This window comes from Sinohyriopsis cumingii, chromosome 4 (assembly GCF_028554795.1).
Source record: "Sinohyriopsis cumingii isolate HCF-2022 chromosome 4, ASM2855479v2, whole genome shotgun sequence".
Taxonomy (NCBI): Eukaryota; Metazoa; Mollusca; class Bivalvia; order Unionida; family Unionidae; genus Sinohyriopsis; species Sinohyriopsis cumingii.
The window spans coordinates 114,405,738-114,549,916 of NC_142964.1; the positions used below are offsets into that span (position 1 = coordinate 114,405,738).

The following is a 144,179-nucleotide window of genomic DNA, read 5'->3' on the forward strand; positions in this document are numbered from 1 at the left end:
ATGTATTTATTTCTTGTTTCTACCAAGAAAATAATGACTATGGGTACATTTTCCGCTTTCCTTACCAATTTATACTCCTTCTCAAGTGATGGTCAGTATTACTCATGATCAGTCAGTATATGCCTATGTTACTTTAAGAAGCTAGCGAGCTAGCGAACGCGGAGGGAACTACGGTATCTCATTTGGAAGAGCGTCGTATTTGTTATCCAAGAGTCGCTGGTTCGATACACGCACGGGTTAGCCTTTGAAAGCTGCCTCAGTGGCACTTTGAAAAAGGTACTTAGCTCTCATTTCCACAGCATGATATAGTCAACAATGTGTTAAAAGTGATGTTAATTAAGCTAAATGCAAGTTCAGCAATATTGGTGATACAAGTGTTAAACTGTCCAAAATGGATTTCGGCAGTGTTTGTGTAAACAACAAAGTGCAATTATTATGAAATAATTGGTAGGACAGATTTAATTGTTGCAAACTTATCCAATTAATTCCTCTTGTAGTTTGTAGCTACATTGACATGCCCTTCTTAGACGACTATTTTTCTTGTGTTATAAAGGTGACACAACGGTAATGACAGCCTATAGTACTCATTGACTCTTTTTAGTGAAACTAAGCGACAAACAATGTGCAGAGGTTTCCAATACTCTTTTGTTTAAGTCTTTCAGGCGAATCCACCAGGAATCAAAAGATATTATTATAAAGCTGTCACCTCAATTCTTCGATGAGCTGTCCTCTTACGTACTTAGTAGAAATCATGTCAAGAAAAACAACATGACCTCAAGATATATGAAGTCTGGTAAGTGAACTTTTCAACTTTTGCCATCATTTTCTGGAAGGAGAGTGCGTGTGGGCTCCCAAGGAAATTTCCGTTAAATTTACTTTATGAAGAGCTTACGCTGGAGATCTTGATTTCAATCTTTTTAGAGTGATACGTTAGCATACTTATGAATTTAGAATCGAAACACTGTTCCCATTAACATTTTACTTTTCTTAACGAATCATATTTTGTAATCGAAGCCTATGTCCAAATATTGCATCCATTTCTAAATGTTCTGTATTAATGATGTATTATGTAAATTATCTGATTCTAGGAAACAAACTGGCCTGTTTCTAAACGTGTATGGGTTAAATAAATAAGTACATGTCGAAGGGCTACACTGTCGATACGTTGCATATAAAAATAACTAGTCTTATAAAATGAGAGTTAAACATTATAGTCTCTGTGGTCTCTATAACAACTGAAATCATTTTTTTAAAGCATCATGGGAGTTTTAATATATGCCATGCTGTAAAATATTCTTCGCTGTGAATAACATTTTCGCGGTTTTAGTTTCCTCGCTAAAATCGCCAAATTTCTAAGCTCGCTAGTGATGGTATTGGTAGTACAAACATTGTTGGTTTTCGCACAAGTATTGAATGACAGTTTATATATTTGTTGTTTTCGCTAAAGTTGTTAGTGACAATGCAAAGATGGGTGTATTTCGTTCATTTGTACCCGACAATACAGCGATTGTTGTTTTTTCACTTTGATTTCGAGTCGAACGATAAAATAGACTATGCGCTATTATATTGTATGCGAGTTCACGATCAAATAAGATAAGTGGCTGATAACCCAACGTTATCATTGTAGGAAATGTATAAAATATTAATGTAGAAGGAATATATCTCCTTTGGCAGCTGATTAGAGTACACAGATTCTTTCTTTTGAATAGATCATTGTCAGTAACCACGCGACGTCCTACGTACCGATATAATTTCACGGATGTTTTAATAATGTGATACCGATATAGTGTCGCTCTATATCGTCTCATTGGATATTTGGGAAGATTCCTATCTCAGGCCCATCTGGATACGTCGTGCCATTCCACTGATTGTTGGCCTTCACCATTATATCGTATTTCATCGTTCATGAATGCCTTATAGCTGGCGAGCCTCCTTAGCTACGTAATTCTTTTGTAATGTAACTGATTTAATCACGTGTTTGATTAATAGAAGAACAATCAATAGTATAATGTTTTCTAACTTTTACATAGCATTATAAACTGGTAACGTGCGGAATTGTAATAAAAATGTCACCATAGGTGTTACTACCAAACAAGCTGAGAGAGCAAATGAATGTAAGGGTTTGGTGTACAACATCAACAATTCTCTATGAATTATTCAGCTGACAGGAAATGAAGACGATTAAACGGTTTATAATATTTACGGTTTCGAAAATCATTTTGAATGGAATTTAAACGTATTTGTCAGAATCTTAAAAGATGATGACACAGCTTTTATGTTAAGAGAGAGAGAGAGAGAGAGAGAGAGAGAGAGATTTGGCTACTGCTTCATTCATACATACATATATATATATATATATATATATATATATATATATATATATATATATATATATATCTGTGTGTGTGTGTGTCCCGCCGTCCGTTGATTTATTTTGTGTGTGCGACTTTGAAAAATGTACAAGTTGTGACAAGAAAAGGGCATGAAAGAGTCAAGGAGCAGATAAACTAAAGAGTGTCTATTTTTGGAGTGAGTCAATTGAGAATTCAATCCCATTAACCATAACGTCTTCTCACCTAATGCACACTTTGTACCGTTAGAATTATCAAATCAGGCAGATCTGTTTGCACTAAACGATTTCTCTTTTCCAATCGCCAACTATTTATTTTGCACAAAGACGTACTTAAGTACTTGATTTGTTCTAGCAATTAGATTGGGCTTTACTAAAGATTAGAACGTTTCAAGTGACCGCTTTTGACAATGAAGCGGTATAGAGTTGATGGTTTTCACATTCTATCGCCAGAAATAGGTAAATACGATATGCTCTAGGTGTTTGTGTAGTGAAGACTTTTGAACCGAGAAATGATACCATATATCTTGATGAAGATAGTGATGACGACGACGACGATGGTCATTAACATCACCATCATCGTTATTATTATTATTATTATTATTATTATATGCCCATATAGGTCCCTGTGTATGTGTTATTTACATCACAACATTATTGTCTATGAATTTTTGGCCTAAAGAGGAATGCTTGTGTAAATGTTTGTCTGGGGGAGTGTGTCCGTGTGTGCTTGCTTGAAATAAAGTAGTGTTTATTGATGACTGTGACTCTTTTGATAGTTATAGGTTATTTGATTGTGAAATACGTTGATTCTTTTTAACGTTAATCAAGCAAGCTCTCCGAATCTGGAGTATTGTCATGACAACTCATTATGATCCTTTGTGTCCAGTTACAAATCATATCAAAGCATTTGGGGCTGATTAAACCTTACATAAATTAAAATTGTAATTCTCGCCTGTCTTACATGAAGCAACATATGGCACTTAAACATTTTAATTCTATATCTCTGAACTACAGTCTGCATTAGAAGATTCTACAGTCTGAACACATAGAGCCAAGATACCCTTAGCAATACGGCCATAATCACGACTATCCCTGGACTTCATGAACCTTCTGGCCCACAAAATTGATTAATCTTACAGCAGTTTGAAATTGGCTTTAAGCTGTAATTTGAAAGTCTCCCAAGACAATAAATACCGAAATTCCATGTAGTTGTTATTTGATAGTTCCCCGAGAAAAAAAACCCCTAGAATCATTATTTAAAATATCCAGATTATCTTATAATTGGCATTTGGTGGTCTCCGGTGAATACCAAGAAACTGTAAATTCCTTTAGAGCTGTCATTTGATTGTCTCCCGAGAAAACAAACCCTGAATTCCCTTAGAGTTGTCATTTGATAGAATCCTTAGAAATCAACTCTATCTTTGGGTTTTAATTTATGTGTACTGTAGCTTTAACAATCTGAGACATTTCACTACAATATATGCAGTTTGGCAGTTTATAGAGATGTCTTGCACTGGGACATCATGCCCCTGACATGTGGCAACATGTCCTACCCAATCATATTATCCTGACAGCAGGCCGAACAATCATAACACTGACCTCTTCATGCTAATCGCAAAGCGAGGCAGCTGCTTGGACCATTTTTATAAGACTTCGGTATGAATCGGCCGGGGTTCAAACCCGCGACCTCCCGCACTTAGACCACCATAGGGGTAGAAAAAAGTCACCTCTAAACTCAAGAATAATATCTGCTGGGCCTAAAATCTAGTCGTTGTAGTACCAACACGTTCATGTAATGACTAAACTTCAACAACTTAAAAATCTAATACAGCCCTTTAAATAAAAAAGGGGAATTCTGGGGATGTTAAGGACCATAAATTCTTACGCGGCTGATCTCAACCCTTGGATGAGCTAAAAAGGTGCAGCCTTATAACTGCTGTTAGTACTGAATGTGTACTGTTTAAAATTGTCTATGGCTGGCCTCGATCATTTCTTACCTCTGCTCATATAGGGATATTTAAAGAATGTATTTCAAATCACACACAATAGCAAAAGATGTTTGTATGATTGAAAGGTACTCCAGATTTGTCCCATTCTTGCTATGATATTATATGATCGATGGTGTCAAGGTTCGACGACTTTTATTTCTTAATCAATACAGAGAAATGAATCTTCTCACCTGCTCAAGAAGTCATTGAGAAATCAATTTTCATTCGCAGCTGTTTTTGAATAAATATTTCAATGCTGCATTTAGTCTATTCAGTGTTTAGATCGTTTAAGTCAACATTATAACACACACCGTTCATACTCGTGCATTATAAAGTTTCTCAATAGGCAAGAATGAGATTTTGTTTGTTTTTCCACTCATCGCCTTTAAACGGAGAAAGAAGGTTGTGTTATTATGCAAGAACAATACATTTTCCCCTGCTTTACAACGTAAGAGGAGTTATGAAGCTAGAAGCGAACATTATCTTTCTAGTTCTTCTGTCGAAATCATGTAAATTATCACGTTTTCAGCATTTTAAAATACACCTATACAGACTGAGTTTATTCGAAATATGGCAAATATATTCTGACTTTGATTTAGGTGGAGCGTATCATTAGGTTGCAGTTAATATAAGAAGAGACAGTACTAGTTGATAAACTACTCTCACAGAGTGAGAGAAAAAATGATGTATTATTTTGTGGTGCATTACGGTCGTAATTTGTCCCTGAATTATGCGGTCATCTTGCTAATTTTGCATTGAAAATATAATTTACTAGCCAACCACATCTCAACTAGAGCCATCGCGACGTCTAGTATTACCACTTCTATTATTAGTATTATTAAGACATATCATTTTATTGTTATTATTATTATTATTATTATTATTATTATTATTTATATTGTTGTTGTTGTTGTTATTAATATTATTATTGAAAAACAAAAAAGCATTGGCCCTGTAATCGTAATTGCCTTTAATCGCCTTCAACCGGAGATTGATAAGCTCCTATACGTTAGTGATCAAAAAATGAATGTTGTTCACTAAAGTTCGAGCAATACTGAGAACACGACTAGCATTAAACTAAATCCCAACTTATATTTACCTTTGCTTTTGAACTGTTTAATTTACAAGATATTAAGAGCCACCCTTTTGTTTATCAGTAGGGTCAAAGTCAGAGAAGCTCTGCTCTCTTCGGGTTGATTGCGGCAAGGTTGTTGTTGTTGTTGTTATTGTTGGGTTTTACGCCATTATTCAGCACACGATGGGCTATGCATGGCGGCCAGTATTAATGGTGGAGGAAGAACCCGGGAAAACCCCGGGAAGAACCACCGACCCACGAGAAGCTACTGGCAAGCTTTCTCACATACCCACATTGGCCGAATCCTAAACTCGAACCCACGCAGATGTGAGATGGCAGTGATCCGTAACGGAGAGCGCTTTAGACCACTCGGTGATTGCGGCAAGGTCGTATCAGTTATGAAATCAAGAAATCAATAAATTGAGATTATGATGTGTTTAAAATAGTGATAGTAGATGTTTGCTAGTGACTTGCCACTTAAGTACTTCAATAAACCGTCATACTCATTCAAATATTTTGACATAGTGGAAGAAATATGCCACCATAAACGAAACAGAAAGCAATATTCATTGTCCACTAAGTAGTTAACAATCACAATATGCTGGACCTAAAAAACCTGTGTATACCCATTACCACCTCTGGCCAACTGTAAGGGACGCAAATCCTTGCATATGCTGAATAACGTTGTTACGAGCAAATTTGTTGATCAAAATACACTATCCGTCGTCTGAGCTAGACAGGCATCTGATATACAAAAGACATTTATGGAAGAATGTTCACTTGGGCCCAGGACGTGTCCGTTATGTACAATTGTCCGCTATACGTACGTGTCCTCTAGACAGGTGTATATATACACACATAGACAGAGGTGTGTGCATATATATATATATATATATATATATATATATATATATATATATATATATATATATATGTGTGTGTGTGTGTGTGTGTGTGTGTGACAGTCAACCTCTTTATAGTGTAATCCGAATTGCAGCATAAGAAATAATCGCAGTTCCTGGTTCATTTATACGTTTAAGTATATGTTATCAGTACGAGTCCTAAAACAGCACAAATATGAAAATAATTTTACAATTATAAGGTAATATAAGTGATGAAATTGGCAAATAGGTGCACGGCATTAAAGCCGCCCTCGTTGTACTGTAGACTACATCAGATATTTCAATTACCGAGTCAGTTATCGGAGTCGAATTTCATTATTCTAATTTTGCACTTGATTAGGATGATTTAGCAGGGTTTATATTTCTTTAGTCTTGTATCAAAGGCGTTTTCCAAAAGGAACAGATGCTAGATCAGATTTAAATTATTTACAGTCAGCTCCTTCTTAAACTTATGTTGATTTTAGACATCAATCAATCCGTCCGTATCAGAACAGTAACAGTGACTATTCATCCAGTTTAGACAAGGCAACCACACGCGGCTAAAAGTGCCAAGATTAGCGAGGTAGTTATAGTGTCTTTGTCGCCATGTCCTTCAGTCTATCTTGATCTTCATCGCAACCAGTGCTGAAATATATTCTTTGGACGTTGCCAATCAAATAACAGTCTAATAAGGGGATTGACACTTAATTCACGATTACAACACCTAGCAAAATATAAAGAACCAAGGCTGTTATGCATGCGGTACACCTGGCTGATAGTGGGACCCTCGATCGTATACATTCAGCACTTCAAATGTGTATCGCATCAGGGTAGAAGGTTCAGTGTGAATAAGTGGTGACGGATATATTCCTTCATGAAAGCCATTTCAGCAGGTTTGTGTATTTTCCAGTGATGTTCTTCTGAAGGTTATATTTTTCGTTCTGTTTATTTTCATACGTTCATTCGCATTTTATACAGCGATCAATAAAGGAGTGGTCGGACTCATAGAATTGTGCTTTGGGTGACTTATACCCAAGGGCAGTATCTGACAATGTTGAGAAATATCAGATAACATCTACTAATGAACAACTCATCCGCACAGAGCTTGGTAATCAGGGTTATTCTTAGACGAACGACGCCATTCATGGAGCGATCTGACGTATGAAAATATAGTAAATGTGTCACTGAAATACCGGTTCTGTACGCCGAAGTGTCAGATAGAGTCAGTTATTATAAAGAAGGTATCTTGTAATCCTAAAGAATCACGGCAATTCACATTATGATCTGACAATGCCGGTTCAACAATTTGACGTATGAAGGTCAATAGATGCTTCTGTAGCTGAATTCACTTCCACAAATACCGTGAGTGATCAATAGTACTGAAAATACCAGTCTATTGGCAGAGGAATCGGTTTCAAAATGAAGGATAAAGCTAGGACGGAAGGCACAAGTTCTCGGTCAACGTCCCGATTAAGTTCTAGTATGTCCAGGGCATCTTCGGGTAAGTGTTTTACTTTGATTAGATGCATATTTTAGGATTCTGCAGGTCACCCTTTTTTTCGTGGGGGGGGGGGGGGGGTGTCGATAGAACGATTATTTTTATTCACGTCTTTTCTTCGGTCATATCCTTTGAAATCTGTTTCTAAATGTACACCACCTCATGGCCAACGGAAAGATGCTGTGCTGTCCTTTCCCATTTTAAATTAGATAGAGTTAGCTCAAAGGTAACTGCAGAATTAGCAGCTTTCGACACCACTATTAGTTTTCTGACTGATTATCCTGTCATTGAAAATGCCTACACGACGGAACATTTCGAGACCATTAGGCGTTTACGCTGTTTTTCCCCCGTGAATTAGCATGTCCCCACTTTAATTTAACAACAACCATCTCTTCTCGTGGTATCTATTATCATCATTTTTATCTGGATGCATCAGGATATTCCCATGTTAACTGTATACTATCCATAATCCGATAAACTTACTTTTTTTCATTTAAGTTTCAAATCTGCTTCTCCTATCTTGTTTTGCCCACACTCACCCCACCCACCCCCAACCCATCGTTATATCGTCAATACGACTTATTTGTAATTGAGGGCGAAGCAATAAGTAATCAGAGTGTTATGTAAGAAAGTTTACTCGTACGTGAAGTCAACGTATTAAGCATTTTACTTGTGTGCACAAAAAGCCCATAAAATCATAAATATCCTGAAAACAAATAGTTCTTCTCTGACTCATACTGTAGAAAAGAGTGCCCCAAAAGACAGCGGCAATTTGCACGCATACGGTCCTAAGTTCTGTCAAATGTTGTCTGTTAACAATATCGTTGTAATGCAAAGTAATGTATTATCCAAGGTGTAAAGCTGTTTTGATCGCTATTTTTAAAGCAATAGATTGAGAAAGTCATTTTGTTGTGTTGTGGGCTACCCAGAGAAAGTTAATGTTATCTCTCTCTCTCTCTCTCTCTCATATATATATTATTCAGGCGAAACAGTCAAGACGTGTTTGTTTATTCTTTGCACAGACCATCCTATTTGTATCTAATTACATGCTTGGAAGAGAAAAATATTTCATTTCATCTGAATTTGTGTTTCATGTAATGTTTCATTCCCATGTTCTTGTTTATTACTTAAATTGAGTATTTATTTATCCTGTGGAAATGTTGATTAAGCAGCCTTCTAACTTCGTAAGTATTTTAAAGTTTATCCCGTAGAAAACCTGCTACAAACTGAATATCATCTTTCTGAGTGGGAATTCTTAACATATGAGAAATCGTGGTATTTAATCTTAAACCAATAGAGTAGAAAATATTAGTCAACCCAATCCATTCCCCATGAAATTCCTGTGTTTATCAACCGTAAGAAGTACCAAATGAAAATATTGTTGGCATGGGAACACTTCTTATGTATCAAATGAACTCATGCATGATCAACAGGACACAAATTGTATCTCCAAATGGAATACACTCCAGCCCAGTTGATCTAGGTTGTGGTGTTCCACAGGGGTCTGTTGTTGGACCTGTTCTCTTCATTCTATACACTCACTCGCTCTCAAGTGTCATAGATCATCACCCAGTGTCTCAATAATTGTACGCTGATGACACCCAAATATACAAATCTAGCTACCCAACTGAAGTTGATGCTACCATCCAAGGTGTAGAGAGGGGCATTTCTGATGTGAAATCATGGATGACATATAACAAGCTGCAGATGAATGATGATAAAACTTAGGCCATTCTGATCATAACACAAAGACTTTCTCATTTACATCCTTTACCTCAAACAATAAATATCAGCAATACCAACATTAAATTCACACAATCAGTACGAAACCTAGGTGTTACTCTGGACAGTACTCTCACATTGCACCAACATGTCATGAACATATGCAAGGCTGCATATCTTGAGCTGAGACGCATCAGCTCCATTCGCAAATATCTTTCAGTGGATGCGACTAAAACACTTGTGTGTTCATTAGTACTTCCAAGACTGGACTATTGTAACTCAATTATGTCTGGTTCATCTCAATATCTGCTCCAGAAACTTCAAAAGGTTCAAAACACAGCTGCTCGGATCATATTTAGAGTACCACGATCAGAGCACACCTCCCCGCTACTATGTACTCTTCACTGGCTATCCATTCGATCCAGAATCAAACACAAAATTTGTTCTCTGTGCTACGTTTCACTGTCGGACTCTAGTCCAAAATACCTATCCGACCTCACCCATGTGTACAGACCAGCAAGATACTTACGCTCCTCTTCCGACAATCGTATACTCATTATTCCCACTATGAAAACAAAGTCATATGGATAGCGTTCTTTTGTATACCAGGGCCCAGCAACGTAGAATGAATTGCCCACTGAACTTAAACACAAAGACACAGTGATCCCATTCAGGAGTGCTCTTAAAACTCACTTATTTCGACTGCAAGAACAAACTTAAAGACCTAATAATGTTTCCTACCTTAAATATTCTCAGCATGTTGTTTTTTGTTTTCTGATTTCATGGTGTTTGTTTTTGTAATCATATCATTATATTTTTTTATAGGTATTGTCTAATATTGTAAAGCGCTTAGAGCTTCTAAAGATTAGGCGCTATACAAAGTCCTTATTATTATTATCATCATTATTATTATTATTATTATTAGTATCATTATTATTATTATTATTATTATTATTATTATGTAAAAATCTAATCTAATAAAGAGGAATTCTAGCGACCATTAGTAAAGGTTGTTATTGCCTACATATATGCATCAGAGAATCGGGTCTTTTTTAAGCTAAGTTTAGAAAGTCCCGATGCAGAAAGAAGTCTAAAATTCGATTTCCACTTATGTTCCATTAAAGCAAGTTTTAATAGTTGTACCAGGTTGTCATAACTTGTATAAGTTATGCCAATATTATAAATCTGTTGGTGAGATGTGTGCTTCTTCCAGTGCATGTATCTTATAATAATGTGTTATAATGCATAGATTATGTTATCCACTATCCAGAATTCCCTTGTACAAAGATGAAAGATAAACTGCGCAAATATTTTTTCGCCATGAATAATTCTAAATGAATACGTCCTCTTGATTGTTGACTGAATTAATATTACGGTAACTCATATGATAGTTGAACTATTTTCTCCCCATTGACATTTGGCATGCAGAATCTACATATGGACTAGAAATGAAACCGTTAAGCCATTAGTTAGACATAGTAAGAAGCCATACACTGTATTGAAATGCCTCCTCATGCTCGATCAGTTTGTTCATAAAACATGACACCATTATATTTAACCAATGACCTTTAGTGCAACCATAGCTATATATATATATATATATATATATATATATATATATATATATATATATATATATATATATATATATATATATATTGATAGATAGATAGATAGGTTCTGTTATTTTCTACCATAATTGATAAGTAAATTAGAGAAAACATTGTGGTGTTTTATGGAGGAGGCGATAAATTATCTAACGCGTTCACCTTCATCGTCAATTTGAGAAGTGTATATAGGAATGAATACGAATTATTGGTTCCGCCTCATGTCTGGAATCATTGCCTTTAACAAATATTACCAACAGAGAAAATTACTTTAAAATAACATGTACTTTTTTGAATGAGGGAGCGTATATCTTACCAAAGGTACAAAAAGGTGATATGTGACCAACAGGGTATTAGATATAAAATATAATTTATTTTTATATCATTATTTCTTAACTCACAGTGTCACATTGTTTAGAGACTTCCTGTTGACACAACAACACAGCGCTTTTATCGATCTGTTTACATTAGGATGATACGAAGGTCATACTGTTGTCGAAGTTTAAGAGGAACACTTGTTGAGCCGATCCTGGTTGTCTAGTAATGGTAGGGTGCACATTCCTATCGTAGATAAGCATAATCAAATACTCGGTGTGCTGTTTTATCTCGATCGGGTCTTAGCGGGCCAATAAAAGCCACTCTAAACCAAAATAATATGAAGATTGTTCGATACTATGTCTCACCTATCCACTTTAATGCCTTGTGTCTTTAGCCTTCTTGCCCTCAAAGAAAATATAGTTTGAAAGATTTTAGTCGGAGTTTAGCTCTCTTATGTTGCGTTATTCTGGAGGTCTGAACCTGCTAAATCGGGACAACCCTGTATCGGGATTGTGTCTTCCCTGCATGAGATATTAGATGCTAATACCCATATTGATTTTCTGTATTTGGGCTTTTAACAGCAGTGGTACATCAAGAAGGAAGTGACTTTTTCAAAAAGCGATTTACCTACTTTTAGATGATTTAACAGCGGTATTCTTAGATTGTAGCTTTTCTGTTTTACTGAACGTGTGTACCAAAAACGGACAAATCTCTCCCATTAATAATAGTTGCTAACTTGATTTCCTCAGTGGTGACCATTAATGTACATGTAATAATATTTGGATTTAAGGTATGGCGATGTGATGTTTAGCATAATAAATAAATAAACCCAGCCTTCATTTCTTGTTTCGTTTCTTCAGTGGGTGTGGTGATATATGTTTAACTAACTCTCTCTCTCTCTCTCGTTTATGTGGATGAAATCTCGTTTCATTGTATCTTATTGGTTTTTTTATTTTTGTCTAAATATATGTGACATAGTTCATAATCTTTTACGGTTAATCCTTTCCATTGCTAATGCTTCTAAATAAAACTGATCGCCACTTACTACCGTTGTTGTAACTTGACGGTAAATATTGGACTGATTAGCTTTAAACATGAAGCATGCTTCTGTTTTGATGCCAGTAATATTGTTTGGTTGCTACGTAAGTTCATCCTGGCCCTTAGGTTGTCAGAAATCAGCTTTCCGCTGTACATAGTTACCAGTATACTTCATTTTCAAGGATAAGTATTTTAACTCCTTTTTCCCAGATGTTTTAATGTGAGACTTGATATCATACATACTTACTAAGCATTACATGTTTAGCGTTAGAATTACGTAGCGTGCAGACCTAGAACATTTGTTATGATCTACCGCCCAAAAATGTTCATAACGCTTAATATACTTTTGGTAAACACTCACCTGGTACACATCACGATTAAGCTTGCTCACGTTGCAAAATAATGAAAAGAGTTATTGACGGATACAAATTCATTTTCAGACATCTAGCCTTTGGTTTCCTCAGTTTAATGGGTTCAATAATTGGCGACAAACCGTCTTAAGTAAGCAAATTTATGGTGGGGTGGGGTAAGAGTAGTCTTAGGAGCTTGCCCTTATAGTTCACTCACATCTCTCCTCTGTTCGTGTGGGTTCGAGTCTTGGCTTGATCAATATAAGTATGTGACGAAGCTTGTCAGTAGCTTCCCGTGGGTCGATGGTTCTTTATTGGGTCATTCCGGGATCTTCTTTCACTACATACAGTGGCGTCAAAAGCTGTTCGTTCTACAGTTAATTTTCTGCCCGACGTATTTAAATGTACACTTTGCTCTACTGTTATTGACCTTTCTAAACGTGTTGTTAACTAACATTTTAAAAGTTTTATTAAAACACAGTAATGGCATTTCCAAGGCCGTGGTTAACCTGTCTATGACAGCTAAAACTCCATCATTAAATAAATGCCTATATTCATACCTACCCTATTATGTGATGTGTCTTGTTTCTTCTTCGCCATGTCTTCTCTCATTAGATGCATATTTTCTGTGTCATTGCTCCTCATTAGATCCGATCACCAGTCGGTACAATCTTTGGTCACATAGAACCACCGAGTTCTTTGTTCTATTTGACTGTTATAGAGAAGATGATAAATAGCCGAGGTCGAATGTTTTTGACTCATTGTCAGTTTAATATCATTATCTACTACTTCGTGACAATAGCTTTTGCTAGAATTAAACAAATATTTCCAGCCTTGCAAACGACAATCTTGTGTTTTTTTTCAAGCGGTATGATTGCGTGCCGGTGTATAGTTATCACTAGCCAATTGAGCTGATTCTCGTTACAAAGCCTTAGGTGCTCTTGGCTCAAAATCCGTGGGTCGGGGTGTTATGATCTAGGAACATGGCGTTTTGCCTATATTCAGCGCATTTTCCAGAAGTGGCCTGTTGTAAACCAAGTTTTGTGTCGCAACCTGAAGTATTATTTACTTATCAAGCATACACAGACTGAATTTTTCAATTATCTTTCATCTGATCTCTAATCCAAACAATAACAAAACAAGTTCTTTTGGAAAGCAAAATCAATGGACGTTTCCAGTGTAAGTATCTTCAAGTGAGAAATTATGACTTACCTTGTCAAAACAGAATTTTGTTATATACCAAATGGATCCTTTATCTATTTCGGATGTGACTGATCTACCCTCATGATGGACCCTTTCAATGAAGTAGCATAGAAACTAATGAAATTAAATTTGTATCGTAACGATTGAAACTTAAATAAATTGCATGTTTTGGACAAATAATTGCATAAAACTAAAATGTGCATTGTTCATCGTATGTAATTTTAAATGGCGATGTTTTCTTGTAAGGCACAGACTCTTTCTTACACCGAGAAGGAGTAGACATCTCGTGTAGTATTAATTAAAAGTATGGATATCACAATAATAAGTATTATAAGAGATTTTGTTGTGTGCACAGGTTGGTGCAATAAGTCATTTTGAGTGCTACATTTTATAAAATGGCAAGTAGGATGTTTGTAGTTTTAGTTGTATTAACATATTCCACTTTTCAACTCCTTTGCTGCATTGAAAGATCTGAAGGTCGAAAAATATTCGTAAGTGTTTGACAATTTACGTGTAATTTGTTAAAAGCTTTGTTGCTGTGTATAAGGCGTTGTGTTCATTTATCTTCGCTGATGTGTGAATTATAAATCGTATAGAAGGTAAATCAATTTAAACTTCACAAGCCAATTTAGGGCATATACGAAAAAAAAAAGAAAAAAAAACTCTACCTAGAAAATAAATTCATTTCAACCGTAGTATGTGGAACATTTTGTTTTACTTTACTCTATTGCTGTGTTTCTTCTAGATACAGGTAAATATTTTCATTGATAATGCAATCGAGTATATTTAATCACATATTTGAGTTGCTCCTAGTATATTTCATCAGCCGTTTGACTAATCGTTGCTGACTGAAAATAACCGAGTGTGTCAATACTTTGCTGCTTTTAAATTTTAATATTTGAAGTAGACCACTGCTAAAAACATCAGCACGTGAAGCGTTGAAAGCAAATTCTTTCCTCTGGTTATAATTTCAAGCTGAGTTTGAAAATTTCTAACACTTTTAGATTATGTTGATTTTTTTCCTTCCACGATTAAAATTGTAAACGTTTTAGATGGCATGACTCATGAAGGCGAATCGGCATAGACTTAGATATTTTCTTAGTTACATATATGCTCATGCAGAGATTTTTGCATTCGTTAATACGCAAGATTGCACTGTAAATGCTTTGATGGGGTCTTTTACATAGCCCTTAGTTTGCTTTACTATACCATGTTTTTGGAAACCACAAAGATGGACGCCATATTACCAGCCTTTCGGCAATTTTGCGCGAGACCGGTCCCAAACATAATTCTGGCATTATATATAGAACCTCTAGCTAATTGCACCATCCGTCGCATCCCATCACCTCAAGGGCTTAACACTCTGCAATATACCCTCTAGAGTTATGCGTTGAAATAAGATTACCAGTTTTATATCTGTATCAGAAAGGATGAATACGAGGGTTACAGTAGTGTTTTGGTTTGCAATATGAAGGTTACGGTAGTGATTTAGTTTGCAACATGAAGGTTAGGGTAGTGTTTTGCTTTGCAATATAAAGGTTACGGTAGTGTTTTGGTTTGCAAAATTTGATTGGTGGAGTTTAACTGATTTACCAACGTTATGTGTATCTACATGAAACAATAATGTCTTGGAGGGGCGAAACAATGAAGGGTAATTCTGAAACAATAGAGAACGGGCATCGTGTGAATTAAAATGAAGAGCTTGTGATTTTCAAAGAGTAGATTATATATGCATTTAATATACATCTTCAGATGAGTTCTATTTACTTTTACTCGCCCAATTTTCGTGTCACCTCTCCGTCCCCATAACATTGGGATTTCTGTACCAAATGCTCGCTTCAAGAAGTACCTTAAATTATTATATCAGTACCGTCTTTTAAACTGAAATGTCTTGTTGATATGTCTTTTGTCATAGCACGGTCACTGCTTCCTGACTCCTCTTTTCCTTCCCAAAAATTATAGAAAATGCGGATGGGATGCTCCATTGGTATATACAGAAGCAAGATGCATAGACGAGATCTGAAGAAGGTTCATTACTCTTAGCATTCACCCGTGAAAGTTTTGGTATACTTTTTCACCTGCGAGAATCAAACATTCCAGCCTATTTGCGCAAAAAAACCTAGAATACAGGAACGCGTATATTGCTATTTTATTAGGTACTTATGCTTTCTATGACCTACTGAATTACACTCTATGTGAACCAAACAAGACATCTTATCTGATAACATTTTATCTCTACAGCGATGCATCGTCAACCCCTGCCCTTAAAAGGAAACTCAAAACCCAAAGTTCATTTAAACATTCTCAAGGAGACAAATTAATTAAGATAGAGCATATCGTTTTCGACCGCTCCGGTGGTCTAGTGGTAGAGCGTCCGCCTTGGATGCGGGAGGTCGCGGGGTCGAACCCCGACCGAATCATTCCAAAGACTTTTAAAAATGGTACTAACAATAAAATGTTATGTAAATTGTTCTGTACTTGTACCAAACAAGATATTTTCTAGCATTATTTCTTCACAAGAAAGCCCCCCCCCCCCCGGCAATTCAAGAACATATCACTATGCTTCTTTCTCTGCAAAGTGATTGAACCTTGATTTAAAGTTTTCTAGCGGTATTTTTGCCAGGACTCTTGATGGAGCTCACAGCAGTTACTTTTGGTAACCGTTATCAGGTTATGCTCTGTACAGAGAAGCCTCGTCATAACACGCTCTATAACGAATCTTGACAGCAGCGATAGTTTATCGACTATTACAAGAACAGAACAATTTACATAACATTTTTTATGGCAATCTCATATTTTAGGTGATGAGAGGATTATTGGTTATATCACTAGAAACTTACAGCATATGGCAATGCTTATGGTGCAGTCAAAAAGATGTATATCACGAACACTAGGTCATTGTGATCTGAAAAGTGCAAATCTGAACTTCTCATCTGCCAGTACGACCTTATTGCTGGTAATGTAGACCACCTATTATGTATTGGAAGAATTCTTTAGTATTATAGCTTCACAAGAAAGCCCCCTCCCCCTGCAATTCAAGAACAATAACGGCCAATTTATCCCTCAAGAAATTAGACTTTATTTAGCTAGATGGTTTGCGAGACCATTATATTGCTCCAATCAAATTATTCTGTGCAACGTTTTAATTGTAACTACACACCCTAGCTCACTAATTTACTTGTATCGCCTCGTTTGACACAAAAATTCAAAATAAATTTGGCATTGGCTAAAGTTTATTTTTTATTCAAGATCAATGTACAGCTTATATATGCACTCTTAGTACATATTATTCTATGTAATGGCAACTCGACGGAACGATTAGGACCAGTATGTACATTGTAGGTGGTTATAAATATGTGTTTATTTGTTGAATAGAGGATCGTTTGCGTTCGTCGCTATTTTGTACCGTCAGTAATCAAAACCATTAACTTGGGTGAGTCCAACTGCTCAGTTTTGTTGGATGCGTTTCCATCAGCTTTTACAGTGAACATTTAATTCTTGATGTTGATGATTTTACTTTTTAAAAATATTTTAAACAACCTCTTTAATGTTCAACAAACTTCTAAAAATTCTATCAGATATATATATATATATATATATATATATATATATATATATATATATATATATATATATATATATATATATATATATTTCTGATGACGTCTTTCACTCTTTACAAATCATAATTTCAAATGCTACCAAAAGTTTAACAATTGCGTCAGGAAATCATGGTTAAATTTACGATGTTTTAGCCCTTTATTTTAATGCTATAAACCTGATAGCAGTTACTCGCTGAGAGATTCTAACAGAAAACTGTCTGTGAATGACCCGATTGTTGCTACTGACGACATGCACACGGTATTGTAATTCACTGCTGCGTTTGGCGGAAGTATTACAGGTGTTTCTTCAATTTTTCAATTAATTCAGCTATAAGATGATAATGGTTTAATAATCTGTAGGAAAAGTCTATGTTAAGTTTAAGATTCGAGGAAGCATAGTCTCTTTCTTAAAGAGGGTAATTCTGTTTTATGTCACAAAATACTATGATACAATTCTCTTGAACTAATTTACTCAATGCATTGAAGGTTAAAACCAACTTTGAGGCCACATGCTGATCAGGGACAAAAATGTGCCAATAACGGGGCGAAGCATTTGAGAATATCAGATACATCTGATGTATGACACAAGTGTGTCGAGGTGGAGTACCTTGAACTACTAGCTTGCAATAAAGGAAGCACCTGGCTTTAAATACGGATGAAATGATTTCAATGCCTAAGCCTTATCCTCTGGCACTTGATTTTGTTAAGTAGAGCGATATTTGAGCATTTTGTTTACATTTTTCCTTGCCGTTCAGTCACTTTTAAGAAGGTATCGCTTTGTGAAACTTCAATTATGTTAAGCTGATTTAGAAATTTAATAAATAGAAGCAATCTAAAAGCATAAAAATTAGTGATAGTGGGGTTATCTAGTCTTGTTCTGTCTATTTTGAGAGAGAGAGAGAGAGCATTTAGAGAATGGAGAACAAGTGAAAATTTAATGGATCCAAGCTTATACCATCGAATAGATGAGCGTTACAATGGTGGATGTTGCTTCGATATAACTAAAACTACATGCTGGCCCACTCTAAGGTTATATGCTGGCCTACTCTGAAGTCTAAATGCTGACAAACTCTAAGGTTAAATGCTGGCCTACTCTGAGGTCTAAATGCTGGCCTACTCTTAAGTCTAAATACTGACCCACTCTAAGATTATATGCTAGCCTACTCTTAAGTCTAAATGCTGGCCTACTCTGAAGTCTACATGCTGGCCTACTCTGAAGTCTAAATGCTGACAAACTCTAAGGTTAAATGCTGGCCTACTCTGAGGTCTAAATGCTGGCCTACTCTGAAGTCTAAATTTTGCCTTTCTTCCTCTTTACATGCTTACTCGAGAAAACTTTATAGGCGCAATAGAAAGTGTCCTGGATGTGGCAAAACAAAATGCAAGAAAATTTTAAAAAGAAGAAATTGTTTACCCACCAACTCTTCCAATTAGATTGTCGCGTGAAATGTTTCTTTATATTATTTATCTAGACACACATTGTGATGTATATTGTATGGGTGATACATTGTAAACAACAGGTCATGTAAATTCCGTCGCTGACAGTTTCCATGACTCATTAAGAAAACTGATTATAAAAAATGTAATACTTGAAGTCTATTTATTGCTGTTTTGAGTACCGTTTTAGGCATTTCTTTGATCACATCATTGATTGCATAATTGTACACCAGAGGGTCTACAGCTGAAACACTGAAACATGTTATGATCTCTATCTACAACATCCAGGCGAGAGAGAGAGAGAGAGAGAGAGAGAGAGAGAGATTAGTCATAAGCATGGAAATACCGGTTTCAATACACACATAAGGGCAAATATATTTCCTAAATGGGCAAAAAAACGTAGTTTCAACAATGATATCGCCACTGTGGATATAAAATTTTTTCTACGACTGATTATAATATCTCGCTATAAAATAGTATTCATCTCAATAATGTTAGTTACACCCCATGAACTAGTGATAACTATAATTTATATGCGTAGATTTTTACACGATTACACTCAAATTGATATCACAATAAAGCATGCATATAGATGTCGGAGGGTTGTAGGATAGAGTGTAAAGTAATTTAATATGTTTTAATGCGTATATCAGAGACGGGCTTTGGATCAAACGTGATATATCAAAGCTTTCCTTCTCCAGTATATCAGTAAGGTTAGTACAGCAGCTATTCATCAGAAAACAAAAACAAAAAAAAAAAAAAAAATACCTATCTTTCACAATGCCTACAACGTACACTCAAAGGAGAGCATAGAATGGAAAATTTGTTGAGCAAGACATGCAATGTAACTGAAAGGGAATGTCGGCAAGACCATCGCGTCTCTACAGTCAGCTAATTTTAATGGGAATTATTTCTAATTTAACAATCCAGTTTTTTTTGTTTGTTATCTACACAGTAACACAGAAAACTCAGAGTTATTGTACAATTGCATTGTGTATGTCTCTTATTTTGGATGAACATACCTCGTATCAGTAAAGTCATTCAGAAAATTATTTGAATAAAGTCTGATCGAAAGCTAGTTTGCGATCCCTGTTTCCAGGAACAATTCTTAACTCACATTTAGTTATCAAAACTAATACGATATATATATAATCAATTGCCAGAAAAATTTCCATTTTGTTCAGTGTACAGCAAGAATAATGGATGGTTGGTTGGTTGGCTGTTTGGTTTGGTTGATTTGTAATGGCAAGCTGAGAGATTATTGTCTATATTATTCCCCCAGATACTGGATCTATTGGGAGCAAAGTGATTTTTCCAAAGATACACAGCGTCAGCCGACCTCGACTGGCCTGTGATATATCGAACCCGCGCCCCTCGATATACGAGTCAGACGTTTTATATGTTTTAAATTTTTCGGGGCGGGGGTGGGGGCGGGGAAATGAACCTGTGTTTGAGTGATGCTCTTCAGTTACCTGGGTCAGTATTGTTTTGACAGAGAACGTTGGGACAATTCGTATAGAAGTGCAAAGGAGTGGATAGGCTTTAGAACGAGCTCTTTAATCATGTATATGCCTATGTAATCTAGAGGGTGTATGAGAATCGATATAGTTATCGACGATAGGCAATTTAATAATATACCGACTTGTGCTCAAGTTATTGAAGTAAATCTGTTTAATGCCATTCTTTATAAATCAATATATCTCATGTGTACTGCAAATCGTATATTCTGCGATATTTTTCAAGGTGTGTTGCTAATGATAATTATAATCAACAAAAGGTCATACTCGTTTCGTGTATTTAGAAACGTGTTTGAATTAAACACGTTTGCTGTCTTTTTCAAAAGTCGTTTTATCCAACAAAACCCACAAGGTTATAATTACCCCGCAGTTCGGATTTACTGATATGAGGGTTTTAGTTGCTGTCTAATATTACAGGCACACGTGTAGCAAATTCAAGGTTATGGTGAAATTTTGATTTGGTTCTCCATCACGTCTGGCGATTTTATTCAGCACAAACATCACATATATTTGTTACGCCCTATTTAAGTTTCTTAGAGACTGTTGCTATTTGAGAACTATGCAACGCTGTAATAAAGTTTTATTTTCCGTTGTCATTTCATTAGCAGCAAAATGCAAAAGGAAACTGATAAATGATGTGGAAAAAGCACAGGCGCGTGCATGTCTTCAAATTGGAATAAAAGGGCGTGGTCCTGCATGAATGGTACAAGTTTGTGACAAATGACACAAAGGTGCCAGTGTAGAGTGCTCACGGCGTAATTCTAGAAGACAGAGCTGCACATGAATGGAAATACCAGTGAAAAGAGCTTGTTGTTTAAGACATCTTATCGTGAAATGAGGCCTTTTATTTCGTCTTAGGGCGTGACATATACACCTTCACAACGTATATATTCTTGACAGAAATCAAGAAATCTTGTATGGAACAATGTTCTCTAAAACCTTTTCCTGATTCGATAGTTTATTTAAATTATGCAGCTATTTCATTATATATATATAGGCAAAATAACACGAGCACTTACAAATACCTGCAGTTGGTACACTGTGCCGTTTGATTGACCCATTTACTGTGTGATTTATTACGTCGTGTGTAAATTAACTTAAGATGCTTCTTATAACTTGTCAGAGTTGTATTCATACATTTACCTGCTGCAACATAAAACTTCACAAATTATTTGTCTCCCATTTTAGTATTGGTTAGGGGTATTAGTGGGTGTACATATGGGAAAGATAGAAAAACGTGATAGTCATTTTGTTTGCGAACTTTATTGTAAGGTTCCCCGGAAATAAAAAGCTGGAAAAAGTGGTTCTCCAACCTTCAAATTATAGTCCTTCAGACGTCATGAATATTATGGAAAAGTCACAAGTGTTGCATAGCTCGTCATCGCATCCAAGTAACGTTTTTATCTAACTTTTGTGTATAGTTGTTTTATATAGATCGTCATCGCCTTGCCTCCAGGTAAGGTTTTTATCTAATTTTTGTATGTAGTTGTTGTAGATAGATCTTGATCGACTCGCCTCCAGGTATGCTTTTATCTAATATTTATATAAAGCTGATTGAATGACAACCCTCAAAACTCTTGATAATATCGGGCGGACTCGTAGTCTATACAGACATATCTAAAATGCAAATAAGCATCAGTGTGATTGTAAAGTCTGGCACACTGCCACAACCATTAATACTCTTGAAGATTTATGTTGCTGTGATTGCCCTCCGTTTTACATGCCAGTAGTGAGATTTGTGCTGAATACCATGCAGTGCCGTTGTAATGCCATGCAGTGCCGTTGCAATACCATGCAGTGCCGTTGTAATACCATGCAGTGCCGTTGTAATGCCATGCAGTGCCGTTGTAATGCCATGCAGTGCCGTTGCAATACCATGCAGTGCCTTTGTAATACCATGCAGTGCCGTTGTAATACCATGCAGTGCCTTTGTAATACAATGCAGTACCGTTGTAATACCATGCATTCCGTTGTAATACCATGCAGTCCGTTGTAATACCATGCAGTGCCGTTGTAATACAATGCAGTACCGTTGTAATACCATGCAGTCGGCAAAGCATTGTTATGCTATTTTAAGTAATACCCATCATGGGGAGGGACAAGTCAGTTACTTAATCGGCGTTATTTGTAACCTTTGGTAAAGACATCATTCTCTGTACACATGTAATAACTTGTCGGAGACGGCAATCTATTATATGGATGTACATGCACACATATTTTTCTTTTGTTGTTATTTTTGCTTTTCTGTTGTATTTTATTTTTTTAGTTTTGGGGGTGGGTGGGTGGGGGTTGTCACAAAAGGGAACCTTTCGACAATAAGCGACCGTTTCCTTGTGTTTAGTATTGTGTTCTAATGAACAATCACACTTATTGTCCCCAGTGGAAAGGTGAATTAGACAAGATATGATTTTACAACATCCGTGTAATGCATTTAAACCATGCATGTATTTTTGTGACAAACCGCTGTCCTATTAAATAAAACCGTCTCATATATCAGCAGATTGGATCACCTTCGTACTTGCACTGTAGCTCACATTTCATTTCAAGACATTATTAGATGTTATATGTCATTCCGGGCTGGAGTAGATGGGTATCATTTCCATTTTATAAATGTTGAAATCTTTACAAAAATCAAAGCAGGAGGTATCTTTGCAGGAACTAGTTTCATACTACTATTACTACTACTACTACTAACAATAATAAGTATCTGCTTTGTATACATAAACTCTAGATACCATTAGAAGTTTGAAACAAAGATGGTGGCCCCGGTGTTATCTTTCATTATTTGAAGAAACCTTACGAAGCATGAACGATTGTTCTCTAACAGGAATGTCTGTAAAAGGCAATGCAAAATCTACCCAAATTTTGATGTTGTTTCTTCAATGCACATATTGCTAGGATTATAATAACTTGATGCTTTACCTGGTATCAAAGTCAATCAAACTCAGTCGAAATTATTGAAAGAAGATCGTAGGGGCCTATATGTGTTAGGTAGAAATTGTAGAAAGAAGACTGTATGTGTGTTAGGTGTGACCTCAAAATTGCTCTATACCGTATTTGTTCGCTTCTAAGGACGATCCAACGTCAAACATCATAGACCCAGATATACCCTCTCATAATTCGCCAACAAGTCTGAGTCTATGCCGCTTGCTTGGAGAAATCATTTGAACAACGAAAATATAAACTGGTTTGCCAGCGCATTGCGATACGACAAAGCAGGTTTTATGTTTAGCCCTATATGTCAGACCTTGACGCTTATATTTGTGTTTTGGACGTAATTGTCTTACTGCCTGACTAACAGTGCCGTGTAGCGTGTTTTGATGTCGACTAACATCGTAACGAAACTAAAATTTTCAGGAATATCACACACAACTGGCAACTAAAATAATGACACTTTTCTACAAAAGTAAAGGATAATGTTTTAGTCAGACTTTACTTACTCTGATGTCTTTTCTATGATAAATTCTAATTCTCACAAAAGAAATGGACCTGTTTTCAAGTTTCGTTGGCCTACATTTCAGCTGGCTGGAAAACGATGAAAGCCGAAAATGCCTCGGGTTAAGTTAAAATATTATTCTTTAACGAAACGATAACAAATATATTATGCCTATTGGAACTGTAAGCAACATTTCGTTTCGTTCAAGAAACATATCCCCCACATCTACCTACTTGAACATATTTCGGCATACCTCGACTACCGTCGCATCTCAACGAATTCAAATGTATGTCAACGGAACATGAAAATGCGTCCATTTGCCAGTGTCAGATTTTGATTCCACCAGGATAAAGACAGCACAATAAGTATATTAATTACATATCAATCTGTGGAAGAGTGTTGATATTGGCTGCCAAGTTTGTGAGATATTCCTGAAACTTTGATTACTCGTTCCGATGCCAACCGACATCGGAACACGCTATACAAGCCCTTTATTTGGGTAGTAAGACATAGCACTAAGACAAAAATAACATGTGCTATGTCTTATATTGTAGGACTAGGTTTATGTTGTTCGCAACTGGACCGGACTTACATGTAAGTTCAGACGGTACTTGTCTTTTCTGTGTATGAGTGATTGATCACCATTTCTTTTAATTTGTGGATGATTATATGGAATCATGATCCAACAAGTCGTAGTCGTAATTAGAAAGAAAACCACACAGTAGTTGCTGGTGTTCATTTTAAGTTCTCTTCAGTCTGTATTCATAGATGTAGACGATAAGAAAAAGCTTCGTGTAAATACATACATATCTTTTCATTTTTATGATAGTCGATATATTACTTTATCGCTTGCATATTTTCTTGCAGATAGTTTTGCTTGACTAAACACGAAATTATTTGTTTTTTGGTCGTAAACGTTTGAAAAGAAAAATGACGATGATGAAATAAAGAGCATTCGTTGATAAGCTAGTGGTCCGTATGTTTATTGTAAAATAAATAAATACATAAATAAATAGAAAAAGAGCATCAAAGATTTGCAAGCGCCGCATAAAATGGGCACAATAATTTACTAGCGCGTCGACTTTCACTGTAAGAGTTCACTGAGAAGACCATTGTTATCTTACAATCAAATATAGCCTAAGTCTACTCTGGCATGATTATCACTTCTAATGTACCGATTTAATTTTCTGTTTTGCATCCATATCACAATCGTGTTGAAAGTAATCCAGCCAAAGCATACTGTATTTTTCTCTGATTTAAGATAAATAGTATGTTTCTCTATGCTGGAACATTTTAAGTGTTGGAGAAAAAGAGACTCAGTGCCTTTGATGACATATATTTTAAGCAACTGGACAAAGCGCTGATTTGTGCGGGTGTATCAATTTTGTGTATCGAAGATCAGTGATGTAGTATTTTAGTACAACTCGTCGCCAACTATCGAGCCATCTAGAAAACTCAGAAAAAATTAATATAAACTGACCTAAATGTACAGTGCAATATAAAATATACTTCAATGAACACTATTAGGGAGATATTTAAGCAGACTGTCTGATCAATATGGTGTTTATATGGAATTCACAGTAGTCGTAAAATAATTTGTATGGCAGATCAACGTATAGGGTAACGATTTAAGTATTTGGTGCGTCATATGATTGCATGTATGATTAAGAGTGTAGCATTACTTAATTCCATAAGAAAACATTTTGTTAAACACTGGCGTGCTTCAGATTGAAGACTCATTGTTCCATTAACCTTGCTGTATATTTCGTATATGAATTTATATAGATTTATCATCTCATTTCTACATCATCCTTAGCGTACTCAGGCTCATTGTAACTTCTGTAGTTGGGGCCCCTGGGTGATCGAGTGTTCTAAAGTGCTCGCCTTTACATATCACTGACGTCTCACCTCCGTCCACGTGGGTTGGAGTCTTGAGAGAGGTGTGAAAGGTGGGATCGCACCTGGCATGCAAGCTGCGGGTGGTGGGGGTGGTGGACAAACATTTTGGAGTTTGTTTGAAACATATTATATTAAAAGCAGATTATGTAAAATTAAATTTGATTTTGAAAACAAACCTACATTTTTCTATGAATATTTCACAGAATTTCTTCAGTGATATAGAAATTAGATTTCGGGGGCCCATTGTCCTCATTTTGCCTAAAACTGCCGCTACTTGTGGTAGGTGGTTCTTCCTGGGCTTGTCCATTGTTCTTCCACCAAACATACTGTCCACCATGTATAGCCTATCATTTGCTGAGAAATGGCGTCAAACCCATGTCAACAACAACAACGACTTCCGTAGTTTTGTAGTTGCTCTAGATATCTGACTTTACCCTTTCACATCATGTATATAAATGCATATTACTCGAATTCTTCGTTAACTTTCTATCTGAGCATTTTATTCTTAAATTTAGACATGCAATCGAACCTGTTAGGCGTTTAAACGCACCAACTGTTTGACCTTACACAAAATAGCAGGATTTGAAGAAAGCACCATATCTTGAAATAAAGTCGTAAAAGCTAGGAAGAGACCTATGTGTGTATGTATGTATGTATGTATGTATGTATGTATGTCCGCCTCGGATGTGGAAGGTCGAGGGTTCGAATCCCGGCCGAATCATACCAAAGACTTATTTAGAAAATGGTACTAACAGGTGCCTCGCTAGGCGCGCAGCATTAAGAGGTTAGTGTTAGGACTGGTCGGTCTGGTGTCAGGATAATGTGACTGGGTGGGACATCATGTTACTTCTCTGCGGCATGATGCCCCAGTGCTAGACATCACTATAAACTGCCACACTGCAGACATCGTAGCGATGTGACTGAAAAAATTGTTAAACCTACGTTAAAAATCCATATCACACACACACACACACACACACACACACACACACACACATAATAACCATGCTCACAGTACTGTAAAATATACGAGACGGTTCAGTCATCGAGTCAGTTTTCAGAGTCGCATTTCATTAACTTAACATTGCCAATCATTCCAATGACATAATTTAAGCTAATATTTCTTAATCCATTTGAAAGTCATTTTTGACAACGATAGAATGATTGGAGATAACTCTTGAAAGAGCTCCAATACTTACAGTTGGCGATATTTTATGTTGATTTTACACGAATCAATCAACCCGTCCTTATCAGAACAGTATCGGTAACAATTCATTTTGTTTCGACAAGGCAACCACACGCGGTCAAAAGTGCCAAGATTATCACGTTATTTATTGTGTCTTTTATCGCTTATCCTTTAATCTACATCTATCTTCGTCAGCAACGCTACCAATATTTGGTGTTTCTAAGGACGCTGCCAATCGAATGACAGTTTACCGGAGTTCGTTACTTCATTCACCGTTGGCGATATGATTACAACGTCGTACAAAATATTTCCAGGTCTAAGCTTTGCAATAAATCTAGCTGATAGCGGGAGCCTCGGTTCATATACGTATCACATTAGTGTTAAAGGTTATAAGAATGAGAAGAAAAAAAATAGATGGAACTCCCCATGAGTTAAGTTTACGGGTTCATCTGTAGTCAATAACACTATAAATATCGCTGGTTTACTACTACTGATTGACAGAAGAACATGGTTAAAAATGACAGCTTGAGAAAGGACCTAGGCATCACGTCTAGATCGACATCCCGATAAGGTTCTAATAATTTCATATTCTGGTGTGTGTGCCTCATTTGATTCGGTTTAAATGTTACAGATTTTACAGACTGGTATTGTCAGCTTCTTCGAAAGAACAAGCATTTCTTTTTCTTCCTTCGTCCAGGAATATCCAATAGAAACTTAGAATAAAAAGTTTGCAGATGCTGTGCTGTCCTTTACGTCTTTATTTTGACTGTGCATTTGAAACTAACATCCCGAACTATAGTTGTTTCTAATTGCTATTGTAGTTCCTTTCCTTCAGAAAAGCCAGATGTGTTCGAAACTAACAAAATCCCGAACTTGTGTTCATTTCTTTTATTATTAATATTTCTTTCCTTTCGAAATACCATATGCATGTGGAACGAACGGCATTCCAAGCTATTGTTCGTCCTACTTGTTATTTAAGTTTCTTTCCTATAGAAAAGACGAGGCATACAATTCTCATATATCCTGTTGAAATGAATTATTTATTTGACACTTCAGCTTGTCCGTTTTTAGCAAAACTAGATTCTGTCATTGTTGTTTTGGGGTTTACGCCATTTCTTAGCGCAAGATAGGCGATACATGGTGGCCAGTATAATTGGTGGAGGAAAAACCCGGGAAAACCCCGACAAGAACCAGCAACCCACGGGAAGTTGCAAGCGACTTGCTCACATGCCAACATTGGCTAAGCCCGAGCCCCGAACCCACATGGACAGAGGTGAGACGGTAGTGATCGATAAAGGTGAGCGCTTTAGACCACTCGACCACCCGGGGCCCCTCCTTGATTCTGAACAACTGACAGAGGCCATTTTGGTGTAGATCTATATTTCTAATTGCCCATGCTTTTAATTTAAAACAGAATTTTTCTATGAATAATTAATTATTATATCAATATGCATATAACATTATATCACATATCATACATTTAAAAGTTCTTTATCTAAACTGACCTTTATAAATATCCCACGTGTCAATTTTGGAAACTTTCCTACATGTCAATATTACCTTGGTTGCCTCAGGGATTCGTTATGGTTCTACTCTTAAAAAATAAATGAATTATCAAAACACTGCCATCTTGAAAACAAGTATAATACCAACATTGAAAACACAAAGTCATACCACCATGGCATTTTTCGTATACACGGATATAGGCAATTTTTTAAAAACCGGGCTAACAGTTCGAAACTTCTGGTCATCTTGCAGTCCATTTTTACAATATGTACGCAAATTGTTTTCTTCCTTAGTACGATATGGCCATTTTATTAACATCTGACGCTGTTATTGGTGCCGTATTTTGATATTGTGGGAACCGGGAACAACATGTGTACCTTTTTGTGACACTATTGAACTTTCTACACGAAGAAAGAGCAATCGAAGAGGTTTTAAATGAAAATATTTTAATTTACCATAGAAATTTACAGCGAGCACACAGTCCTTTATATTTCTCTGTTTACTTGGGTTATATAGGTCGAACTTTTTTGTTCAGTTACTGTGGTCTTAGTCAAAACACTGTTTGAAGTTGTAGTTCTTGAAAAGGCTATATTGAAAATCGTTTAAGTCAATTATAATGAGGACATCGGTTAACTTTGATTTTGTAAATATTCACTCATATCAAACTACAGCGGTGATCAGTCCGATCAATCAGTCATCCTCTTCGAGCTTATTTCCTCAGTACCGTCACCAGTGTATGTATATGTATGTATATATAAAACTTACTTATGTCAATAATATATTATTTTTCCTATTACCAATGAATTTTATAGCCATTTATTTCCCTCTAAATTGATATAAAATTGTAAACTGGGGCCTTAAAGAGAGGTTGACTCTTATCTATGGGGGAGGGGAGTAATAAAATAGGTATTAGCTTTATAGTCAGTTTGAAGACCTAGAACAAATTGCCCTATTTATCTGCAAAAATCTTGCAGACATAAATGTAAACAAAAATAAAATAAATGATCATATCAATTTCCCCAAGATTAAATTTGTAAAACTTATAGCTTTCATTATACCCCTCCCCCGCAGAACCACCACCAGCTCAAAACAAAGCCTCAATGCCAGATGTTATGAAAACTTATTTAAAAATTCAAATAATTGCAAAATTTACTAGAGGTTGTGTTTTGTTGTACATTATATATATATATATATATATATATATATATATATATATATATATATATATATATATATATATATATATATATATATATATATATATATATATATATATATATTACAACAAACAACACAACCTCTGGTGAAATTTTGCAATTATTTTATTTATCTATTTAAATATATCTATATAAATATATACAAACATATACAAATTTGCCCCCCCCCCCCCCCCCCCGAATTATACCGCCTTAGGCAGCTGACGTTCGGTAAAGTACTACTTTTCACGCTCGATAACTATGTAACGTATATTTTAAGATTTAATATTTTGTGTTTTATTCTCCGTGGTGAATCTATTGTAACATGATAACAAGGGTTGTATGAGGTTGGGATATTTTAAAATTATTTGGCACATTTTCTTTTATTGTACACTTGAAAGTTACACGTTCAAAGGAATTGGAGCTCTTCATAATACTTCGTTTGACGTAAAACCGAAATCTTTGTCCTTGGAGTTTATATTATTGTTTGAAAATGTCATTTATCTGGTACTAAGTGTGCATTTAAATAGTCTATACCTTCTTGACTGATCGGGTATAACTCTAAAACATAAATGAAGGTGACTACTGTTAGTTTTCTTTCTGTTGCAGAATTGCTGTTAACAGAGCTACACACTACTTAATCGATCTGTTTGTATTGCGGTGATACGAAAGTCACACAGTTGTCAAAGTTTAAGAGGAACACACGTTGAGCTGATCGTTGTAATACATTAATGCTAGGGTACACATTCCTATCTAAAGGAAGTATCGTTAAATATTTGGTGTGCTGGCGTATCTCAAACTGGAGTTATACTCCTGCGAAAGCCATTTTAATTCAACATAAAATTAAAAGGTGACCAATTATATCCAGCTGATCCCACTTTTATTGGCTTACATATTTAGCCTTCTTTAGGTAAGGTAATGTTTACTAAGGGAATCATTTGTAATATCGAGAGTGTTTGTTTGATATCTTTTTATCATTCATATGTCGCACCAGTCTGCAATTCTTACAATAATAATATATTTGTGATATACGTTTTCTTTTGTTTATCCATATATTCGTATCAATTTTATTATATGCTAATTTTGTTCTCCGTTAACTTTACATTGTCAGAATCGTGCAATATTTTACGATATCGCACTCACGTGTACTTCATATTGCACTCGCGTGTGCCCAGTAGTGTATTAGGAACTACTTTGTAAACAAATCATGTACACTCACGTAGTAGGCGCTTTACGTTTCGGTTGATTAAATTTGTTTCTGAATGAACTAAAGCGGATGTTTCGTGGACTTCCACATACCAGCTGCTTTGCCACAATTGTCTTTAACTTTTTTGATACAGTGTTTCGGATTTAGGCTAGAGATAGACGCCAAACAGGGTCCTTGAAAATGACATGCAAATGACAAGGTGTAAACTATCTTATTTAGCTGGTAATACGATTGGCAAAATATAAACTTACAGTTTTACATCCTCAATATCCTCAAAATGGACTTTCTTTGTTTTTCAAAGCCGAATTACACTTGGCATTTCATGGGTTCTCAAGCGGGATTTCACATTTCGAAATGGTATTGTAATTTCGACTATATTCCAAGTGCAATTACATCCTCCTTACTGCACTCAAACTGAAATACACAGTATATTCCACAGCGTCGTTTTGATAATTGCAATTGAAATACTTCATATTTTTCCCACATTATGATTTCAAACATTCAATGACAGAACAGAAACACACTTGCAGATGTCAACACGTTGCTCCCTATCTGCTGAAATCCGATGTACTTCATGTAGAACTGGCACAGATAAATCCAGTACATAATCACGAAATTTGGTTGAATCGAGAAAAAAAATTATTGTTACATTTTTTCGTTTTTTTTCTGACCCCTTTCTAAACAAATCCGTATAAACAATAGATCTTTGAAATTCTTTTAAAGTTACGCCAATATAGTGGTTATACTCTTGAAGAGAAACCGCCACCACCTTCAGGAGTGTTTGATCCGTACCAGTAATTTGATGGGCCATTGAACTGAAAGATATTTCTCATTTCAATGTGGTGAGATTGTTTGTCCCCTACAACCAGATTTAACGCGTGACTCCTTGAGATCTCCGACAAACGTTTTACATAAATCTTACAGAACTATGCGAGAGTCTGGATGAACCAGACTAGCGAGATTGATTGTCGTTATCTATCTTTTGTGTATATTGCAATTTCAAGACGTGTACATTTTTCCGGCACGGTCTCTTGTCACCAGCATCCTGATATGCGAGCTAATGTGATGCATATTTTCAAGCAATCGCTATTCTGCATTGTAAAGTCTCATCGCGCAGACGCAACTCATTTATTATGATCCTCATTTAAAACACTTTCTTAACTGTTTTCCTCTAAATTAGTTCTGTATAAACTTAATATGCACATTATTAGTCTCCATGGGGCCCCGAGTGGCCGAGTGGTCTAAAGCGCTCACCGTTCCGGATCACTGCCATCTCACCTCTGTCTGCGTGAGTTCGAGTCCAAGGCTCGGCTAGCGTGGGTACGCAGGAAAGCCTGCCAGTAGCTTCTCGTGGGCAGGTGGTTCTTCCCTGGGTTTTCCAGGGTTCTTCCTCCACCAGTTATACTGGCCGCCATGTATAGCCTATCTTGTGCTGAAACATGGCGTTAAACCCTAGAACAACAATTTATCTCCATCGAGTGATACAATGTTGATACCGACATGAATTTCATTTGTAGCGGACGAAACTTGGTCTTCAGTAGTTCAACATCAAGTCACGATCGCTTGTTTGTGGGTATTAGTAAGAAACATGTACTAGAGTTTCCGATTAAGATTTCAAAGGTAAGGTTAAACTTGTTGAAGTAGTACATATAATGATGTCACTGAAATCGGTAATACATTATTCATGTGGTCGGAATGCAAAATGCAATTATAATTTTTACGGAGAGGATGACTGCGCATAGACTCATTAAATTTTCCCTTCGTCCGTCTGTGCATATGCATGTGTTTATTTGAACTTGAACGAGTTCAGTTTCCACAATTTATGCATCTATCATGATCGTTTGCTGGGATGCTTTAGAAACCATATTATGTGTAATTAAAATATTTTCAAAAAGCATAAAGCCAACGCCTACCCAATGTTATTAAATAAAGGCGATGATCAATACCGTAGTGTGATGAGGATTAAATAACATGCAAATGTAAGCTTTTAAATAGGCCTCTTCTAAAATGTATGAATGGACAAACAGACCGACTCCATTTTCACATGATCAAGTTTATATCCGCAATATCAGACAAGATATCAATAAACAATTAGAACATCGTCGTAAGGGTGAGTGTTAATATATTTTTTAGACCTTCTTTATCTTAAACAAGATGCAGTTTTGGCAATCGCACCCACTGTTTCTCCCATGACTTCGCAAATGATTGTCCACGCACGCGAAAAGGAAGACCGATAAATATATATACATATATGTGCACACACACACACACACACACAGATATATATATATATATATATATATATATATATATATATATATATATATATATATATATATATATATATATATATATATATACATACATACACACACACACACACGCATACACACATACACACACACACACACATATATTCCCGTGGCATGATCTATTCAACTGCTTTAGTATAATTACTCGAATAAATGTACCGGGGACAATTTCTTTACACTCCTTAGGAAATCAATATCATTATCAACAGGTTAGTGCCAATAACGTGTTGAGCAGGTCTTTTGAGCCTTTGATATGTTCAATCAGATCGTTTTCATTTCTGTATTTTATATCCTGATACAAAGAAACATCAACCAACACAGTGACGCGCGGTCGTTGTAAAATAAAAGTTAAACACCTCCACCCGCCACACACACACACACACACACACACACACACACACAACCAGAGAAGATATGCATGTTTGTTCCACACTGCTTGTTATAATATAAACTATATAGCTAGTGAGAATTAGATTGTACCAATACCACTGATCATTATTAGAAACTGAATGGAAGTTGAAACAACTACAAAACATGTATTTCTCATAAAAACTTAATCGATGAATTATGCGGTATCATCTCCAGGCATGAACTGTTGATATACCGTACAGAATTGTAGCATTCAACAATCATAATATTTCATAGTCCATCTTCGTGATATAATGTGCATTTTAGAAACAAATGATGTCATTAAAGAAATGTTGTATTTTAATAGATGAAAGATAATAGAAAATACTGTTTTTGATATTAAAAAAACTAACATTGTTCTGATTCAAAAAATGAACATTGGTAACTTAAACGTTAACACTATTGTTTATTTTGGTTTTTATGGTGGTGGGATGCGATATTTACTTGGCAATAACGAATCTTGTTTACGACGAAAGTGAGGAGAGGTCACGTGAAGCGAGAATATAAAACAAGGTTGGCTTGAGGAATGGCTATTAGACAAGAGCACAGTCCATCTATTAGACAAGAGCACAATCTATCTATTAGACAAGAGCACAGTCCATCAATTGGTTCTCATATTAACTTTATTAGCTACTCTTAATGAAATGAAACAGATGGTTTGTTCTTTTCGTCTTTGGCTTCCATTATCGATAGTATATTATATTCCTCATAGCACAACAGGTCTTTGTCGGAAATAATTACTGATTTATTTTCAATTTTGTTCTTTTATTCGTTAAACGTTTTCTTGCTATATTTAAGCCATCATTATTATTAGGTGATCATCAGACTGTTTTGGCACGCCAAGGCAACACTTTTTTAAGAAATCATGACTGTGCAATGTATATGAAATATACAAATTCATGTTAAAAAATCTTTGCGTAAATTCACTTCGATTGTATTTTTCGAGTCGACTGCCCCATTACTGTGTTTTTATAAAAAAAATCTTGATACATGTTTTCAGGGTCAGTGCTCCAAAATAGATTTTATATCCTGACTGACTTATTTTCATTGACGGGGATTTGTGCCAATACTCGGGGACTGTGTGTCACTAAGTATGCCGATACTCAGGTTCTGGGTGACACTAAATGAGCCGTCACTTGGTTCATTTTGCATTAGTACTATTGAAGCATACTAAACTCAGTAGCCGAAGAGTAAATGGCAAATGTCGTTCGAGCAGATGTGAATTCAGTTTCATTTTTTTAAAATGTTATTCATGCAAATGAACCATGTCAATAAGCTTTCTCCATTTATCCCGTGAAGAATGTACCAATTACCAAGTAGCTGTTTTATAATTGGACTGTTATGTATAGCCTTGCATTGAACTGAACTATTATAGCCTGATTTAATCATTAATTATTATATTAGTGTGTACTCAAATCGTTTGATATAAGTTATCTGAACTGTTACAGTCTGTACTTTTCCAACTTTACCTTGCTTTTAGAGACCAGAACGATTTGCTTGATATTTAATCATTTGCAGTTCGATAATTCTCCGTGAGTCCTGTTTTATACGGAATTCTAACTCTCATCGACATAACCTCTTCCTCATTAAATCAAGAGATTAGGTCTTCTCAGTTTGCAAACTCTCTGTAGCCGACCCTCTCGAATTTAGAACCACATTTTCAAGGTGAAAACAAATCATTTCTAAGACATTGACCTTCTTTCCCTGTTGTAAGTTCTCTTAAAATTGTATTGAAAAAAGTCAGAATTTTCTTGTCATATTCTGTATAAAGTTCAGGAAAAGTGACAGAAGCTTTAAAACAATATGTAGATACGGCAGGAAGTTGGTTTTAATCCTCTGACAAAAGCAGGCAATATGAGTTATAACAGGAAGGCTGAACATAACAGTTGTTGTTATTGTGCAAATCATAATGTTTAGGGCGTTGCAATCGATTGCTACTGTACAAAATGGTTTTTGTGTCCACCTGAAAAATAAAACGCCCGAGGGAGGTAATATAAACTGTAATTAAAAAAGAATAGGTAGGGCACTGTGTGTCATGTAAATATGTAGCACCTAGTTTTCGAAATGGTTAATCGTATAATCTGTGTCTTTTAATCGTATAATCTGTGTCTTTTAATCGTATAATCTGTGTCTTTTCAATTATATTTCATGTTTAAGGTCCACTTTTCACGTCTTCCCTCTGTCTTATCAAAAATACCGATGTTTATGTTTTCTACATAGGGTTGTCAGTTTTAAATATATAATTATCAGAATTAAACATGTTAGTGTTTCCAGCAAAATACCAAACAAATCTTTGCTTTGTTTTTTTGTAGAGGATGTTTTTTCCTGTATCAGTTGGAACACTCACTGATATTTGTCTTAATTATATGCGAAAATTTATGTTGAAAGCGAAGAAATGTCAACTATTGTTCTACATCTTGTGGATGCAAATCCTGCTGGAAGGACTAAGCCCTATGAAATGTGCATATTATAAACTTCCGGAAAACTTTTGAAAATACCTGACACCTACGAGAATCGTGGGTCTCGACACATTTCGTAAAGAACGTAAGCCGCAGAAGTGGAGAGAATTTCTACTTTTAGTCTCCCTTTGTTTTCGTGCGATATTATGCTGTAATATCTATGTGAAACTGAAAGTGGGGCTTGCAGTGTGGCCTCTTGGTTTTAAATTAATCACATATTCCAGTCTTAACATTAATATCAGTAAGAGAAACATTTCCATATCAAATGCAGAGTTTAACATCGTTGTTCAGTTAGCTATGCCCGCTGCAACGTCAAGACCTTAAGAGGCAAATACTTCTCAGGGAACAAAGAAACAAGAGATGTTAGAACATTATTTACATCCCAAGTAAAACAATGTCATTGAAGAGCAGACTAAGAATGAACATTAATTTCTCGCAAGTCATAAATGGTGGAAAAGGTAGAACAAACTTAATTTAAAGCAATATACCCAAACCCATCCTGGCATAGTATAGTAAGAAACTGTAAAAAAAAACCAAAAAAAAAAACATTTACAGAAGCTTTACGGAAATGACACTGTTGTCTATCGCAAAATGACATTCACATTTGTAGATGCTTCCCATATTGTTCTTTGTGGGGTCTCGCCATTACCATGCTATGATTTTAGAAGTGTCGCTTGACATGCCTGGAGTGTGGATTGAGTCCCTGATACTATGAAGCTCTGTTGACATCTTACCGGGATGATGGCTCCCAATGGCAGCATGCCAAATTGTAGACTTCTGTTGACATCCAGCCAAGACGAAGGCTGCCACTGGCACCATGTCCAATAGTAGGCGTCTGTTGACATCCTGCCAGGATGAAGGCTCCCAATGGCAACATGTCTAATAGTAGACGTCTATTGACACTCTACCTGGATGAAGGCTCCCAATGGCGTCATAAACAATATTAAACATCTGTTGACATCCTGCCAGGATGAAGGCTTCCAATGGCACTATGTCCAATAGCAGACGTCTGTTGACATCCTGTCTCGATAAAGGCTCCCAGTGGCAACATGTCTAATAGTAGACGTCTATTGACATCCTACCTTGATGAAGGCTCACAATGGCGTCATATACAATAGTAAACACCTGTTGATATCCTGCCAGGATGAAGGCTTGCAATGGCAACATTTCCAATAGTAGACGTCTATTGACATCCTACCTGGATGAAGGCTCCCAATCGCATAATGTCCAGTGGGATACGTCTATTGACATCACTAAGCAAGTCGAGTATTTCTTACGTTTATGATAGAATTTACGATTAAACATGTAATAATGTTAAGGATTGACCATATTATAATGTTAATAGCCTGGTAAACTAAATGTTGAGAGAACCAACCAGAATGATGCTTTGAGTAACGATTTTAACTGAACGTGTTCCAGCTTACAAAGCAATTTTCCAGAGGACAGAAAAGAGAAAAATGTACACACTAATACGTTTTGTCCAAATTAACAGAAACGAATCCACAGCAAATGCATCATAACTGTGTAAGTATGTACCTAGGTAGGCAACTGTTTATGAAGCCGTGATGCGTAAAGATAACTATACGCAATGCTCACCACTTCACAAATATTTATAAAAACATGCACTCAGAGTATCAGTCAGTAGCTTTAGCGATAATTTGTTGTCGTCAATATTACATAGTCCTGGAACATGACTGACATAAAGCCTGGTATTTCAATTCATGCGCCAAAACATATCTCCTTACGCAAGTTATTTAGGTCCCCCATTTGTTCGCCACCTATATTTGTTAAATATTTAGATGCTACTGAATTATCGATCATGAACTGAGCATCAGTGTTTCTAATTGAGCTGCAAAGTGCAGAAAAGGTTAGAAACCTTGCTTTAGTTCAGGGGTCTCAAACTCAAGAGTGAACGAGGGCCTCATGAGACCTAGTACAATGGCCCAATGGCCGCATCACTGAAAACTTGTCATACAGCGAAAGCAGCTCATGTAAAAGGCAGCCGGTTGAAATGTTGGAAACAAAAGTAAGCGAGTTAACAATCGAATTTTTAGCAATACTGATTAGCTGTGAAGAAAAAACTTGCATTATTAATTATTTTACCAATTCCCGGTGTCATTGAGGGCCGAAGGAAATAACTCATGCGGCCTGCCAGCCATGTCTTTGAAACCCCTGATTTCGTTCCAAGTAATAAATGTCATTGTATGTTCCCCTCACTAAACCTATGTCCTACAGTGATTGTTTCTGTTGAGACATTTTAGCCATACGATACCTTACCATTACACTCACCTCTAACTGATCTCCACCCACTCCAAGCAGAATAATCGATGAGCAAGACAAAATATGGGCATCCAGGTTAGGCTGGTATAAACATTCTGAATACACCCCAATACGTTTGATTGTAGAAAGTGGAGTACTTCGACCTTTGCAATGAGTTTCCCTTATATAATTATTCTAGACTCAAATTTTAATAATTCTAATTTGTTGTAGACATATTTCATAATTCTAAGTCGTTGTAGGTATTTTTAAGATCTAGCTCGCAGGCAACTAAATCAATTACGAGACGCGACAAATTACGAATAATAAGGAATTTTTTCCTTAGAATATGTGACCATAATTCTGAAAAGGCGCCATGCTTCTCTGAAGACTACTGAATCGTCATCACATCATAATTGAAAAGAAACCAGAGCAACACAATGAACAGATTGTGTTGGAACCCATATTTATTTTGGTGTATGGGTTGAACGACGGCAGTATCCACAATTTGAACACGTCATAAACTGACATCAAGGTCATTGAAGGGAGAAGAAGACGGGCTTAACAGATCCGTGTACACATGCGGCGCAGTCGAAAGGCCGTTAGTAAACAAGTGAATCAATAACATCTATCCTTTCATAAAATTTAAAAACAAAATTCTTGATAGGGTTACTTTAACTAAGTAACCTGCATCTTTAAAGCCCATATAAGCTTACCAGCAATGTTTTTATTAGATACATTGCAGTTTCAAGTTTCTTGGATCACCTTTTTCTTCAGGGTCTTCGAGTATACCGTAAACCTATGCATGTCATCCGTTTTAGGCCTAATGAAAATATCGAAATGATATGTCTAATTCAAAGTAAATAACCACGATTTCCTGTCAATGAAACCAAAAGGTCGGGGGAAGTACATTGATTAATGTTGAAGCAATACTGTGTAGAAAAATTGAACTTTCTTTAGGCGAAATCTTTGTACTACATTATCACTTGCGACATACTAAAATGAACCTTCCCCTGTTCGTGCTGATGATCTCTTGTGTAATGGCATTCCTTTAATAAGACGCTTCTGTGATTTATGTCTAGGTATATTTTTTATTGAAGACAAGGGAGTAATAGTTGCCGTCCCTGAATAATAATGCTTGTTTGCGTTGTGAATGGCCGTTTAGCTAGCTCTTGTTGCATTACTGGTGTCTTTGATTTGTTGGTTTAGATCCTCACAAAGATTTTAGTGTTAAGATTTGGGCATGTATTGTTTACTGACTTCTGGTTTCAACGGAACTCTCATAAGCACATAAACCCATTGTATGCAAAAGTAAGAAGTCGAAAAGCCTTTATCTAAACTAAATATTCCTGATTTATAGGTGTGGCCGGGTTGGTAATCAAACATTTATCGACAGCTTACACCAGGGGGATGAAGCCTTTCATTAGACGGCTTTGAAAGTGTTGCAGCAGAAAGTCTGAATTTGTTGTTTCGTAACTTAATATGTCACACACCTCTGGATTCACGATGGTCAATGCCAATTTTTCCAAGTTTGCAGGGAGAATAAAATGTAAGTTTTTTTTTTTATTTTTTCAGATATGATTCGTGTTTTCATAACTGAATAAATTAGCTTTCATGTAGATACATTTTCCCTATTTTTTCCTTATTTGCAAACTATTCCGTCTCCCATTGACCTTAAAATATCCTTATTGTTGCCTTGTTGATTAAGGTCTTCATCAAAGGCTTAATGCTGTCTTTTAAGGGAGATAAATAATTCTGGAAACATTCTACGGAATCGTTGCCGTCGCTATATGCATCATCTGGTGTTACAGTACCAGTACCATTTTCATATTTATGGGATGCAATTTTTACACGTAGTCATAGCGCTGTTTACTATGGCCGGCACGTTTTGACCACACGGTTTTCATCCCCATGCAGTTAAGGGCTGCGTTTTGCTTTAATCGTCAATAATATCGAATGTTCTTTGATAGCCATTGACTGTTGTGAACATCAAGCCTAAAAATCAGATATGCGGTTCGAATCTTCCGTTGTACCTTGTAATAACATAAACACCGGGAGATGTCACAATGAAGAAGATCCAGTATAATTAAACGTCATGTTATGAGATAGCACATGGCCTTCTCAATAAACTAGTCTTGCTGATCAGGCCGCACTGGCAGCTGCTCTTCGATGGTCATCCCCCTATCCTGTATACAATGCAGGTCCTAGTCAAATTACAGAAACAGAACCTCTTCTTGTCGCAGATTGTTAATTAATGCAGGTAAACATATTTTCAAGCTGGTGTCGAAATAATTTACTGTTAATTCTTACAATGTCGTCATGATTTCTTTCTGTTTTTGTGGGGGTGGATGGGAGTGGGGTAGGGTGCGTGGGTGTGTGATAAATTTACAGATCAATTATATATGATTCTTATTTATGGGTAGCAATTAGTTATATTTTAGGTTTTCTTTTCTAGCTTCTAATTCTTACATACTATATAATATTATCAATTATATATGGAAACTTAGCACATATTAAACTATATATGGTGTAATCGAAATTGTGCTAGCTACAGGATTAATGTGATGTGAAAAGTGAAAATTTCAACGCCCATTCTACGCGAGGGGGATACTTGTTGGTAATGTTAACTATTTAACCATCGGATCTACTCTTTGTTATGATTCATAAACACACAAAAGATCGACGCAGTTTCAGGCAAAAATTTCCAAATTTATTAGATTTTTACGAGAGGGAATGTTGGCAGGACCATTGTATTTCCACAATCAATAATCTTGGTAACATCTCAAATTCCAATTACTGATCTCCATTTACCAATTTACCTTTCTAATCACATTAAATGACACAAATAGTTAAAAGTAAAGTAAAGATGGCATCGTGCATTTCCTTTTTTTCGCGATCTATGTAGTGCTAATATCTTCATCTATGATACATATTATTTTGAAAAAAAGGACACTCAAATGCATGAATGAGGTGGGGTAAAGTTTTAGTACACTGGCCTACGGCTTCAGAGGTTCCAGGTTCGAATCCCGGTGGTTAAAATAAGCTATATTTCCGATCACCTCCGCGAGATAGTGTAAACGCAATTGTAGAAATAAACATAGACGCTGATCTTTATTTAAAATGAGGTTTGTTTATAGATATTATCCGGAACGAAACTGTTAAAAAAATTTCATATAGAAAAAGGACAACTTGGATAGGGAAGAAAAAAGAAATGGAGATAGAAGAGTAATATAAAAGGTAGATTAAGAAAGCAACCAAACTGACACAGAAATTGAAACCTAGATAAGGTTACTGAGGAACTAGAACGATAAATAAAATAAATACTTTGCCAGCATTGAAAAACATAATTTTGAAAGGGAAGTCTTAAGAAAGCTGAATATTGAAGGAAACAAATATGTGATGAAAAACTATTTTCAGAAAGGAAACGTTCTTCATAAATATTTATTGCAGTAAATCAGTACTGCAAGCAAACCATTATTTATTTCCAATAAACCACAAAAATAAACTCGCTAATGATGAAAACAAAACACGTACAAAAAAAGTCTCTTTTGACTCAAAGAATACACCATAAGGTTAAAAATTATGCACAATACTCAACGTTCAGGTTCTGATGGCATTACTTCTGGGGTTTAAACATGGAAACTGGGTTCTTTAAGAGGAATACACATTTCAACTATTTTTTTGTTACTCAATTGTTTAACTAGTTTTCGCAGAGTGCGAGAAATTTTGTGAAAATCATCGGGATTTTTTCCCAAAAGAATTTAGGTAAGATAGAAAAAGAAAATGAAAAATCTTCATGAAGCCATTCCCAGTCCTAAGTACAATATTGCTGTACTGTTCTTACAAATATTTTTTATACTTGGCACTGTTTTTTATTTCTTCTTCTTGTTAGTCGGCCTATAAGTGTACACTATATTATAGTAAGTATATTTGGTATGGCTCTCTCTTTCTCTTCGTCTGTCTCTGTCACTCTTTTTTGTTTTGTGTAAGGTGAAATAGGTAGAATCCAAATATTTGCTGTAAACATTTCAAGATAATTTAAGTACTGATCGTACATAACACTGCACTTATATCACTTTTTCTTACGCAAGAAAAACAAATAGTTATTGATAGTGATCAATGGAATTACTTTCTTGGACTAGTCATAAATACTTTATTTTAATCGCCAAGTGTGCGTTCAGTCGTATATCTATTTATTTATTTAAGGTTTTAATCATTCTGCCGTTGAAAATCATGCCTCATATCAGTGTATTTAAATCATTTGTTTAAATTTGATCAGTCCAGAGAACGTTGCAGATCATGCACGTTCAGTGACTGAGCCATTCTATAAAGTTACGTACAATAGAAACTTTAAACATATTTTTACAGTAGACCAGTGTTGATTTCACAAAATAAATCTCATAAAAATTTGATTAGCTTCTCTTGAAATTAGTCGATTCAGCATTTTTTTAAAAATAAAATTTTCGTTCAATTCGGAAGCTCAAACATTTCGGTAATATGTCCAGTGGTGATAGGGTCTAGGTTGATGCTTTGTTTAACCTGAACAAACAAATCGTTGTTCGCATTTCTTTGAGGAAGCGATTTTATTGATATCAAAAACTACTTTGATAGCGGTTCTTAATTAATTTTATTTGACATTTTGTTCAAGCAGAAGTTGATATCGTGATCACGTTTAAAAAGCAGCATAGGTGCGTCACTGACACGAAAGTGCTATTAACTGAGGGGAATAAAATAAAGTTGTCAACTACAGAAAAACGCCACATATGTCAGGGTGAAGTTCCCATGATGAATAGCGTTATGTAAGAGATGCACCTGAACATATTTTTATAGCTTAAGTCTCTTGTCTTTTAAGGTTAGGCACTCGATTTTATGCAGCTGTGTGACGTGGAAACATTATTCTCTTTTTGTTCTTGACAGAGACTCAACCTTCAAGAAATATTTTTTTTTTGAAACTTCAAATCTGCTGCACAGATTTATTAAATGCGCTCAAAGAAAGCAATTAAAAAAAGCCAGTAGAAACTCAAATTAAATTATGTTTATTCGTGTGAATGCTTGATCGTATTGTATGCAAGTGTATATGTGTGGTACAAAATAGGAGAGATAGACGTTCAGAACGGCTGTTTGAAAATTCCAAATGCTGTAAAACCTTGTTTAGCCGTACTATCGATTCATCTGAGCCATGTATTTGTTATCCGAAAGTGCAGATCTGGTATAACCAGAATTCGTTTGTCTGAACTCTTGTTTACCTAAATGTTTTGTGGTCCGTGGAGTTCGGATAAACGGTATTACCAAAAACTGAGACATATAATGTAATTATTTTATAAAGTACACAAATAATTTTCTCTCAGTTTAAAGCCAACTAATTCCTAGTTACTTTGAAACTGAAGCAGACATCGTTCATATTGAATTTCATTTTTACCGCAGAGTGCATCCATTTTGTATGCATTTTTGTCGCTATACTCCGTATCACACAGGTACACGATAGGCCATTGTAGGTTATTGTTGTCTCTATACTCCGTATCACACAGGTACACGTTAGGCCATTATAGGTTATTGTTGTCTCTATACTCCGTATCACACAGGTACACGTTAGGCCATTGTAGGTTATTGTTGTCTCTATACTCCGTATCACACAGGTACACGTTAGGCCATTGTAGGTTATTGTTGTTTCTATACTCCGTATCACACAAGTACACGATAGGCCATTGCAGGCTATTGCTCCTCCATAGACCTAATCACCAGTAGATGCAGTCTTCACAGGACAAATATTACCATAAATGCCAATTTTAAGTTTCTTTATAAATGACGACTAATATTTTTTTCTGCCAAGTTACATATTTGAATAATCTTGTTACTGTTACTGTTATCTACTTTTGACACGACACAGTACAGTCTGTAAACGATGGTCCATTACATGATGAACACTGTACGATCTGCAGACGATGGCTCATTACATGTTAACATGGTACGTGACGTCTACTGACGATGGCCCATTACTTGGTGAAGACACGTTTGCAGACTACGGTCTATTATACGATGAACGCAGTACGTGACTTTGCAGAGGATTGTCCATTACATGACGAATATAGTACAGTCTGCAGACACTAGCCCATTATACGATGAACACAGTATATTACGTCTGCAGACGATGGTCCATTGCATGATAAACACAGCACTTGACGCGTGCAGAGGACTTCCTATTGCATGATGAACACACTACGTGACATCTGCAGAGGATTGCCCATTACATGAAGAATACAGTACCTGTCGTCTGCACAAGATTGACCATTACATGAAGAACACAGCACATGTTGTCTGCAGAAGATTGCCCATTACATGATGATCACAGTACGTGACGTCTGCAGACGATTGTCCAGTAGATGATGAACACAGTACATCCCGCAGACAATGGCCCATTACACGATGAACTTAGTCTGCAGATGATTCCCCATTATATGTTGAACACAGCACAGTATGCAGACAATGGCCCATTGGGCCCTGACAAAGTGATATTGTGCTTATTCTTGCCTCTGTCACCTTGGGTTTAAAAATAATACCTTTGTTAAATAAAGGTGTGCAATGGCAATAAATGTGCCACGAACCTGTGATAAGATTAACCCTATTAAAAATTAAATGCTAAAAAGCAAATGTATCTCGTTAGTATAAATCAGTAAATTAAAATTAATATGGTGAAGTGCAATAGGTCCCTGGGGTGGAATTTAGGTACCATGCGATGAAATTTAGGTACCATGCGATTGATTAGTAAATTAAAAAAAATTAACCCTCCTTTGCTCTCTGTCACAATGCCCACAGAACCATACTCAAAGAAAGGCGTACCTAATGGCAGTTTGTTGAGGAACACATAATTTTTTCAGAGAGAGAATGACAGAAGGGAGAGAGGGGGTATATATGAGATCATTGCATCAATATCGGCAGTTATGGAGTTAGATTACTAATGCAATTACCTCCTATTCACCAACAGAGTTTTTCTTGTTTGTTCCAATAAAACAGAACAACAAGAGTGATTGAACAATGGCATGGTGTCAGTTTTCTCTGATGAGATCAATACAGCGATTTTGTATGCAGTCTATGAACAAATTATTGGAAATAACGCGTTATCGAAAGCGTCGATGAAATTGGTTTCTAGACCTTCCAGATTACAATGAATGTGGAAATAATTACTACATGTGGAATATTTAATACATATATTCTTGTTATTGACAAGCATCACGGAACTTCGTCTTTTATATATCTCAGTTCATATTAATGAATGAACAATTCAGATTTGATAATATTCGGTCTCTGATTACTTTGGATTACAACAGGAACGGCATTTAAATCAAGATTGTTATTGATAATGTGAGTTGTGACGAATCGTTTAGAAGGACGAAGGATGACGTATACTTTACAGCATTCGTTTCAATAACGCATGCACATAGGTAAGCACGTGTGTTGGTTTGTGTGTGTGTGTGTGTGTGTGTGTGTGTGTGTGTGTGTGAGAGAGAGAGAGTCGACATACTTGAAGACTTTAAATCAGCTTATAACATATTAATATGTACACGAAACAAACTAGTAAAGTCAGTTAAAGGTATTACATCCCTAATTGTAATCGAAGTTTATGTGACACATATATGTAAAGTTAAGAATGATGCTTTTAATGCTTAAAATTCCTCATATTCATTTTTTTGCGTTTAGAAACGTCCTTGATACAAATCTCTTTACACTCGTATTGTACTTTGAAATGAATATTTTGCAGCAATTGTTAAGAATCGTGTTGTTTTTTTACAAGGTCGCAATTACCTCAAATGTGCAAGAACAGATTTATTCAACTGAAAGGTATAATTGCTGACTAATATTGAAGGAACGTATATATCACATTCATTGTTGCCCATGACAACATTTCGTACAGATTCTCCTTTACACTTTTCGATTTTATTCGTCACAAACATCACAAATATCTCTTTCCCTTGTTTCAGGGACTTTTTGGCACGTGAGAACTATGCATAGAGGGTATATACATTTTTTTAGTAGGTATTGGGACATATTTAACGAGCTAAGTGGAAATATTGACTTGTCATGAGTGGCTTCACCACTCGTGATAATACGAAAATTTTCCACTTCAGCCGTTAAAATATTTTCCTATTCTTACTCAAGAAACATAGATATTCTTTTAATTATATATTTTTAATGGCAAATCCGTCGATTCGTTTGCATTTTCTCTGCTATGTGTCAGATGATTAACAACTGCATTATTACATCAGTAAAATAGTTTTCGGATTCGAATGTGGCTTTGACAAGCTTGCAGTTCGGTTTTTGAAGCTGCATCGAATTTACGATAGTCACTTAATTTCTGTTTGCAATCAACACTAATACGCGTCCAATTTATCCATCGTTTTGAAACCCGATTGTAATACGAGTTAAAATTGTTGCTAAAAATGTTTTTGCTATATTAAATCGGAAGTTAATTTTTTCTTTAAAATGCGTACCGTTTGTCGCGGAGTATTATGGGTATGCTGTAGGATACAATACTGTATAAGTGACACATAGGAACACGTCATGTAGTTAGTCACTGATAGTTCCCGTAATTCACGTAGAAAGCAAGTTATAAGATAGTTTATGTTTGAAATGGAATACGTTTTTAGGCATTCTTGATGGCACATGAATGATTGTATAAATGTAGACTAAATCGTCTATAGCTATAGTTGACACATTTTAAGATCTGTGCATCCTGATGTGGAGAGAGAGAGAGAGAGAGAGAGAGAGAGAGAGAGAAGCAACAACAGATAAATGAAATGGGCCTGAATATGGAAGCACAGGTTTGAATAACATGCTTAGAAGCAAATATATTTCCTAAATATGAATAAAGAAGCTTAATAAGTAGTATTGCCATTATATTGATGGTATCACTACTGTGGCGATATCATTTTTCTCCCACTGAGATTTTCTTAATATTTTACTATGAAATATATACTACAACAGATTAATCAAGTGTCTGTGTCAGTTCCCATATTATAAACATGAACAGGCAAACTGAAAGGCTGTTGAAAAATGTTTAGAATAGCATAGGTGCAGCCATGACATTGTAATTAAAGAGCGTGCTCTAGCATACATGTAGCAAATCTGTAATAAATACACAGGTGTGTCAGAGTCAAGTACTTAGAATGTATAAATATATAAAAGAGAGGCACCTGACTGAAATACAAGTGTATATATTTTATTGCAAAGGATTCTCTGTTATCATAAACATCGGCCCTTGATATTATCTTATGGCGTGATATATAAGCCTTCAATATATGTTGTCTAGAGAGCAGACAAAACATATTGTATAAAAAGTTTTCTTTGAAGTTTGTTTATCTTTTTCTGCGAGAGTTTATGGAAAGCGTTTCATCTTGTTAATTACGTAAAGTTGTCAAAACGTGATGTTTAATGTAACTTAAGATGATTGTTGAAGCTTTTGAATAGTTTGGTAGCCTTGGTGTTTGTTTCAGATATTTACTTGACGCCTAATATTGACGGTGAAATAAATTCGTCTTCCATACTAATATATGATAGGGAAAGTTAATGGATGTACGAATGGTTAAAATGGGAAGATGTGGTAGTTCTATACTGTTTACGAAGTTTTGTTTGTAAAGTCCCACCAATAAAAATGTATCTCCTACCACCAAGTTACAGTCTTTCACAAACATGACGGATATTTCGCGTGGAAGTGTCATATAGCTCTTTAACGCCTCCCAGCTATTTTATTTTATCTGTATCTAACTGAATGATAAATCACTTTCTTCAGCTCTCGTGATAACACTACACCGGTCCGTACATCAGTATACTGATGAATAGAAAAAATATAGAAGGGATGACAAAGTCTTGCAATATACACTAAATACTCTAGAAATCATATGTTCTGGAGTTTGTACGGCGTAAAAGGAAGGATCGCTGTGATGGGTGGTCATCAACTTACAAGAAAAGTATAACAGAGATAAACTTTTTTTCAGTTTTGAATAGGCCTCCCTTTTGACCAATGGAAATATATCATTTGTTTTGATCCAAGACTAATCGCGAAAGATAATCTTCCAATTAAACTGATTTGTTACCCCTTTTTATTTATAAATGGTCCATTGATTGTCTTAATTTTGTATTGCTTCAAATAGAAACATGGGCATTTGAACGTCAATAGTTTGCCACTGGTTTTCTTACATAACGTGTTTAATGAAAAGGTAAAACGAGACACGCACCCCCCCCCATATATTAATAGTCAAGCACATAAAACCATCGACAGAGAATTGGTGCAAATAGTTTTCTTCGCCGACAAAAAGTATTATTTGGTGTACACGAACAGAGCAAGGTACCAACGATAATATCGATGAAAATATGTTTCGCAAATAATTTGCCATTAACACGAAATTATCTATCGTTGAATTATATTCACTTAACACAAAAAACTAGTCAGTATTTCATACATGTATCTGTAAGCATTGTTGTCCTAACGTAAAAACACACACACACGCGCAGGCACGCACTCACACACAAACACTTCTTAAAAAAGGTGATCTAGAGAGTCGAATATCTAGCAAAGAATAAATTTGTATTACAAGAGTTTACTCGAGGAAAAGATTAATCAGATTTTAAGAAACCTTCTGAATCCATATATGCGGTCTGCCACACTGTATATTTCAAGCTTAACGCTTAAAAAGCAGAAAAACAAAAGGGCTGCCATAAAACAGACCTAGATTCAATTTTGCATATACTGTCAGGTAAAACGTTTCAAACTTGTTTTTCCAATGATTTTAGGGTATTGAGTCTACATTTCATGTCTGTTAAATCCTTGGGTAAAGTTTTGACCATCAAATTTTACCCAAACAAAATGGCCACTAATACGGAGGAGCAGACGATAACACTATGGAATCGTTGAGGGCTACTTTATACTACCTTTTTGGATTAAACCATAATTAAGATACACTTATATAGTCTCATTTAGAACGTTTTAATTTTTTCAAGCTAAATTAACTAAACTGCAGCAAAATAATACTGTCGAATAATATTGTTGGTCAAGGACATTTATTCTTTTTATGGAACACGACATATATTTGACTAAAGTTCTTCCGTGAAAAAAAAAAACCTTATTCAAGTAAATTTCAAGCCTTTGCATTATACTATGTATACTTAACTTTGGTATAGAGCTCTGGCTTGTAGCAGAATTATTGTGACGTAAATTAATCCCACAAACATTAGGAAAAACAAACGACTTGATTTATGTTCTATAGGAAAATGAAGTTTAACAACAGCTCCGGCCGCACTTCAGAAAGTTTAAAGTTAACTACAAGCATTAATAAACATGGGAAAACTTATGACGATGTGTAACCGGCTTTATCTTTAAAAACCAAAACAACAAATATCTAACTTTTCTCTTCATTACTATATTGTCAATGAAGATTGTTAACCCGATATGGAAACAAGAGTCTTGGTAAACATATCAACTGGAGGTAACACGACAAGGAGATCTTTTATGATATTTAACGTGCGTTAAGTTTTCTCTTCAGTTTTCAAGCAACATCCCGTATATAATTCCTTATTCAGTGTCGCAAGTGTTGCTGGTGACTCTGCATTGAAAAGTTACTGTGCACAGTAGACTAAACTTCTTACACTTGCAGCGTGAACGCATACACCTTGTGCTACAGATGCAAGTATAAATTCCTTACAAGATTCCGGAATGGGAGGTAGATACATGAGAATAGGCAGGAACTGGTATGAATTGGGATATACTTCGTTTCTCTTCGTGTCTGTCCTAGCCTTGAACCGACGTTTGGAACAGATCGTCTTGTGGTTAAGAGCCCAAACTACCCCTGGACATCAGTATCCCATGCAGCTACCAGCTGTTTTATGGCAGGTGATCTCTGAACTTGTATTTTCTCCCATCACAAGGCAGAAGCCTCCCATCGATAAAATCGTTCAGGTGTTACTGGTATTTCTGATTAGTTTCCAATATATTTTCTTCAATCTGCTTAGTGGCAAAGTCTTTGGTCGCAATGTTTTGCAGGTCTTGGGGCGCCACACTGAAAAGTCTACACATCTCTTGTGCACACACACAGATTGCATAAATCCGTTCAACAATTATGTTTTGTGGATCTCTAATGTCGCATTGGAATGTGCATCTTCTTATGGTTTCAAAAACCTGTATTCACTGACATTTAATGGTGTTGGTTTTTCTTTCCTGGTTTCATGGCAGATAATGCATTTTTCAAATGCAGCGCGTCTTTGTCTTTTGAGACTACATGCAGCTTCCTTGACCTGACCGTGGTCGTGCCATTCTAGAAACAAAACCCGCTGGCTTAAAACTATTTCAGTGGTTACAAGCAATTAAAAGCATATTTACTTTCCTCACTTACTAAACACAAGAAACACATGTTAAGAATGGCAATATTCGCTTTATTTATGAAGTCAATTTGAAGTTTGGGTACTTCAAACGCACGAACCAATAGGTATACAAAAACATTGACAATTAATTAGTTTCGGCGACCTCAAAGTATACAGAAATTAATGATTGTTGTTAAGTATTAAGGTTTATAATGATGAAATCTCGCCGTGATACTATACATTCTGTTTTTGATTTTGTGACCATTTAGTTTTTCGTTGCTTTCTAAACCTTAAACTTAACACACACAGCTTGGCAGACATCACAAATGGCTTCATCACCCTAAAACTCATTTGGAAAGCAATATCTGGCTACATTTGTTCATACATGCCTTAATGTTGTCCTAGAACCATTTTTTTTTCAGACTGCAGACATTTGTCTTGTGCAATATAATCATTGTAGTTTACATCTCCTCTAAAAGTGTTTGTTTTACTCCCGATTTATTGATTTAATTTTCTTATCTACTTCTAAATCACGACTAACTTTGTGTGATCGAGACATAGCTTTTGTTTTCCCTGTGAATGGAATCAATATGCCTTTTATCTTGTACGGGAAAGATAAAAGAAAACAATTGATTGGATTAAAAAGCCCTTGAGGTTAGAGGTGGAGCAAGTGCAGATATGTATTGATTGGTTATCGTGCTTATTTATTCAGGTCAGTGTTTTATTTTTCCTTTTGTCTGTGGTTCACAGACAATGTGAGACAAATAATCAGACCATCATATATTTTAGACATTGCTTACCAACCTGCTTTGAACTCCGATACGTTTCAGTAGACTATACATAACATTTGATCTTAGAAACAAAAAGGCTGAATTAAACAATTTAAATTAAAGAGTCAACAAACATACTGCATGGTGGGAGGAGTTAAGGTGGTGGTAATAAAAATATGATACACTATTTTTTGAATCGAATTCACATATTTTTTCAGTACATTGATGTATGTTTAGGAAGTCATAAGTCGTGACAACATAAATATCCAACACAAAACGACCGCGTTATTGAATCCAAACTTGAAAATTGTCAATATTAGCTCTGCTATATCTTGATATGGAACAACTTTCATGTTATTCTGTCCAAACTTGCATGCTATTCTGTCCAAACTGTCATGTTATTCTATCCAAACTTGCATGTTATTCTGTCCAAACTTGCATCTTATTCTGTCCAAACTTGCATGTTATTCTGTCCAAACTTACGAAATCGTGAATATCAGCGTTGCTTTATCTTGCTATAGAACAACTAATGTGCTGTTCACTGTAAACTTAAGGAAATCTCGGTACTATTGTTGGTATGTCTTGCTATAGAGCAAGAGTGACCAAACGACGGCCCAGTCCTTTACATTGTGTGGCCCGAAGCCATGTAGGCACTTCGTTTGAAAATATGCATTTTAATTAATATACATAATTAGTGATAAGGAACTGTTCATGATCATGGGGCTCGCGACCTTCAGCATTTTATCTGTTTTGGCCACCAGTCAATAAAGGTTTTATGTCCCTGCTATAGAAAAAGTAATTAAAATATCAATATTGTCCAAGGTCGAATAAAAAATAGGCTTTGGGTAGCTTGCTTTTTTCTCATGTGTTCGCTTTAGCGTGTTGTAATATATACCTCCATACTTTACCATGGAGGGGCCCCGAGTGGCCGAGTGGTCTAAAGCGCTCTCCGTTGCGGATCACTGCCATCTCACCTCTGTCTGCATGGGTTCGAGTCTCGGATTCGGCTAATGTGGATATGTGAGAAAGCTTGCCAGTAGCTTCTCGAGGGTCGGTGGTTCTTTCCGGGGATTTCCCGGGTTCTTCCTCCACCATTAATACTGGCCGCCATGTATAGCCTATCGTGTGCTGAAAAATGGCGTTAAACCCTACAAGAACAACAACAACTCTACCATGGAAACTCTTTTCTTCCTTTTAATTCCTTTTCATAGCAGTAGAGTATCGCGCACACTTCAAAAGTTCCTATCTTGGCTTTGAGTAGAGAAACATTATAATTAGAACGTAGGGTTGGATTTTGTGAACGTATGTGTGTAGACACGTAAATGTCAGATTAAGGTGTAATAGAGGCAATAAGCATATGTTAATTAAGGAAGTCCTTTCTGAGGTTTTCAAATATATTGATAAATACTGCTAATGAAAAGCCATCGTGATCAGAATTGCATAAAACAGAACAATATCAATGTGGGCTTCTGAATATACTCTAAAGAAAAGATTTTTTATTTGACGGAGCATATTGAATATAACGGCAAACATTAAGCAGTAAACTTACTTTAATGGGAAAATCGTATAAGATATAGTCACCACAATGTGGACTTTTCCATGTTGCAATTATTGGCTATACATTATAGGAAAATAAATAAACCTTCTCCATATGACGGAGAAAAATCACTAGATTGTGATAGCCTGTCAGAATATACTGACCAACATTTTATGTGGAAAGTTCTTTATTGTTTCTTACTTTACAATAAAACCCCTATTATTAGAGTTATTTGCCCTTTTATATTATCCACCACGATATCTTTATTCTCGAAATGGAAGAGTCATATTCGTAATGATATATGTTTTACAAATTCACTGTTCATTTCTTCACTGAATTTATATAGATACCGATTAAAGGAGATAAAACACATATCTCACATCTGGGGAGCAGTGGACACTTACCTAGGTAAATTTTATATTTTGTATTACTATATTTGCTTCCATTGGATTCACGTGTAAGAAAACTCTACCTGAACGAAAAAATGGAAGCACGCTTGTGCGTATTGGAGGCGTCATAACTGGTTCTAAATAAGAACAATACGATTAATATCAATCAAATGAAGACAAACACGATTAATATCAATCAAATGAAGTCAAACACGATTAATATCAATCAAATGAAGACAAACACGATTAATAGCAATCAAATAAAGATACCCCACTTTACAATATCGGATACTTTTTTGCTGTTGTCATAAAACTTTTCAATTTTTGTACCTTTCTTTGCTAGATTTTACAGCTGAACGACTTTTACATGGAGTTTTGAATGTCAAAGGGTAATTGAGTTGTAATATATAAGCACAGAATCACAAGGCAGATTTGCCTGCTGGCATATCAATGAATAATTGAATAGTTGGTTAAACTGAAAGACATATATGAATATAAATTAGCAGGAAGAAGCATTTTGTCTAATTTAGATGGTGTACATTTCATGTTGTTAATTGACAAAACAGCATGGAAATTCTGTTGGAACGGTTCCAGGTTTGCATTTATTGATTGTTGCCACACAATATATGGGACTTTCCGATCCGAGTTATCCGGTGTCTTGGGGATTGGGGTGAGTAGGGTGACTGCAGGAATTTCAAATCATTGGAGTATACAATTGTACAGCTGACATCAGGTATCTTAAATATGCTGGGGAGAGTCCTTGCACAATGACAGCCTGAAGTACGTCACTAAGTGTATGAGAACCTAGCATTTATTCTAATGAGAACTAATGAGAGAGGTATTGTCAAGGCTCTGATTTTGCATTTGCATCATCTATCTATCTATCTATCTATCTATCTATCTATCTATCTATCTATCTACCTAGTGGGGGCCCCGAGTGGCGTTCACCGTTCCGGATCACTGCCACCTCACTTCTGTCTGCGTGGGTTCGAGTCTCAGATTCGGCTAACGTGGGTACGTGAGAAAGCTTGCCAGTAGCTTCTCGTGGGTCAGTGCTTCTTCCCGGGGTTTTCCAGGGTTCTTCCTCCACCATTTATACTGGCCGCCATGTATAGCCTATCTTGTGCTGAAAAATGGCGTTAAACCCTACTACAACAACAAAAAACAATCTATCTAGTTAGACTTTAAAAGAAGAGAATTCCACTTTCAAACGATTATTGTTGCATACTACGATTAGCATTTTTATTTTTAAATTGTTTTTTTACTTGATACTAGTATACACATTTGGTAAAAAGTATAGTGTAGACTGTTTCAGTACTTTGTTAGATTTATTCAGATCTATGCAAATATGAAGACATTGTGGTGAGTATTTCAGACCGGCTGACTGAGTCGAGAACTCTTTATTTCTTGTATCTCCATTAATAGAGTAACACGAACATAATATATTACGTCATGAATCTCCATTCAGTAATATGGCATGTACATTTTTGTCTCCAGGAACACTGATTTTGTGTTGCACTGTTGGTGATCCCATCGTCTATTATAAAACTATCTTTTTATGTAATTGAAAGATTTCACTTTTGCATTAGTATAAAGGAACTATATTTCCTTAAGGATATCTGTTGTTTTACCGAGTTTTTTCAAAGCTGGGATAAACATCGTACGATAATAATTCACCCAGTGTTTGAGAAGGACATGTTAAAATCCGTCCAAAAGATATAATTTATTTCAATGAATATATATTTTCATGTGATGCCAGTTTAAAAAGAAATAGAATAAACAATTCAAATATCACCACCTAAAACTATTTTATGCTATTTGCCACAATATAAAAGTTATAACATTATTACATGTACATTAACTTCATGTCCAGCTATCCCTCTCCATGTCATAAACAACGTTTGACATCCTGTGTGATATATATGGCTTACTGGCTAATTTATTTCAGACTCAAGTTTTAGTTAGCCTTACATGCGCTCGAAGAGGTTTGTATAAACTGACATTATTTTAAAAAAGTTTTCAATTATTTGTGATGACTAGAAATGTAGGATAATAAATTGATTTGTCTGGTGTTCATCTTTGACACAGTACAAAACTGATAATGATTTTTATGTTGATTGTGTGATTCAGTAATGTCCTATAAAATGCCGTCGACAAAGTTTGATTATGTCACATGTATTTAAGCTTTACCCATCATTGTAAGAACTACCCCGTCATTTAATCCTACCCAGCGTTAGTCAAACTGATTTTATATCTAACCTTGAATAATGGCATCAATTTCTGTAAGACAGACCCATAAGTATGCATTAACCCGTACATGACAGCAGACCTTTTATGGACAACACGCACAATTAGTATAGTTCTGCATAGAAGTCCGTGTGGTACATTGAAAACTATGTTTAATATTGTGACACAAACTGCGTTCAATTACCAAAAAATCCCCCATGTACCAAGGAGTTTGCTAATCGTCATATTTCTACTATTAGTTATTTTCAAGACGTTGTGCAATATTATATATATATTGTACGTCACCAGGAGCTTGTGAAGATAATTGTTATTTCTATTTCATATGTGGTCAAAACTTTAGGAAAAAATAATTTATATTTGATAGAAACAATTTTATTAGAGTACTACCGTATGTACGAGCATAAAAACTGAATCCAATGGCAAACATCACAGACACAGATCCGCAGGCACATTATGCGCCGGCAGATCTGGGTCTGTGCAGTTTGTTAGGAGTAATCAGTAGAACAAACAACAACGACCCTAATCTGTCGGCCCATTATGCTACAGCCGATCAAGATCTTTGTTGTTTGCAGTTTGTCCCTACTTATAAGCGAGGTTGTAAGGTACTACTACTACTACTACTACTACTACTTCAATATAACAATAAATATACCGACTAAGTGGTCCACTGAGTGCGATTGACAACCTATATAAAGACAGTGGGCCATATAGCTTGTATGGCTGTCACAGGCTATACTATCGGCTGGTCGGTTTACAACATAACCTAGTGATAAATAGAGAGTTACGGCTGACAAGTGGGAGAGGTACTGCAACACAAGATTCTCCAAATTCACATCATATTTTAAAGACTATTGTTTGATTAGTTATGTGTCCAGGAAGATGTGTTTTGTGTTTTAAAGACTATTTCATGTTATGTTATATGTCCAGGAAGATGTGTTTGGTGTTTTAAAGACTATTGTATGTTACGTTATGTGCCCAAGAAGACGGTGTTTGGTTATTTTAAAGACTATTGTTATGTTATGTTATGTGTACAAGAAGTTGGTCTTTGGTGTTTTAAAGACTGCTGTATGTAAGTTATACGTCCCGGAAGATGAGTTTGGTGTTTTAAAGACTATTGTATGCTTTGTTATGTGTCCAAGAAGATCGTCTTTTGTGTTTTAAAGACTACTGTATGTTATGTGTACAAGAAGATAGTCTTTGGTGTTTAAAGAATATTTTATAGATGTCAAGTAATGTGACCCAGACGATGGTGTCCAGTCTGTATAGATCGACAGATTAAATATGTCTCTCGTATAAAGGTATACATTTTAGCTTTATTATTTTAGCCTTGGTGTCTGCATGAAGCACGCGAACGCGATCGCGCGCGCGCACACACACACACACACACACACACACACACACTTTAAAATCTCATTTTCTAATCGCATATAATTACCATGATAGGGGTTGTATTTATTCTTAAGCTGTATCCATTGATAGCCGCGATATATTAATAGCTCCCATTCGTCAGCATGATATGGTCTATAGAAGTGATGAAAAGTGCCGTTGAAAAGCAATCGGCCATCTTCTTTGATATTATTTGAAAGAAACAAATTTCAGTGAATTCATCTCACATCTTGAAACTTTACCACGTCATTATCTTTGACGAAAAGGTCTTTGATTAAGTTGTTGAACCAAGGCCTTATTTTAATTTTCGATTGGATTTTTACACAGTATAGTATAAGTTCATACTATGCTAACCATAATTGGATTAACCTCCATGCTCTTCGATATTGCAATATGAATCGCATGCCCTTAAGACGTGGCTTACTGTATACCTGTCTCAAAGTCAAGTGATGACTAAAGCATGTAAATCTTAGGCTTAGTTGGAAACACATGCCATTTTCATTTTGAATTCACCCTCCTGACTTTACACATGCAGCATGGAAATGATTAAAAAGGTTTCCAATGTCGTACACCTTTTGAATCACAAGACTTATTATGTTTCGGGTGACTAGCTGCATATACCGATACTATTACCAGCGGCATAACTTGACGTTGAAACAATGTGCGTAACTTAACGGATGCGTCCTGATGAGAGAGAGAGAGAGAGAGAGAGAGAGATACAGAGTTCGACATTTTATTCGAGTTTCCGGATTGTTTCGAGTTTTCTTGAGTTGCAGGCAAAGGAATGCGCTACAGCTAGTAATTAATATCATGATGTATATTAAAGCAATGGGTTTTGAATTGATGAAGTGTTTCCTGTATTAGCAGTCTATAGAGTTTCAAACAAAATTCGGATAATTGAGGTGTATATCCGGTAGATCCCATCGTATGTCCAATGTGTAAACTAATACCATGACATTCGTATTCCAAATCGGATAAAGTAAATGTCTCGGATTTCAGGATTTTTGTGTTACGACAATTATTGTAAACAGTTTTAAATTAGTTTCCGTTGATCAAGCGCCATTCGACGAATTCTAATTAATAGCCGGAAGAAATAAATCTGCTAATGCAATTTCCACATGGCAGGGTTCAGTAAAAGCCATTGTTTTGTAGATTAAGCAAGGCATCAGATATCACTGGAAGTATTACTATAGTTTAGATTTTGCTCAGAATTCATCCATTTCTATTCTACTAGTGACGTACATGAAGCAAAATTTAATTAAGCAACAAAATACTGTATTTGACTTGCCATTACAACAATAAACTTCTTATCTGTAAATGTACAGCACAACATTGTACGAATTAATAGGCACTTGATGGCAGGTGTAACAATTAGTTCCTACACATTGTACACGAATTATGAAGGCAAGGGTCATACCAAAGGGCAAGCTATTCATCTGGACTTCTATATTGGGAAAGGTATATTATAGGAGAGGAGAGAAAAAGCCGAACTATTAAAAACGACTACGGCTTAGAATGAATTGGGCGTCCCGATATACTAGCCGATTGAATCTGAATCCCATTCTGATTCCTACTTGTGTACCCTGAAATATATCATTGGACTCAAGGTAAATGAAGGAGTCTCTTGCCTGAAGGATCAACTATGATTCTATATAAATGAATGTGTCTCTTGCCGAAAGATTCAAATGTGATTCTATATAAATGAAGGAGTCTCTTGCCTAAAGGTTCAAATAGGATTCTATGAAAATAAATTATTCTCTTGCCTAAAGAATCAAATAGGATACGAGGTAAATGAAGGAGTCTCTTGCCTAAAGGATCAAATAGGATTCTATATAAATGAATTAGTATCTTGCCTATAGAATCAAATAGTATTCTTTGTAAACGAAAAGTCTCCTGCATAAAGGATAATATATGATACTAGGTAAATGAAGAAGTCTCTTGCCTGAAGGACCAACTATGATTCTGTATAAATGAAGGATTCTCTTTCCTTTAGGATCAATTAGGATTCTAGATAAACAAAGGAGTCTCTTGCCTAAATGACCAAATAGTATTCTAGGTACATGGAGGAGTCTCTTGCCTAAAGGATCAAATATGATTCTATGTAAATGAAGGAGTCTCTTGTCTAAAGGATCAATTATGATTCTATGTAAATGAAGAGTCTCTTTATTGAATGGCCAAATAGGATTCTATATAAATGAAGGAGTCTTGCCTGTAGGATCAAATATGATTCTATTTAAATGAAGGAGTCACTTGCCTAATGGATCACAGCTTTATATATAAACGGAAGGTTCTCACTCTAAAATATCAAAATGGATTCTATATAAATGAATGGGTCTCTCGCCTAAATGATAAAAAAGTATTCTATACAAATAGAAGCCTGTTGTCTTATTAAATTGGATTCTATATAAATGGGATAGTCTCTAGCCTAAAGAATTAAATAGGATTCCATATAAATGGAAGAGCCCCGTCCTTAGAAGAATAAAATCAAAGACTATTTTAATGGAGGACTCTCCTGCCAAAAGGATTCATATAGATGACGGGTACATTTATTTGGCTATTATCTGTATGGGTCAGATTGCAATTATTGTGCTAATATATATATATATATATATATATATATATATATATATATATATATATTTATTTATTTCTGGATTGGTCAACATGTGCACGAGGTTTGATAAATAGGCTACAGCCTACCTTTCGTCAAAGGTATTCTATTAGCCTCTGCATATTAAACTAATAAAATATGATTGCAGATACTAAATAACACAAACTTAAATGCATAATGGCGGCATGGCTGACGTGTCACTCCACTACAGCTTACTTTTTTACAATTGCAGTGATAGTGTGCCTGAGATTTTGACATATCAACAAGTTGGGAAATAAAGCCAATCTTTTTAAGACGGTTTTGTAAAGTTACCACGATAAGCCTTATAAACATTCACACAGTGCAATAGAAAAATCAAAACTGCAGGAAGAATTTTTAATCAATCAATAATCAGATGCAACCTTACATTTCCTATTTTAATAGAAGTTTATACAATTATTATATAATGCGATTCAGATGCGTATGGTTTCAGAGATGGACTTAAGACAACCGCGAATCAACAGTACAGCGTTATGATTAGCACATGACATTGAAAAGGGTTGATTTTTTACTTCTCCACGTTTCGTGCAATATACACATTTAATATTGGTTCTCGTGACATCATTAGCGAGTAGGAAGTATTACCTTCATTAACTTCGCCCGTCTCAAAACCGTGTAACGTATATTTCTGAAGAGCATACCAAATAACACATAAACGGCCGTTACCATAGGTGTACGTCCGTACACTGATATCTATTTACGTGTAGATATGAAAAAAAGATCGAGACGGGAATATAGCATATACTGTTGTGATTTAGTAAGGCCCTTATAGACTGGAAAACTTTGCAGTAGGAACTATTTAACATGAATCTTAATCATCAGAATTCGGTGAGGATCGAATCATGTAGACGCTTGCTTTTGCATTGTGATTACTTGCAGGAAATAAACCATCTGCATCTTAGGGATTAGACTTAATATGCCGATAAATGTTAGACATCTCTAATAACAGGATCTTGAATACATATAAAATCATAACATAATTGACTTCTGTGTATCATTTTGAGTGGCTCTATCAGTGTGAATGTATGCATGGGGTGGGTGGGAGCGGTTATATTTTACATCTCACTGCCTTCGTTGACTTTATTGTCCTTTGAGAAAGATAACAGAACTATTGGTTTTCATTTATTCTTTCAGTATTGTTGTAGTTTCTTTTTTCTCCGGAAACCATGAACATTTCGGTTCCGTTTCAGTGATTGTCTTTATTCTTAAAGGTACGGAAGTTTCAATATAAAGAAACATTTAAACGTCATGGAGACATATTATACTTTCCTTGAAGCTTAATACATCAGTCTGTATGTCTGTCTGTCTGTCTCTAGCTATCTATCCATCCATCCATCCATCCACCCACCCACCCATCCATCCATATATATATATATATATATATATATATATATATATATATATATATATATATATATATATATGGTCCCTATTCTTTTAGAGAAGAATCATTGATATCGATTAAATGAAGATGCTCTTGCCTGGGATACTGATCGCATTTTCAATACACATCGAGTGTTTTCGTTACGTATTACGTACAATTTTTTCAATTATGCATTTTTATATTTAATGGAATTATAAACTCTTTAGGGTATACAGTTGTACTGAAACCGACTTGTCTATAACGGGGAATTTTGATTAATTATTCGACACTGTTTTATATTGAATGTAGCTTACGATTAGTATCATCAGGAAGGAATAAAGGCAGCTATTTATATGCTAAACTGCAGAAAATACGTGGGACTTAATTTATTTGCAGTTGTCAATTAAGATGGGTTTGTAAAGTAGCAAGGTATTTGTGTTGTGCAAGAAGGTTTATAGGTTCTTGTCGATATTGGCTAGATTTCATGGATTTTTTAAAGCAACAAATGGATATTCTTTTTCATATTTCTTCATTATCTTTATATTAAGAAACTGCAGAATATTCAGTATGTGCATCTATTGGAGGGCCACTGGTGACATAACGTGTATCTATTGGAGGGCCACTGGTGGCATTACGTGTGTCTATTGGAGGGCCACTTGTGGCATTACATGTGTCTATTGGAGGGCCACTGGTGGCATTACGTGTGTCTATTGGAGGGCCACTGTTGGCATTGTTATCTAAGTCACTTGTCTTTTCAGATCACTGATAACACTCCTTTGTAGTTTCCCGCAGGTCTGTTGTTCTTCCGGTTGTATTTTTTAACGAGTCTTACTCCACCAAATATATTGACCACCACGTTAAGCCCATGAGACCAAATAAAATGGTATATATTGGTCATCGTCTTGAATTTCAGATGACATTAGTGATTAAAATAAATTACCATCATTTCTAACAACAAAAAATAATTGCAAATATTGCCAATTTGAGAAGTATTTATTCTCCAGTAATCAGGTATTTCTTCTTAGAAAGTTTCAGTTTTTATTGTTTCTACATAATAGGAAAATGTTAGGAAAATATTTTATCAGTTTGGTGACTGGTTATCTGGCTGTACAAGTAATTTATTGTACCTGTATAATAATACCTGTATAATTGCACCTGTATAATTTTACTTGGCACAATAGCTTGATTATTTATTGCCAAATGTTTACTTAACTTTCAAGATAATCTTAAAAGCTCGTGCAAGTATATACATATGTTTGTTTAATATTTTTCCCAACTATTTTTATAGTAATCATAAAATTATACTAATTAACTTGATGGGTGCAACGATGACTTTTTATTTTGATTGTTAGTCTTCTCTCCATTTAAATTGCTTGCTATCTACACTAGACACCGTAGAAAGCTATGCGTTAATAGAAGGATAAGATTTGGTGCCGTAGTAACACAAACGCTAGGCAAACTGTGGCTGTGATGTCATGGAGAAAGGTAAGCCAAGTAACCAAGATAAAGGTTTTAAATATGATCATCCTCAAATGTAAAAAAGGAGATTTAAAGGAGATTTGTAAATATGTAGTACGTTGGAGAACAGCTAACTCAGTATGAAGTCCATCCGCCAGGTTATAATTTTGAGAGGAAGTAAAGAGTCTGAGGTAGACAGGTAGACGTCTATTTGTTTTCACTAATTATATAACGCATTCATTGGTGGGCATATATTTGTTGTCCCTGCATTTGACCAGGTAATGGGTATGTGTTCCTGTAGAAAGTTTTAAAGCCCGCGTAAGTACTTTATGCGACAGCTTCTACGTGAGCGTTACATACGTAATATTAAATGACAATATCAGCGTATTTGTTTAGATTTGTAGAACAGCCTTAGCAAAGCAATCCATCACTTAGATGAAAAAAGATGAAGCTGAATGAGTATTCCATGATATGTGATAAATTACCTATGTGTTCCTTATCGCGACTATTTTGGTTGTTCTTTAATTTGATTTTTTTTTTATTATTTTCTTTTGCTAAAACTAGATTTATTCATTAACTATGATATTTTAACTTGTTTTCCTTCAAATAATGCGAACATTAATCTAATAATTTTCTACATGTGCTCACCACTGTTAACATATATTTTCTTACGTCCACAGCTTTGAAAAGTCCAACAAAGGTTGGAGAGCGGGACACAAAAGCAAAGGGACATGCTAGAGTCGTAAGTAGTCGGGAGAGGAGTGATATAGTTAGTCCCAGGCCGATGGGATTTATCCGTGCCGCGTCCGCCCTGGAGAGAAGTTTCTCATCACCTATTCCCAGGAGTGGCCGGACCAGCACCACTTTCCCAGATGATCCTTTCAGGAAAAACATCCAGTTAGGAGATAGGAATGGGGCCAGGTCCCCTACTCCTAATGCACTGAAGGACATGGAGCCTGCGTTCTTTGACGTCCAACCCATAAAACCGGGTTTATTGGTGTGGCGAGTAGAGGTGAATATTTTTGTTTGTCCATTTCAAATCATGTAAGTATTTGAGAAGCTTTTTCGAGTTTTAGTCACAATACGGATTGTTGTTAGAATAATTTGAAAATAAATCTAGAAAAAATATTAAGAATGTAAATTGTTCAAAACATAAAGATCCGCGACATGAATGTCATCTTTCATGTTCGACAACGGCTTATTTTCTATAGAGCGCATCATTGCTTTAGTCATATATCGCAAATTTGCTGCAATATCTTGCACTTAAAAGCTGAATATTTTCAAGGTGCTCTTTGATTCTTCCCAAAAATCTTTGAGTCTAGTATATCTCAAATCCTTATTTAGAATATCATTAATCCTTATCTAGCATATCACTAATCTTTATCTAGCATATCACTAATCTTTATCTAGCATATCACTAATCTGTATTTACATAAATCTAAAACGTTTTGTTGTCTGGAAATAATACAGATCGTACTGAGTAAATACTTACTATGTGCACGTTGTAACACGCATGACTTAATACATATGTATAAATGTTAGATTGGCTCTTAACCCCCCTTTAACTGACATTTCACCGTTTCTGTCCTTTGTGGAATTGCTTTGTTAACTTCATCCAATGTTTGCTAAGTCGTAGTCATCTGAATGTCTGGAAAAAGAGATAATATTGGAATAACAACTTTTGTGTTCTAATTTTTGAAGTACTAGTAACATAAATATGGTATAGGTCTTAGGTTGTATTGTCTTTTTGTTTGTCTTGCTCGTTCCTTTTTATTTTGTCCCTTTTTTCATGGTTAACTGTCCCTTGAACTTAGTCCATATGATTTGATTTTGACACACACACACACACACACACACACACACACACACACACACTTTTAACAGAATCATTTTTAAAGAAATGTCACCATACGTTAACATGTATACTCTCCATTTTTAGAGACGTTCACTGTGGATTATTGAACAAAAAGAATTTGGATTCTTTCACGAAGGATCGGCCTATATTGTTTTGCACGTAAGTTGTACATTTCTTATATGAATGAAAATTAATATTTGGCTTGGTTAAATTGACGTACTTACCAGCTCTTACTTATATATTAGATTAATAGTTTTATCTCCTTTCACATGAAACACGAGAAGGATATATACATATGCAAACTGTCCAATTCAGCCGAAAGGTGACGGTAACACAACAGTGGTTCAGTGCTTAGCCTGCTGAAATCATGACGAAGGGGCGGGGGCTCCAATTCCACGATTTGTTTAGCTCAAATAGACTGACATGCTATGCCTCAGGACTAAACACCTTCCTTGTCTCGGAATGATATAACTTTTATGTGTTGCTTGCCAAGACACACACACAGAAGAACCAAGCAAACAAATACTTCTTCCAGGAAACTATTAATCCACGATCCTTCTGTCCCGACTGCAACTCAACCGTACCGTCTCTACTGTTAAAAGAGTACGAGGCTGAAACAACATGAAATGATAACAAATTAATTGACTGGAAAGTATTATTACCCAGCTATCTGTGCACTCAAAAGCAGTAGAAATATAAAAAGTAAGAGCAGGGTCTATTTCTTAAACAAGGCCTACAATCTTAGGCTTGTTGACACACATTAACCCATTACGTGCACAGCTTTATTAGTTCCAAAATGTGATGGAAAGAATCAGCCCCGAAAAAATACAATTTTGGACTCGACAGTTTGTCTTCCACTGGGAACATGAAAATAAACTTCATGATTCGTTAAAATGTGTGCTAGAAACCATGCCATGACGTATATAGTGACAGTGACACATGTAGTGATTCTCCTTTATTCAAAACTATCTGGAAACGCATGAAGAATGGCGAAGAAAAGGCAAAAATGTGACCCTTTGGAACAGTTTATCACGACCTGAGCTGAACTTTCTTTTAGAAGCTATGCCAAAAATAATTCAGTTGTGCTTTCACGGCAACATGTTAACTTATATTTTGTTGATATTTATATTTGTATCGTGTTCCCATTGCAGGTCGATGATTACCTTGAGACTTCTTTACACTATTGGATAGGAAGCAACTGCACCGAGGTATTACGAAAATAATTTTAGTAGTTTCAACCTTTGATTTATTGGATTCCGTATTTTTATATTATCGAAAAGTATAATAGTATCGTCAAATACTACAATAGGGATGTTAACTCCGTTCATGCCCATATAAAACCAACCAAATTTACCTCATATTGAGCATAATTCCATGCATCTTCAGACATCTGTTTTTGTTAGACTTAAAATAATCCGACTTTTTCATTTACACATACACTTCCAATACAAACATATACATTAATCATTATCATCTCCAATTTTGCAGCGCGATGCTATGCAATGTGAAGAGAAAGCCAGTGAGTTGGACCGAATTTTATCCGGTGCACATATTTTCTCGAGAGAGGTATCTTTTCCAATCAATGCGACTCTCTTCTTTACCATCACAAATTTTTATGGATTCTTCCTGGTGATTTCACAGCTATCATTGTCCGCCCTCCTATATGATATAGGTCCGATCATTCTTACATCTGACTGAATTTTGCGTACTGGTCTCTGCGGTGTAGCATTCGTTTTCAGTGCAAACCTTCGAGTTTCATCTACATTAATAACCTGTAACGTTTATAATATTACTTTGTTTCCTAATAGGTTGTATGAAAGGCACCATTTGTTTTTAAAATTTCAAGTATACCTTTAACATGTGTTTGTGTTTTGTCGTAATTACTACGTATGCATGTACTTAATTATAGGCAAAAGTGCTTCCATCTGAAGTCAGTTTCATAACAAAATGACACCAGATTCGCAAAAGCTTTTCAAAACACAACCCTACCATGCGCATCTGAAAGTCCGTGTTATTTTCAGATAAAATGCGCTAACTCCATTTCTATTCATTCTGACGCGCTTTTGTTTTCTAGTGTCGCAGCTAAAAACTGTTCGAGCAAGTAATTAGTGTACCTTTGAATTTCAGGTTGAACAAAGAGAATCCACGTGCTTCATGCAACTGTTTCCCGATGGTGTTATGTATGTTGTTATGTATATTTACTTTACATTGTTTTGTTTGATAGTTTTTCATTTACTTTTTTATTTCATTATATGCTATGGAAAATTGTGTGTTGGGCTTGACCTTGTCCAGAATCAGTTTCATTTTCTACTTGACTTGAATCATTGATTTATATTTTATTCTGTAAACAACTAATCCATATCAAATAGTGTCCCATGAGTATGGGTTAACTATTAGGATTTCTATCTTGGCCTGACTCAAGGGCATTGTGTTTACAACATTTGTTTGTTCTAATTATAACTCAGATTTTATTTTGTAAATATTAGGAACCTTCTAGAAGGTTATTTTCCATTAGGTAATATTTTGCTTTTTAGAAAGTGCTAATTGTGAACTGAGGTCAAGTAGAACACTATATAAATTTGTTTTCTTTAAAAATTATTCATTCGTTCTCTAAGATATGAACATAATCAATTGTATTATTGTTGTGTCCAGTATTTCATTTAGTCTAGAGTCTTATTTTATTTATTCAAATTATTTATTCACTGGAAATACAAAGGGCTCTTCACAACTAACGTTCGTGGTAATGAAGCTTTAATTTTTCGTGAAAATTTAAATCAGGATATATTTTTGGATTGTATTATTGTGATCAAACAAAAGACTATTGGCACATCACTACGGGCAACCACAATCACATCAGCACTCCCAGCGTAGGATTTAATTTCTCATTTTGGGTGTATTTTAGAGAATAAAAAAGAATAATTATAGTGAAATTATTAAGTGAATCAAGTTCCATCTAAATTTTATTGCATTATTCTCTTCTATGTTGTAAAATTTGATAACAATTCAAACAAAATGTGTACAAACGTTATCTTCCAGATTTATGTAAAGAATAATTTTGATGTAGCGAGCATAATCAAATTTCACTGCAGAAATAACGCATTCTGTTTTCCTAAATAGATACATCGAAGGAAGACATAAGACAAATCCAGAGAAAGCTGCCACGTATAGCAAGAAAATGTACATGGTAACTGGAGCCAAATTTACGAGGACAAAATGTGTAAGTTATTCGATAAAAGTTTTAGCTTAAATCGTGCGTCGTCACTGTAGCAGAGCTGTAGTTTTAGTACAACGTTATTATTAACCACCAAAAATGTATCCTTTTAACTGACAGAAAGGAGATTTTTTAAATATGAGGATGAGTCATAGCGGTCAGAATGAAGAAGTGCTAATTCTTAAGATTTCTTTTATATTGGTGTTTGTTATATAATTTATAGACCTAGCTGCGGCACATGTAACAGTAGCGATATTTAATGGTGTGACTTAAGTTAACGTTTGCCGTAGCACTCAGAAAGATTTTGGATCATCAGGCTTTTCTCTTGGACTCAAGATTCCTTTCTCGTGCTATGCCAAGCATTTGCCGACAGCAAGCCGTGTACTGGTTCTGTATTCTAATGTTGGCGAAATTATAATGCAATTATGATCTTTGAGTTCAAAGTTAATTTATGTTGGTAGTTTACGACCAACTTCGTCAATGGCTATTTTGGGATCTCTGCGAGGTATAAGTCATATATGCAAACCATTTTGTGTTAAGATTTAACACGTCCACACAAAGAAGAATTTATAATTGCAATGATGCCATCATTAAAAATCTATGGTGAAAGAAAATGAGACAACGTGATGTATGGGTGATAAACTTGTTTACTTGAAAAAAATATGTCTTATTTGTTCATAGATATATCCCTCAAAGGAGTATTTGACATCCGACTCAGCTCTGATTTTGGATGGTTTTCCAAGAATTTACGTATGGATTGGAAAGAAGTGTGGCTACGTAAGACGTATGAAGGTAATGCAGAAATTACACAAATAATGTCACCTTGAGAGATAATTGTACATATGACATTATTTTTTTGTTTATTCTTGCATTCGAGTAAGATATATATATATATATATATATATATATATATATATATATATATATATATATATATATATATATATATATATATATATACATATGACTTCATCCATTTTGCTCAAAATAGTTATGTTTTTATTGGAAGTGTCTTTACTGTGCATCTGAGAGACTTTCAATTTATATGTAGAATTATGCTTTACTATGGCATGACTCAGAAATATCAGAAACGCAATCACAGCCTTCAAGTTCTATATTTTTCTTGATTAACAATTTAAATTTATCATTTAAAATAGTAGTTATTCTTACTAAAAATGGCTTATATTGTTAGTGTAAAATGTCTTGGGTGATGACAGTTAACTATTTTTGTTTCCAGACTATGCAAATAGCAAAGAGAATACGCAACTTGCAGCGAAATGGAAAGTGCCATATTGTTGTTATTGGTGAGCTTGTTTTTTTATCCTCATTGGTTTAATAAGGAAACCACAGTACATGTATTAATAAACGAAATAGTATTTTGTATGTAAAGTAAGCAATATAGTTTCCGCTTGTTATATATATATATATAATGGTTACCTGCAGTTTCATACCGTGTTTTGTTTAGGGAATGGTTTAATGTGGATTCCACCAAGTTTCTCTTTAAGATTCGTAGGACATAATGATATCAGTAATGAAAAATATTAATGTGTGAACTTTGTATCTTGCATTTAACTTTTTGAAAAGTAGTCCTGTTGAAGTTAGTTGGGCTAATCAAAATGTAAATATTGCTATTGCTTCAAATACGTTTAGACTTCATCCACTGCAAGTAATTTTGTTATAGTAATAATCCTTATTAATTAATTTCCTAATGCTTAAAGCTGGAACGTATATAATTTGTTTCTGGTTATCAAAGTATATTGACCTCATTTAGAATTTATAAGACGTTTTAATGACCACGTGACACGTTGCGCGTTTTTGTTCGCTGAGAGCATTTGACATACTTATTGTACGTGTTTGATATACTGATAACGCTGGAAAAGGGTTTACGTAAGTGACGTTAGAACATTACAGGCGCAGACACAGAGGTGTCTGTAACTACAGAGCTCCAACGTCGCTTGCATGATCCTTTTTCTCACGTTATCAGGCCAAAATATCTTCCTGAACGTAATTTACAGGGCTGACGATAGAAAACGATTATATAATGGCTATAATCAACCACTGTTCATTTCATAATTCATTTTAGATGAAAAAGATATTGAGCTGCATCAAGCGTTCATGAAGAAACTTGACGGTATTCCATTTAGAGATGATATAGCGGTGAAAAAGATGACAGGCGCTACAGAAGGACATCACCAGAAACAATCCATCATTGTTCTTCATAGGCATGGCGGTTATATATGCTACTATTCAAGAAAATACGAATACGCAGACTCTATTATCTTATTATAATTTTTTTTACACAGTCAATTCCGTAAAATGTGGGCTAACTAAAATAGTAGATGTAAAAGGGGTGTTTTTGTCCTAGACCAGTTGGAGTCTCGTTTGTAGGAACAAAGACATCTTTCAGTCATTTGAGGGGGAGGGGGATGGGGCATTGGAGGCACTGTTTGTCACAGTTGTCTCGCCGGCCGATATCACACATAACTCCCCCATAAGACTCAACTTTGAAGTTTTCTTATATTTGATGGTCTCCCCATTAAGGCTTGCTTCGTGCAACCATTTGACACTCTTTCTATGTTCATTTAAGGCTCATCCGAACTTTTCTTTTGGAGATGGTTAGGTTAAGTTGTGCATCACAACGAGTAACAAGGCTTTGAATATGAAGGTCATAAAGTTTGATTTTTAAGTTTTAAAGAAAGACAGCAGTGCTAACGTCTGAATGGAATCTGTTTGCAAGCTGAATACTTTGTTTCCCATTGCAATTTAGTACTTGATTGCCTTGATTACTCGCATATTCATTTCTGTAGAAGAATAACCTTTTGTTTGGTTTTCATTCCGCTGTAAACCTTTGCCGACTCAGTTCCGCATATATTTTGTCTTATTACAGTCATCGTAAGTATCTATTAACCGCGCCCCTCCATGTTTATCCACTGCGATTTTTTTGTAAACCAGTAGTTCAATATAACTCTGGGGAAACGTAGATGTTGTTATTCTCATAGAGCCTGGTGGCACTAACTTGTTAATGAAAAACTGCACTATATGTTGGAAATACACCAGGAAATGGCCTGGAGTCAGACAACTGTCGATGACAAGTTTCCGTTACTTTTTTCTTGTTTCGAAAGACGTCACACAGCGTACTATTAATTCATAGCAGGAGGTTTTTTTTCCATAATTTTTCCGCCGGTTTGACTATTCGGCGAGCTTTAGGCTCAGGGTTTTGGCACTACGTTGATTACAACCGATGTGTATGCCTTTTGTGACGTAGCTCGTACTTCCTTTCTCATGGCTGTGTATTTGTGGACTTAATGGTCGGAAATCTTGAAATATTCCTCGAAGATGGCATTGTAGCGTAAACCTTTATATATGTAATTAGCGATTGCGTTGGGCATTGTTTCCTACAAAACGCAGATTCGATCTTGCTTTTTGGATAGTCGCCGGCTGATACAATTTCAAGCTACAGAAATCAGACAGCTTAAACCTGTGATCTCAAGGGAAATTGCAATGGAGGCAGCATACTTGTGTCCAGAGACAGTCGTAAGTGTGGTGCTACCACAATCCACCGCATTTATTGCGCGCTTGAACTTTTATTACTGTTGACCATCTTCCTGCAAGGAGGTTTCAGCTTCACTAATCTATTTTTAGGAAGCGAAATGCTTGTTGGTCTTGGCTTGTCGGGTATATAGCCACAAAAATCATCTTAAAGCAACGTGATATGAACGTTTAATTGTTCTGAAGGGTTGGAGGCTTATCTCCTCTGCGGACACGCACCTTTCATCCTGCTGCTCTTGTTTTCTTTAAGACGATGGTGATGTCAAAAGAAAGCATCAATTTGCTTGATACCATTAAATATAGAAATATCTCAATCTTCAAAAATACGCGTGTCAATACGCTCACTACAAGTCACAAATGCCATGCCCTCTGTTCATAGGTTCCTCGACTGTTTTTTTTCTCTTTCTTTCAAGCAGATTACTGTGATGAGGCAGAGAGCGTCTCTATCGAATATAACTGTGTTTTCTTCTTCTAGTGAGATGAATTAAAGATAGCTTTACATATCCCGAAGGAACGGTTATTGCTTGAGGTCATATCGCAAAATTGAACGTTGTCTCTATAGTAATAATCGCGACCGAGAACACCTGCAGGTAGTACTTTCTGTTGTTGTCAAGGCAGCGAAATCGTAATTACGAGTAGGTGAGCACTGGCTGGCTTAGGGTGCTTAAGATGCTCCCAGTGCTCAGTATCTATTGTGCATCATTGTTCCATCTCAATCGGAACAGGTACGTGTCAACCACAAATTGGCGCATATAATTTTGCACCAGTGGTTTGTGTTCCTTGTCGATGTCAGCTTGGTTTGGGAGCTGCACCAATGCTATGTCGTCGATTTCAGGATTGGCAGGCGGCACCAACTATTTGTGTGCTTTGTCTATGACTAGTTGCAAGACCATGGATTTATGCTTACTTTAAGCTAAGTATACCGTAGGGTCTAAATGAGGAAGCCAGAGATGGTTAGTGTGACTTAGAATCCATAAGCTTGTGCGTCGATGTTGAGGCCCTCACACCGGATGGTGTTTTCAGCGGAAAATATAGACGCAAAACTAGATGGAATGCTTTCGTTTGAGACGCCCTTGGTTGACTGATCACCGCTGTCCCACTGTCCCATTATGGCTCCATTTTCACGCATTAAAGGTTTTACCGACAGACAACTTTGCCAAGACCTTCAATGAGGTCTAGTGAAATAAAATCTGGCGCCTGGTACAGTAACAGTTCTGTTGTTGCTGCTTAGGGTAAAATCGCCAACATTTTGCGTTGAATCTCAGCGGCAGTAGCCCGACGCATTTGATGCAATAGTCCCGTTAGCAAGTGCTTGAAGTAGCAGAGCGTACATATATGTTCACACGCATTTTCTCTTTGTTTACATTAAACTAAACAGTTGGTCTCCAGTTAACACGAGCGTTTCTGGCTAGTGCATGCGTGGGAAAATAAACGAGTCCTTATGATTTGACAATATTGTCTAATTTATAGAGTTGTCTTATTGAAAGGCTTGGTCTGGGCGTTTCAGAGCTCACGAAAAATCGGCGTAAATGATGTAGGCCACGTTAGGCACATGTTTAACAATATTCCTCGGGACAATACTTCCTTGAAAGGAGCATTACAGGCATGCATAGTTGTTCACAGGTTATTATCTGTTAAGACATGAGCTTGATTTCCTTCCAAGTAAAAAATGTGTGCTGCAGTATGGAATGGAGCCGTTTAGTCAAGTCGAATTTACATATCTTCATTTTGTTTGGAAACTAAATCACATGTATCCAAGCAACACTTTTTTACATTATGAGCGGCTTATCATTAAATTATGGGTGAAAGACGCGAACAACGGGGTATCTAGCGTCGTACTCAGACTTCGGTTTAACTCCAAAGTCGTTATCGGTATTATTTATTAGAGCAGTGCGATAACAGATCTAGCGTTGTTTATTACCACTTTACTATTGTCGTACTCGCCTCTTGAGACCTAGTAGCGTCTGCCAAGGACGCCATCTTGTTAAAGTTCGTGTTTAGTATCCCTGTCATGGTGTCGTAGATCATGGAAACATTGAGTTCGTCTTGGCTATCTAAACAACTTGATCGTGATTTCTAAAAGCCGCAAGGTTGATCTTGGTCGTATAGTTGTGAGGTTAAGCGCGTTACTGTTTCTGCCGAAACGATACTGGAACGGTAACATCAAAATATGTACGCAGGCATTGTTCATGTTCACACTATATACACAAAGTGGGATCTACCCTCAATTAATGTCGATCGATAGATATCACTGAGTTTACAATGTGTCCAAGGTTTGGTTTCGCGAGCCTTATCATCATGATTAATAATTGATGGCACTCCTATAATCTTATTATTGGTTTGCTTTCTGTTAGTTTGTTTTCTAATGACAAAATCTACGGACTTAAAAGTGTAGTCATATGGCCAGAGTAACCAAAACTTTAAAATGAGCGAAATAGTGAAATAGGTAGAGGTTATGGTCCTGGTATTTTCCGCTGTTCAGCAGCAAAGTGTCATCCAAATCTGTACATGCTAATAGACTGGATTAGTTATAAAATAAATTTAGCAATGGAAACTGATTTTCTTCAAATCACTCCCAGCTGCTCATATATTTGTATTGCTAAACGCCTTTGCATGTAAGGAAGTTCATTTCAGCTCCGACCATTCTGTATCTTGCTGTGGAACGTAACGCTTAATTTCGCAGCTTCAGTACCAGCTTTTCCAGGCTGCTATTCATAAAGACTGTAGCTGCCCAAGTAAAAAAGGGTATGTGCTTCACCATGTTGGTTTAATGGCACTTATATCTCGGATTCCATAGCTTCCATTGTAAGTGACCATTGTAGCTGCATATATTACGAAACACAACTTGTATCTTTATTTCCGAGTAGATGTGCAGCTTGAAGTTACTGGTTTTGGTGGGTGACGCCACGGCACTTGTCAGTAATATGACAGTGGTTTACACCCTATCGCTAGCTAGGATTCGAGGGTCTTGATGAAATAGGCAAGAGTTTCATGGTTACGGTATCAGACTAATTTGAAACGCCATCGCTAGGTGCAACTATGTTAAAGCTACATGGAACCTGGTCAGCAATATTTTGTATGTTGATTTCTTTTGGTTCGCCGACCGGACATTCCAGAGCACGTTATTTACTTCAAAATCTGTATAAATAACGTACCGGACGCACACCTAGCTATGGTAGTTGTAAAAGGCTGGAATGGTCTTGCCTGGCTTTGGTAAGGAGAAACGCAAGGGTTTCTCGTCTATACCGCGACATTCGTTATGTGTGAGCGTCCTATAATTAACCCAGGCTGCATATGCGGAAACACCAGCACTAGCATTCACAGCTTTTCTGGCAGATCAACAAGATGACAGTCTGCTGGGTAAAACAGCAGACAGGCAAGCCTACTTAAGCAATGGTTGACCATGTTCTTCATATTAATCACTAATCTCAGTGGTATGCACTTTGGTGCTTGTATGTAAGTACGTCCATTATCAAGACGGTACTATGGCAGTTGCAGTTCAAACTCTTTGCGTGGATCAAATACCAATCCCGACAGTATAGCTTAGTATTGTGCCATTAACTTTGTCAATCGGCCTCTTTATCTCATGAGTGCATAGTATGAGAATAACCTCATTTTTGAAATATGTTCTACTTTAATGGTTCTACGTCAGAACCATAATCTTATACAATTTATTAGGCTAGATAAGTTTTGTTGTCCTATTATGATATCAAGACTAGACTATATATTAAACCAATAAGTTCACTAACTTTTTTTTCTAATACAGCTTGTATACTTGGAACCCTACCATCTAAAATACAGAAGCACCGAATGCAAACCTAAGCTTCATTTGACGCGATAGTAATGATGCAATAATGATGCATAACTTTCCGAAGTACATACGTAACTTTGTTAAAACTTTATTATTATATCACCTTGCCCTGTTTTCTGCTCTCTGTGCCTGGCTTTCTGCATGATTACTACCACATCTCGCATATATCCCATGTTCCTATTTCACATTTCCAGCATTGCTAAGCCGTACATCCGCCTCTAAACTCAGTTATATGCATACAACAATATTGAGCAACACATTTTTTCCCGCAAACACTTATGTACTACCTAGTTTCAGGCAAGTTCATTTATGTTACCTCAATAACGCAAATATAGCCCGAGACGAGTAAATTTAGAAACACCTAAGACTTAAAACAAATTATCCCCATTTCTTTAAACTAGTAAAATCAAACAGACTGAGCCGCCTTCGACTGAAGAACCAGACATTTTCAACCGGCTTACAGTCCCAAGGACACCCCCCTCCACCATCTGGCTGAAAGTCATGGACACTCCGACAAATGGCCATTTTGCATCTACTATAATGGATAAACATATTCTATCAACAGAAGTTATAATTATTGCTTTTTTACATGAATAATTATTGCTTTTTTACATGAATAATTATTGCTTTTTTCATGAAAAGTTCGTGTAAGTTACTTGTAGGATTTTATAAACATAAAATGTATTTATTAAAGTGATACAAATTTCATATTTGGGAGAACGTAAAGAAATTATGAAACGAGGGGATGTAAACAAAACGTTAAAAGGGTGTGTTTTCTCTGCAAAGTTAAGCAGGGTAATACAAATTTTGCATTAGTATCTATCTTGAATGCATTTCTGAAAGTTTGGTTTACCGAAGAGCTACTGCTTGAACAGTTCCATGCTCATTTCTTGGTGAATACCTTCTGATTGTATCGACACTGAAATACGTATTCTAAAGTATTTTAAATCAAGTAGCTTAAATACACAAGTATTTTGTTTTTGTAGAGTTTCAGGTGATAGTGTTTTGTATGACATGCCAGAAGCAGCCAAGAGGCCGCTGAAGCATTGTTATCTAGTCAAAAAGGTAACTGTTTACGTCGACAAGTTCTGTATTCATGATTTTTTCTTACTAGCTTGCATTCTATCTGCACGTGAAACGATTTAGTCCACTCAGATCAATTGTTTGCTTTTTGACATTATTGTAAGGAAAAGCCGTCGAATTTGCATAATTGTTTTGAGAATCTTGGAGGTAAATAATAACGTATATTTTAGACAAATTCAGATGGTCAGTATTGTCTCATGTTTTATCAAAAATGATAAAAGCGGCAAGGGGATCGAGACCGTTGCATTAGCTTTGAAGGTACAGCTCAAATATTTTAATGGCGTTTTCAGAGAAGTTCGATATCAGTAACGACGCATTAGTTTATTTATGAGTAAACTATTAAGCACTTATAAAATAATGCTTGTGATTAATTCAGAATTAATTAATTCAGAGCGTAACATTGAAATTACCGTGTGCAATGAGCCGATTATTTGCTACTCACTTGAGAAAAAATTTAGTTTGTATAATTTTTAAAGGATGAAGATGATATCATTACACAAGTACAATTGTATTGAAATAGCGGATCATGAGAGTTTAAATAAAGCGGTTGAATTTGTGCTAACATATTGAAACAAATGACATGTATATTAAAGCCTTAAATAATTTCCACCAACCAAACCTTTTGATATGGAGTCGAAACTTTTTCTGTACACGAGTGCACTCTGTTTCCCAAATTTGAAATTATAAAGTTAAGGGAAATTTTAAAACAATTGTTGACGAAATGGAAACTTTATTTGTCGTGATCAGAAAACCAATTATATAAATATACTAAATTAATGCATACCCATGCTATTGTTAATAAATGATCTTGAAAAACCTGACAGAATTTAGCGTAATAAACGATATATTCCTCTTTAAAGGACAGTTACCTTTTGGACAGGGGGCCAAATAATACATTATACGTCTGGGTTGGACGAGAGGTTGCTGAGAATGATATAACCAAGGCCATCACAAGAGGAATGGTAAGGAGCAGTGTTAACCTCTCCTGTATATTGGCTATCCACCACATCATACTGTTTTAACTAAGTGTGAAATGATAAACTGTAACCGTTCTATTGCACCATACTCACATTTAGAATTAGTATGAACATTGTAGCACCATGTAGTACATACTAGTATTTTTATTTCGAAGCTACAGGCATCATATCTTTCAACTTATAAATGGCCAAGGCAATGTTGTTTCTTACTGGCAGTATATATTATAATTTGATAATTCTTCAAGTGCCATTCAAAATAATAAGAGTGACTTCTTCAAACGTTAGGCGTTATTTTATTCATACCGTTTACTGGACATGAACGTTTCTGCATATAGTGTAGGCTTAAAGAAAAAGATTTGCACAAGAAGGGTTCACATCTAGCTTCATAACCTCAGGCGATGTAGCTGTGATATTTACCTTTGCAACGTCATATTGCAGCTTCCTTAACGCTGTCTATACAGCGTCTTGATGAAAAGAATCCCATAATAGTCCAAATTTATAACATTACTGCTAGTTTAATTACTGCTTCTCGTACTTGTTATTTTTGTTATGTAATTGTATTAAAAGAGACGAATCTATTTCACATGCACACAGCACTAATATAAGATCATGCAAGATAATAAACTCATTATTAAAGAGTGACAAATTTCTCTGCATCAACAGGCATTTACGGAGCATCATAGATACACCGGATCTATGGCCGTATGTCGGATTAAGGAAGATCATGAACCGCAAGAATTCAAGTCATGTTTCTGTGACTGGCGCGAAAAACTTGTGGATGAAAATTCTGTCACCAAGAGTTACAATGTTGGAATTGTTGGTAATTTTGCCATGTTACCACTGCTCTTTCTTTTCGTATCAAGCAAAGTCAAATTGTATGCAATTTCATGGAGTTTTTATTATCTTTTCCTCACCTGCGATAGCAAAATTGTAAAGAAAGATGACATACCTTCTGGCTGCGACATTATATACACAAATGATTCTCCATAGTGCATTTGCAAGAGGAAGCCTATAGTTCCGCATACAAGTATTCTTTATAAGTTAGTTCTGACCCATTCATCTAATTTTAAAATTGTTTTTTTGCACCGATTCTTATTTTTTCGTACAATAAGCCCATGCAAATTTGATGTGAAAATACAAAGCAACGAATCGTAATAGAAGCTAATAATAATCAATAGCACATAATTAATAGTTTAAGCATAATTTTCTATTTTCATCAGGCTTGACTTGTTTTGTACACATTTTGATGTATCAAAGATGCGGCAGCAACATGTACACATTTGAACTGCAGCGTTTTTCAGTATTCAGTCATCAAGGCCGATTCGTACTCCTCACATGTGTGTTTTAATTTGAAGGCACCTCTGTTGTTAACGTTTTGTGCCATCTTTAATTCTTCAGGTCGGGCCTTGTTTTCAACCCATGAAAAACGGCCTATTCCAAAGATTGAAGAACACTGGAAGGATGAATATTCAACTGAGAATAATGGACCTGCAGAGGTAATACATACATACATTCAAACATACATATATACATACATGCATACATACATACATACATACTAAACTAATGACAGCTATCAGATTAGAGAATTGATTTAGCTTTGGGTACAGCATGAATCTTAAATCCTAGTGAAAGTTATTATTATTGTTATTATTGTTCAATATTCTCTATGCAGTTATTTATCTATTTGTAAAGGTTATTCTACATCTGGTCAAATTTATACATCTTTTTATCATTACTGATGTATACTCTCTTATAGTCACTTGTAAATGGCATGTCATATTGTGTGCTCACTTTTGTGTAGGTTTGGAGGGTTGCCGGTGAGCTTTTGGCCCCGATTACTCAGGACCAAAAAGGCATATTCAATAATGGCAACTGCTACATTGTTCTCAGTAGGTCTGAAGATGACGAAGTTGACAACCATCTGTTGTATTATTGGCTGGTTAGTATTAAGTTAAAATTAACAAGAATATCGATACAAATTACGTAACATTGAGTATGCAAGAATGAGAAAAAATTAGTTTCATGTTTTCAAGTATACTTAAGGAAACATTGTTTACTTTAATATTCAGAATCTATGCAAAGTATATAACGTGAAACCTGTATGCATAATGTTAAACTTGTATAATACGTTTAAGGCATAGATCTTAGAGACGTGTGTTACTACTAAGTATTAAGACATATCTTCTCAAGTTCGCAATCTGATTTAAGGATCGTTATCAAAGCTGAAAAAGAAATAAAAATAAGTTCTGCCTTGTTCTTCGACTTCCAAGCGGATTCTGCAAAAATGTTCTGATTCATATTTGAAATATGAATTTGTTTCTAACATTTTCACAAAAATGAAACTGGGCAGTGAGGTATTTTTTATGTTTACCGAAAACATAGTTATGTCGTATGAACGCTTGTAATAGAAACAGATTTTGAACTCAAATTAAAATCACAAGAAAGGAAAATTCATTTTTCGTACAAACAGCGATATAAGGTGACATGTGTTATGTAGATTTAAATAAACTTTATGCACTTTATAGGGTTCAAAAAGTCGAATTGAAGACAGAAGAAATGCTGCAATGCTAGCGTTGCAGATGGATGAAGCGTTGCATCATAAGTGTACTGTGGTAAAACGGCTTCCCATATTTCTATCTCTAATGTAATCACGTGAATGTGTTCCGATTCATAAGTATGAATATTTTATGGCAATGAATAAATGCCAATTTTAAAACTTCTATTGAAAATTGCAGTGTTCACAAATTTTATACTGAAATGATCTGCAAGACATGTTGAACATCAGAATACAAATTCATCCTATTTATTATCATTATCAGATAGATAATCTTTAGAAAGACTTTTCATGTTGAACAGTAAAGCAAATTGGTCATTTGGATTCAAAATACTTTCTAAAATACACACTAAAAGGTTACGTTTCTAAAATAAGATTCATTTCTGCTTTTAGATTCGAATATTAGATGGCAGAGAAAAATCTCACTTTATGTCCACACTACAGAATAGCATGGTGGTGGTAAGTCTTATTTCTCTCCCATGCGACAGAAAAATCTAGTTGTTTTGCTAGCCTTACTTTTCTTATCTCAGTCTAGTCATCTCAGACCAGTCGTATCAGTCATGGTGTCCACGCGCTCAGAACTACTTTTACAAAAAGGAAACCGCTGTGCCTCACGTAGTTGTTCTAAAATCAAACAACAACAACAACAAATGTATAACAAAAACATAGCAAATTAAGGTAATCCATCTTTAGGAACACACCATACAAAAACATTTCGAAAAAGGCAAAGACACACACGCATAAGATGTAGAGCTTGTTGGTATTATGCTAATTCGTTCTACACAGCATGGTTAATTTTATCCTATATTCAGGCCTAGCTCAGCACATTTTCAGGTCAGCGTCATTAGATATAGCTAAAGCTACGTAACTAGTTTTAAATACTTCGTGTGAAACAAATTATATACTGTTAGCTACATTTAATGACGCTGACCTGAAAAATGACTGCTACATAAATGATAAAATTCTCAATGCTGTGTGAAATGGACTATGACAGAAAACACTGATTCATGCACATAGACTATAGACCTATACACTGTATAGCCTACCAACTCTCTTAACAACTACAGAAAACTTAGTAACAGCCAGAGATGTGTTATGTCAAACATGCTTTATTCTGATTTTTTAAAGCATCTCCATTGTGTACCAGTTGAATCAAAATATACGTACAATATATAATGAAAAATAATGCACTTACCAGCCAGAAGGAATCATTTATCCGTCAACAAGATAATCAATAAGCAAATTTCACTGTAGCACTTGCCATATTTTCAAGACAGAAAAATACATTTTCAAAGATTCCATGAACTTGAAAGTTTAGCACATGGTTATCCGCTAGGGTCCGTATTTGGAGGGTCTATAATACAAATGGGTAATTTTGCAATCAATATTAAGGATTCACAAGTATGTCACAAAGAATTACACCTCCTCCAAAGAAAAGAAGAGTTATATACGATAGTGACACAGATCTCTAATGACCCGTGAATAACCCAAGTACGGACACTCATGCTACGTGTAAATTTTTGTTATAATAATAGCCTATACACTGCAACAGAGGTGTGTACCAATTATCGTTTTATTATGTACAATATAAGGTTCTAAATTTGAACTGATGACAATGACACATTTTGTTTTCATAATATTAACTATTTATTGTTAATTTCATATAACATCCAAATATTAAATGTGATAAGACCTCAGTACTATGCAACGTTTTATGTTGCTATTTTTTATTTTGGCTCACGCATAAAAACTGTGTACTTCGGATGAGACGGTCACGCCACAGTTCTCATTAACATATTTGTATTAATGCACCGCATGTAGACATCTGCGCGTGAACTATATTGCACAAGTGAGAAGTTCTTTTTTATTTTAAAGGAAATTATTGGGTGAGAAAAGGAATCTACATTGGGGTTCGGACCGAGACAAGGAAACCCCAGTCGCGGGGTTACATTATATCTCTTCCCTCGGCAAGCCTCGTGGGAAGACAAATACTGTAACCCCTTGACTGGGATTTCCTTGTCTCGGTCCGAACCCCAACATAGATTCTATATATCTCAGCGAACTAAATCATCATATTGTTTGTAGTTGGTTCACTTGGAATACTCGGATGACTTTCATTATTATCAAATTAAATAATAATCGCTGGTATTTAACACATCGGAAGGTAGCTTATTCGGTTCAGTAGATGCTTCTGGTGTTGATCAGAGTTTGATTCTTTAACGACGAATGCTAAGCTTTTATGATGGCTCTTTGTTGTCGAATTTCATGTTTAAATGAAATAGTTACGTTACATTTTTTCAGAAAAATCCTTTTGCGACAAATTCTTCAAAATTAAATTTGAGAATTTATAAGGCAGTGTGAAAGAGACGAATTTGCAAGGGAAAAAAATATTGATTCTACATCTAAAATGATGTGTTTGGATTACATTTGTTATGTCAAAACACTTAACATAGGGAAATAACCTTTTAAAAATATAGCTTTATTACATCGAACTCAGTCATACTTACTGAGTATTTTACAAGCCCATTAAAATGCATATGTAAGGTCTATAAAAGGGCTCATTCCAGCGAAGGTCATAACTTTTAATATTTTGCGATGCTAAACGCGCTCAATGACACTTTGATGCTTAGTTTAGTTGCACAAGGGCCATTATTACTAAAGGTGGAAAACCTGCTTAGAACCATCGAACCTATATGTGAGCTGATATAAATATGCACACTGTGTCAATGATATACCACGAGATGTATACATTTTTCATTAAAAGGAAACGATGCTTGCCGAGTTTCCCTTTAATGACAAATGTACACGAGTGGTATATCATTGAGACAGCTTACATACTATACATATATGATATTTATATCACATACAAATACACATATTTGCCCTTTGAACGGGGTTAAGATTGATTAAAGGCAGCTGTGTTTTAATCTAGTTAATGGACTCTTCACATCCCAGCCCTGTGTGTCCGCCACAATATGTAGTTCTGTGACGTTTGTGGCTATTCAGAATCACTTCGCGTATTGTAAAATTGATTGTGTTCTTTTTTAGTTACTATTTTTATTCATGTAGAATAAATCAATATAATACACACTTTTGATTTAAACATGAAAATTGGCTTTAATTATGAAAGTAGAGCACTACAAACAGATATTTAGCCTCTTGAACACTGAACGCTCAGCCATTCATGTATTCATGTATCGGCCTATAGAAACTAGTATTGAATATATAAAAAACAACATGACGAACCAACAAGAAGTTGTTAACAGATTTTAATATATTTCCTGCTAAGTCAGTATTATGCTTTGATTAACATTACTCTCTCTTCTCTCTCTCTCTCTCTCTCTCTCTCTCTACCTTGTCGCTTTGACTTAAACATTTACCATCATTCATAGGTCCAGATATATCGTCATAAGATACAATCGAAAATCCTATATGCTCTTCTTTTCATTGATTTTCGTTTGTATCTTGCTACGGTAGTCGAGAGGTCGAGAGAGAGAGAGGTCGAGAGAGGTCGAGAGAGAGAGAGGTCGAGAGAGGTCGAGAGAGAGAGAGAGTGAGAGAGAGAGAGAGAGAGAAAGAGAGAGAGAGAGAGAGAGAGGGCCTTTGGGCGTTTTCGTACTTAATTAATAATACTCGTTTTTTTAGTACATTATTATTGTCACAGGATGAATCCGGGTTGGGACTGGATTAGGGAAGACGCCAAAAGCAGCTGCGTTTACAAGATGTTTATTTATAAATGCAATTTAAATATTAACAAATCTGACACCATTATAAACAAAAAGATAAGGAAAATTATAAAGTTCCTAACACGGAACTATCAACAACAATTAACTCAACGAGAAAAAACTTAAACATGAATTTAACAAATGCAATTTCAAACAAACGTGAATTAAGTCCTATCACTGATCAACACAATAAAAGTATTTGATCTACACCACAATATAAACAAACTTGAATGTATCGTTCAAATAACGATTTCGAAATGCAGGTAATTATGAATGTATCGTTCAAATAAAGATTTTGAAATACAGGTAAATTACGAACCTATCGATCATTTACATAACGATATAGCAATAGGAATGAATGAAATTATGAACCTATCGATCGTTCACAGAACGATATAGCAATAGGAATGAATGAAATTATGAAATGCAATATTGGAAATAACATGGAACACTGTATGTAACTATCATGGCGCCCATTTGACGTCCAAGATGTTCCGGTTCCACGCGCTCTAGTCAATGGCCAGAGAAGCATCCACGCACGGTCCGCTCCTCTCAGTCTGTTGAAAGGATCCCTCGAGAGCCTTCACATCAATCACAGACCCGATGGTCGCGAAGCCCTGGTCCCTCGCACCGAGAAAACCAGTATACTGTTCCGATCCAACGTCACCATAACACAGCGTATACGTCACACGAAACCACACAGAGTTCTGTGACTTCACATCAAACCATTATAAGGCACGGCAGCATGTATAAGGAATGGCGGCATGTATAAAGCAGGTATAAGGCAGCTCTACAGCTGGAGATTTGCTTCCGTAAAGGGGTAAGCTTCCTGACAAGACTCGGCGTAATGTAATTTAGTTATAGAGAATTTGCTCTATATGTACTCTAGCTGTGACAGATATGCGCAGCTAGGTACTTAGGTTTCCCGCTGCAGGCAATTTGCACGTGCAGGGGTCCCGAGTTTCGCTCAGGATTTCGAAATAACTAGAGCCAAAAAATATACCACCCTCGGGTGACGCTGTACGCGACAACGAAACCCGAGTACATTTTTGACAACATATACATATTGATATAACTCATACACAATTTCGTGACAATTATATGTTAAGAAACAAGAACAACAACAAGTGCCTCTTATTCAATAATTTACCGTACAGTGTCGACATTCTATTGCAACTGTGTATCATTGATTATATAAACACTGTAGTTAAATCCATAGGAAAGTATACACGTATCGTTACGACGAATTATATTATTGTAGTTTACTTGGTGTAAGTTTAGATTTAGGGTGTTCATCGAGCCCAAATTGTTTTTATCTCTCATTCCATATTTCTGCGTATTTTGTCCATTATGCACGAGAGAGAAGAGGCGCAGAAACCAAAAACGATTTCGATTTAATTGTGTACCATATTAAATTCATTTAGAAAACGGGAATTATTTATACTTTTAATCGTTATTTTCATACATCACTAATGATTAATGAGTGGAATTTCATCGTTGATCTACATGTCAAGAATCGACAGGACACAGATGCAAGATCGTTTATATATGCATATTATTGCGCTATGGGCGGATCACACTTACACACACACACACACACACACGCATATATATATATATATATATATATATATATATATATATATATATATATATATATATATATATATATATATATAGAGAGAGAGAGAGAGAGAGAGAGAGAGAGAGAGAGAGAGAGATTAAACATCGGAAAAAGTATTAACATTTTCTCTCACTCAAAGGTTTAATATATCCATGCTGAGAAATGAAGCTTTTTCTCACATTTAACGTTCAGAAATAGTATTCAAATTACATGGTCCTTTTGACAGAATCATTTATGTTTTAAGCGTCTTTGCATCGTAGCTTTTTTCTCTCTCTAAATTGTAACTTATCAATTACTATGACATTGTAATAATCGTATAATAAAGTTTTTATATGCAATGGGGAAGTTGTATAATAATATGAAATTATGCAAATAATGAATAATAATAACAAAAATTATTTCAGTATGATGTCGAATGTTCTCCAGACAGAGATAATCAGATGTTCTGTGTTCGTGAGCTTGAGAACGGCGGAATACGCGTTCATCAGGTTTGTGTATACGTATTAAACTTGCACTTTTCATAATAATGCAAAATCAAGTTGGCTTGGCTTCTGTTGCAGCGATGTCTCTAATTCTAATGCTATTCTTATAACTCCTGTTTTGAAAGCAATTACACCTAGCATTTATATTGCAGAGCATTACACCATACTGTGGCAGCATTCAAAAGAAAGAAATATAAACTTATATTTTATTACTAAAATGCATCATATCATATCACATATTTCAAGAACAAACTCAAGCGGTTTTTAAAACAGATTTAAACTTAATATTGGTTTGTGGTACATACTAAGAAAATTTAATTCAACCTGTTCTTTTAAGGTAAGGATATATCATGCTTGAGGCCCTGTTTACTTAAAATTGTCATCAGTTACATGCAACAAAACATTTGTGATTTATTCCATACATTATAACAATTCTTTGTTTTGACAGGTATCTCCATTGTGGACATCACTGAACTCATCGGGGGTGTTTGTATTAATAACACCACAAACGTGCTACCTCTGGTATGGAAAGGTGAATCTAGCTTCGTGTTTTCTCTTTTTAAAATGTATGCTTCATCTATTGATTAATATATTCATACATTATAGTTTTCAAGCAAACTGTACAAAAGGGCATTTATCTCAGTTTATAATCAGGATCATGGATCTATTACGCCACATAACTTTTATTTTGCAGTTTTCTGGTGGAGCTGAGAGGGAATACTCAAAACAACTGTTATCCTTCTTATATCCTTCGTTGTAAGTTTTACGATATTTTGTATATTATGTTGCTGATACGTTAAACATGTATGCATTTTAGTGTAAGTACCAAAAGGAACATGATCTGAAACAACTGATACATTGTCAGTGTCTGATGCAATGAAATATAGGTAGATCAAAGGCATACATCGTGGAAAAATTATTAACAAGAATGCTGTAAGTTAGGAAGGTTTGATAAAATGCGTTCTTGTTGCGATCAATCTTTTTGACACAGTACCAAAATATCAATGAAAGCCAAGTGTCTATAGTCCTACAGTCGAACATTTGAGCTGTTAGTTTGTCCGATTTGAAGCAGTTCCTGCTATAAAAATAAACTTTGAATTTAGTATATGAAAAACACCTGGCAAATTGTAATTGGTTAATAAGAAGATTGTCATAAAAACATTTGTGGACAAGTATGTCTTTGGATATTATTCTGAAAAGTTTCTGTGTAATGCTTTCAGGCGATACTCGTACGAAGTTATTACTGAGGAAAAGGAACTACTTTCTTTTGTATCAGTTCTTGGAACACGCCACGGTTATCCACAAGATTTCAACACCAAGGTCTGTTTGATATTCTTATTATTACAAACGTTTAAGAACATTTAAAGCGGCCACCAAGTTATTATGATTTGTAAAATAATATTTTTGATTTTAGATATATTTTGCATACCAGGATTAATGCGTTTTGATTTAAAATTCTTAATTTATGACAAAGTTTCATTAAGTAATTACTAGCTTAAAATATGACTCATGCCATGATGTGTAGTATTCTAAATTTTAAATTCCAGCTTCATTTGTATTTAGATGAAATACACTGAAAAATTATATAGGTTTCTACTTAAAAAGGACAAACTAAACTAAAGTAACTTTATTTTGTCAACAGACATACGAAAGGCGCTCATCCAAACTGGTTTGTTACGATCCAGACATGAATGGCACGGACAAATTTATTGACATGGGGCGCTGTGCAAAAGAAGTAAATTTCCCAATGTTTGTTATTTTAAATTAAAATGTGATTTCAGATTGAAAACTGAATTTGTTTTGTATGTTCTTAGATTTTACTTCACACTGTGCTGCACAGAAGTACTTTAAAACGTTTTCATATTGAATGTTAGTGAACTTTGTTGATCATCTATTCTACATGCATTTATTGCTATGCCGAAAAAATATTATAAGATTATATTACTGATATGATAGTTTAATACATCGAATGGTCGAGATAGTATGTGTTTAGGTTATTAAGTCTCTACCTTACGTTAAGTAATTTTAGTTATGTGAATCATTTTTCTCTCTATTAAACTCTAATTTCACCCACCAGACTTGTTCTTTTGTTCATCAATCATTTTCAAGCCATCTGATTAAACCTACAAAATTGATATCTGACATTTCAAAAATCAATATAAATCCTGGTTTCAGGGTAGCATAAATTGTTTCCTAATTATTTCAGGACCTCACTGAAGATGGTATTTACATACTAGACACTTTTGATCAGGTAGGCAATGGTTTGACATGGCTTATTCAATAATATTATTCTAATATATTTCCACATGCACATCAAAGGTTGTTTCTGCAACTAAGGTCTAATTATATGAATACGACCATTAGCTCCTCAATTTCTGTTCAGGTATTCTGAGATAAGATATTAAGATTCTAAATATCAAATTTTGTATCTCTTTTGGTTTGTTGAATGCATTTATTTAAATTAGCATATGAATAACATTTTATCGTTGAAGTACTATTTATACTCAGCTGTTGCCAATACCAACCTACTCCTATCGGTCGGCATGGTCTAATGAATGTAGCTCTACCTCAGATTTATCTTTACAGGAGCATGCCTTTGAAAATCCACTGAATAATGCATCAATGGCTAGAATCATCTTAGAATTTGCATCAAAACATACCAATATAAGCATTACATCACAATATGAACATCAACGAACGTAGTGGCAAAATGTGGTAAATATTTAATAGAAGTGCGTTTTGAATACATTGTATAATGCTCGGATATGAATGGCAATTGCTGTTAATGAAGCCTTACTTTATCGAATAAGTAGCATCAGGAACAATTATCCTATAGCAAATAAACAGAAAGCGATATAAAATGTTTTGTTCTTTGATGCCATTGCTTTGTTTCAGATGTTTGTATGGATAGGTGATCACATATCGGTCGAATCTCGTCTTTCAACTCCTTATATTGCAGAGGTAAGAGGTTCTTTATGCTTAAGATTAGATCATCTCTTTAAATTTAGTGTAATTGTAAAACCAATTTCTTAAAAGATCGTGTCCTGTGCCTACAACAGTTAAGAGTTGAATTTAGTATGATCTTTGATCGTTGAGGATGTGTTAACTCTATAAACCAATAAAGGAGCCAAACTTTGACAAACTCATAATTAAGAAATCAATGCTTATGTTTACTTTATATCTTTATCATGATGATTGTGGCTATCTTTAAGCAATGTACAAAGTTTAATTTAATTATTAGTGTTACTTTTTTCTCCGACGTAATTTATGTAAACAGTATGAGTCAATCTGTTATTGGTCAGAAGTTGCAATTTCATGGAAAAAAGTATGTATGCATTCACGGATGACATGGTGTTTACTAAATCAATAAATCGACATATTTGTCTGATATTTCTAGAAAGGATTGTAATGAACAAACAGGTTTACGTGCCGTACTATTGTGAAAATGACATTCTGGTGTATTAAAGCTTTATAGTGTGGTGGCATATTAATATTCGACGAATGATTTCAATACTTTGTATCTCCTTACAGGAATATTTAACAGATGAACCAGCTGCCAGATCCATAAACGGTGTAACCTTGTGTTTTGTGTCACAACGAGCGGAGCCGTCATCATTCACAAGGCATTTTGGATTCTGGGACGGGTTTCCCTATGGTGTAAGTATGTAATGAGGTTAACCTTCAACGCACTATATTTGTTTCTAAACACTTTATTTTACTGTCAGTGGTATTGTGGGCCAACGTCGTTATGAATTTGTTATTTTTGAGGATATTTTGTTTTCCGCCTGGTATTAGAATGCAAAAGCGTAAATATGTATCTTTGTGAATACCAAATGAACACATGTGTTTCTACCATATTGTACAGACATACATTAGTTTACTGGTTAACTGACAACACGTTCGTAATTACAATTTATGTCTTCAAACATTCACAGGGCAAAGATGTATATGAACAAGCAAGGAAACTATTACGACAGGAGAATGCAAAGATAGATCTTGAAGAAGAGGTTTGTTCATTATATTTATCGCTTTGTGGTAGAATTTGCGATTTGTGTTCTAAATAACTTATATATATATATATATATATATATATATATATATATATATATATATATATATATATATATATATATATATATATATATAATAGCAGTATGCAAGACTATACTGTAATTTATCTTTATAATAAGTTAAATAGTTAATTCTTAACTTGAAGGCCACTTTGGTAATATTGTCTACATCCGTAATGTTTAAATTAGGCAGACATCTTGTTTTGGCCAATTTTTCAGAATCTAAGAACATTGAGTTTTATTACAATTTACCATTCAGGATTTCTTTCTCCTCAGATTAAACCAAAATGTTATTCTGAAGTTAAACTCTATAATGAAATAATGATCATAATAAAGACATCGTGGAACGTGGCATTCGTTTATACGTTTTTTAATGGATTTTCTGTACAAATGAAGACATTCCTGCATGAGACGAACCTGTACGATCTAGTTTTATTCGTTATGTCTGGGATATTCTTTGGCATGCTTGATGACGATATACCAGACAAATGTCTGTCTTTGTCTGTCTGTCTCTCTTTATATATATATATATATATATATATATATATATATATATATATATATATATATATATATATATATATATATATATATACATATATATATATATATATATATATATATATATATATATATATATATATATATATATATATATATATATATACCTACTTCCAGAATGTATGCAATGTTAATATTTATGTCCAAGAAAGTGCATTTCCCTCCATTGTTTATACTGTGAATCACAATCGACAGAATTAGTTGCTTTACTAATAAATAGGATTGATTATATTACACCATCATGTAAGATGTGGAAACGAAATATATTGAGAAAAATGTTTGTAATTCATCACGTTATACAACACGAAATGGAATATATTCTTATACTTATATATACATTGCAGTTGAGAAACAACAATAGCGTATTCATTATTTTTGCTACCCAGAAAGATGCTTCTTGAATTCTTCTGATAGAGAATATTGATCAACATTTGCATTGAATGAACGTAAATTTATTAAATACTGAGATTGATAAAGAAGTTTTCGGGATATATTTCTGCTTTGATTAAGTAGATAGGTCTGTGTCCCAATATTTTTTATATGAGTCGGCCACTTTTTCCACCAATGCTAATCTTGCAAGGACCTATTATGGGATGAATTAGTAATGATGAATTTTCCACTGTTTGGTTTGTCTTGCTCAGATAAACGATTTGTCCAGTGCGTCAGTGTCGCCGTCTGAGGATATTTACCTAAGCCAGAATCATGATGAATCTGAGGATACCTCAACTCCCCAATTCTCCGATTCGACGTTCACAAATGAATCAGCGGTCCTACCTCACACGGCGATATATCCAGACAATTTCATGGAGATGACTCAGCGTTTCCACTATTTATACCCATACAGATATTCCTATCCTACCTCTGATAATTATTTACCAACATATGGCCAGCGACCATATATGCTATATCAAAATTATTATCCAAATGATAATACATACCCAAGTTCTGTGTACCCCAAGCAGAAAAGCGAGCTTAAACCACAAAACGAGACTGACAGAAAAGTAGACAACCGCTCACACGAGGGAGGGACCGAAAAATCCCATATTAAAACACATATGCAAACGAAAGGGGTAAAAAAATCTGACAGTCAGACAAGTGAACGAACTATACGGACCACAAAATCGAACAGTCAGACTCAAACGGCTCCTGTGCAGACACGTATGCGAAAGAAGGATTCCAAAACATCTGACATTCAGACGACTGAACGAACTAAACTGACCACAATATCCAAGAATAAAACGCAAAGGATTCCTAGGCAGAGAATGGGCGTATCTGCAATTAACAGCTCACTAAATAAGACCACAAAGAGAAAGACTTGAAATCGCATTGGCCCAAGTTAATATTTTAGAAATTTCAGTATTATATTTACCCAACTCAGGCCACACACTTCGCCCACTTTATCTTTTTACACGGATTATCCTTGTTACTAGAAACTATGGACATAAACACTGAAACTCCACTGTATTCTTTCCATAATTTTGATTTGATGTCAGTTGTCATTCATACAACGTCTTCATTAGAAATATCACAATCCTGAATCTTGTCTGTCCAAATTAATAACTTTTCTCAATTATATTTCATCTCATTTCGTGACTTGATAAAATCGAAACGTTCGTAAAAAAATATTCATCGATCGTTAAGTTTGAATCTCGAGTCTTTAATATATCTTTTATATTTGTTTTTTTAAATGCAAAATTATAAATTATGGAATTTTTGCTTTCAAAGAATTTTAAACTTGTTCCTTTTCATAAGCATATGTATGTTCTCAAACGGTGATTGTATAATAATATTTACTATGGAACAATTAAAATGAAAACAATATCAAAGACATGCCTAATTTCAATGGTCTTTATTAACGGAGCAGTTACTCCATGTTATTGTTGGGATGTGTTTGTTTCGTGTTGAGACTTTGTTCAACTGATACAGGTACAATTTTTAACATGTACCTGTGCATGAAGTGATGAGTTCGTTCTTTGTATGGAATCTAATTTCAGAGTATTTTTGGTGGTTGTTCATTTTTTCTAAACTTTATGCTTGTTCACGTACCATGCCATAATATTTTCGTGTTTTCTAAGGATTTGTCTTGACCTACTAGCATTATTGTAGATATTTGTTCTTTAGATTCTTTGTTATATCTGTTGAAGAATTCAACTCTGTCTGTGAGACATTCTGTTAGAGCAATTGTCGTGCTAGTATGTATGTCATAGTTTTTCAATTATAAAAAATGGCGCTTTTCTTGGCAATGAAGCTTGACCGCACGGCTTTTCATGTTGCATATCTCGGTTAATTCCGATATCGATGCGCTTTATGTAGCTTTTAAAAATATACGCGTAACTGATATATAATTATTGTTTTTATATGAAATGTGCGTTTATATATGTACTAAAATTAGAAAGCATATCATCTTTAATTAATGCCAGGTGAAATAACTCCATAAATTACAATAAGTCCATTTGTTGAGTGAGTCAGAGAGAACCTCAGATTAACACACGCACACAAACATATGTGGGAACGGTTATATTTGGTGGAGGTTTCTTATGCAGTTCACAACAGGTATCAAAGTGTCTAGTTTTCATTCACATACTTATGTACAACATTCTGATAATAAAGAAACTATATGAAACATTGTGCTAGCTTCATTCTAATTGTTTCAGCATGTACATTACTAATTGCCCATGTACCGCTTCGCACGTTTATTTGCCGTTTTTATTTAATAACTTCATTTAATATATTGTAACATAGAAAACTCTCTGTGCAATTTGCTTCTAATTTTGTTTGTTATTTGTTGTGCTAGATTGAGAGTACCTCTGCTCACATTGGTGTACCGAAGTACCCTTTCCAGACCCTGAGGCGCGACGACCTCCCTGAAGATGTAGATGATATGCACCGAGAGGTAACAGTTAACTCCAGTCTTCATTACTTCTAATAAAATGCAGTAATACATTAGCTACACGAGGATCACATAATAAACAACTCTGAAGACCACCTTTATACATAGTCTCTGATGCTTGTGTCTAAATTTAGCCTGTCTTTCAGTGGTTTATTATCAATTTAGCATCGTCATGATGGCACAGTTTTGTTTATGTTGGAACCGGCCTATTAAAAAACTATCATCTATACTGCTGTTATTCTACAGAAAGATGTGGCTATTGTTTTATTGTACGATAGTATATTTGACTCTAGCCATCCTAGGCGAAGGGATAATACTATGGAATGAATTCAGCTGAACGCATTAGCATGTTTGAGTTACTACAGCAAAGGCCTAATTATTATGTGCAAGAATTTTCCATCATCAGTGTTTCTATTGTACATTGGTGTATCATAACGAAAACTGTAGATGAAAGACGTTTAGCATTATAAATGAATGAATAATGTAGCCAATTCATTATCGAACCTAGATGATGTGTATTGCAGTACACTTTCAAGTAAAATATACATATACATGAATGGTATGTGTGATAGACATATAGATAGAACGATATACAATTATTATGTATTGGTTGTTAAATTCATATGTGTTTCTTCATCTCCTTGTTTTGGAAACGAGAACAAGTAGACTTTTTCTCAGCTGTCTTGCTCCACTGTTTTTGAACGAACCGCCATCACGTGATACTCGCAAGTCAACCCGTTTATGCTATGATGGACCCTCAGTAATTGCTTTAAATGATCACTCCTAGGCTCTCCACGTTACATTGTGCTCTAGACTAAACGAACTGGAACTACATTCATCATTACCTAAATGTAAACAGAAGCGAAAAAAGAAACGGTATTTCAAAGCTGGCCGGCGTAGAACAGGAAGAAGAATCCCAGTTACCTCCCTTATTTCGGCTCAACAATTTTAAAAAAAATTCGACCGTTAATTTAGATAACCTAATTCACATCCCTATTAATTCGTCAACCTTTATGTCAGCTATCCAAGAAAGACATCTACGCATTGCATTATTCAATGCCCAGTCAGTAGGAACACCGGAAAAGCGCACAGAAATAGTTAATTTTATCAACGACCAAAATGTTGACATATTTTTCCTGACAAAAACATGGCTAAAAACATCAGGCGATGAACCCAATTGTGCAGATCTAACACCCACTGGTTACTCCATCAAGTCGTTCCCCCGTAATTCTCGCGGATATGGAATTGCTGTCATCAAAAAGAACTCCATGATAAAACGTCTTAACTACACCACAACAATCATTTTCGACCAGACATCGTTTGAACTAGTCCAAACCACACTCACACTGGAGCAAAGGTCAGTCCATTTTTTCTGCCTATACCACCCTCCTCCTAGTAGAAAAAACAAGTTGACTGACTCTCTCTTTCTGGAGCAGTTTCCGAATCTCCTGGCCTATGGAAACTCTATAGGTGGCAACCTGATTATTCTTGGAGATTTCAACTTTCACTTTGACTGTCCTGGAAACTCAAATACATCAAAATTCATAGATTCCATTAATGTTTTCAACCTCAAACAGTCAGTTAACCAACCCACCCATAAACATGGTCACATTTTAGACTGGATTCTTCATAGACCTGATGATAACATTCTGTGGTCCTCCCTGGTATCCCTTGGCATTGCATCAGATCACCTCTGCATTATATGCTATCTTGACGTATCAGTCCCTAACCTTCCACATTTACTTCTACTAAGAGAAACCTCCGTATGATAAATAGAACCAAACTAATGCACGACATCCAAGCTATCCTAACAAATTGCTTACCTCCTACCACAGAACAACTCGATAACTGTCTGCGTTCATTGCTTGACAAACATGCCCCAGCTCCAAGTGCAGAGTATCAATTCAAAAGTGTTCTCCATGGTATAGCAGTGTTAGGAACCAGCTTCGTACTGCTAAAAGAGACCCCCGTAAAGCTGAGAGGCTCTGGCTTTCCACCAGACTCACTATTCATAAGCAAATCTATGAAGTCGCTACGAAGAATGTCACAAATATAGTCCATGCAGCGAAATCAGCCCACTACACTGCTAAGATTATGGAAAGTTCCAGCTGCAAATACCTGTTCGAGATTACTAACAAGCTAATGTCAAGGAACAAATCAACACCACTTTAAACTACCTTCTCTCCAGTCGTCTTTCCAGATGTGTTTGCAAATTTCATCCCTGACAAAGTACAAACCATTAGAGATAAGCTTGACACCACAATTTCAATTGACTCGTCGTTACCATACATTTGGGAAACAGAATTTGAGCGGCAATCATTAGCAGCATTTGAACCTGTCTCTATGGATTTCGTACGTACAATCCTGATGAAGAGTGCACCAAAGTCATGTGAACTTGATCCAATTCCAACATCACTGCTGCTTGAGTGCTTAGATCCAGTATTGCCTTCACTAACTGATGTTATTAATACCTCTCTCTCATCCGGGGAATTCCCATCATTTTTTTCAAAACTGCCATTGTAAAAGCCTCTGCTGAAGAAACCAACACTAGACCATAACACTTTAAAGAACTACCGTGTGACGTTCTGTCGTATTGGGGTGGGGTTCTCCCAATATAATTTAATCAAATTAAATTGAAAGTTCCACCCTGGCTCGTTAGGTTAGAAAGTTAAATTAGTGATGATGTAGATTTACAGCTCTGAGCCCCCAGTCAGCAATGCCGACGGTTAAATTATAGAGAACACGAAGATGAAATTCAATCAATAACAATTTAATAAATGTGATAATTTAAAAACGATAACTTCCAATCACTCGTCTTTCCCTCGACCAAGTGACAGCCTAATTCATCCCGTGATTTACAGTGTGAGTTCGATTTTCCCCCTGTCCTTGCATCTACTCATCTATTTCTTCCCGCTGATTCCTTCCTTCTTTCCGTTTCTCGAACTCCTCCTTTGTCTGTTTCCCTCTCTACTATCTCCTCCTCCTTCGCTCCAGACTTCAGCTTCTCCTTTCCCTCTCTATTATCTCCTCCTCCAATTCCGCTCCCAGACTTCAACTTCTCCCTCTTCTTCCCTCCTTTCCTCCGTCTCTCTATCCGAGACAACGGGACCAAACTTTAACTGGTCTGTCCCTCAAAGCTTCCTGTGAAAAACCACAAGGCGTTAACAAATGTTTAATCGAACCTCACCTCACACTATAACGACAATTAACCATCAGACAGCTGTCACTGTTTCGGCCACGCATGCATACACATCGAAATTCCCACACACTTCTTGCAGGGTAAACAATGGCGTAATAACACAGTATCAGCGAATTGTTATACAGACATCAATACATTGCGTCACGTCAGTATATACACATATATATTTAATCTCATCGTACTACAATCTGACAAAATCAGACGCATGTCTGTACATTACAAATATTCAACAATGGCAAAATCTATAATCATATGAACATATGTGTTAGTCTACTATAAAATACCCACATAGTAAAGTACAATATTAACTCTTACGACGGCTGGCAAGCTATATAATTCTTTACAAATATCAACTCATTTCTTCAAAATATGCAAACATATTAACAAAACAAAGTAATTCTTCGTACTACGATTCTAGTACTAATAAAGTATACATACGACCTACAATTAAAATGCAGTCGCATTCCACAAAGACCGAACAAATATCTACTGACCTTTTGAAGCTTTCTGTACTTAGACCTTCCCGCTCTAAGATTTTCCCGCCAATAACGAATGGCTATTCGGAGTTACGCTAACCTCTTCTCTGGGTAATTTCTCTCAGCGAACTAACTTTTGCCGGAAAACGCAGGGATATCATTCTACCCAAATCAAGGTCTCCCCCACATCTCGATTCTGATTGGGTGGCGCTGTGCCCCTGTCCAATCGTCTTAGCGGCCAGTTCAACCTGTCTGTCTGTTTGCAGGGGAAAGAAGTTAGGACACTCCCACTTCTTCAGGCAATTTCTTTTGATCTTGGAAACATTTCGACACCTAGGTGATAATTGGCTGTCTGTGACTTTGCAACTCCGATGTCCGGTCCTTCGATTCTAGCCACAACAATCTTACGTAACGGATTAGTGCTAGCCTTCGGCAATGTTCGACATCAAACAATGACCCGTCAAAATTACCTTGATTATACATGTTTCAAACTGGGCTACTCTGGGTCGGGGTAAACATGACATACCGCCCAGTTTGTAATTTTCCTTTCATATAAAAAATCTTAGAAAAGGCTGTTTTATCCCAGCCTGTATCTCATCTAAATTCAGTCTTTTAAGCAATGTACAATTGCCCTTTCCACAATACTGAAACTACTCTTCTAAAAGTAGTTAATGACATTCTCTCTGCGTTGGATAGCGGAAAGATTACAGTCCTCACCCTCCTTGATTTGTCTGCAGCATTTGACACAATTGACCATGATATATTACTTCACCGTCTCCAGCATGTATTTGTCATTCATGATACAGCCGTACCGTGGTTCAAGTCCTATTTGGTCAACAGGACACAAATTGTATCTGCAAATGGAATACACTCCAGCCCAGTTGATCTATCTAGTGGTGTTCAACAGACGTCTGTTCTTGGACCTGTTCTCTTCCTTTTGTACACTCAGTCGCTCTCAAGTGTCATATATCATCATCCATTGTCTCACCAATTGTACGCTGATGACACCCAACTATACAAATCTAGCCACCTAACTGAAGTTGATGCTACCATCCAAGGTGTAGAGAGGTGCATTTCTGATGTGAAATCATGGATGACATGTAACAAGCTGCAGATGAATGATGATAAAACTTAGGCCATTCTGATCACAACACAAAGACGTTCTCATTCACATCCTTTACCTCAAACAATACATATCAGCAACGCCAACATTAAATTCACACCATCAGTACGAAACCTAGAAGTTATTCTGGACAGTACTCTCACATTGCACCAACATGTCATGCAAGGCTGCATATCTTGAGCTGAGACGCATCAGGTCCATTCGCAAATATCTTTCAGTTGATGGCACTAAAACACTTGTGTGTTCATTAGTACTTTCAAGACTGGACTATTGTAACTCAATTCTGTCTGGTTCATCTCAATATCTGCTCCAGAAACTTCAAAACACAGCTGCTCGGATCATACTTACAGTACCACAATCAGAGCACACCTTTCTGCTGCTCTGTACCCTACACTGGCTATCCATTCAATCCAGAATCAAACACAACATTTATTCCCTGTGCTCCGTTTCACTATCGGACTCCAGTCCAACGTACCTATCCGATCTCACCCATGTGTACAGACCAGCAAGATACTTACGCTCCTCTTCTGACAATCGTATACTCATTATTCCCACTATGAAAACAAAGTCATATGGACAGCGTTCTTTTGCATACCAAGACCCAGCAACAACGTGGAATGAATTGCCCACTGAACTTAGACAGAAAAACACAGTGATCACATTCAAGAAGGCTCTCAAAACTCAGTAATTTCGACTGCAAGAACAAACTTAAAGACCTAATAATGTTTCCTACCTGAAATATTCTCAGCATGTTTTTTATTTTTTTAAATGTTTTTCTAATTTCATGGTGTTTGTTTTTGTAATAATATTATTATATGTTTTTATCTAACAGGTTTTGTCTAATGTTGTAAAGCGCTTAGAGCTTCTAAAGATTAGACGCTATACAAAGTCCTCATTATTATTATTATTATTATTATTATTATAAATGCAAATATGATAATATATGTTAAAATATAAGGATTTAGAACTAATTTACTGACAAATTTACTTTTAACACGTGCAGTGTCAGGAAAGCTGGTACGTATAAATAATAGATGCACTCTGCCTTGACGTGGAGAAGTAGCTTTTCGCTTATCTACCCCCATTTACGCCAGTAAATGCAATGAAAATGCTAAATGTAATAAGTAAAGTAGATGTAACATGACTCGAAATCTAAAACGTAACATAATCGAAGCTAAATGGAATAATGGTAGGAATGATCAACACGATGTTTATTGTAATGAAGGCGTGATAGTGGCAATAGAACAATGACTGTTTATAAATTATAGATGAGAAAACAATGAACACTTAAAGTTCTCAGTTGTGAGGGTAGCAAAAATGACGTTGTGACATAATTTGCTGATATTTAAATTTCTGATTTTGTTCACGGAGCATTTTGCAGAGCCTAGAATTATCCATTTCAGTTTTCCACTGTGGGATTATATCGTAATGGATGTTTGGTACCTGATAAATTGATAACACAGTTCTAATGGTGTACAGTTCTCATTTCATTGTCAGGAAAACATAAATTAAAGGTCATTTACTCTCAGATACTATAAAATGAAGTGCTAGAAAAAATCCATGACCAAATGAAACTAAAATGCAACGTAAAATATATACTAAGCGACGATAATTTTAATTTGATTTTAGTTTAACACTTGACGTCAGTACATTTTTATTTTCTAAGGAAGCAGTTTGTATGAGCTGATCTATGCTCGATACATCTATTCAATGAATGTTCGGTACACTGATAATGATTTTCGATTATTTTGAATGCAAATATCATTCATTCAGGGAATAGTCCGTTTTATTTTAAATGTGATTTTAATAAAGACAAAATGTCAGTTTATAAAGAAGATGAGTTCAAAACGTGATATTATTAATGATACTGCATATACTTCCTGATCTACTATTCAATGTTAGCAACATAAAGACCGACTGGACAATACTGCATTTATTTTGATGTAAAAACTTGTTACATTAACAGTTGAATTCAGTCAGAGTTAAGAGATCAACATTTATTACTCTTAGATTTATTGCAATTGGCATGAACTCTGTTATTTGGTATATGTATTACAATCAGAATCATGGTTTGTTACATTTAGTATGCATACTAGATTTAGCTTTTTCATTACATTTACTGGTGTAAGACAGGATATACTAATGACGAAAATCGAATATCCGATTGCTGAGTCTATCTTAGAGCATAAAAATGAATTATCAATTGTTTCCACCAAGGGAACTTTTCAATGTCTCATGAAAAGTATAAAAAGATTCAACTACAGCAAAACTTCGAAAGCAATATCACATTCTAATTGCTATTTTAGTTGTCCTTTCTTCTTTATTGTTGCTGCTGTCCAGATTTGGACATCTATAATTTCTGAATGCCTTGCTGCTTCAATAATACACAACACTTCCATGAATCTTGAAAAGCTTTTCAAGTACTTAGGCATGCTTATTACAATGAATTTATTAAATGAATAATATTCTCTTTTGCCGCTTCAAAATTAGAATCTTTTGTATTCACTCTGTGATGGAATTTAACTGTATTTTTCCAGATTAATTATGAATCGTTTCTTTTGACGTTAGCACCATAATTTTTTCGTTACTTTGCCCATCTTCGTGACATTTTAAGATAAAATCTGAATTTAAGATGGAAAATACCATCTGTTAAACGTGCATATTACATAAGAGTCACATGTTAACATATCAAGCTAGATTTTCTTTTTTTCAATGGTGGAACTGTTCAGTAGCTTTTCATCCTGCTTGCCTAGTAATCGAAGTTTTTCGATATATCTTATTGTGTGGAATATCAAAACAGTAAACAATAAAGCTAAATATATGCACCGATTGTCATAATGTTGTATAAAGTTATTTTATCCACTCGTCTATATTGAAATAACTGAAAGACAATGCTTTTAGATTAATTTGAGATCTTACATCAGACGTTACTTTGTCTCATTCTTGGTTCTATCACAATTATTTTTAGCTTCTGTGTTCACTTTCTCAGTGACCTTATAAAGGTATCTTCTAATACGCTTGCATGAATATTTTGAAATTCTCTTTTCAGTATTATTTAACAAATAAACAGTTCCAAGAAGTACTTCTAATTTCAAGGGAGGATTTCTACAAGCTGCCATCTTGGAAACAGTGTCAGATATTAACCTCATCAAAGTTGATGTATCGTCAGCATCCACCAAACAGACAACTCGAAATATCATCGTAATATATTAATGGAGTCATATTTTCCACATCATATGTTTGAAACCAAATCCATATGTTACTTGTTACGTCCATATATTTTTTAAAAAAAGATTTCTACATGATATTATTTTTTTTCTTCTAAGTTGTAATATTTTTCAGTGAGAAATATATGGCTACAATTTTCACGTCCTCTTCTGCAAAGAACACTTTAGAAGATCTTGTGTCAGTGGTGTTGTATTAGTCACTTATAACGGACACTCAGGTGTTAATATGTGTTGGTGTTGCATACTTTTCAGTTTTGTACTTTTGTGTTTCATCTTTCCATGCCATCAGTATGTCCATTTCCGCTTACGAAAACCTTCATATAATCAAGAAACGATCTTACCTCAAGATTGTGACTCAAAATAAACATTCTTTAAAATTAAATATACACCATTAAGAGCTTATAAAACATTTATTGAAGACGGAAATAGCTTTTGTTTATTTTTAATTGATGAACCAAACGTTAACATCAAACATAATCAGAAACATTATTTGAACATAAAATATTGTCCGTTTTGTGATTGCAGTTAGGATGCTCCCACGTGCATACATGTCTGTATTTTTTTCATTTGGTTATTTCTTCATGATGATTTGCAAAAGACATTTAATGAACTATGATAAGAGATCCTTCTGTGGTGAGTCTATACTTCCATGTTTTATCTAAAACTGCACTATGTTTTCAAGAAAATTTGTGTCTGAAGAAAATGTTGGTTAGGTATATTAGTATGTTTTAGACCGTTGTTGTGTCAGATAAATCTCCCTCAATTATTGTTGATAAGGAGTGCGTTATCTACTATCACTAATTTAACAGTTATTTATATATATATATATATATATATATATATATATATATATATATATATATATATATATATATATATATATATATATATATATATATATATATAGTTCATCTATTTATATTAATATTTTTTACATAACATTTTTCCTAATGGTAAGTCAGTAATTGCACGTGTGTTTAGTAAGATTTAATTGCAAAATAATCATGAACTCCTTATTGTAATTTTGTTTAGATGAAATCATCGGGTTTTCGTATTATTGATAAAATAATGATGTGGCTGAGACTAAATCTGGAAAAAAGTGTTTAGGATATATGCCAGTAAGGTAAAATGAATCTTTTGATAAGTGGATGGCAACGAATTTTTGCCAGATACCCAATTACAATAACTGCGCATTAGCTAATACATGCAAAACAAGTCTTTCTTTTTTCATGCATTTAATTGGGCGCAGTATGTTATTTCCACTTCTATTGTCAAAGTAATTTCTCCTAGCTCCGATTCCTCTGCTGCATTATGGAAACAGTGAGATCAAATGAGAATTTATGTTTTCTTTTGTCCAGCGATCGGTATTATTAAAAACAATGTCGAACACAATCTTTAATTACGTGTTTGTGTTTATACATCATAGCATTAATTACCTTTTTCACGATAGAAAATCGAATCATATTATAGCAATGCCCAAGTTTAAGGACGTATTAAAATTCTGTTCTAAACGGGATATCTTTCAATGAAAACCAAGTAGATTTAATTGAATGATGTATACCTTTCCTGAAACGAATGTTTATATAGTATTTATTATTATGTATTCTATAAGTTAATATTATTTCAATTATTGTGCTGACTTATAAACATGAAATTTTTACATTGTGTCATAAATAGAAGTGTTCTCTTCTAACACAAATAAACAAGGTATTTAAAATTGTGTAATTTCTGATTTTATTACTTTACAATTCTGGGCAAGTTTTATTAGCTTACACAAAATATGGGGTTCACAATTGCAATTTTCTTAAAACGTTGAGTTTTGTGTAAGCATCTCAGTGAAAAACAAAGACATATTATATTATCAATCTCTTTAGAGAGATTGGGTACAATTTGTATCGGTCTTCGTGCAAAAATTATTTATGTTTTGTTTCAATTACAATTAAGATAAGTAAAAATCTCTGCACAACCGAAAACAAACCAGAATTTATTGTAATGCTGTGACCGTCCTTAAGTGCTTACAACTGTGTTTTCAGCTCGGTAATCTGTATTGGTAGTGTATATGGCATATTTTATTAATATCTCTCTCTCTCTCTCTCTCTCTCTCTCTCTCTCTCTCTCTCTCTCTCTATACACATTTGCGTACATTTGTATGGCACGGGGATAAAACCACACTCAGAAGAAATATAATTTTTAAAGATTACATGGAGATGTTTCAGAAATGCTAAATATGCATTTGTGTAAGAATTCTCACAAATTAATTTGTATTAGCAGTTTCATAACATTCGAATCAAAATGAAGAAAAACAGCTTCGAAACCTCTTCACTCTATGAGATAGGGGTTTCCTGTCTGTAATGACCATTGGTAAGAATACATATAAGCACTTTAACAAATTTTGCGTTAAAGTTTTGCTGACTTATTTTCATTTTGAAACTGAATTCAAGTGTTTAATAAGGATATTTGCCAGACATATAAGTGGTAGAATTCTGATATTAAAATGTAAAGATCGGTTTTTCTTTACAAAAAATGTGTAAGAAAGGAATGGCCATGCCGAACAATTAAAAAATGACGATGGTTGGGTTATATTTGAAAACTTTGTCAACAAATTCAGAGTTCAAATAAATTTAACCTTTCGCCAACTTAAGATAAATCTGTAACCTATATCTTACCATGCCTGATTATGGTAGCGTATGAGACGATTTGCCGTTTGGTGGCAAGCGAATGGACACTTTGATATATCCAATGCTCATTATACGTCTTATTTCCTCTCAACACAAGTCCGGAAAACATACGTGTACTCATACGGTGAAAACTTATTATTAGCTGAGTATAGTTGTTGATCAGTATCTCAGTATTATCACAAAAACCAATGTAATATAGTTATATAATCCGCCTGTCCGTTCTTTGAAAAGGCACTGTGGATGCAGTGACATACTCCGTCTGTCGGTTTTTTTTTATTATCTTCCTATAAAGTCCCAATGATGTTTTAAAATATCAATAATGGATATCAATTCTAGTGAGATACTCAGTTATTGACATAATAATTATTTTCTAGTCTATAGATGACTGAACTATAAAATTTAATTCTAGTTCATTACATCACGGTCAGCCGTTGGGGTCGGGGAAGTCGTTTTCGAAGATATTATTCTGGTCAATATCTGTAGGTCAAGAAATAACACTTCAAATTTGTTATAAAAGAATGAACGTTTATATAATAGAGCCTTTAAATGACGATATAATAAACGTTTAAGGCACCAATCTTCAGTAAAGAACGAGACTGAGTCATGACATTTCAGGCAATGCATATTTTCACTTGGTACAATAAATGTCATCACAAATCAATTAGGTTGCATTTAGAATAAGTAACTGGTAAGGCTAGACACCGAAATGTCTCCCAAAAATTGTTTTTCATCTATCCTGATAGACACTAAAACTAAATTAAGTGATATTTTTGGAAAGAAAAGTTCTGTAGCAAAGCAAAATTAACAGCAACCGTGGAGACCCAACTATTCTCTGTTGGATAGGTGTTGTCGTTTGAATATATGTGTACGTGTAGTTTTAGATTTATCCGGTGATTTGGCGGGATTTGACGGGTTTTTATTGTTGTTGTAGGGTTTAACGCCATTTTTCGGCACACGATAGGTTATACATGGCGGCCAGTATTAATGGTGGAGGAAGAACCCGGGAAAGCCCGGGAAAGAACCACCGACCCACGAGAAGCTACTGGCAAGCTTTCTCACATACCCACATTAGCCGAATCCGAGACTCGAACCCACGCAGACAGAGGTGAGATTGCAGTGATCCGTAACGGAGAGCGCTTTAGACCACTCGGCCACTCGGAACCCCTTGGGACGTGCGTAAGTGCAGTTCTGAAAAAAATGGTTACCTTCATGTGAGCAAGGGGTGCCCTCATGTATTGGCAACCGGATGCGTTCGTGTGTTTGAATGTGGTAGAGACCTTTTACAGAAATAAAAAAAAATGTTACATATTATATATGACGTACGTAAAATAATTGGAGAGAAAATACAGCAACGGGAAGATCACACAAATCATAGTCGAGACTCTTACGAAATCTCGGCTGGGTTACGCGTACAAAGAACATGTAAATTAAACGATCATTATCAAGAATATAATCGTGATCATTATCGTGCTTAATGTGATTCATTACGAGATCATGGGCATCGTGCAGTAGAACCGGTTTACGAGACATAGAATTATGTCGGAGATCATGGTTATAGAAAATACAACTGGATATCGCTGCAAAAAATAAACAGCAGAGGATAAAATATAAATATGTATATGATGAAGCAGGCGATTTAGAAGAGTATCCATATGCAAAGAAAAAGGACCAGTAATTATGTTCCCCGCATAGGAGCCTCATATTATCGATCACAACTGTACTTTAAACCAGTGCGCAAACTCATTAGTTTTTTGTGTGTTGCAGGGTACACAAATATTTACCAAAGACAAGATTCCTTGTGCCTTTTTGAATCTCAAAGAGATAGCAATGTTTGTTAAACTGTGGTGTCCCCAACTATAGTCCAACTTAATACGTTAACGTAAAAATAAATCTATATTATTGTTGGTGAGCGCGTCAGTCGATAATATAGATCCCCGTTTATGTTAGCACATTGAGGGAAAGGTATTTTGTGTCCTTGAGCCAGAGCGGTTAGCTTTATGTATGAGGTTGGTTAGAACTCGGCGCTATAATGTTCATCTAGATATAACCAGTTCGAATGACACTGGCGGTAAAAAATAGTTTTCCTTATTAAATGAGGAGAATGTTAAGCTCAGTTTGGCTGCACACAATCTGAAAATCATATTGAATTGTCGGTCGGAGTAAGTTGCCAACCAGGCACGCATAATTCTGTCAAAGATAGTCAGGTCTGAAATAATCATTGAATCATATGGAATGTCGTTTGTAGCCCTATTGGTTCAGATTTACACTTCGTAATTACCAATGACAGCAGCACAACCAAATGACATCGTCAACGAGTTCATTCGCTGAAGAAGCCAGTTGAGGCTGAAATGCTCGAAACTGCATTCAATAATCTGACCAAACAACTTACTTGTGTATCGACATCAAACCGGGATGCCACAGTGACGTTTTTGCGACGGTAAGAATTATGTGTTTGACGACTTAAACAATAAAACTGATATGTAACTGATATGCGCCACACACACGCGCTTGTCTGCATGATACGTATTGTTTGTCGTTTTTTCGTAACTTTGATAGTTTACTGCGACGATGCGTCAATTATTTTGATCTGATTTTTGAGCACTGTAGAGTCGTCTGTCTTTGTTGTGATGAGACTTAATTTATCTGCAGTAATGACATTGTAATGGGATCCATGACAAACAGCATTCCGCAGCTGTCATGATTTTTAAATGCTTGCGCATCCGCACGTTGACAATATTTTACCAGTCACAATGAATGGCACCAGCGACAATCGATACCGTACTGACATAAATGGCTACGGGCACCTGTGATTACGACCACGGGGCTCCCCGCAATTAGTTCAGGTTTGGTTGCGTCAGCGATTCCACATTAGTTATCGATAATATATGTTTCCTTGTCATTGACTATATACCCTCGCCTGAGCGGTTAGAGCGTCCGACGCAGATGTGAGATGTCGCGGGATCTAGGAGCTGCTTTGCTTGGCGCTCAGCATTATGAGGTTAGTGTTAGGACTGGTCTGCCTGGTATCAGGATAATGTGTCTGGGTTGAACATGCCGCTACATGTCTGCAGCATGATGCCCCGTTGTAGACATCACTGTGAACTGCCACACTGCTAACATCGTAGTGATACGAATTTTAAAAAAAAAGTTACGTTGAAAATCCAAATTATACACACATCTATTGAGATATAATAATAATATTGGCAAGCGGACAAAATGCACGGAATATGCTGCTGCTGATTGGTTGAAAAAGAAACTCGCAATTCATGGTGTACTTCTTTGCATTTCATACGTGACCACCAGGGCGAATCTGAAAACGCCTTTAGGTTTAACACTAGCCATGCTTGATTCAAATTATTTGCTCTTCGATGTACTCAACCATGTGTGAAGGTGAATAAGACGTGCGTATATATCAGTGGGTAGTTTTTGTTGTAAGTCATAGAGTTCTTTGCGTAGTTTATTCGATTATATCGGCAAATGGTCGTGTTTCATCTGCGTTGCCTGGTTTGTTTTCAGTTCGTCTACGTCTTTTCAGAGTCCCGAGGTCGATCCTGAATGGTTTTATTCCCTTGCGGATTTCACTCATCGACTTCCTAAAATCTTCCGTTTTGACAGGGCCCGCGATGTATTTTCCAAAGAAATATTCGAATGTTCTATTGACGGTACGGTGGGTGACCGAAAAGTCTTTAACTTGTTTTTCAAATTCTGCGTTTAAGCAACCATGTATTTATATCCACGCCAAGACCGACCGCTCTATCGTAACATATTTTTAAAGAGCGTCCTTATCAACGGACGTGCCCATGTTAGAAATAAATCTGTTTTTCATATTCATGTTGATCGTCATTGTGTCACCAGCGTGTGATATTCGTCTGCGAGCGTTTCGCTTTGTGGCACAATTATGTTCTTTATGTAGAGTTCGCATTTCATCTTTTGTTAGATCTACTCCATCATGTCTCAGTATTTCATCGCAAAAATCCAAGCGAGACACACCTAAATCTCAGAATGTCTCACAAGTTTTAAGTTTAATGAGAGTTTGCAAAAGACATGCAAGAGCCATCAGTTCGATCCACACGATGTTACTGATTTTCGGTTGGCCAAATTTATTCTGAAATATGACAAGTCAATTTCGATCGATCACATTGATATCTATCAGAGCCGCCAGGTCATCTTTTGTGGCAAACTAGGGTGTGTCGATGGTGATTACTTTATCAGGATGCATTTTGTTTGACTCTATCATTCAGAAATGCATGGTTCTGACATGAGAAGTATACTGTGTGAAATCTCCACGCAACTGAAAACAAACGCTAATTTACAATAATGCCTCGATTGCTTTTAAGTGCATGCAACTGTGTTTTCATCGCGGCAACCTTTGGTGGTAGTGTCTATCAGGTGTTTTATTATTCTTTACTTGTGTGAATCGTGACAATGTATACTCTTACGTGGACGATACTAAATTCACGGATCTGCTAATCGCTTCTAGCACCGTAACTGCGTCCAATTCGAATATGGTTGTATCAGTACTTGTTTACCCTGGCTATGTCGAGTATCACAGTGGGCTTCATGATAGCAAATAGATTGGTCATCATGCTGTCGATCTCGGGTTAGGTCAAAGGGGCACTAGTAATCAACGGTTCTCTATCCACGAGTGCATTAATTCACTGTTGTGCTGCATTGTTTATTGTTCGTTAGTATAGCTTTAGCGACCAATCTTCTTAGCCCAGGTTCGGGTTGTCAAGGTAGTACTAACCGGGCAAACCTTTATGGCATTACTGATCGATCAGGTCACCAACCGAGGCAAGTCTTTATCCTTGACCACATCGATGGCTTTCATGTTAACTGGCCTTGCAGTCGTCAGCTCTTTCTGGACCATTCTTTTAACTTTACCCACAATAATGTCACTGACATTGCTGTAAAATATGCAGTATACAGGTCAGAGCAAATTTATTAATCACACAGGCATAGCTGCATAGTGATGCACAATCGGCCTTATTCATTTATTTCTTAGGCCGATAATCAATTGCGTAAAAGTTACACATTTACTGTTATATATATTTGATTTAATTTATATTTGACCTGATTTAATTTTTTGTTTGTTAGTTTTAATTTTTTAAAATTGTAATGTAACTTTATTTACTCGATTTGACACTGTCTAGAAATTCAGTTCAGTTGTGTTTGACCTGACTGTTTTTCGTAAACAACTAATGCTAGAAACTTTGTATCTAATTCTGACTTAGTTCATGGCTTTGATTTAGAAATCAGTGAGAGTTGAAGTGTACAACCTTTTTTAAAATTCTTTCTCAGAGTAAGATTCATAAAGTTAAATCGAAGCCATGCTTTGCGTACGTGACAAATACCATGTATCACTTATGTTTTTTCAGTGGATTGACCCACATCCGGGCATCTGTTTTGCGTTGTTGCTAGATTTATTATTGATATTTTGAGAAAGAATAGTCATCAATTGCTTTAATACTGGTGTTAAATGTAGTGACCAGTTTTTTTTTGTTAATTATTTTTATCTTCAAATTAGTTGGATTCCAAGAGATTAGTTTCCCCTGGAAATACTTGTGCTCTAAATTAATTCTTGGACAAGGACATTAAACGAAATTTACACAGAATTTAAACAGTGAAATATCATTATCTGTGATTCAGCAAAGAACTGTTGACACATAGGTACGATGCTCACCACAGCGTAAGTAATCACCTTCCATTTTGGATTTCATTGGGATTCGAACTCAGTTTCATTAGGACATTTTATTACTAGGATTTCTATTTTTGTGATTCTTTAATTATTCTTGGATCATGTTTGGATTAGATTCGTATAAATGGAAAGCATTTTTCTCATTTTAAGCTTAGTTTTCTATTGAAATAAAATATTTTTTAAATTTTACAAAGCTTCTTGTTCTCACTCTTTTTTGTTACTGTTTGAAATAGCATAAACATGTAACATTCACGTATGTTCAAGTTCAATATCAGTATCTTGTCACGCAAAACAAGATAATAACCATCTTGATCCGTGAGCGACAAAAAAAATACATTGGGTTTTTGTTGCATGGCAAATAAACCGGTTTTGATGGCACGACCGAAATAAGATTATCTGTGGACACATCAGGGGAGGGAACAACTTTTTAACATGCAATAAAAGGCAACATTGTGGTTGGTGAGCGGGTACACGGGTGGAGAAATGACGTCAGTTTCGTTATAAGAGAAACATGTATTACTAGTAGTAATCAATACGGGGGGTTTCTCCCACACAACCTCATAGTGAAAGTATAATTTGAGAAATATTCAATCATTTTTGGTATATTCTGTGCTTTAAGTGCATTCCAAAAGTGGTCAAATGTAATCAAATTAAAATAATTTTTTATTTACTTCCCGAAAGGTTTTATTTGTTAACCGAACTAGAACTAAAATTACTCGCAAAACCGTCCACCGAACATTGAGGGGAAACCCCGTTTTTGATTGCTACTGTGGTACTTTTGCGTTGACTGATTATGGCACAATAATGTTTAGTTTATGTCTCAGTCATTTTTTTAATTGATGTTGGTGTTGAATTTAGTGCTTTGTTTTTTTCAATGATCACACCAATCATCCCTCTTCTTCGTCATCACCAAGAACTATTGGTTCTTTTTTTGTCCTCAAAATCGTCAGCTTCATCTTTCATCCAATGAAATATTTTCAGTATTTTCGCAATCTGAGCAGTGAACCCGATTATGTAGTCCTCACGATTTTGACAGCAGCTTTATAAATATCATGTGTTGTCTTGATTACCTTCTTAACTTCCGCTGAAAATTAGTTATTTGTTTAGCAAGGCTATCACATAATTTGTGCAACATCTTCTGTCATCCCAATAACGTTTTAATTACATTGTGTTGCACACTCAACTATCTATTCCTGTACCTTGCTCATTATTTTACTGGTTGGATAAAAAATTCGCACTTGGTCCAACTATCCAGATTTTAATTGGTCAAGCTATCAAGTAAAATTTTTCATTTAATTTGTAGAATAAAAGATTAATCTCAGAGAAAATGTTTCAGTCATGATTGGTCCGAAGACAACAAAAGGTGTAAAAACAACTTTGATGTTAGCGCGAAATAAACAAAATTTTATCAAAATTACCATCTTTATCTTGAATCTATCTACTGCTCAAGCAAGGGAAATGAGTAAAGCACGTGGTTTTTAGGGTCCAATGTTATCAACTTTAATATAAACAGCAGTTCCAAAAATATTACTTGACCTAGGTACACATGGTTTTTCAGCTGCATCTGGAGCAGTGTCAGGAGCAACAAAGAAAGTAACTTGAGTAATAAAGAGAAATATATTTTGTTTAATAAAACAGTTAAAAAAATGCCAACGAAGAGACCAACTAGTCAAAATAAAATAAAATCGGCGACATCCAAGACAAAGACAAATAAAAATAGATGAGGGGGACTTCATTGGACTACTATTGGCGGGAATAGCGGATAGTCAACTTCCAAATCTACTGGGAATAGGACGTGGTCTGACATTACCGGGCACAGTCCGCCGTTAACTAATTTTGATCTAGAAAACAAGTTGAGCAAGATAAAAGATTTTATTGGTCTTTAGCAAAAACCAACTGCCAAAACCAACTACCCAAGTGAAGACAAAATGGTTCATGTTGTGTAATCAAGAAACAAAATTAAAATGATGTATCTGCCACACATTGGGTTGCACGGTACAACAGCAACTAGTTTTATTCGTTTGGATTACCACCTTGTGATAGAATAAAGTATTATGTAGTAGTTACAATACATTATTCTTCAAACCACTGCAACCACATGGAACAGCAGCTTGTGGTAATTACTGTGTGCATTTTATCAAACACATAAGCAAAACCAAAAATATTACTGATTTCATTACTAAGTTTGACCCTGTGTCATCAATAAAAAACGATCGTGTTGAAATTTAATCTAAAAGCAGAATGTAACAAGCTCACATGCTCACGTCTTGACAGAGGTGTAAGAAGACACCGTAAAATGTTAATCCCGAGGAGATAATAACACAAAATAATCGAAGAATGATAAAGAGCTCTTGTGATGTTTGTGGAAGAAAGAAAGGTGTTTTGTAGAGACAGAGAGATAACCATCGCCAACTGTAGAAGGAGAGGATATATGATGTTAAAATAATTAAAACAATAAGATAATAAATGAGTGATTCTGATGATGATTATCATTTGGCTAATGAAGACAACAAGATTATTATTTACTGTAAAAAGTGTGACCACAGAGAGTTCATCGGCGAAACATATCGACTTGGTCCGCGTGTCAAAAAGGTAACTGGTGGTAAAATTGATGCTCATAATCTGATAGGTAAGTTCTCACGGCCAAAGTATTACTGGACACAACCGAAACATAGATAGACTGGCCCATGGAATCCACTTGATGAACAATTTGATGGCAATGATCAATCACTACCAGAACAAGAATCATCTAACTAAGGTGAAGCGATTGCAATAAGATATATATTAAAGTGGTAATATTAGTAATAAACAACATTGTGACAAAGTAATATTAGATGAGATGTCGGCGATGAAAACAAAGACGTTTGTTAGACTATTGATTGCAGACTTGTTCAAGGTATAATAGGGGTAAAACACAAACTTGGCGTTGGACTGACTGACCCTCTCTAACTGCCAAGAGATCTCCACAAACCGAAAACAAGACATTTCTATGAAGAACGGTCGTTGCAAACACAGCGCATGATATATGGGCAGCTGATATGATTTACATGACACAATTAGCCGACTATAATAACGGTAATATATACTTGTTTAACACTGTTGATGTCTTCAGCAGATATGGATTTACTGTAGTTTTAAAAATAAAAATGGTGCTACAATAAAGATTGTTTTTCATCATATAACAAAAACGTTTAAGAGACAGCCGAAGAAGTGCTGGACAGAGAGTGATGTCAAGTTCTTTAATTAACAATTTGAGGATTTTCTGGATAAGTACAACATTGAAAAGTACACAAAGGGTAATGATGGAAAAAGTGTTATTGTTGAGAGATTTAATCAAACACTAAAAGAAAAGATCTACAAGGAGATGACGTCTTATAACACAAATAACTATGGTGACACATTACAGAAGATTGTTGATGAGCACAACAACACGAAACATATATCGATTAAGATGACACAAAATGAAGCAGCAAACAATCATTTGTTGGCCAAGAAAAATCAGTTTAAGCAATATCAACGTGACCTCCAAATGTTATAGAAACGAAATAAGTTTAATAAACGCGACAGTCAGAATTGCGTTGTAAATAAATATTTGAAAACAGTAATCAAAAGAATTTGACAGGAGAGGTGTACAGTGTCGATAAGATATTACCAACTTTATATATTACTTACAAACAAAAAGACATGATCGGTGAAGATATAACATGGTCATTTTATGAAGAAGAATTACAAAACACACAAGAGATTTTCGTTATTGAGAGAGTATTAGCAAAAAGAGGAAATGAAAGTTTAGTCAAGAAGAGAGGATATCCCTACTCTTTTAACAGCTGAGTTTTGACAATCACAGTAAGAAAGGTTTAACCTTTTTGTATTATATCAAGAAAAATCTTCTCGTATTCGAATAGCATAGGTTTACATAGTACTGGTTTGCACAGACCGAGTAACTCATTTTTTCTTTCGTTTGTTATTATACCCTGTTGATGCAACATGATGAAGATTTTTGAAAATAAGTAGTCGAATTATATGCTTTCTGCCGACTCGGTATAATGATGCTCATGAACAGTTGCATTATAGAATAAAAAAATTCTTTCTAGTCGAATGTTAAATCCAATTTCTTTAGTTTAATTTGCGACGTGGTAGGTACAATCAAATTTGTTCTTCGTCTTATGATGAACAGAGTGATCCTCATCGATTAATTCACCTTGATCAGGTAAGTAAGCTGGTTCTTCATCTCAAGCTTCCGCTTGTTCTGATCTTTAAGCTGTTTGATCAGTCGTCTTGTGTAAATCAGCAAGAAGGTTGAAAAAATGAATATATAACTGAACCTTAATCTAATTCGCTCAAAGTGTTTGTGTGAGCAGGGTTTCTTACATCTTTAGCAACACTTTTAACTGAATTGGGTTAACACCAAAGTCTTTGACCGCTGTAATCGATTTAAATTTAATATTCTCATCTCTCTCTAAATTTATCGAGAGAACTGGTCTCGGTGTTTTCGTATATTTCCCGGTTTTTCCAAGTAAATTAGTTTTTGAGACGTCACCGCCAAAAGGTTAAATACTATATTATCCGTCTTAATAATGTTGATGTGATCGATGACGAGACCAGCTGGAATGGCTCCGTTGAAGGTTTCATAAATGATACTGCGAGAATAATTTTGTTTTTATCCTCACCATATACATTAACTAGCAAGTTACCTACATTGCTAATATTATGAAGCGATTTTTTCGTTTGTCTATTTCTTAATATACCATCTTCGTTTGCTTCATAGTTAACAAAAATAGAATGAAATTTATACTCGTCCCCCAAGGCTAAATTATCATTTTTGTTATTCTTCTTATCATCGTCGACACGCAAACTTGTTTTCCACCTGATACTTCACCATTACAAAATTCTCATATAAATCTACACAACATCATCTCAGTAAACGTTTCTGTCGCAGTTGCTCAAACCTAAATGCAATTGTGATTAATGAAGTAAGAACACTTGGTGTTATAAAATTAATTGTTGGTGCTAATGCAACGATGAATTGACAAGGTGATGAGAGAGAGAGAGAGAGAGAGAGAGAGAGAGAGAGAGAGAGAGAGAGAGAGAGATCACTTTGGCTAAGAGAGAGAGAGAGAGAACACTTTGGCTAAGAGAGAGAGAGAAAGAGAGACAGAGAGAGAGGGAGGGAGAGAGAGGGAGACAGAGAGAGATAGAGAACACTTTGGCTAAGTACAAAATCAATTTCAATTTATACAAACAACGTACGTGATCAGCCGTATCATGAGATACAAAGTTGAGGCCTATCAGCAAAATAGTGCTGCCTGGTATTATTTCATGCCGGGAAAACAGCACCATTGAGAGGATCATCTTACATCAAGTTACCAGAGTCTATCCAAAAAACAAATTCATGTTTAACATCGATACTAATGATGATTACTGCTTCTTTTAGTGTGTTCTCGCACATTTGTGTCCATCAAGCAGCTCATCATCCAGAAAGAGTCAGCAAATACAGATAGAATCTTGATAAAGTGAACATTAACGGACTACAAATTGCATTATGTGCGAAAGACGTATCGAAATTTGAGAAGTTGAATCCTGACTTGAAAATCAACGTTTTTGTATTGAGGAGAGAGTTGATTTAGAAAGAAAGTTTGTTGTTTACCCCAGATAGAGAAACAAACATGCTGATGAAAAAATGAAGATTTGTTGTTTGACAAAAATCATTACTTGCTGATCAAAACCTTTTCTATATTGGTCAGCGTAAAGTACAACAAGCATAACACATAAAACTTAATCTGCTCTAAATGTCGTCACCGTTATCAAGCAGAAGAGATGTTGGACAAACATAACAAAAGTTTGTTTTGCCGAGATATTCAGTCTATCGCCATGCGTAAAGAGGAGACGTCTTTTGTTGAGTTCTCAAATAATAGCAGAAAACTGATGATACATTTAATAATGAAGCACAGTTAAATGATCCAAGTGAATCATTTACCACTACAATTCAAAGTCACATTCCATGTTCTTCCGCTTTTAAACTAGTTTGCTTTGGTGACCAAGTTAGATAACAAAACTGTATAGGGGAGTTGATCCAGCGCAGTGGTTGTTTAAAAATTTGCTAAGTGAGTTGAATGAAATTAAAAACAGTGGACCAGCTAAGAAGACATGATTGACCAAAGAGCAGGTAAATAATTTCAAAACAGCGATCGACTGTCACACTTGTGGAAAGCCTCTTGGTGAAAGCAGAGTAAGAGATCAATGTCATGTTACCGGAGAGTATCGTGGTGCCGCACATGATAAGTTCAATCTGCATTTTAATTACCTTTTTATTCTAGTAGTGTTCCAAAACGTCAGAGGTTACGACAGCCATATTATCGTTAAACCACTCGGTGATGATGGATAACAAAACTGTTGGGTAAAAGTAGAATTACCGCAATACCAAATAATTTTGAGAGATATATGTCATTCAGTATTGACGGATTGAGATTTATTTACTCATTTCCATTCATGGCCTGATCACTCGAAAGTATAATCAGGTCCTGTGATGTTTTCACAAATCTTGAAAATTATTTTGTTGATAGATCAAGTGAACTTAAACGGAGAGGAATTTATCCTTATGAATATGTTGATAACTGGTTAAGTTTTAATGAAAGCGAGTCACCACCAAACGAAAGATTTTACTCAAAAGTTTCAAATGAGCACATAACAGAAGATGAATGCAACTTTCCAAAGATGATCTGGAAAAATAAACAATCTTGGTGCGTATCACGACTGACTTTTGACGACTGATATTTTGTTCCTGGCCGATGAATTTGAAAATTTCAGATTGGTTGGTCTGAAGGATTATAAACCTATCCAGGGTGGTCTAAGTTGGGATACAGGTCTCAAGATGAGTGGTTGTATGTTAGTTTTGTTCACTGATCTAGACATGATTATGTTAATTGAAACACAAATTTGAAGTTGAATGAGTGTTATCATAAAGAAAATGGAGAGAGCAAACATAACATATTTGACAAATTATGATCCATATTCATCATTACTATATATCATCAGTCATACACAGACAATTTGCACGGCTATGCGATTAGTTAACTGCTCCCAAATTGACAATTTAGCTGGATAAGTGGTAATAAATACATCAAAAGAAACAGAAAATGGAGTGCAGGATAATTTTGGGTATTTTGTTCATATTGATTTAGATTATCCTGACAATCTTCATTATCGCTTAATGATTATTCGTTTTGTGCAGAAACAATGCTAGTTACAGATGATATGTTGAGTGGGCAAAAAAGAGCGATGAAAAAACTAGACTTGGGAATGGAACAGCAAAGTAATGAAATTGATACCGAATTTGCTGAACAAAGAACGTTCTGTGATACATCATGCTGGATTAAGACAATCTGTTGATCACGTACTAATCATAAATAAAGTTCATCGAGCAATAAATTTCAGACAAGAATGGTGGATGGAACCATATATCAATTTTGATACAGAGCAGAGAAGGTTGGCTACGATGAATTTTGAGAAGGATTTCATCAAGCTGATGAATAATACATCTTTTGGTAAGACAGTGAAGAATATTAGAAAACTAGTCAGCATCCAGGTAGTAAATAACGTCGAACGAAGAAATAAGTTGGTGTCGAGGGATTCATTTGCTAGTATGAACATATTTGGTGAAAATGGTGTAGCGATACAACATAACAAGACAAATTTAGCTCTTGACAAAGCGATCTATGTTGGTGCTGATGTTATTGATTTGTCAAGGATGTTGAAGGATTTTCATCATAACACGATCAAATAGAACCTTTGCAAAAAAGCACAACTATTATTCGCCGACACTGATAGCTTACTTTATCAAGTTGAGACAAATGATATCTACAGCGACATACAGAAGAGCAAAGAACTATTCGACTTATCAGATTACCTAGTGAAATATAAGTTTTATGATGATACCAACAAAAAGGTTACTGGGAAATTCAAAGATGAAACAAACTTCATTCCGTTTAAGAAGTATATTGGATTAAGATCTGCTATGTGTTGTTTAATGTTGAATAATCGAAGTCAAAAGAAAAACGGTAAAGGAATAAAAAAAATCGGTTCTCAAAAATGATTATTGTGAGAGAGAGTTGAGTGGTAATGTTGAAAACTTAACTATGATATCATCATGAGAAAAAAAGTAGAGTATTAAAGAAAACAGGATTGTAATCACTTCATGATAAATATATAGTGACGCAAAAATCTATCAGTTGATGCCACTAAAACACTTGTGTGTTCATTAATACTTTCAAGACTGGACTATTGTAACTCAATTCTGTCTGGTTCATCTCAATATCTGCTCCAGAAACTTCAAAAAGTTCAAAACACAGCTGCTCGGATCATACTTAGAGTACCACGATCAGAGCACACATACCCGCTGGTCTGTACCCTTCACTGGCTATCTATTCGATTCAGAATCAAACACAAAATTTGTTCTCTGTGCTACATTTCACTGTCGGACTCAAGTCCAACATACCTATCCGACCTCATCCTCGTGTACACACCAGCAAGATACCTACGCTCCTCTTCTGACAATCGTATGCTTATTATTCCCAGTATGAAAACAAAGTCATATGGATAGCGTTCTTTTGCGTACCAGGGCCCAGCAACGTGGAATAAATTGCCTACTGAACTTAGACACAAAGACGCAGTGATCACATTCAAGAGTGTTCTCAAACCTGACTTATTTCGACTGCAAGAACAAACTTAAAGACCTAATAATGTTTCCTACCTTAAATATTCTCAACATGTTTTTTTTTTATTAATGTTTTCTAATTTCATGGTGTTTGTTTTTGTAATCATATCATTATATGTTTTGTATCTGATAGGTGTTGTTAATGTTGTAAAGCGCTTAGAGCTTCTAAAGATTAGGCGCTATACAAAGTCCTCATTATTATTATTATTATTATTATTACTATTACTATTATTATTATTATTATTATTATTATTATTATTATTAATATTATCATTAGTGTGACTCGCGATGTAGCCGTAACCCTCTGAAGGAAATTTAAAAAATCAGCAATAGCTTTACTCAACATGACTAAGGGGATTGAACGCATACTTGGACACGACACACTTGTGAGATATTTGTACGCACCTGGTAAACTCGAAGGTGAAACCAGGAAGCTGATGGGGTTCCTTAGTTTCGGGAGAATTTACATGTTTTCTAGTTACACAAGTAAACTCTCCCGTACACGCTTGAATAAGCAAATCATATTCGTCTGGATTAATAATTAGACGCACCCACGGCAAATTTACTGGTTATCTTGCGTCCAATATCTTTAGCGTGTGATTTAAATGCGCGTTGCATCTACGAACGGCTTAGAAAGTTAAATTTGTATTTGTGGATTAATAGCCACATCAATGTCTAAATCTGTTAACGTGTTTGATCAGTATAAAATGCAGTATAACAATTGGAGCCCATCTATGTATTTGTCTGGATAAGTGAAAGGAACCATCTTAACTCACACATGGAGGATTAAAATGACTTCCAAACTATGGCCGAAATACACGGTGAACGTTATTGTCAAACTTGAATTACATTATCTCGGTAAATCCATTCAATTAAGTGTAGGAGAGCAGCCTATTCACAGCCACATTAGTAAGTTCATGTGTTCATAACTGAATCACCACACCAAAGAAACACTGGCTGGATAGCAAGTGACTATATCAACGCTGACAACATCATCGCCGTAGTATTTGGTGTTCCAAAGATTGAAATGCGTGAATTGTACACAGGATCTTTGAATGACAATTTTTGGAGTAGCCCTACATCTGTATTTTGTTTGCTGTACAGAATGTGTCTCCAGAGACATGATTGTGAATGAGTTTTTGATGATATGGTTGAAAACGCTGATGCATTTTAATGCGGCATGACGTAATCCTTCTTGATACTCTTCGGTGGAATAACATTGAGTTGAGGGTAACAAAAGCTTATCAACACGGTAAAAACAGGCATCGATCGCTGGTAACAATCATATCGATACAAGTTCGCGCGCAACGATATCGCCGATATCTTGGAAAACATCTCACCATGATAGACTCTGATTGTGATTTTTTTCTGGCAATGTCAAGCCAGCCGACCAACCGTGAGCATTGTGTTCAGGAAGCTCAATAACGCGACCGTGTTGGCATTTACCAGATTGATGCAATGTTTCATGTTATTATCTTCACGCCGATCGGGCATTTGATTGGATTCGTCAGCTCAGCAGGTCCGCGAGTTTTGCACTATCGTGTGAACGTGACTTCCCATTTGAGTCAGGTTTCAGGTCGATTTTCAGGTAATTTAAGCCTGCGACCCATGTTTGTATAATGCCAGTTACACCTTGAGCTGCGCAGTTTATCACACCATCATGCATTATCATTAAGCTATCAACCATGGATTCATTCGTCGGATACATACCATACACAATAGTGGAGGCTGGATGTGCATTCTCGTACTAAATTTTATCAATACAGGTCACTACTCCTTGAGGAAGAATTCTTGATAGCACAACAACTTGTTGTAAATATCGTAGTGGATCGTTGACATCCATTTATTTTATATCATACATTTATTACTGACATTATAGTTGTTGCTGTGTAGCTGATCAATAATCTTACGCGCATCCGTATGTATGCGTCGTACATAATGTTATGTCAATTCAAACTAACATAAGGAGTTATATCTTTGTCGGATCATTGTTGTTTATCTGGTTGCTTAGTTTGCCAGGTTATAAAAAGTAGTACGGCTTTGTCATCATTGGTTAATTCATCTTTGGCATCTTTGATATCCATATATAAATCATCAACAAATCACGCTGAAGTTTCACCATGTGTAGAACTAATCAATCAAGATCAAACCTGGGTCGTACTCTGGCGACAGTAGTAGTGGATAGTATATGGTCATGTGAGTTATATAAGGAAAAGGGGGGTTACTATGGCGTGAAAATGTATAGGGTCACGTAGACTTCGATGTTAAATACGGGGGTTGTACTATGGAGTCAAGATTTAAAGGCTCAAATGAAACTTATAGGGACAATATAGGATCTAGGGGTTAGATATTACTAGATACTAGGTTTTTCCATGGGAGTTTACCACAAAGTATGGCTAAAATAAATGCTAGGTTTTTCCAAAGGTATTTCGAACAAATTATGACTATAAATAGATACTAGGCTGTGGTTTATAGAATATACATTCCTACAAGTTGCGATTATGAAAAGATACGAGCGTTTTTCCATTTCTGACTTGCTAGTGTGAGATTTAAATTGTATAATAACACCAAGGCGTTTTGGATAGTGTGGTGTATGTTCTTGTTGATGTGATGAGTATTATTTGTGTGTGGTGTGAGGGATAGTAGGTTTGTGAGATTTCATCTCCTTCTTTTACACTCTAAGCTAACACAGGGGGATTGTGATAGTTTGTGTATGTGTGTATGTGTGTGTGTATGTTCATGTGTTGGTTAAGGCTGTTGGATGATATTGGGATTCTGGATACTATATGTGATGTGATGGATAATATTTGTATGGGGTGATGGATTGTATGTTTTGTTTGCTTTTGTATATTATACTTTCTAAGTGAACACAGAACGTTTTATGAATAATGTGTGGGAAAATGGATGGTATAGATGGTGTACTGAATACTATTATTATGGGGTGCTGAATGGTAATGACGTTTGTAAGAGTATATTTTGTCCGCTTTCATCTCCTTCTCTTACATTCTAAGAGCACAGAGGGCGTTTTTGGAATAGTGTGTGGAGGATGGATGGTATAGATGACCTAATGGGGTTTTAGATGACAGGCAAGATGTGTGAGATTATGTTTTCTATGATATCAGCTCTTTCTCTTACGCCCTAAGCGAAAACATGTCGTTTATTGGATAGTATAAGGGATAGTGTAAGGGACATTGGATGGAATATATGATGTAATGGATATTATGTTATGAGCTGTAAGGGTGAATATATTTTATTATGTGAGGAATAGTAGCTTTCGTTTGTTTCAGCTCTTTCTCTTGCACTCTAAGCGAACACATGACGCTTGTGATAGCGTGTGTAAGGGATTTGGAATGATACTGGGATGTTGGATGGTATAGATGATGTGCTGGATAGTCCATATGATTTCTGACAACCATAAAATCTGGCTAGTTATTAGTTTCCATTTTAGTCCGCTAAGTTTTCGGACTTTTAGTGCAATATATTAAGTCACGTCAATATTTTAAGTCACGGCAACCTGAATATAATATGTCTCAGTCTCCTCTAGAGTCTGGGGTAATTTGGCAATTTTAGTACTACTTTTAGACTAAACCAATGTAATCTAATGCTTCCGGATATGTTTAATTTCTGGGGTAATTTCGTAATTTTAGCGTTCCTTTTAGTCTCAGCGATTGGAATATTAATCTTTCAGAATTTTTCTGACTCCTGTATTGTCCGGGACAATGTCGTAGTTTTCGTACTAGTCCCTTTAGTCTGAACCTGTGTAACCTAGTGTTCCTTGTCTGGGACAGTTTCGTAATTTTAGCGTTACTTTTAGTCACCTCCATTTTGACACTGGTCTCTCTCCTTGATTATAGCTATTTATAGCATCTTTACAATTATGTAAATTTATGAACCCGCCAACTTTATTTCAGGTATATGTAATGCCTTATATATAAATCTCGGATACAAGAATATAATTAATATGCAACCGGTACCGAGTACACACGTGTATAATCTGAGGTCAGCTACTTCTAATAATGTTACTATGTAGCTCAAACTGAGGTCAGCCACTTTTAACACTTTTCTCATTGCCGTGACGTATTGGGTCTCAATGGTCCCATCCATGTCAACCCTATGGTAACATTTAACATATGATTTCCCATCATGCCCAAGTGTTATTCCAACTTTAAATTCCCATTGTCCTCTTAAGTGCATATCCTATGTTAAATTCTCATTGTCCCTAGACAGTCACACCCTGTTCAGTTCCCCTTGTACATCGATATGCCCAATCTGTTCCATTCCCCTTGTCAAATGGCAGTCCCACCCATGTTCATTTGACCATACACAGTCCCACCATGTTCAACGGACCATATACAGTCCCTATCCATTTTGACCATATACAGTCCCTACGTTAAATTTCATTGGGCCCCAATGTGCAAAACCCGTTTTAACATTAAGGTCCCATCGACCTTATATCGAATCTATATATTTTCAATTGACCCTTTAAAATTTGACCCCATAGTATAAGTCCCCATATTTAACACAGACGTTTACGTGACGCTATACATTTTGACACCATAGTACAACCCTCTTTTTTCCTTATAAACTTCATATGACCGCTACTACTGCTGACGATAGGCCATGCTCATTGTCTATAAAATTAAATTGTTATGCATATACTGTGATATTTATGTTTCTTATGCTCGTCACGATATGTTAATCGTCAAACACGAAAAGGATAGAGTGTACACAGAAGTGTCAGCTACTCGTAGACTAGTATAAGTTAATTTTAAAGACATGTTTCACCGCGGGTGTGTTCAAAGTTTAGTAGGTAAATTATACAAAATTTCTTGGAAAATAAGCAAATTTGCATGCTTATCTTTTAGGTGAATATATTTTTATTGCACAATTTATATAATTCACTGTAAGGTTAAAGTATTCAATTTATTCCGTTATATATATATATATATATATATATATATATATATATATATATATATATATATATATATATACACACACACATATACCGGAACATATCTGCATTGAATGAATCCAAAAGCAGTCGTTCCTTTTAAAATTTGTAGTAAAGATATTCATGTCGCTTTGGAATGATAAGACAAATAATGTCAGTTAGATAACTGCTATATATGTTTCTCTTTTTACTGTAAATGAAAATAATGTATTGGGGGTTGGATACCATCCACCATCCGTTCCTTGAGAAAAACTAACTAGCCTATTCTTATATGTGACCTTTGCAGCAAACATTTCACCGGATGTTTCTATGATTTCATATTGATGGGGAATTTTCTTAAGTTAGTATGCCAGAGACATTTTATACATACACATGTTAGCCTAACTACTGTTAATAGTACTATGTTGTGTTTCACGCCTAAAACAAATTAGGTAATATTTCAATACAAGTATTAACCGCTTCCATTATGGTAAATATGTTCACGCATCCGATGGTTTTCTTCTGACGACGAATAAATAAACAGGGCGAATAGTGACAACGTAATATATGTTACGTCCACCAGAAGCCAAGCATGATAGTAGCTCGTTCTACTAGATACCAGTGCTAAAGAATCAATAGTGTTAGAAAGACGATGCTTGGTATTGCTCTTCACATACAATAGACATAGCTCTCATTCAACGATAACATCTATGATCATTATTAAATTAAACAAATTTGAAATACATCCAAAAACTTAATTTGCAAAGATAACAATATTTATATAATGTTTTAAATACAAATATTGCAACAATGGAATGCTTGTGATCACTAATGTTATTATGATGAAGAAAGAGACAGCTTCACCTTTACTACAATGCACGAGTAAAAATCTTCTCTTTCACGCAATCAATGCACATTTCATCAGCTCAGATTAGCATTATTTTATCCTGTACTTGGAAAATAATAAAATAGAATCGACTCCAAATGAATTTATGTCCCTTTTGATATGTATAATCCTGGACTGATAGATCACAGTGCGTTTGTAATAATCATGACCTACACTAAACTTCCAAATTGATACGCCTCTGTGATAGCAACATTGAATGAGAAGCACAAGTAACACCTTTGACGATACTTTCAGGCTTATCATTTTATTTTTAAAATTTTATTTTTCTTTTAATTGATGCATTCGGTTATTTTTGTCCAGTATGTAATTAGTTGCGTTTCTTCGGCTGTATGATATTCTATTGAACTTTGTTTCGCTCAAGATGACCGAGAATCACCCAAGTCCACTCGTTCTGCATTGCAGTATTATAGACTGCATTATTCAGTTGCGCTCAGGTTCATTCATGAGATGAACAAAACGTAACATGTTCGAAAAAACGTTGAAATAATATTTTTTGTTTCACTTCTCTTATGCCAACAACATGACACAGCGATTAATAGATTGTTGGCTGATGACTGAGAAATAACGTGATTCTGTTCGTATGGATGAGAATACCGTTATAATCTCGGGCATTCTCGGCCACATGAACACAGTCATATTTTTTCCATATACATTCAAAAACGAAAACAAAGGTCAGAAAATGTACTCGCTTCATTCATTCTGAGAGGTATATTTTGGGTTGCGTTATTTAGCGTTCATGATATTCTTTTCTTTTAAGGCTAATCGGTAAACGGAACTAATTTATTAAAGAACAATAAGAGGGAACGTCACAATTTTCAGAAAGCAGAAAGATAATCTTGTTTAATTTATATTGTCATATTCAGCGAAAAGAATTAAAATTGGAATATTGCAATTTTCGCTTTGTGGCAAGCGTTTTTCTTGTCGAGATAAAGATTTTATAAAACACCGTCGTTCTCACATCAGTACGGAATAAACAAAAAAGTATTACCATTTTGATGGTTATAAATACATTATGTCTTATTGGTGCCGTTTATCATTGTCTTGTGTTGTTTTTTTGTGTTACAATGTGTTCTTTTTATATTAAGATGGATAGTGTTAAAATATTTCATAAACGGTATATCATATATAATCTGTATCCTATACAGGAAAACGTGATGTATTGTTTTTTCTATAAATACATTAGTGTTATGAAAGCCATATTTAAATTTTCTATACTCTTTCATCGATGTGAAATGAAGAAAGGAATGAGAGGACAATATTATCAATGCATATGTTTAAATGAGTCAGTTGAAGTGTAGAATCTATTGTTTCACAAAGAGAAGTATAACGTACATAATTGTTATGGTGTTAATGAAACTTTATATATTTAAAGATCAAAATGGTCTGTCGTCATAGAATGTACACAAAAATTAACTTTATTCCTATTGACTCTGTGGGGGTTAAAACTTCAGAATTTAGGTGGAGCTGATTCCATGGCCAGGCTGCTACATCAAGTTTCCAAACGTCCAGAGCAGGTGATTAAAACAATTTTTTTTCCCCAACCCTAATCCTTCAAACTCAGAAGGTTTGTGCAGGTAGTAGCATTGGTCGGCAGGCTGTTTTCAAAAGTTTTGTCAAAATTAGAACCTGAACGGTAAGAAAAATCATCTATTTCAATAAAGAAAATTTTCTTGTTAAACTTAATCCTCAGTTATACCTCTTTGACATGATGCTGCTAAATGGGAGAAAAACCAATGAATAATTAGTTAAGCAAAACTGTAATAAAATCCTTCAAAATGTGGTTCTAGGTTGGGAACCACATGTGTGTATTATTGTACATATGTTTAGTAACTTTAGTAAATTAAAGAGCAATTCTGTACAAAATCAGTTTTTCCTTATTGCTAATTCCTGATTGAAAGTGTTATTATCTTTCAGATTCAGTGACGAATCCTAGGTAACTCTACAAATTGCAGATTTAGACATAAGTCTGTCAGTGCACAAACATAATTCTTTAGTCCTGAACAGCACTAATTTTTAAGAATCACCAGTTATTAGTTCTAAACCTATTTTAATTTGTATTGCTAGCTCATTATACAGTACTAGTGAAAGAAATGTACATTTCTGATCACGCTTGCTGATGTTCCCATTAATTCACTGTTAACAAAGCAGTACTGGTTTCATAATGTTATAATGTTGCTTTATAAATAAGTTAAAATTGGAGCTGTTGTAGTAATTAAAACAGGCCTTAAAATACACGTGGCTACTAAATTTTAGTTTGAAAGCACATGTTTATTACTTTGTAAGAAACAATTCATCCTGCTGACCAGAACCATAAAATGTTCCTTATAAACACATAAAAACTTCCTCTATTTCTACCATCAATGATATTCCACTGAACTCAGACACATTGCATTTCAAAAAGATATACTTCTTGGCATACTACATCTGCCACTACCTAGGTCACTTTCAAAAACTTGCTTGTAGCAAATTTGTTTGAACAGAAAATGATCAGTTTCGTGCAAGTCTTTTGTTACTCTAGTTGCAAATTGTGCGTGCATTTCATCTTTTTTTTTCAGCCCACTCCCGCTATTTAGCACAGAATTTCCTGTATACATGGACGAAAGTTCTCCATCATATGATGGAAGTTCCATCTTGAGAATTTCCACACCCTTCGATCTTGCACATTGTGCAAATCCATTAATATGGGGGGGATATGATGTTAAAGTGGTTGGAAAAGCATTCAGTAGGAATAAAATCGATGCTTAGGGATACTACATCTTAAATGTATGATTTACTATTTATTAAGCAAACGGACGTTTTAATGCAGTATTCACTTATCTGAGACTTCTCAGATGTTCTACTGAATCACTATGTTCATACTTGAATACATAATTTAGCACGCTCTACAGAAACCCGAGTAACTGGCAGAAATCCGTATAACTCAGTAATTATATTACATTGCTATTCAATTACTACATTAGTATCATAAGAATGATAGAAAATAAAAAGTTCTCAATTATTGGAGAACCTCAGCCGATTTCTTTACCTTCTCGCATATCATTCTACCGTTAGTATTTATATTCCAACCCCGCTTCATAGAACGAATCTTTTACCAAAATAATCTCTTGCACTATGTTGGCTTGGTACTCGGCAGGCAGGACAATAAATTTTCCCTTGCTAAATTCACAGACAATAACTGCATTTGTTGTTTTGTTCCTCTCCAATTCAGTAGTTACAATTGTAGAAATGGCTAAAAGAGCAGCACACTCCTTTCCCCAACCATGTAAGGGAGACATGAAATGCAAATCAGAAATTTTAAGTATTATGCACAAATGCAACTACTGCTATAACTATTAGTAGGCCTACTACTGCAGAAAAGGTACGTTTTATGAGCTTTCTTGAAATGTATCGCTGTTTCACTATTTTTAAATTCAAGAGGCAGACTGTTCCAGAGACTTGGGCCCTGATAAGCAAAATACTGTTTTATAAAGTATTTTAATCTAACATTGGCAGTAATGATAATATTTAACGCCATTTTTCAGCACACGATAGGCAATACATGGCGCCCATTATTAATGACGACTTGGTTGGGCTAGATATCACGAATAAGTGTTTCACAATAAAACGAGTAGTATGAACTGACACGTGGGAGGATATAATGAAATATGTCACATATAATCTGTACTGAACTTAGCTATCAGATATATTCCGATTTTGGAGTGATCCTCATTTTTTGTGTTTCTACTTTGTGTCTGCAGACGTGTTTTAGGTTAAACTTAGATATTATTCGAGAGGAAAGAAATGGACTGTTCAGTGGATATAGAAAACGTTCATTATTTGGACGATACTGTTATTCTGGAACTGCTGTGAATTATTCAAAGGAGTTCTGCACAACACCATCTTGACAAAGTCACGATTCTTGGCGGACCAGTTCATTTGCGGTTTTTAAATTTATTCGGAACGTTTCATTGTTTTGGATTTTCATAAAGCTTTAAAGATTATTTTGGATTCAATTCATAATACTGTAAGTTCATTTCACATCACTCGGATGATGAAACTATTTAAGTTTTACAAGGTTGTTGGTTTTTTCTTCTTTCTTACTTCTTCTTTCTTACTTCTTTCTGTTACTTAATTTACGACCCATAGGTTCGTAACAAATATTGTAGAGGACAGACCTAGTTCATAAGTTAGTGAGGTTTGCGATATGCTTCTTTCTGTTCCTTAATTTGTGACGATAGGTTCGTAACTAATGTTGTAGTGGACAGACCTAGTTCATTAGTTAGTGAGGTTTGCGATATATATATATATATATATATATATATATATATATATATATATATATATATATATATATATATATATATATATATATATATATATATATATATATATATTTGACGTTTTGGACTAATACATTACTTTGGGCTTATTGTCAATTCATTCAAAGATAATCTTGATTATATTGTTGTCACGGATTGATTAAGATATATGGAATAAACTGCTAGCGCACAGTGCAAAACTAGTATCCAACTACCATGAACGCTTTCGACTCTTAATGAGCATTTCTCATAGGCAAATACAAAGTATAGACAAGACAAACAAATGAAACAGAAAAACGGTTGTGTTTGCAAAACTTTACATGGCTGTTTCTTTAGCAATTAAACCGATAAATTTATTATGGTTCAACTAGTTAATTTCAACTTGTTGCGGATGCTGGAAAACATGTTTATTGACCTAGAATTCAACGAGCCATAACGACATCGGTTATTTTTTGTAAATTTTTGCAAGTACAAATTTTATCCCGAATATTTCATTGTTATAGTAGTAATCATACTATTAGGCAAATTTAGAAAATATTTAAACAAAAATGTGTTGGCTGCAAGAGATAATTCATTAAGTGCATGGCTATCTTTTTCCAGTCTATATGGTTTAAACCGCTTGGTTTCAATATTCTAAGGTGGCGTATCCAGTAAAATTTCTTTTCTTTCCTGGTTTCGGAACTCCAGTAAAATACGTCAGTCTTTCAAATACTCAAGGAACATCGACTATCTTGTAATTAGCTTATAAACGAATGAATACATGTTTGGATTGTTTTCGTTTGTTCCAAATTAGTAGATTTATACTTCGTAATTCGATAAGACGGTGGCCAATACTTAACAAAATATTAGAATCGGGATCCATTAATCCGTTTTTGACTTTGTGATAATATGATGACACTGCGAACTCTACTCAACACGTAGTTAATAACCAGTACAAAGTATACACTTTATAAACATTCAGTTTAATGATGTAGCTTGTGACTTATGTAGCAAACATTTAACCTGATGTTAAATTCTAGTGCTATAAGACATAATATTTACATCTTCCTTTTATAGGTAAACACGTTCCAGCATCCGTTGATTTTCTTCTGGCTACGACGAAATAAGTATGGCGATGCAAATGTGTATTCTGGCCACATTGTAAATTTGGCATTCGCTAGAGGCCACGAATGACAGTAGCCCTTTTTACCTGATACCAGTGGAGAGAATTGAATGTTTGAGAATTACGAAGTTTGGTATTTCTCTTTATATATAACAATTCTAGCTCTCATTCAATGAAAATCCTGTACCAATTGGACCGAAGATGCACCATGCGCTTATAATAATTATGTCGCACAAGTACATTTCCAACAAATACATTAGAAGTAACTTTTCTGGCTCATCCTATTATTTTCATTATTTTATCGTCAATTTAATTGACATATTTCGTCAGTTTGCCCCCAATATTTGAGTTATGTTTCCTGGCAGCATGATATTCCATGCACTTTAACAAACTTATTTTGCTTCTGTAATGAATGAGAACCATCCTATGTAGTGCAATAGCGTGTATTAGTGCATGGTGCTCAGGTTTCTTTCATGAAATGAACATATAAACTTTTCAAAAAATGTTGAAGTAATGATTATTTCACTTCTGTTATTCCTACAACATGACACAGATATTAATAGGTTTGCCTGTATGTAAGTACATAAAGAGACTGACTAACATTGCGAGATACCTTTCCGTGTGGCGGAGAATCTCTACATAACACAGGCATTCTCTGCCAAACGAACTTAGTCACATTATTTCTTAAGATACAGTCAACCAAGAAAACAAACACCAGTAATTTTATACCCTTTATTCAGTCTGAATGGTTCTCAAGGCAAGTGACTCAACGAAACTTTTTTATTTTAGTCAACAAGAGGGACAATCAACTTTTTCTGAATTGAAGCGAAAGAGAAAGTTTTCAGAAAATTTTCTAAGAAACGCGTTCGTTTCCGTTTGATTTATATCAGCGGAAAGAATTAAACTAGGAAAATTGCATATTACGCTTAATGCAAGCTTTTCTTTCGACGTGATAAAGTTTGTATATCAATTTGTCGACCACATATCAGTCAGGAACAAATAAAACATATTACAATTTGGAAGAATATAAATACGTGCTGTCTAGTTGGTCTTACTTTACATAGTGTTTTATAGTTGTTGTTAGAATTAATTATTTGGTTCACTCAGAGGATGGAATTTGAATAACTGAATTCACTTGTCATTGAGAAATACATATTACACTGTCTAAGCAGGCATACCTTTGATGTCCTTTAGAAAACACATGTTTATTAATCAGTCTATGTCTTAGTCATTTCCCCACTGACTATAACATTTTGTATCATCAGGAAACGATATGTATACAACGTCCGATACTCGATTTTAATCACTTCATGTATCATAAGAAATCCTATTTAAGACTAGCTATCAAATTGATCTACATGTGTGTGCCATGATTATGGTTTTACAAAACTTTTATGTGATGGTCATGTAGCGACCATCTTAAATGGCAAAAGCGATAGTAGTGTAATGATTTGCCATGACCGCTTTTGATGACGGAAATAACAATGTGAAGGAGTATAAACGAACACTGCATTAGAGTGTTAGATATACAAACAATTGTACACAAGGTACGTATGAGTTGTACGCACCATTTTCCATAATAAGCAAATGCATAACTGCATACACAATATTACTGATTGGAACAGTTTTCATGGGTGCTCCTCTAAAACTTAATGGTATTTATTACAGATCTTATTTCATGTTGGTAGTGAGGAGGAACAAATAAATGCCCCACTGACTAGTTTGAAGTACGAGTCTATCAATGCCTATCTACATTATTCTTTTTATAATAATATCAATATAATAACAATTGTTACAATAACAACAATGACTATAAAAACAATTATAACTTTAATAATTAATTATTATTCTTGCTTTCAGCATCAAAACCATCTTTACAGTCATGTTATATCTGATAATAAAACTAGTTTGATCATACATTATAGTTGCAAACACAAACATATACTGATTCACATTATGTAAACCATAGGGGTATATATTAGTCGTTGAAATACCGCTTTAATGTTCGGATCATAAAAACAAAAAGCATTTTAAGGAAAGAAAATGAAATATACTACCCCGTTAATATGGTAAAATTCTCGTGTATTTTACACTTACAACCTCGATATGAGAATTTTAGTCGTATCATCGGTGAAATGAGTATCCATTTCAATGTTAGTAATGTCAATATCATCAGTGTTGAACTTTACTAACTCAGTTCTCCTTTTCATTCTTAGTACTGAAAACAAGATAACAAAAACTACCAATATGCCGAACATTGAGCATAGAGCAATAATAATAGCAGTCTCGTCTGAGATGGACTTATCTGTGGCTCCGTTTTGTCTTTCTCTTTCTCCTTTGCTGTGTGAATCATTTGTAGTTTCTAAATGTTTAGAGGACAATTGGGGACTTGACATTTTAGTCAATACGTGTTGTTCTTCTGTTGCGATGGGCTGAATAGTTGTTGTCGAAACAGTATCAGCCATGTCACCAGAAAGGGTAGTTACAATATCGTTCGTGTACATCGTTTTGTTTTCGTTTTCTGTTGTTAAAGTCGTTAACAATGAGATCTCTGGACCTGTTGTTTCTTGAGAGAAGGCAGTTTTAGTCTTATATATCAGAGTAGATATGGGTTTAGCTGTATAAGTAAGTGTTATTGACGTTGTTGTCGGAAAATGTGGTATTACAAGGGTGCTTGCCGGAATTGTAATAGCTGATGGTACTGTTGTAGAAACGGTTGTGGTTGTAAGTGTGGTTATCCGAGGAGTGGTAGCTATGGGTGTGGTTATCGGGGTATGGGCAGTTGTAAGTGTTGGTGATAAAGTTGAATTGATTATGAATGTAGTTGCTAAAGTAGTTGCTGTTGTGGTTGTGATAATCAGAGTGGAGGTTGTCTGTGGTTTGTTAGACGTTGATATTATTGTCAGAGCAGATGTGTTTAAAAGTCTTGTAGTCGGGGAAGTGATGGTCCTTGTCAGTGGGGTAGTTAAGGTTCTTTTTGTGGTTGGAAAAATGAGAGTTGTGAGTGTGGTGTTTAGGGCAGTTGGAGTTATAAGCATTTTTGTCAAAGTAGAAATGATTGTGAATGTGCTTGCTGGAGTTTTCAAGGTTCTTTTTATGGTCGGTGAAGTGATAGTCATTCTTTTGGTACTTGCGGTTGTAAGCAATCTTGCCGAAGAAGAAGTGGTTGTTGATGTGCTAGCATGTGTTTTCGAAGATGTGTTTGTTGTTAATAACGTGGCAGCTATGTGTGTGGCTTTCGGAGTTGCTTGGGTTTTAAACATTTTAGTTGTGGATATGATTGCTCGAGTTTTCGAAGTTGAATTTGTGGTCAGAGAAGTGACAGTTGTGGGTACGGGGTTTAGAGTACTTATGGTTTTAAATAGTGTTGCCGAAGTAGACAGAGCTGCGGATGTGATTGCAGGAGTTTTCAAAGTTGTTTTTGTGATTAGAGAAGGGACAGTCGCGCGTATTGTTTTTTTAGTAGTGGAAGTGTTAAATATTGTTTTCAAAGTAGAAATAGTTGTGGTTGTGCCAGCTAGAAATTTCGAAGTTGATTTTGTGATTGGAGAAGTGTCAGTCATGTGTGTGGTTGTTAAAGTACTAGGTGTTTTAAATATTGTTGTCGAAGTAGACGTGGTTGTGGATGTTACTGCTGGAGTATTTGAAATTATATTTGTGGTGGCTAAAATGAAAGTTGTTCGTGTGGCTTTTGGAGTCGTGGATGTTTTAAGTAATGTTGTCGAAGTAGAACTAGTTGTTGATGCACTTGCTGAAGTTTTCGAATTTGTTCTTATGGTCGGAGAAGCCACAGTATTGCGTGTGTTTTTTAAAGTACTTTGAGTTTTAAGCATTGTTGTCGAAGAAGAACTAGTTGTAGATTTGAATGCTGGTGTTCTCGAAGTAGTGTTTCTAATTGGAGAAGTGGCAGTTGTGTGTCTAGTTTTTATAGTAGTGGGCTTGTTAAATATTGTCTTCAAAGTGGAAGTAGTTGTGGATGCGCTTGCTAGAGTGTTCGAAGTAGTTTTTGTGGTCGGAGAAGTGGCAGTGACAGTCGTGCGTTTGGTTCTCGGACTAGTGCGGGATTTAGAAGGAGACGAGAAACTTGCAGCTGTGGTTGATTTTTTGGGAACTGCCGTTCGAGATACAGTTGATTGTTTGATGTTAATTTGTGTTATCGCCGGAGTCCTAGCGGTTTGCATGGTTGTGTGGTATAATAGTTTAGAAGGAAATGATGAGCTGACAGCTTTGGTTGCTTTTGTGGCATTGGTAGGCATATATTCCCTTGCGTGCATACTATTTGCTGGTGCTGTCACCGAGGTCCTAGTCATTTGTTTTCCCGTAGGGTCAGGTTGATGAGCAGGAGATAAGAAGCTGAATGCCGTGGTTGCCCTTGAGACAGTTGCAGTTCTAGAATTATTTGTTGGCATGATATTTATCTGTGTTCTCGCTGGAGATATAGCGCTTTCAACTTTTGTCAGAACATCAACAGTGTGTTTTGCGATAGCAGGACCTGTGCTTTTCGATGTAATTATTTTTGTCGGATATGTATGTCTAGTTGCTAAAGTGAAATTTCTTTTTGACCAATTGGTGATTGTAAATGATGTTTTAGTTGTCACAATACTGTTCACAGATGATACAGATTTCGTCGGCTTTGAAATGGCATTGATTGGTGAGACTTGTTTTGTCATGACGGTGGGTACTATAATAGTTGCATTTGCACGTTTAGTTGCATTTCTAGTTGAAAGACCGGTATGTTTTTCTGCCAGAGTGACAGCTTTTGATGTCCTTCCTGTTGTTAAAAGTGCAGATTTCGTTGTCAAACGTCTGATAGAAGTAGATGATTTCGTAGCGGATTTCGATGTCAAACGTCTGATAGACGTAGAAGACTTCGTAGAATATGGTGTAAATAATTTTCGGGTAGTGAGAAGTGTTGATTTATATGATACTGGTTGAGCAGGATTTTCTGAAAATACATAACAAACAGTTGAAACAAAGAGGAAATAAAACTAGTTATATAACTGTACACCTATGTCAAACTATCGCTCATGCTACACGTTGTTTGTAAGGTCTTGAAAAGTCTCTGTCTGTCTGTCTGTCTGTCTGTCTCTCTCTCTCTCTATATATATATATATATATAAATAAATAAATATATATATATATATATATATATATATATATATATATATATATATATATATATATATATATATATATATATATATTTGTGTGTGCATGTTTGTGTGTGCGCATGCGTGTGTGTGTGTGAGGCCAGAGAAGTCAAAATGACAATTTAGCGCACTTTATTAAAATCAGAGCTCATTGTTATTTCGATGTGCCTTGTATCTGGAGAAACATATGTTCTCATGCTCCGCTTTTTCTATATTTGATGGGATTATTAATAACCATGATTAGAGTTTATTCGGGTAGGTCTATTTAGGTTCTCTGAGCGATGCAGAATTTCAAATGTATGTAAAAAATAATTGAAAAACGTAACGGGCGTATCATTCCGTTAGTATCTATTAACAAATTTAATGAGTAAAGGCTTTCTCAAACTAAACAATCAGGTGATACTAATAATATGAATATGTAACCATAGGTCATAACATGGCCAATATATTAATACATTAATCTTCGTATTTGATTAAAATATAATATTTTCTTGAACCTCGATAAGCCTTACCTATTTCTACGATGATATCATCGATCCCCACGTACCCATAAAGACTTGTCTTTGTACTTTCAAATATAACCTGAAAAGAATAACAACATATCTTACCCTGAAATTTCACTATATGTAATGACTAAAGTCTTTGAAAAAATTTAGTAGCTATGATTTGTACTACATGGATTATACAAATATAGAGAATAGTGTCACAAGCTCAATATGGGAGAAAGACATTTAAGGAAACAATTATAGTAATTGTATTGTCATAAGTACTTCTCTCCTTTAGCGACTAGCCAACTTTAACGCTGGAACAATAAATAAGTATTTCTGCCTTTGTTTCTGATACTAAATTCTTAGTGGAATATCCAGACTAGAAAAACCACTATAGTAACAGACATTATTAAACTAGGGTGTACCGTTGTCTTTTAAAAATCCTGTAACTTATCGATTATTGAGATCTATATACATCATGATCTTTCCGACGTATAACATTTGTTGCAGACTTACCTGTAAAGGCGTTTTTCCCTTTACAGAAATTACTTCCTGAACCCAGCCATGGGTAACATTGCTGACCCTTCCGAAGAAGACTCGACCATCAGCGATCACTTTGATGTTTGATGTCCGTGCCGGAAGATTGTACCAAAAGCTAAGACAGATGTCAGAGTAGGGTACTCGTGGTGGCAATAATTGATCCTTTTTCTTATCTCCCGTTGGAAAGATGTTGCTGGTATCGAACAGACAATACGTTCCAGAAGTACCTGAAAAGAAATTTGAAATATTTGTTGAGAAACGTTCGATTATTTGTCTGATTGATTTGCATTTAGATTTAGCGATCAATGTCTGGCATTAGATTAAAAACAACACAATTCACAAAATTGAGAACTAATTTTAAAGTAATCACAGTCATTGTTTTCTGAAAGCATTAACAATTACTTTACCTCGAGTATGATCTCTATCAATTCTTCCATTATTCTGATTTCCCACCGGTCCTGATTTAAATTTCCAGAAGTTTGACATCGGTGACGTAAACCTTGTCCTACATCCAGCAGTCTCAAAGTCACAGCTGACATTCACCATGATTCTTCTGTTTGGGGGTAGTTGGCATACATTTACATCGGCTTCAGATACTGTCAAATAGCCTGTGTAAATGAAAATGAAAATAGGTTTCATTTGTATATATTTCTAATTTTTAGAACATATAAGATGATTTTGGTTGATTCAACTGTAATATCGATAACATCAGGGACCCTTGAATCGCTGTACGATTTTCTCTCTTATGATGAGAAACACGCCAAACTGAATCAGGACGTGTGCTTTGATTAGACCACCAAATAGTTAATAATTCGTAACGTGTGTTGATGTTCTCAAGCAAAGTATTGACAAAAAGCATCAGTAAATGATAAAGGTGTAATTAAACGATTACAGTTTTGGAAAGCAACTCAAAATATCATGGAAGCATATATATTCTTTGTTATATGCAAAGTGTATCTACCTACGTTTCTGTGCGTTATTGTAATGTTAATTCAGAACATACGGGTTTAATACTTACATGCCATCACGGCTAGTGTCAGCAGAAATATTCCTTTCCAAAGCATTTTTACCACTATTTTATTAATGGATGCACAACAAATTTCTAGCTTGCTACATCTAGCTTCTCATTATCTATGTACTTCATGGTTAGGTTTCAAAGTACAAAATGATCATTATCTGATTGTAAGAAACGTACATGTGTGTCAATACAAATTAATGTGATAAAGACCAGTACTGTAATCTATGTTAGGATACCGATTCATCCCATGCCTTTATCAGGGACAATATGTTTTGGATAAATTTAATTTTAACTTTGGCAGAATTCATTGTTTCCTATGTTTATTGCCCAGGTTGAAAGATATACGCCCAACTTATTCAAATCATCTTAATCAAACAGAAAGTTTATAAATATCATCAAAACTGGCGGTTCGTGTAAGGACACACATGGCCATTTGCAGCAATTAAAACAAAACTGCACAATAGAAGCTTTGTTTTTATAAGAAGTATTACTATTAATCTTCTACCAAATAATTTGAATGATTTTAGTTATGCCCAAACTTTGTATTGACATACGTTTTGGGGTCATTTTCCATTAAGAACGCGAATTATTATTTGAACTGAGGTAACATGCCCCAACTTATAGAATATTATTATATACGAGAATTAATTCGTTTTATTAGTTACCACGTCGCAAACATGTCATGCAATTAGAATTTATTTGAGTGTCCGTTTTATATTTAATGAAACACGATGAATTGATTGTTATATTGTGAATGCTATTTCCCATGTCAACTGTTTCAATCTAAGTGCTTATAATGTAGTAAAACACCACATCCAAATGCTTTTTAAAAAATTAAAATTAAACTGATTACAGATTGGCTACCCAAAGATTAGTGATTGCACATAATAAGGTTTAGCGTACTCAGTTAAATCTTCCAAGGTAAATATGAAGGCTAAATTAGAATGATGTGCTGGAAACAAAACAAGATATATGAACAGTTCTAATATGATTTAAATTCGTTTTTCAATACGTTCCATTTTCAGCCATTTTGGATAATACTGAATACAAACTTTGATAAGAAACAAGTTCAGATACACATTGGTCTTTTAGTAAGATATTTTATTTTCTTTTATATGTCGATACATTTTCGCCAAAATAAATGAATCCATACAAACAAGAGGGTATAATAACACAAAAGCGTGCATTAGTATGCAAGTTAAAGGCAATACATGTTTCATTATGCAAAGGAACCAATTATAAACCTGTGTTGAAATAATGCATATAAGCCACACAACAATATTATCTTTTTAAATGTTATGATTGGTTTAATGAGTCTCGAATATATATATATATATATATATATATATATATATATATATATATATATATATATATATATATATATATATATATATATATATATATATATATATATATATATATATATATATATATATATATATATATATATATATATATAAATGAGAGAGGCACGTAGATCTATAAATCATAATTAAAGGAGTCAAAAATGATAACTATTACCATTAACTTTAATCTTGCATAAACGAATCATCAAAATTGTCTTGATAAGAAGTACGAAGATTAATTTTTAACAAGTGTCGGAATTATATTCCTTTGGGTTTTAAATTACTGCCACAAAAACCTGTATTTAGCCAAACATCTAACTTAGAAGACTTTATGCCAAAAAAAAGAGATTAACATCTGCTCAAATCATCTGAAGGTTCATTTTATTTTCAAACCTTTTCGAAAGTAGAATCGAGTCATTAAGTCCTACAAATCAAAACCCATCCTTCCCTTGGTCGCTGATAAGGTGGACGTGATATTGCTAGTTGTGGATGTTGGAGTGCGAATATTGTTTACAGGGTCAGTTTGCTTAAAGCTAGTTATGCTTGTATTCTCCAATCTGATAAATTCTGGTGTTATCGGCTAGTAAGTCTGTGTAGTTTAAGTGGTGGTGATGATTTGAAAGATGACTTTGTTGCTGTTGGGATCGGATGGACAAACGTATGTTTCCTTGTAGGAATTGAAAGTGAAACTTTCATTGCAGATGACAGTAAAGTTGCTAAAGTGATTGTTGTAGTTATGGCAGGTATCCTATCTAATGTGAATATTTTAAGTGCCATAGAGGTGTAGGTGGTGGTAGTTTTAGTTGTTGTAGGTTTAAAAGGAATGTTTGTTGCTCCAGTCATCGAATTATTGAGTGATAGCGTGTTTGTAGTGGTTGATGAAACAGTTTTAATGTGAGCGGTCGTTGATAAAGGCACATATGATGAAACGGTTTTCCTTTCAGTAGTCGCTGGTAAATGTGTAGTTGTTGAAGCTGTCTTTCTTGGTGTTGTAATTTGATTGGTCGCTGATATAGTGGACGTGGAAGTGCTAGTTGTCGATTTTGGTGTGAGAATATTGGTTACGGGTACCATCGAATTGTCGGCAGTTGTAGTATTAGTAGTGGGCGCTGTTTTGAAGGATGACTTTGTTGATATAGTCATCGGATGGGTGAATGTATGCTTCCTTGTTGAAGTAGATAAGTTCTTTGCCACAGTGGTAGATGTAGATATGATAGGTAACCTTGTTAATATTATAGGTGCCATAGATGTACAGGTGGTATTAGATTTATTTGTGGGTGTAATTTTAAACTGTAACTTTGGCCATCACGCTGATGAATGAGATCATTCTTTTGGTGGTTCTTGAAAGAGTGTTCGTTGAAAAAGGTAGAGTTGTTGCAACGGGTTTCTTTGCAGTAGTCGCTGATAAAGGTATCGCATTTGAAACTGTCTTTCTTGGAGTTGTCCTTCGATTTGTCCCTGATGTAGTGGACGTGGTATTGATAGTTGTGGCTTTAGGTATGTGGATGGTGGTTACAAGGTCAGTTGTTATATTGATATTTTTCGTTGTATGCAGAGAGCCGGCAAGTGTAGGTGTCATCGACCTTGCAGTTCTATTTGTGTATGTAGTTTTGAAAGATGTTGTAGTCATCGCAGGATTAGGAATGGTAGCTGAAGACGAAGTTGCCAAAGTGGTTGGTGTAGTTATTGAAGTTATGGAAAACAGCCTTGCAGACGTTAATCTTGGTGTCGGAATTGTGTGTTTGGAGGACGAAATAACTAAGGTTGGCACCCGTTTTACCTCAAATGGGCAGCGGGCTTAGTATAATCTTATCTCGGTACAAAATCTCAACTATCAAGCAAAGTATTTTTAAGACCGACCGACACTGTCCGCGCTTGAATACATTTAATCACGGTTATATAGGTTGCTAAAATCATGGGAAGAAAGCAGACATACATAACAAGAATCAAGTATGATCGAGAATTATGCATGATAAATCCAAGGAACGAGGATAAGCAGAGGCCCTTTTAAATCAAGCGCTTGGATATGGAAATTGATCGAGGGCAGACCTTATGAAATGCAAAAACTTTAAAAAGCTTCTACCCCACGCTATACCTTGAAACTAATCCTCAGTTGCTATTTGGAGATTTCCCGTTTCAAGGACCCAATTTGCGAAAATCATGTTCATGTCTATCTTCACGATCCAATGGCCGATACGATTGAATTTCTGGGATACATTCACTACTGTGATAAATGTTTGAAAAAGTACTCTAGACGACAGCGATTGTTCAATGCGGAGAGAGATGTCGTAGTTGTTAAGCTTTGAGGCCATGTATTCCTGATGGTAAAGACATGATTCAGAGCTCTATCTGCATACGAACATTTTTGAACCAAGTATGTTATGAGTAACTTAAATAAAGCAACTCCAACAACACAAATGTTTGTGATCTATCGGAGATGTGTTTAAACTATGAACAGAATGTTGGTCTAAAATCGAATCATTGATGTCATTAGGTTGCTGATTGTATTATAACTATTATATTCAGCGATATGTCAACGTACAAAACGAATTGTTGCATTACATGAACAACGTAAAAAAACACAAGCGGAAATTATACCATCGCTTGGAATGTTTTCCTTTTCTTCTTTGAATGTTCCCAAAACTGTGGCATACACATTCTTAACTTTGTGATACTCGTCGAGAGTCGCTGAGAAGAAATAGTGATTTATTTATTATAATTGCATTTAAATAATTATTTTCGATCATGTAAGACATTCAAAGACTTCAATGATATAATACCTTGACATAAACACATTAAAACCTTCATTCGGAAAATAGTTTTGGACAGTTTTTCTGGATTAGTGAGAAATTGATAGCATATTTCATGATAACTTTCTAAGAATGTATACACTAAGTTATTTTCAATTATTTCACTTTTTTGATTTTATATTTTATTTAAATTAATTTATATTTTGGAAAATTTATGGATGTTAGGTTTACCTTGTCTTGTTACTTACGTTTAAGCCCTTAGACGCAATAGGATTAACGGGTGGCCCGTCGCAGGATATTTGAGGAGTAATGGAAATTCGTCTTGGAATTAGAAGCTCAGATCCATATTTTCAGGCTTGGAATTTATTTTGGTATTTCCAGTTTTAAGATTTCAGAGAATTTTATATTTCAGAAAATTGTTTTCTGAAGTTTGAATTTCATTATTTGCAATTTTAGTATTGTCTGGTGTTTTGATTTTATTTCTGTGAAATTGTTATCGAAAAAAAGAAGCTTTCTCCACGACAGTCAAAGTAAAGATTTTAATGCCTATCTTACCAAGGGAAAATTAGAGTCCGTAAAAAGGATGAGTTATTTGTAATGCCAAACGTGATCTTGCTGAGGCAAAGCATTCCTGGATGAATAAGGAAATCAAAAAGATCTTCATAGATTGGTGAACCAGAACGTTTTCTGTAACAGTGTCTATGATTTGATAAAAAAGACTCAGTCTGATTCATGCAATAGATCACGGGAAATGAACTTAATAAAAATGCACTTGTTGAAACAAATGCAAAAACCTTTGGAAACGTACAAATATAGCAAAAGGAAAGAAAGGCAGACATAAACATGCAAATGCATAAGGACCAAATACTAATGCAGACGGAACAAATCAAAATGCAAGAAAGAAAGAAAGAGAAATGGAAATACTGAAAGACCAAAGATAAACGCAAATAACAAATGTGATCGGTATATCATTCATTTACCAGTTTAAGGACAAAGTTGCTTAGCAAAGCCTTTCTTAAACTGATATGTCAGATCATACTATTACGACTCTAAGGTTTCAAAACAAGTAATATAATAGAGAATTACAGACATAAGTCCTAACCTTTTAAGTTCTGAATAAATTTTAGAGGAAATCCATATTATTCAAACATTTTAGTCTGAAATTTCAACATATGTCATGTCTGCAGTCTTTGAAATTCTTAAATCGCCATGTTTTCTTGAACATGGATCATCAGAATGTAAAGAAAAGAATTTCAAGCTCGACATGGGAGAAAAGACAAGGAAATAAATAATAACAATTTTATTGTTATATTTACCTGTCTCCCTTGACTACAAGTCTCCTTAAACTTTCTTATCGGAATATCCAGATTTGAAAAACTAGTATAGCAACTCATGTACATAAATTTTGGTGTACCTTTTGTCTTAAATGTCCTATCAATTATCGATTATTGAGGCGAACGTGATACATCATGATCATTTTGATAAAAATGCAATTGTGTTGGACAGTGATATCATACATTACATTGCAATAATCAAATCTTCTAGAATGTGCTGTTCATGATTTCGACGTAGTTATAAGTATTTTGATAGCAATATTCGCGAGAATCTTCGACATACATTTGCCATTCTTAGAGGAGACAATTAAAGCCATGTTATTAATCAAAGAGGACCTTTAAAGGACAAACATACTGTACTCTTCGTCTTCGGCTCTGTTGTGATTCATTCATTATGTTTGATTCAAATATGATTTTATCATCACTCAAAGGAAACTTTGTTTTCTCTAACGTCGTAAACACTGACAAGGAGGATTTTGCTATTCAAGATTTTCTCAGTTGGCACTGATATTGTGATCATTCCAGCAATTATCTTAATATCTGACATTGAAATCTGGTACTGAGGAGCGCAGTTGCTCAGTGGGTGATAAAAGGGAGTTGGCTACGGTGGTGTTTCCTTAAGCAAGCACTTGCTCCATATGCCTTGATATTAAATTATCTACATGTGTTGATCTGCCGTCAAACACCAGACCAAATTGAATCTAAACAAAATATGGTATATTCAGAGCACAAAATAATTAATAATTAATAAAATGTTTTGATGTTTTGCAAGTAAAGTAATAACAAGTAAACCCCAAGAAAGGTAAACGGTAATTGCACGATTAAGCTTTAGTAAAGCTATGCAATTTATCAGTGAAACATTTTTATTCTATGTTATTTTGAGTCTCTACTGTTGTAAGTGCGAGTGCGTTATATTTGAATGTTATGACAGAACGTAAGAGTTTGAATACCTACATTCAATCATAGCCATGGTTGGCAATAACATTTCTCTCCAAAGCATTATTCTGCAATTTTTATAAATGAATGTACACCTGGTTCTCACTTGATATTTCTGGATTTAAATTATCATTGTGATACATGAGTTGGTTTCAAAGTACAATATAACAATGGTCATGATCTAAAAGCGCTGATTAGTGAGCTATAAATATTATCTGATGTAATTTGGAATAGAGTAAAACAAGCAAAACTTTTAAACGATCGTTAGTAAACACCGAACACCACCGGGACCATCGCCAGTAATTTTAACTGACAGTCAAAATATGTCTTTCACGTGTTATAGTACAAGCTATTTCATCTTAAATTGCCATTATATTCCAGAAATGATATAAATTTTGAGGGGCACGGACTTATAAAAAGAGAATAAATTCACATATTCTTTTTCAACATGCACTTAAAAAACATGATCAAACTATAATATGTGGACTGGAATTCGGGCTGGGTTGGGGCTGAAGGTCCAAAGGGGGGCACACGTCATTTCCTATCCGGGATGTTTCTCACCCAGCATTTCTACGCATTCAATTGTATTTTCCGTTTACATTAGTTGAATTTAATTTTGTACTTTATTGTTAAACATATCAAAGGTCACATTTTAAAATTGCTGAAAGTACAGTAAAACAATAAAATTAGAAAAATATATAACGACTTTTAAGTGGATCTTAAAGAAACAATTTGTGTACGTAAGTATTATAGTGCATTAAATCATAGGAATAAGTTTATAAATAGTGTTTAATAAATTTACTAATAGAACAGAACAACATTATGTACAGATTGCTAGGCAGCAAGAAAATATATTTAAAAAGCGATCAATCAGAATGTCGACCCAAAGGCTTACGTGGTTAGAGCTTCTGCCTCAGATGCGGAAGGACTTATAATAATAGTACTAACAGCTGCCTCGCATTAAGAGGTTAGCGTTAGGACTGGTCGGCCTGGTATTAGTCCTATACTAATCAGATTATTACATATTTTAGCGAACTTAGCTTGAAGTGGCCTACTTGATAATGTGTCAATGACATCAGGAATTAATTTACTAATGTTGAAGAGATCAGTGTTCGATCTGACTGGTCCAAATTTCTCTTTCAACAGATTGAGATACAGCTTCTTCATCTTTCGTATCTTCTCCTATCGTGCGATCTTGCCAAGAGGAATAAGAACAATGATATTTTCCCCGGACATTTCTTATACTAGTTGCTGTTTGTTTCT

General features: G+C 35.2%; 2 protein-coding genes across 8 annotated transcripts; one reads left to right on the forward strand and one right to left on the reverse strand.

Moving 5' to 3' along the window:
• Window positions 1-667: 667 nt before the first annotated feature.
• Window positions 668-102,742, forward strand: LOC149801922 (advillin-like). 7 transcript variants are annotated; one of them, XR_016420757.1, is made up of 29 exons: window positions 668-793; window positions 63,283-63,614; window positions 64,542-64,616; window positions 65,609-65,665; window positions 65,946-66,023; window positions 66,585-66,637; window positions 67,575-67,674; window positions 68,350-68,460; window positions 68,906-68,972; window positions 69,752-69,890; window positions 76,015-76,093; window positions 76,972-77,073; window positions 77,752-77,908; window positions 78,487-78,584; window positions 78,893-79,030; window positions 79,617-79,703; window positions 80,039-80,104; window positions 85,399-85,482; window positions 85,925-86,008; window positions 86,171-86,232; window positions 86,697-86,796; window positions 87,119-87,211; window positions 87,683-87,727; window positions 88,372-88,437; window positions 89,008-89,133; window positions 89,412-89,483; window positions 90,749-92,033; window positions 92,902-93,000; window positions 98,799-98,812. XR_016420757.1 is itself a non-coding variant. In XM_089956307.1 (29 exons), the coding sequence occupies exons 1-29, from the start codon at window positions 7,717-7,719 to the stop codon at window positions 100,859-100,861; spliced, it is 2,688 nt and encodes an 895-aa protein (XP_089812433.1). In that variant the 5' UTR covers window positions 6,827-7,716; the 3' UTR covers window positions 100,862-102,742. The 7 variants fall into 7 exon arrangements, 3 of the variants coding, with proteins under 3 accessions (XP_089812433.1, XP_089812434.1, XP_089812432.1); XR_016420758.1 differs by lacking the exon at window positions 668-793 and adding an exon at window positions 6,822-7,190; XR_016420756.1 differs by lacking the exon at window positions 668-793 and adding an exon at window positions 6,823-7,798.
• Window positions 102,743-135,439: 32,697 nt separating this feature from the next.
• Window positions 135,440-136,644, reverse strand: LOC149801923 (uncharacterized). Its single transcript, XM_089956867.1, has 3 exons — window positions 136,548-136,644; window positions 135,937-136,137; window positions 135,440-135,756 (listed from the first exon to the last, which is right to left on the reverse strand). Exons 1-3 carry the CDS (start codon window positions 136,591-136,593, stop codon window positions 135,440-135,442), a joined length of 564 nt encoding a protein of 187 aa, XP_089812993.1. The 5' UTR covers window positions 136,594-136,644.
• Window positions 136,645-144,179: the final 7,535 nt, after the last annotated feature.

Bases quoted from the DNA above. Each gene is read 5' to 3' on its own strand.
- LOC149801922 (XM_089956306.1), top strand. From the start codon at position 7,717: ATGAAGGATAAAGCTAGGACGGAAGGCACAAGTTCTCGGTCAACGTCC. The intron at 76,094-76,971 runs GTAACTGTTTAC...TCCTCTTTAAAG, and splicing joins ATTGTTATCTAGTCAAAAAG to GACAGTTACCTTTTGGACAG. The intron at 86,233-86,696 runs GTAAGTTTTACG...TAATGCTTTCAG, and splicing joins TCCTTCTTATATCCTTCGTT to GCGATACTCGTACGAAGTTA.
- LOC149801923 (XM_089956867.1), bottom strand. From the start codon at position 136,593: ATGCTTTGGAAAGGAATATTTCTGCTGACACTAGCCGTGATGGCAT. The intron at 136,138-136,547 runs GTAAGTATTAAA...TCATTTACACAG, and splicing joins GACACTAGCCGTGATGGCAT to GCTATTTGACAGTATCTGAA. The intron at 135,757-135,936 runs GTAAAGTAATTG...ATTTCTTTTCAG, and splicing joins TGATAGAGATCATACTCGAG to GTACTTCTGGAACGTATTGT.